General features: G+C 33.4%; 7 protein-coding genes, 2 long non-coding RNA genes and 1 pseudogene across 28 annotated transcripts; 2 read left to right on the top strand and 8 right to left on the bottom strand.

Moving 5' to 3' along the window:
* The first annotated feature begins 25,803 nt into the window (after positions 1 to 25,803).
* On the top strand, positions 25,804 to 32,257 carry LOC114270458 (inactive protein kinase SELMODRAFT_444075). 6 transcript variants are annotated; one of them, XM_082908685.1, is made up of 11 exons: positions 25,804 to 26,068; positions 26,192 to 27,225; positions 27,816 to 27,970; positions 28,062 to 28,156; positions 28,348 to 29,381; positions 29,839 to 29,999; positions 30,719 to 30,795; positions 30,880 to 31,027; positions 31,201 to 31,350; positions 31,739 to 32,026; positions 32,121 to 32,257. In XM_082908685.1, the coding sequence occupies exons 2-10, from the start codon at positions 27,045 to 27,047 to the stop codon at positions 31,979 to 31,981; spliced, it is 2,244 nt and encodes a 747-aa protein (XP_082764811.1). In that variant the 5' UTR covers positions 25,804 to 26,068; positions 26,192 to 27,044; the 3' UTR covers positions 31,982 to 32,026; positions 32,121 to 32,257. The 6 variants fall into 6 exon arrangements, with proteins under 6 accessions (XP_082764811.1, XP_028067770.2, XP_028067768.2 ...); XM_082908683.1 differs by having other exon boundaries at positions 25,824 to 26,073; XM_028211969.2 differs by having other exon boundaries at positions 31,739 to 32,257.
* A 3,480-nt stretch (positions 32,258 to 35,737) lies between these two features.
* Positions 35,738 to 36,163, bottom strand: LOC145812819 (secreted RxLR effector protein 161 pseudogene; annotated as a pseudogene).
* A 9,165-nt stretch (positions 36,164 to 45,328) lies between these two features.
* LOC114270457 (PRA1 family protein F3) lies at positions 45,329 to 46,258 on the bottom strand. The gene is made up of 2 exons (XM_028211966.2): positions 45,592 to 46,258; positions 45,329 to 45,444 (listed from the first exon to the last, which is right to left on the bottom strand). The coding sequence occupies exon 1, from the start codon at positions 46,159 to 46,161 to the stop codon at positions 45,592 to 45,594; it is 570 nt and encodes a 189-aa protein (XP_028067767.1). The 5' UTR covers positions 46,162 to 46,258; the 3' UTR covers positions 45,329 to 45,444.
* A 9,754-nt stretch (positions 46,259 to 56,012) lies between these two features.
* On the bottom strand, positions 56,013 to 57,440 carry LOC145813378 (uncharacterized). Its single transcript, XR_014356381.1, has 3 exons — positions 57,303 to 57,440; positions 56,822 to 56,943; positions 56,013 to 56,550 (listed from the first exon to the last, which is right to left on the bottom strand). It is a non-coding gene; the product is annotated as an uncharacterized LOC145813378 (long non-coding RNA).
* Positions 57,441 to 61,778: 4,338 nt separating this feature from the next.
* Positions 61,779 to 66,189, bottom strand: LOC114270456 (protein FLX-like 3). The gene is made up of 5 exons (XM_028211965.2): positions 66,003 to 66,189; positions 64,335 to 64,875; positions 64,048 to 64,193; positions 62,254 to 62,333; positions 61,779 to 62,141 (listed from the first exon to the last, which is right to left on the bottom strand). Exons 2-5 carry the CDS (start codon positions 64,862 to 64,864, stop codon positions 62,058 to 62,060), a joined length of 840 nt encoding a protein of 279 aa, XP_028067766.2. The 5' UTR covers positions 64,865 to 64,875; positions 66,003 to 66,189; the 3' UTR covers positions 61,779 to 62,057.
* Positions 66,190 to 73,016: 6,827 nt separating this feature from the next.
* Positions 73,017 to 81,479, bottom strand: LOC114270455 (protein MOR1). Of its 15 annotated transcripts, none has more exons than XM_082908673.1 (7): positions 81,364 to 81,437; positions 81,192 to 81,228; positions 80,955 to 81,111; positions 77,620 to 77,699; positions 77,324 to 77,501; positions 76,588 to 76,635; positions 73,017 to 73,394 (listed from the first exon to the last, which is right to left on the bottom strand). In XM_082908673.1, exons 3-7 carry the CDS (start codon positions 80,988 to 80,990, stop codon positions 73,251 to 73,253), a joined length of 486 nt encoding a protein of 161 aa, XP_082764799.1. In that variant the 5' UTR covers positions 80,991 to 81,111; positions 81,192 to 81,228; positions 81,364 to 81,437; the 3' UTR covers positions 73,017 to 73,250. The 15 variants fall into 15 exon arrangements, with proteins under 15 accessions (XP_082764799.1, XP_082764805.1, XP_082764800.1 ...); XM_082908679.1 differs by having other exon boundaries at positions 77,620 to 77,710; positions 81,364 to 81,432; XM_082908674.1 differs by having other exon boundaries at positions 80,955 to 81,076; positions 81,364 to 81,426.
* A 12,517-nt stretch (positions 81,480 to 93,996) lies between these two features.
* Positions 93,997 to 122,692, bottom strand: LOC114270454 (3-epi-6-deoxocathasterone 23-monooxygenase CYP90D1). Its single transcript, XM_082908666.1, has 8 exons — positions 122,343 to 122,692; positions 121,538 to 121,862; positions 119,997 to 120,146; positions 119,667 to 119,912; positions 98,341 to 98,430; positions 97,956 to 98,141; positions 97,672 to 97,793; positions 93,997 to 94,341 (listed from the first exon to the last, which is right to left on the bottom strand). The coding sequence occupies exons 1-8, from the start codon at positions 122,561 to 122,563 to the stop codon at positions 94,248 to 94,250; spliced, it is 1,434 nt and encodes a 477-aa protein (XP_082764792.1). The 5' UTR covers positions 122,564 to 122,692; the 3' UTR covers positions 93,997 to 94,247.
* LOC145813377 (uncharacterized) lies at positions 100,480 to 101,890 on the bottom strand. Its single transcript, XM_082908667.1, has one exon. It carries the CDS (start codon positions 101,752 to 101,754, stop codon positions 100,726 to 100,728), a length of 1,029 nt encoding a protein of 342 aa, XP_082764793.1. The 5' UTR covers positions 101,755 to 101,890; the 3' UTR covers positions 100,480 to 100,725.
* On the top strand, positions 101,867 to 108,432 carry LOC145813797 (uncharacterized). The gene is made up of 7 exons (XM_082909911.1): positions 101,867 to 101,898; positions 101,969 to 102,113; positions 104,049 to 104,234; positions 106,027 to 106,206; positions 106,820 to 106,933; positions 107,041 to 107,087; positions 108,223 to 108,432. The coding sequence occupies exons 1-7, from the start codon at positions 101,867 to 101,869 to the stop codon at positions 108,338 to 108,340; spliced, it is 822 nt and encodes a 273-aa protein (XP_082766037.1). The 3' UTR covers positions 108,341 to 108,432.
* A 6,566-nt stretch (positions 122,693 to 129,258) lies between the features above and the next one.
* LOC145813376 (uncharacterized) lies at positions 129,259 to 134,916 on the bottom strand. The gene is made up of 3 exons (XR_014356380.1): positions 134,702 to 134,916; positions 130,970 to 131,072; positions 129,259 to 130,133 (listed from the first exon to the last, which is right to left on the bottom strand). It is a non-coding gene; the product is annotated as an uncharacterized LOC145813376 (long non-coding RNA).
* Between the last annotated feature and the right edge of the window lie 9,263 nt (positions 134,917 to 144,179).

The raw sequence follows: 144,179 nt of genomic DNA, 5'->3' as shown, positions 1-144,179 counted from the left end.
GTGTCGTTTGGGAAGAACTCATTTGGACTCTTTTAGTTCTTTGAGCCACAAAAGACAGAATAGGCTATTTGAGCCACAACAGACAAAACATCGCATCCAACCCATAATCATTACACTCTTCTCTTACAAAAAAAAAATTAAAAAATCAAAAAAAAAAATTTAAACTAAATTTTTGAACCCAAACTCAAATAATTAAAAAAATTAAAAAATTAAAAAGGCAAGGATGCAACAAGTGTTTTCATTTGTAGGGTGGACATGAGGATTTGGGGTAGCCTATGCCGAGGGAGGGAGGGAGGGAGGGTACCCCAATCACACGAACTGTTTGTTGGAGTCGCGGGACAGTGTGCGTGTGTGCGTGCCTGTGTGGGGGGTTTGATTTGATTTGAATTGTAACCTGAAAAAGAATCATCACATTTACACTATCAGACAGATTTCTAAAGAGACAGAAATTTCTCCATTGTTTGGTTCAGTTCTGACAGCTGTGGGTCCACTCATACTTGTGATTGTAACTGGAGGAAACAACTCCACAGGGTGGCAGAATTTATTTTTTTTACAAAATCATGAAAAAAATTAGCATTATAATTATCCTAATGTATAATTTTTTTTTCATTCATTTTTAATTTTTTACATAAATATTTAATTTAAATAATTTACTAAAATTCTAATTAAATTTTAATAAAATAGAAAATAAAAAAAATACCAGACTAAAACATTACGTCAGATAAACTCTGCATACACATTAAAGTTCTAAAACATTTTCGTTTAAATTGGGATGGGACAGCCGGTTCCAGGGATGGAACCAGATTTTTTAGGCTGAGGGAAATATCTCTAGACAAGTTGATAAAAAATGAAAGTTGCAATCACCTTACTTGGTTATCATTTTTTAAAAACACTTTTTAAAAAAAATGTACTTTTTTATTTTACCTGTTTTTTTGTTTTTGCTAATTTTTTTTAATATTTTAAGCAATTTTTTTAATTTTTAGACATACCTAACATAAATATACTTAAAAAATTAAAAAAAATTAAAAAAACTTTTTAAAAATTCACTAAATACCAAAAATACAAAAAAATAAGAGAATTCAATACATTTTTTATATTTTTATATATTTATTAATTTTTTAAAATATTTTTTCACAAATTTTTTACTTTTTGGATACATCAAAGTAACGTGAATCTAAAAAAGTAAAAAAAATGTTTAAAATTTTAAAAATATTCACTAAAAACAAAAAACATAAAAATAAAAAAATTCAATTTTCAAAAAACTTAATCTAAAGAACTCAAACCAAACACACTGAATTTAATGGTGAATAATGCAAATCTTTTATGAATCTAAAAAAAGAATAATGCAAATCTTAAAACAAAAACAAGAAATGCTCAATAATACAAGAATATAGCCTCCGTTTGGCAAGGGCTTTTTCAGGTTTTTTTGGCTATTTTAGCCACAAAAAACAAAATAGGCTATTTTAGCCATAACAAACAAAACATCACATCCAACCCATAATCATTACATTCTTCTCTCACAAAAAAAGTCAAAAAAGTCAAAAAGCCAAAAAACCCTTCCCAAACCAAGCTTTTTAGCCCAGGCTAAAATAGCCAAAAAAGCCAAAAAGTCAAAAAGCCAACCCACTTCCCAAACGGAGGCTATGGTAACAATGAAAAAAGATTAGGATGCACACTCTTCCTCTCCTATTATAAAAAAATAAAAAGTTTAGATTTTTTTTATATATATTAATTACGAACAATTGTGATTATATTAAGGGCGCGTCATAAAAAAAAAAAATCTTAATTATGAACCATTATGGTTATATATAAAATATTAAAGGGGGATTTGGTGATAGATCATTTACTGTCTAATTTATCTTTCAAAATGATAAGAATTATATAGGTATTTTCAAAACCCCCTAATATTTTAAAACTTTTTTTTTTTACTATATTACTCTTATATCTATCAACTCTCCTATTAAGCCTGTGTTTGGCAAGGGCTTTTTCAGACTTTTTTGACTATTTTAGCCACAAAAAATAAAATAGGCTATTTTAGCCATAACAAACAAAACATCACATCCAACCTATAATCATTACTTTCTTATCTCACAAAAAAATTCAAAAAAGCCAAAAAGTCCTTCCCAAACCAAGCTTTTTAGCCCAGGCTAAAATAGCCAAAAAAGCCAAAAAGCCAACCCACTTCCCAAACGGAGGCTAAGGCCCCGTTTGGGAACTTACCTTTTTAGCCAATTAGCCAAAAAGTTACTAAATTAGTCAAAAAGCCAACAACTCATACCAAAAAGTCAAAGATTCTCTTTTCTCTCTACTTTTTGCACATCTTTTCGTAATTAGCCAAAAAGTCATCCCAAACATATAAGTTTTTTTTACCTACCTTTTTAGCCAAATAGTCAAAAAGTTACTAAATTAGCCTGTTCCCAAACGAGGCCTAAGTCATCCTCACAGTTTATTTTAAAATAAACTTTACTTTGATTACTCTGATTCAGAGTAAGTTCTGAATCAGAGTAAAATTTACTCTGATTAAAAATAAAATTTATTATTGTTCAAAGTAAAATTTTATATCGTTAAACAAATCAACATATTTTTAACCAGAGTAAAATTTAAGAGTAAAATGTTAATTTGAATCATAATAAACTTTATTCTGATTCAGAGTAAAATTATACTCTGAATCAGAGTACAGTTTACTATGATTCATAGTAAATTTTTATATCGTTAAGAAAATAAACATGTTTTTAACCAAAGTAAAATTTTACTTTGAATCATAATAAACTTTACTTTGATTCAGAATAAAATTTTGCTCTAAAACTTTACTGTTAATTTAAAACAGAGCATTACCAAATAAATGGCATATTACATATTATTATAGTAAATCAGAGTAAAATTTTACTACCATTTAAACAGAGTATCAGCAAATAAAACAACTTTGACATATATTATCAAAGCAATCTAAGTAAAATTAATCTAATAGTGATTTAACGAATTATTAAGAATCAAATAGTGATTGAAAGAATCTCTAACCCTAACTTGAACAATGATTGAAATGTGTATCTATGAGAACTTGAACCCAGACCTTGAGTCAGCATGTTGTGCAAGAACCACAAGCCCATCACACTCATCAATCATAAGCAGGAAATCAATCTCCCACCCATTAGTGTTTTCGTGAAGAAGCAAACTAATGAAAAAACAATGTTTTAAATAGAACATATTTGAACCTGTTTAGTACCTTAAAATCAATCATGAAATGCAAGAATTTCAAATAAATTGTTGTTAAATGAAAAAAGCAAAAATTGATCTTCGCCATCTCAAAGATTTCTCTATAACTTCTCACAAATCATTCACAGTTACCAAATCGTTGTCCAGAGTTTCATATGAGCAATAGCATATAAAAAAATATGTGTACTAAAAGGAGGGTATAATAGCCCATAAAATTGTAATCTTATTAGAATATGGACTTTATGCATTAAAAATATTGACCGGAGGAACTTTATGCATTAAAGATTTAAAACTTGGACTTTTAATAAGAAGCTGTTATTATGGCCAATTTTCCCAATAAAATGTCACCAACTATTATGATGAGAAAAGTTATTAATCATTCTAATTTTATCACGTTCCAATTTTTTTTTTTTTTTTTTAATTTTTTTTCACTAAAAGACAAATTGGTTACAAAATAAAAATTAAAAAAAAGAACAAATTCAAACAAAATATCACATCAAATCCCATAATTATTTCAGTTTTTATCTCACAAATATCACATCTAATGACAAAAAAACCTAACTAACTTTCCAAACATAAAAAAAAATTTCTCCAATAATATCTTACAACTAAAAAAACTCACTTTTCAAACACCCACATATAATTAATACTGATAAATTGATTGATTACAAGATATATGAATATAAATAGATATTTCATCATAAATTAATATTCTAAGTCCTACTAATGAATAAAGGGGAAAAAAAAAAAAAAAAAAAGCTCTTTTATTTGAGATAGAAAAAAGAGTTCATAGATGTTCAATGGGGGAGGGGCCAAGTATAAAATGAAAAGCACAGAATATATACGCAAATACTAATAGCAGTATGTTAAAGTGAGCAGGGCCATGGCCCCTCGCGGTCTCTTTTATGGTCCGTCCCTGGTTGGTTTAATAATTTATTCAGTTATCTTTTGAGGCAGTAAAAGAGTTGAGGATTTATAATTTAAGTTGATAGAGTGATTGCGAGTTTTTCGTTATAATATTATTTACTAACATCTTAATATTCGATTGTATAGCAATATATATATATATATATATATATATATATAAATTGTAAAATTCTTTAAATTGAATATTTATGTAAAAAAATAAATCAGATTTTGATAATTACAACATCAATTTATACTCGCTTAAAAAAAAGGGGGGTATATTTTTTAAATCACGTTTCATACTTGTTTATAAGAAATGTTATATGATCAGATAATTGTTAAAGTTCAATCATCTAAATTTTTTTTACATAAATAATCTATTTGCTTAGTTTTATCATTTGAATGATTAAAATATTTGAAACGGACCTTAAGTAGGCTCACAATCGTAGGAAATATCGAAAGATATGTCTAAGGACTATATTGATTATCATTCACATAAAAAATTAAATTGGACATATATTTTGAGAAGTGCTAAGTAATTTTTTTTTTTTTTTTATTACAAAAAGATGTATAAAAAATCGAAATATGATGTAACCAATGTTTTTGCGTGGATGACAATTTCAGCAGAATTTAAAATAACACAATTTGAATCATTAGGACAAACTTAAAATACACTCACACTGTAGCAATTTAAGGGGTGTTTTAGGAAGATAGTTAAAAACTATTTTTTGACTTTTTTTTTATTTTTTGTGAGAGAATGAAGTGATTTAAAGTTGGGAAGTAACTTTTAACCAACTTTCTAAAATAGGCTTAACTAGTAGTTTAAGTCGCTTTAGAAAAAGCCAATGTTTATTTAGGAGTTCAATTCAAGGAATAACTTTTTTTTGTCTGATTTTTTGATTTTTTTAATTAATTTGACTTGGTTAAATTAGTACTGTTTGGGTTTATTTATTTATTTATTTATTGACTTTTTTTGAGAGAAAAAATGAAATGATTATGGTTTAGATGTATCATTTTGGGCTCTTTTGAGAAGATGGTAGTCAAAATCTATTTTAGGTCACACCATCTTTCTACTTTTTTACACATTTTTTTTAAAAAATCAAAAAAATTTAAAAATCAACTTTTCATAACAATAATTTGTCCTATTAACTTATTTAAGAGCATCCCTAACAGAACCCTTATATCTCCTCCTTACCTATTTTAAGGAGTTTGATGGCCCCTAATACACTTCTAGGAGCTCTCTTAAATACTCTCCTAAAATAGGAATTGCGAGTCACGGTAGCTCACTTATAATTTTTATTTATTTATTTATTTATTTTATTATTATTATTTTGTTTAGAGACTGGAATACACATTTATGATTTTTATTTTTTTTAAATTTATAATTAAAATTTATATTTTAATAAAATAGATAAAAAATAAGGAGTTTGTTAATAGAATAAGGAAATAATGGGGAGTCTGTTGGGGGAAATAAATGAAAAAGTAATTCTTAAAGGCCATGTTTGTTTGGGTGGACTGGATTAGCATTCCCATGACTAATAGTCCTCGGACTACGAATCCGTTAGATTATGTATCCTATCTTAACTAATAGTCAAGTTTAAAATAATTAATCCCTGCTTCAATTGTTTAACCAAACATCGGATTAATAATTTTATTGGACTATTAGTCCAATCCCAAGCTCATGTCCACCCAAACAAACATGCCCAAAGGGTCATGCTACAGACCCCACAACCCCCAGTGAGGTGTCACCCCCAAATGGCTGAAAAAAATAAATAAATAAAATAAAAAGCAAAACAGTTTTTGGGCCAATGAAAAACGACTCCCAGTGACCTTCACTAGGGGTGTTAGGCATTTTTCATTCTTAAAATATGAAATGAATTTTTTAATAATATCGTAAGGTAAAATTTAAATAATCTGACAAAAATGCTCTAACTTATTTATCTTTTTCACTTTTTTTTAATCCCAACTCGCATCCAACCACGTTACCAAACCGCAGGTTCTCACACATTTTCAATTTGTGCGATCCAATTATTGGTTTTGATTAGTTTAAAGTAATGATGTACCCAAAAAAAATTAGTTTAAAGTAATAAATTCATAACTTTTAAGTGAAATAAATACAAATTTTTAATAAATGACTCGTTGTTTCAGATTAATTAAATATTATATATATATATATATTTATGTTTTTTTTTTATATGCGGAGATTCATATCTTTCTTACGTGAAAATTCTCTTTATTCCTTTTAGGATCTATTTTATATTTTGATATGTTTTATTAGATGACTTATTGTCAGATGTGCAATATATTAAGTCTTGTACTTTTTCATCTAAAAAAATATTATATTTTAAATAAATTTTGAAAAGAAAAAACTTGTTTAGTTATGAGTTCTGACTTTTTAATTTTATTTTTAAATTGTTTTGAATTTTTTTTAAATATTTAAAAAATTTCTTAATTTTATTTTTTTAGGTAAATATTTTTATTTATTTTAAAGTGGGATGTGTTTATTATATTTGTGCGCTGTATTTTTTTAATATTTTAAATATATATTTTTAATATTTGAAAATTAGAAAATTTTATTTTCCTATTTTAAATATTTATCTTTCAAATATTTTAAATATTTAATTTTTCAAAATTTTTAAAAAATTTGGATCACTCATATATATCTAAATCATAACAAATTATTTGGCCAATACTTGTCAAAAAATTTTCAAATATTTTTTTTGAAAAAATAAAAATAATTCAAAAATTCAAAAATAAAAAATATATATTTTCTGAAAAAAATATTTTCTAACATGAATATTTCTCAAAAAAATAAATAAAAAAATTTAAAGAGCAAAATAATTTTATTTTTTTTGTTTTAATAATAGAGTTTCGTTGGGGGTTTTGAAATGAATTTTAAATTGAGTGTTTATTTATAAATTTTGAAAAGAGTTTTAATTGTCTTTTATTGAAATCATGATTCCAAGTTAAAACCAGACGCTACCAAATTCATTTTCTTAAATGAGGGAAGTAGGATCTGAAATTTGAACTCATTTTGCAGATCTGATAATTTTGAATTTTGAAAAGGTTAAGGTACTATGTTTGGTTTTAGTTTTTTGGATTAAGTTTTTTAAAAATTGAGTTTTTTAGTTTTCGTGTTTTTTTGTTTTTAGTAAATATTTTTAAAATTTTAAATATTTTTTTTTTTTACTTTTTTAGATGCACCTTACTTAGATGTATTTAAAAAGTAAAAAGTTTGTGAAAAAATATTTTAAAAAATTAATAAATACATAAAAATACAAAAATGTACTAAATTCTTGTATTTTTGTTATATTTTTGGTATTTAGTGAATTTTTAAAAGATTTTTTTTACAATTTTTTTACTTTTTAGGTATATTTATGTTAGGTGTGTCTAAAATATAAAAAAATTACTTAAAATATTTAAAAAAATCAGTAAAAACAAAAAAATATGAAAATTAAGGTGCTGTTTGGTAACACTTACGTTTTCAGTTTTATGTTTATATTTACAAAAATTTAAAAAACTCAAATAAAAACTTGTTTGGTAAAATTTTTGATTTATAAATCAGTGGTCTCAGTTTATAAATTTGACCAAAAAATGAAAACACAAAAAATGTGTTTCTATTTTGAGTTTTGAGTTTTTTTTTTTTACCACCCAACACTAGCCACCACCCGCCACCATTTTCCACCACCGTCTTCTGCCACCACCACCCACCACCATTTTCCACCACCCCCCACCCCCCACCACCACCTGCCACCACCACTCACCACCCACCTGCCACCACCACCCGCCACCCGCCACCACCACCCACTTGCCACCCACTCGCCACCACCACCCACCCCTTGCCACTACTACCACCACCACCACCGCCACCACCCACCATCCACCACCCACCACCCGCCACTACCATCCACCGCCCGCCGCCACTACCCACCACCTACTTGCCATCACCACTCACCACCCACCTGTCACTATCATCCACCACCAGCCACCCACCACCACCAGCCACCTGTCACCCACTCACCTGCCACCACCACCACCCGCCACCCACCACCACCACCACCATCACCCATCCGCCACCTACCTACCATCACTACTCACCACCACCCACTCGCTACCACCTACCACCCGCCACCGTCACCCACCTACCCACCCGCCACCACCACCACCACCACTACCACCCGCCACCACCCACCACCACCTACCACCCACTTGCCACCACCACCACCCACCACCCGCCACCGCCACCACCACCACTACCCACTCGCCACCACCCACCACCCGCCACCGTCACCCACCCAACCACCGCCACCACCACCACCACCCGCCATCCGCCACCCACTTGCCAGCACCACCCACCACCGCCAGCACCACCACCAATACCCACTCGCTACCACCCACCCGCCACCATCCGCCACCACCACCACCACCCACTCGCCACCACCCACCACTCGCCACCATTACCCACCCACCCACCCACTACCACCACTGCCACCTACCCGCCACCACCACCCACCTGCCACCGCCACCACCCACTCGCTACCACCCACCACCCGCCACCGTCACCCACCCACCTGCCAACGTCACCCACCACCAGCTACCCACCACCCTCCGTCACCACTTTCCACCACCGTCTTTCGCCGCCACTTGCCATTTTTCACTCATTTTTATATTTTTAAAATTTTTTAAACATTTTGTCAATTACCAAACGTGTTTGTGGTTTATGTTTTTCAAAAAATAAACAAAAATCAGTTTATAAATTTTTGTAAATATAAACTGAAAACATAAACGTTACCAAACACACCCTAAGAAAATAAAATTTTCTGAAAAGTATTTTTTAAAAAATGAAAACAAACAAGCTGCTGCCAAGTGGTTGAAGTGAGTATAATCAAATATTTACTTCCTTTCACTTTTTCGGACATTCGCATTCTATGTTTGCTTGCATTTGCAAAACATGATTTTGTTTAAATTTTAAAAATAAAAAAGAAAAATATGAAAGAAACACGAGGTTCTTGGGCTTATTTTGGGAATATGGTAAAAAGTAGTTTTTTGGCTTTTAAGTAAGTTTTTGACTTTTTTAGACAAATTATTTGGAAAGTTGGTAAAAAGTGACTTTTAACTTTTTTAATTAATGTTTGTTTATGATGTCAAATCATAATAAAATGACCAAACTACCCCCATTTATTTAAAATATTTACAATTTTACCTATGTAACACATTTTGACCCATGAGGGTAAAATTGTAATTTCATCGTTGGCTAAAAACTAACTTCCCAAATGGAAAAAAAGACAAAAAAACCAACTTTTAACTTTTGCTACAAACCAAAAAAAATGACTAAAAGCCAACTTCCCAAAATAGCCCTTTGTATTCACATATTATGCCTATGTTTGGCAAGTGGGTTTGCAAGTTTTTTTGACTATTTTAGCCACAAAAAACAAAATAGGCTATTTTAGTCATAACAAACAAAACATCACATCCAACCCATAATCATTACATTCTTCTCTCACAAAAAAAATCAAAAAAGCCAAAAAGTCAAAAAACTCTTTCCAAACCAAGCTTTTAAGCCCAGGCTAAAATAGCCAAAAAAGCCAAACAACCAAAAAGCCAACCCACTTCCCAAACGGAGGCTATATTTCAATTTTAAAATTTAAACACAATTTTAAAATCTTTCTACATAGTAACACGAGACAATCTCTTACATATGTGAAGTGGATGCTATGACTAAAGTAATGCTGTGTTTATATTTTAGAATTATGAATAACAAATAAAAAGATGCTTTTAAAAAACGACCGTGCTAGGGAGCTCGAAAACGAGCTCCCCCGAATCCCCCTAATCTTGGCTTTTTTTTTTCAGAAGCAGAGAATGAGAAGAGAAGGGAGGAGGAGGGGGAGGAATGAAGAAGGAGGAATGAGGAATGAGGGAGGAGGAGGAGTGGACTGGAGGGGGCCATAACAGTGGGAGGAGGCGGAGGCGGGGCCGGAGGCGACGGCGGAGCTGCTGCGACGATCGAAGCTGGGCGACGGGCTGGGCGATCGGCGGCGACGTGCTGGGTGACGATCTCTTCTCTCTTCCCCTCTTCTTTTCTCTTTCTCTCCCTCTCCCTCCGAGCTGTTGCAGAGTCGAACATGGAAGAAGAAAAAAGAAAAAAAAAATCTCCAAAACGACGTCGTTTTGGGGATTATGGGGATTAGGGGGGGCCAAATTCGAGCCCTCAAACATTATTCTTTAAAAAAATGGAAGCGAAGAATCTCATCATGTACAAATGACCTTCCTCCTAATAAATAAAAATCATAATTAAAAAATAATAATTTAGTTATGTTTACGCTCATCTCTTTTGAGATTTAAAAAAATATATATACATTTAATTTCACAGTTTTAATATAATTACACTAAAGCCCCGTTTGTTTTGGGATATGAGAGGAGAATTAGGATTATGATAGCTGTGGGGCACATTTAGGTGTGGTTTGAGAATAGCTCATTTGGGCTCTTTTAACTCTTTGAGCTACAAAAGACAGAATAGGCTATTTAAGCCACAACAGACAAAACATCACATCCAACCTATAATCATTACACTTTTCTCTCACAAAAAAAAAAAGTCAAAAAAGTTAAAAAGCCAAAAAATCCTTCCAAAACCAAGCTTTTGAGCCTAGGCTTAAATAGACAAAAAAGTCAAAAAGTCAACCTACTTCCCAAACGAAGGCTTAATGTGCTGTTTGTTTACACAGTTGAGGAAGGGATTACTAAGGCGAAGGGCTTAGGATAGGCCTTGCAGATGAAATTCGAATGGGCCTCCAGGGCTTGGTATTAAAAAAATAGTCCGGCGGAGTAGAATTTTTTTATTTTTATTTATTTTTTATTTTATTTTTTACATGTTGGACTTTTTTTTTGAACATTAATGTTTAATTTTTTGTATTTTTTGTTAAGTAAAAATTATTATTTTATTTATTTTATTTTTTCTGATTTTTTTTTTTAATTTTTTACATGTTGGGCATTTTTTTAAAACATTAATGTTTAAATTTTTTGTATTTGTTTTATTATTTTATATTTTTTTATATAAAAATAATTTAACAATCCATACACTAATAATTATCATCAAAACAAACACAATTTTACTTAATTCCCTTCACTATCAATCTCCTCACTAACAATCCTCTCACTAGGGGTGGGCGCGGGTCGGTTGCGGCCACGAAACTTCCAATCCGCCATCCGTCCGCCAGATTGGCAAATTGAAAAAAATCAATTCGTATCCGTCCGCCAATCTGGTGGATGTGGATTGAGCGGATTTGCGGTTTGGCGGATGGATGCGAATCGGGTTGGCGGTTTGAAATTTTATAAATTTTCAACATAGTTCAACTTGTGCACTTCCTCAAAAAAAAAAAAAAAAAGTATTACAGTCAATGATTTAAAAAAATATTACAATTACTGCATGCATCATCCAAAGAAAGAAAGTTTGAAATTTTAGAATATCACAATCACTGCATGCATCATCCACATATTACAATTACAGCATACCTCATCTACATAAATATTACAATGTGTAATTCTTAAAATATAAAAATAATTCAAACCACCAAAACCATGTCCAGAGCAATAGTAGAGATTGTATATTCCTGTATTGTTACATTTATATATGTTTTTGAAAACAAAAACCAACCAGCATATGTTATATTTTCTATTTATTACTTTTAGAGTTAGATTTAAAAATCAAAAAATATAAATAAATAATACGTTTATTTTTGTCAATTCAAAAAATATATTCAAGTTGAAAACTTTTTTTCAACAGAATATTTGAACTCTTTTTCAATTAAAAACACAAAATAAAATATTTAAACAAATTAAAAACACAAAGTCTTATAAATTACTAAGGGTGCTCGCGGTTTGCCGGTTCGGTTGCGGCCAAAGGAACCTCAAATCCGCCATCCGTCCGCCAAATTGGCAGATTGGAGAAAATCAATCCGTAACCGTCCGTTCGTCATCACGCATCTGTCCAAAATGCGGTGGATCGGTTCGGTTCGGTCGGTTTTGGCGGAACGGTATATCCGCTGCTCACCCCTACCTCTCACTATTAATCCCCTCCCTATGAATCCTCTCCATTCTACCTAAATATACATTTTGGTAAAAAAATGTGACAACATTTTTTTATTCATACAATTAATGAAGTATTGATGAAAAAAAACTTAACTATTATGTAAATAAAAATTTCAAAAAAAATCAATGTAATTATATAAAAAATAAAAGACTAATTGTATTTTTTCAAACTTTTAAAGTAATGAGTGTAATTTACTCAATTTATTTAGTCAATAAATCAAACTAACAATTAACTCCCAAAATTGATTGATTGCAGGGCAATAGTAAGTTTAAAAAAAAATTGATATATAAGTCAAATAATTGATTAATAATTAAAAAATACACGAGATAAATAATTATTTTAAATATTCTAATTAATTATTACACTATTAAATTAAAAAAATAAATTTAATTTTTTTAGTTTATCACTTTTTTTATAATATTTGAAGAAGACGCAAAAGATTAGAATTATTAGAGTTTTTTCTCTCTCTGAATATTTTCAAAAATTAAATTATTTATTTAAATAATTAACTTTTCAAATTTTTTGTTAAATTAATTTACTTTTTAAAATTACAAGTTCAAAATTCAATTTCACGGTAAAATTATATTTTAAATATGTAATTTTATAATGACATGACCCCACATTTATATATCAGTAATTCAAATCAATATAAAATTATATTTTCAACTTGTATTTTTTTTAAAAATAAGTTAATTTAATAAATAATTTTGAAAATGAGTTACTTTGATAAATAATTTATTTTTTAGAATATTTATTAAAAAAACTCGACGTTATTATGGTGGGGGAGGACCCACGACATGCATGAATGATAAAGTTGTACGTTGTATGCTGCTGAGGAAATCCATTAAGAGAGAGAGAGAGAGAGAGAGAGAGAGAGTCATGTGACCCAAAAGTGGTCAGGCTGGCTGACCCACTAACACGAGAAATTATTCATTGTCCCTGGGACAAATCTAGGTAATGCTCCAACTTCATTATTATTGATTAAAATAGTAAGTTTTATTCACCACTTTGTTTCTAGTTTTTTAGAAAGGAAATGCTCAAATTTTTTATTAAATGAATGATCAAATATTTTACATGGATATTCATGTAAGATATTTGACTATTCATTTGGTAAAAAATATTGTATCCATAACATTACCCTTTTTAAAAATACTTTTCAAAAAAAAATTATTTTTTTATTTTTTGTGTTTTTTTGTTTTTACTATTTTTTTAATATTTAATCAATTTTTTTAAAAAAATTTAGCCATACCTAACATAAATACACTTTAAAAATATAATTTCAATTTAAAAATTTCACTAAATACCAAAAATACAAAAAATATGAAAATTCAGTATATTTTTCATATTTGTGTATTTATTAATTTTTAAAATATTTTTTCACAAATATTTTACCTTTTAGATATATCTAAATAAGGTGCACCTAAAAAAGTAAAAAAATGGTTAAAATTTAAAAAATATTCAATAAAAATAAAAAAATATGAAAAATAAAAACTTATTTTTTAGAAAACTGAATTTAAAAAATTGAAACCAAACACACATTAATTGTTTGAACAATGTTAGAGGAATTAAAATCTTCTACTTGCTCTCTCTCCTTGCCCCGTACTTGCAACAGTGGAGATACACCTTAAGATGATTCAATATTTCAGATTTGGCTATTTAAAAAAAAAAATATCACCACTATTGGATTTGAACCGTTAGATTATCTTAAGGTGCATCTCCACCGTTGCAAATAGGGAGATAAGGAGAGAAACCAAAGAGAGGATTAGAACTCGTGTTAAAGATTCCAAAATTTTTACCAATTTTTTTACTTGGGTTGGTTTGGCATAAACTAAATAATACAAAAAGTCAAAAAGTCACTATTCTATTTAAGTAACATCATCTTATTTAAATCATATCACATCTCTAACACATCACATCAAACCTAACCCAAACCCAACCCATATAAGCCAATAAGTCAAAAAATTCACTATTTTAGAATATCCCAAACACACGAGACTTATATGGGATTCGTTTGGGAAATAGGTTAGCTTTTTGATTTTTTTTTTGCCTGAGGCTAAAAAATTTCGTTTGGAAATGACTTTTTTATTTTTTTGAATTTTTTTAGAGAAGTAATGTAATGATTATGGGTTAAATATGATGTTTTGTCTTATTAGACTAAAAAGTCTATTTTATCTTTTTATAGCTAAAATAGCCCCAAACCCACCCAACCCATTATTTCCAAACAAAGCCATAGTGTGGGTCCCACGTGAAACATTTGGTAACAAATTTAGTAAAACTGTTGAGATCTCTACCATTGATCCTAAATATTTTACTAAATGTTTTACCAAATGTCTTACATGATGTGAGACATACACTATGCGGGTCCCATACTCATATGAGACATTTGATAATCCCTTCGCCCCAAAATAATGGCGCATTTGGAGAATCTAACTTCTTTTTTTTTTAGTACAATTATTGCACTTTAAAAAATTAATTTTTTAAAATTACCGATTGATATTTTTTGGGTAATATCAATGTCATACTTGTACTTTTATGTTGTTAATGAATTCAAAAAGAATGACAAAATAAAAAATTTATATTATTTTTGTACTTGACATTTGAAAATTGACTAATATTTTGAGACAATAAAAATTGAATAAGAGACTAATATTTTAAAATTTGTAGTATTATTCTTTTTCTAATTATTTATCCTATTTGAAAGACAACTAAGCACTCATCCAAATATAAATGGGATAGAACAATGCTGCTCAGACAATGTATGGTCCGTTTGGTAGCCTCTCAAATTATAGTTTCACCTATTGATTTGAGTATGGTGTTTATTTTGAGCTTTCAAATCATAATTCTACACCCATTTCTTAAAAATCAATTCAAAGCATAATCATTACTTTTCAAAACTCATAACCAAACATATAATTCAAAACTCATTTCAAAACTCAATTCAAATTAATATTTTAATTTTTTAAATATTTTAAATAGTAAAATATTTTAACTTTGTTAAGATTTTAAATATTTTAATATTTAAATATGTTACGATTTTTTTAATTTTTGAATATTTTTAAATGTTTTAATTTTTAAATATTACAATCTTAATTTTTTAAATTTTAAAATATTTTATAAAAACAATTTCAAACTCTATTTTATAAAAATATTTTTAAATATTTTAATTTTTTTTGTTATGTATTTGGTTACGATTTGAGTGTAGAGTTGTGAAAGTAGTATAGAGTTTTGAGTTATGTGTTTGGTTATGAGTTTTTAAAAATAATTTATTAATTGAGTTTTGTTTTATTTGTTTGGTTACAATTTGAGTGTAGAGTTGTTTTTAAATTTAAAATTTTAAAATTTTAAATTATTTAATTTTTTTGAATATTTAAATTATTTAAAATTTTTGAATATTTATTTTAATTTTTTACTTGTTAAATTTTTTAGATTATTTAAATTATTTAAATATTTATGATTTAAATTTTTTGAATATTTATTTTGAAGAAAAAATATTTCCTTTGTAGTATTTTCAATTAAAAAATTGATTAATGTTATTTTCTGTTAATAATAAATTTGTTTAATTGAATTTTAAAAAGAGTTTAGTTATGAGTGTTGATCAGAGTTTTCAATAGTGTGAAAGTAGTGTGTTTTGTTATGAGTTATAACAATTAGAATTGAATTTTGAAAACTCTTTCCAAAACTCATAACAAAATAAATTTTCTTACTTCACATGTTAAATTAAACTTTCAAAACTTAATTCCACATACAATTTAAAACTCAATTCAACACTCTATTCAAAAATCATAATCAAACAAATTTTCTACACTCAAATCATAATTTCACAACTCACAAACTCAAAATACAACTCTTACTCTCAAATCATATTTACAAAACTCTACCAAACGTAATCTATAATTTCTCCACCCACCCATCATTACTTTTTACTAAAGCTCTATTTGGGAAGAGAGGTTTGGAGCTTTTTTGGTTAAAATAGTTATAAAAAAATAAAATAGGCTTTTTAATCCGATAAGACAAAATCTCACATTCAACCCATAATCATTACATTCATTATCTCACAAAAAAGTCAAAAAAATCAAAAAAATCAAAAACCCTTCCCAAATCAGACTTTTTAGCTATAGGCTAAAATAGTAAAAAAAAATCAAAAAGCTAAAAAACCAACCCACTTCCAAAGGAAACCTAAATAAATGATTAAAATATCTCACAAAAATATAAAATCCACAATTTTGTTTGTAATATAAATGTTTTAGAAATTACATCCCATCTAAAAATAAATAAATTACATTAATACTCTGTTAAGTTTGTCTTTAATATAAATATTCCTCCATATTTTGGAAATTACAACCTCTTTTTGGTTTAAATTTTCATCATAATTTAATTTTTTCGGTAGACAACAATTACGTCAACTAACTGACAAAATTAATATAATAAATTAAATTTTAAAATGTCTATTTTACTCTTGTTTACATATATAAAATTGATAAATAATTTACTATTTAAAAAAAATTTATATACCCTAATTTTTTATTATGACATATTATGACATTAATTATAATTACTAATTATCATACTATTTTGATTATAATTCAAAAGATATTTGATTATACCCTATACGATATTTCGTTATAGTTATTTTTCTTAATTACGATTGTAAAGAATCTAATTATAATATTTGTGGTAATTAAGACCATATAAGCTTGTGTACCAAAGCATTATTTACATGTTTAATAATATAATAATATATGTATTAAATGAATTTTTATAATTCTCTACAGATTTTTTCTTTACTCATGTCGTAAATTTTTTTTTTTATTTTTAATTCTAATAAGAGTAAAATAGACATTTAAAAAAAATATTTTCTTATATTAATTTTTTTCCATTAGTTGATTTAACGGTTAAATAACGAAATGATTAAATTGTAATGGAAGTTTAAGTTTTTTTAAAATAACATTTTTAAAAAATATTACAAAATAAAATATAAGTTCACAAATATTACAAAATAATAAAAGACCCTATTTAAAAAAATATTACAAAATAAAATATAAGTTCACAAATATTACAAAATAATAAAAGACCCTATCTAGAAAAAATGTTATTTAAAAAAAAAAGGAAAATGTTTGAAGGTCACAATTTTTGTGGCCACAATGGCTTAAAATTGTCAAAACGACATCGTTTTGGCATGTTTTGCACCCAAAACGACGTCGTTTTGACAGTTTTGAGCCATTATGGCCACAAAAATTGTGGCCCTCTAGCATTATTGAAAAAAAAACTTAAATTTTTCTATATTTGAAAAATGAACGTTATTTGTTAGAGCGAATTCCCTTTGTGGAATAAGGGTCATTATAATATTTTTTTACTTATTTTTTAAAATAGTTACGTACGTTTGTCTTTATCTAGTATTATATATTTAAATTTCGTTTATACTTTTATGATTGATTGTTTTTATGCTTTTTTTGCTAATTTCTTTTTTATAATTTTATTAATATATAATTTTGTTATTATTAGCAGTAGTGGAATGTTATTTTTTAAATTATTTACTTCTATTTTTTAGTATACTTGATACTTATATAATTTTATTAGCAATATTGAAAAATCATACTCTAATACTAATTTAATCGCACAACAAAATAAAATATTTTTTAAAGATAAAATAAAATTTAAGATTTCTTAATAAAATTTTAATTAGTTAATTTTTTTTATAAATTTATAATACTTATGGGTATATATTTTAATTTTAGTATATTTTTTTAAGGACTAAGGCCTCATTTGGGAACAGGCTAATTTAGTAATTTTTTGGCTATTTGGCTAAAAAGGTAGGTAAAAAAAACTTATATGTTTGGGATGACTTTTTGGCTAATTACGAAAAGATGTGCAAAAAGTAGAGAGAAAAGAGAATCTTTGACTTTTTGGTATGGATTGTTGACTTTTTGGCTAATTTAGTAACTTTTTGACTAATTAGCTAAAATAACCTCTTGCCAAACGAGGCCTAAATAAATTCTTATCAAATATTTTATATACTTAATAAATTTAATCTATAATTTAAAAACTAAATAGATTTCAATTCATATATTTTAAGAATCTACTAAACTATTAATTCAATTCATATATTATCTACTAAACTATTAATAATTTAAAAATTAAATAAATAATTTAACAATAATTTAAAGATAAAAGTTATAATAAATCTTATATTATATTATTAAAGAGCTACTAAAGACAAAGCTCGAAATGCCAAACTCGACCTTTACATTTTACAATCTCTCCACTGCCCGCTGCATTCGATTCAAATCTCGAAAATGGGTCCCAGCAGCCCAACGCCTGTTTGGTATTCGCCTTTTGGCAAGATGTTAAAAACAATTTTTTAAGTTATATTCGGCTTGTTTTGTTTTGATTTTTAAAAAATATTTTTTAGAATATTTTAATTATTTTTATTATCCTGAATTTTTTATTTTCAATGATTTTTTAAATTTTTTAAGCAATCTTTAAAATTTTTTAGACACTTAACATAAATACAATTAGAAAGTATAATATTTGTGAAAAAAATCTTTAAAAAATTCACTCAGTATCAAAAATAAATTTTTAAAAAATGAAAATTTAGTACATTTTTCATATTTTTGTGCATTTATTATTTTTTAAAAATATTTTTTCACAAATATTTTACTATTTAAATACATTTAAGTAAGGTACATATTAAAAAGTAAAAAATTGCTTAAAATTTTAAAATTATTCACGAAAAACAAAAAGGCACAAAAAATAAAAAAATTAATTTTCAAAAAACTGAAACCAAACATATTGATTATTATTATTATTATTATTTTTTACACATTTTTTCAAAAAAACCTAAAAATTTAACTTTTAACCTACTTTCAAAGCAACCCTTTATATTCATTTATTTTAGTTAAAAATAAATTAAATGAATTTAAAAAATTAATTAACTAAAAATTAGTAAAAGATATTTTTTTTATTTTTAAATTTTTAATAAAAAGTACCAAATAGATCTATCATATCATGTGAAGAAAAAAAAAATATTGATTATTTGAGTACAATAATACATATATAGAAAAAAATATTTAAAATTGGAAATTTATAAATCCAGACATTATTACCTAGGGAAAATCGGTCTAAGGTCCCTATCCAACTTTTAGTAATAGATTAGGTCCACAATCTGTTCTTTTGTAGTCTAAGGTCCCTCACCCCATTCCCACTCCTAAACTCACCCATCTCACACCACTCTCACCACCACCACCACCGCTGGAATCTCGCTACTCTCTTCTACCCCTCCAGATCCCCAAACTCAACCTTCTTTCTTTCTCCCCCATTATTATAAACACTCTACTTCTAAAAATTTCCAAAATCTGCTTCATCTCTCTCTCTCTCTCTGTGGTGGCCATCGAGTCTCCCCTGCTTTTTCATAATCTCAAGTTCATTTTGAGGTTGTTGTTGGACAATGTGACGGCTACACTGAGGACCCAACAATTTCAGACAACTCAAATACTGTCACTTTTGCAACTATGATTCTGCGAATTCACAATGAAATATGGGAATGTGTGATATAAGATATCTACACAAAGTGAAGCATTCTATCACAGATCTGGCGCACTCTCGAGTTCGTTTCTGGGTTCTATTGCTGGGGTTAGGAGTTCCTCACTACTCTGTTGTTCTTTAGTGGTTCCTTCTAAACAATAAATATTTGAACATCCCCAAAAACAAAACTAGGAAAATTCGAGTTTTTCCCGGATTTCTTCTTGTTTCACTAGATTATTATGTTGTTTTTTCAGATTTGTTCTGATTTCATAGATTATTTTTTGTGGGTTTGGTGAGAGATTGATCGATTGATTGATTTGATAAAATGTTTCTTAGAAAAATAATCATAGAGAAAAACAATTAAAAATTTCTCTAGTTTGTTCAAAACACAGAGAAAATTATGATTGTTTTTTTGTTTCTAGGTAGCCCAAATTTCTCTGGTTTGGTTTGATTTTGAATGACCAATAATAAAGAAGTTTAGATAACCAAGAAATATTTCCTAGTAGGTAATTAGAGAAATTCTTTGATTTTGAATGGCCAATAATGGCTATGAGAAATTTGGAGAATCAGAAGCTTCTTCTGCAACCATATATCCAAAGAAAAAATATTAGAGAGTGAGAGAGAGTTTAGGCTAAGATGAGACTTGAACTTACTTTGTCCAAAGAAATTAGAGTGGGAAATCCAGAGAAATTTGGCGAGAATTTCTCTGGACAGTGGGAAGTCCAGAGAAATTTGGAGAGAAGTCCAGAGAAATTTGGCGAGAATTTCTCTGGACAGTGGGAAATCCAGATAAATTTGAAAAGAAGTCCAGAGAAATTTGGAATTAGGCAAGGATAGATATACCCTGGAAAATTTGTAGATAAATACAACAAAAATTTATTGAATTCATTCAAAGAAAATGATAGGAATTTCCCAAACAATTGTAGAAATTCTGAATCAATATCAACAATATAGCATATTCAAACAAGATGAAGCACATTACAATTTCTCTGGAGAGAAGAGAAATTTCTCTGGAGAGAATGGAAAGCCAGAGAAATTTACAGTGGGAATTCTAGGGAATGTTAGAGAAATTAGAAAGTCCAGAGAAATTCTTCCCAGAATTTCTTTGGACTAATTTTATCTTTGAGGTTGAATTTTCTCTGGAAGTCTAGGGAATGACTTCTTCTCTTTCTTGTCTATGCTAAGGTATGGCAAGATCTTACTGACAACCACATCATCTTGTTGGACTTGATATACAAAGAGCACTAGGATTAGCAAACAGAATTTTGATAGCAACCCTTCAAAATTCTAATGTTCCTTACATATTCCATAATGTCTAGGGTAGAGAAATGGACAATGGAATATGGGATTCAAAATTCTAATGTTGCTTACATATTACAATGTGGAATTTTTCCAGTTGAATTCAGTTGAACAATGTTGCTTACCCAATGAATCACAATGATTTGGATGTGAATGAGAAGAAAAGTAGAGAAACTCATCCAGAGAAATTTGGTCCAGAGAAATTTCTCTGGGCCAGAATTTCTCTGACCAATTTTCTCTGCACTGAAATTTCTCTGGACCAATTTTCTCTGGACTGAAATTTCTCTGGACTGAAATTTCTCTGGATCAAGGTTGAGGGACCTTAGACATTATGAAAATATTGTTGAGGGACCTTAGACATTATAAAAATATTTGATGTCCTTTATGCTATAAAATCATAATACCAGGGACCTTAAAAAAAAAACCCCTATTACCTATTTAAATTTGGATGACAAAAAAGTTAAGAAAATAAAAATATGATTCTATATGATATGATTATAACGTTTGAAGTAGATTGAAAAATGAAAATAATTATTGATTGTCCATCTGAGCAAGTATCACATTGCCAAACTAAGGTATTTTGATTATCTCACTTGCAAATCGTACAATTTTTTAGGAGTGTGAATCACTTAAGAGTAAAATATAATAATTTAACAATATTTAGGGTAAATTACATTTACCTCCCCTGAGGTTTCTGACAAATACAGGGACCTCCCCTGTGGTTTGAATAATTACAGTAACCTCCCCTACTTTACCTGACAATATCAAGATTCCCCCTGCTGTCAAAAATCAGTAAACGGTGTTACTTTTTTCTTAGAAAATTACTTTATTGCCCTTCCCTTTAAAAATATTAAAAAATGTTTTTGGATTGGAGGATAAGTTTAGAGTGTTTGAACAGTATTTTTAGATTTATTTTTTAAAAATATTAAAAAATGTTTTAAAAAAAATTATTTTTTATTTTAAATATATAATTTTTATTTAAATATTTTATTTTATTTTGTAAATATTTTAATATTTTAATTTTAATATTTTAAACTCAAAACACAATTTCACACTCAAATCGTAACCAAACACATAACCCAAAACTCAATTCAAAAATTATTTTCAAACCTCATAACCAAACACATAACTCAATACTCCACACTACTTTCAAAACTCTACATTCAAATAGTAACCAAACGCATAACAAAAAAATAAAATACTTAAAAATATATTTATAAAATAAAATAAAATATTTAAAATAAAAACTATATATTTAAAATAAAAATAAAAATTTTAAATTTTTTTAATATTTAAAAAATATATTTAAAATATTAAAAAAAAATACAACACATAGATGTATGAAATATAATGCACATTAAAATAAATAAATAAATAAATAAATATTTAAAATATAAATATGTATCCTAAAAAAATAAATTCAAAAAATTTCAAAATTTATAAGCAAACAAATTTTTTTTTTTCAAAACTCATAACTCAAAATACAACTCCACACTCAAATCATGATTCTAAAAATAATTTTAAAAAATAAAATAAACTTTTTTTGAAATTTTTTTTCTTTTAAAATAGAGTTTTTGAAAAAGTTTGGTTTTGAGTTTTGGAAAGAGTTTTGAGTTTTGAAAAAAGTTTTGAATTGAGTTTTAAGTTTGTGTTTGGTTATGAGTTTTGAAAATAATTTTTGAATTGAGTTTTGAGTAATAAAAACATGTTCCGAATATTTTTTTTTTTTTAGAAACATGTTTGGTTCTCTTTTAGAATCACAATTCCAATTACAAATTTTCAAAAAAAAATTCAAAACTCATAGTGTTAACCAAATACACAATTCTAATTAGAAATTTTCAAAAAAATTTTCAAAACTCATAGAATCACAATTCAATTAGAAATAATTTCTTGAATTAATTTTTTTAGGGTAAATATTTTATATTTTAAATATTTATTTATTTATTTTAATGTGCATTATATTTCATACATCTATGTGTTGCATTTTGTTTGATATTTTAAATATATTTTTTAAATATTAAAAAAATTTAAAATTTTTATTTTTATTTTAAATATATAGTTTTATTTTAAATATTTTATTTTATTTTATAAATATATTTTTAAATATTTTATTTTTTTGTTATGTGTTTGATTACGATTTGAATGTAGAGTTTTAAAAATATTATGGAGTGTCGAGTTATGTGTTTGGTTATGAGGTTTGAAAATAATTTTTGAATTGAGTTTTGAGTTATGTGTTTGGTTACGATTTGAGTGTGAAATTGTGTTTTGAGTTTAAAATATTAAAATTAAAATATTAAAATATTTAAATAAAAATTATATATTTAAAATAAAAATATATTTTTTAAAATGTTTTTTAATATTTTAAAAAAATAAATCCAAAAATACTGTTCCAAACACTCCAAACCTATCCTCCAATCCAAAAACATTTTTTAATATTTTCAAGGGAAGGGCAATAAGGTAATTTTCTAAGGAAAAAGTAACACCGTTTACTGATTTTTGACAGCAGGGGGGAATCTTGATATTGTCAGGTAAAGCAGGGGAGGTTACTGTAATTATTCAAACCACAGGGGAGGTCCCTGTATTTGTCAGAAACCTCAGGGGAGGTAAATGTAATTTACCCCAATATTTATAATTTTTCTTTTAGTAAATGCACAGCTTATTTATAAAGAAATTAGATTGAATTAATTTTTAATATAATTATATAATATTTGTCTCAAAAAATAGATAATCTAATTTCAAAATCATATTTATTATTCATTTATATATAAAAATATGATAAAATTATTTTTATTTATTTTTTATAATTAATCTACACATAATAACTTTAAAAACAAATAAATCAAGTCATCAAGCAAAACACGAACCTTACCTTCTAAATTCAACCATGAATAAACTCATTGCTATCATATAATCGACCACATTTAAAAATTCATAACCAAACTTTGTCTCCTAATATAAATTGCATAAGGTATTTGTTGAGTTGATATTTGAGAGAATTATAAAAATAATGGTGTTGCTACAAAATAATTGTAATATTGCCTCTATTTGGGAAGATGTGTTAGGTTGGGTTTGGAAGTATTTTAGTCATAAAAAGATAAAATAAGTTTTTTGATCAAATAAGACAAAATATCACATCCAACCATAATCATTACATTATTTCTCTCACTAAAAATTAAAAAAACCAAAAAATTATTCTCAAACGAGACTTTTTAACCTCAAACTAAAATAGGCAAAAAATCAAAAAGGTAACCCACTTCTCAAACGAACCCATTATAGAAGTATAATTAATTTATGTATTAAATTGTGTAACTAAATTTTATACTTTTTATCTTTTTTGCAATTAGTTTAATTTATATGATTTTATTTAAAAACACTATATACATCTTGTAATTAAAGAAAATATAATTTTACACTTTCAGAATTATAATTAAAAAAAAGTCATCAAGTAAAGCACGAACCTTACCTTCTAAATTCAACCATAAATTAACTCATTACTATCATAATCAACCACATTTAAAAATTCATAACCCAACTTTGTCTCGTAACATAAAATTGCGTAAGGCATTTGTTGAGTTGTTATTTGAGAGAATTATAAAAAGGGTTTCACTTTGGTTCAGTTCATCATCTGATTAGATTGTTCTGTTGGATTTATGAGGGCCACCACGGGTTCCGTTTTAAAAATCTAAACCGCTCAATGTGTAAAACTCTTCGAGTACTATATGTTTGTAAAAAATTACGTTGATCGGATATCAATAGCTATGTGATCAAATTAGTTTTGTATAAAAAATGGACGGTGAATAAATTAACGGTTGACAAAAAACTAATTTGATCACATAGCTATCGATATCCAATCAACATGATTTTTTACAGGCATATAGTACTCAGAGAGTTTTACACATTGAACGGTTCATATTTTCAAAACGAGACCCGTGGTGAACCCCCACAGACCCAACAGCACGATCCAGTCCGATGGTGGACTGGACCAAAGCCAGACCCTTGTAAAAATAATGACATTGCCACAAAATAATTGTAATATTATAGAAGTATAAGTAATTTATGTATTAAATTCTATAACAAAATTTATTCCTTTTTATCTTTTTTGCAATTATTTTAATTTATACAATTTTATTCAAAAATACTATATATGCATTTTATAATTAAAGAATAAAATGTCATAATTTCATACATTTAGAGTTATAATTAAAAAAAATATCATAACTAAATATAAAATAAAACATAATTAAAGAATTCATAAATCATAATCATAATTTAAAAAATAATGTGTGTATTTGGTTTAAGTTTTTTGAAAATTGAGTTTTTTGTTTTTCGTATTTTTTTTTGTTTTTAGTAAATATTTTTAAAATTTTAAGCATTTTTTTTTACTTTTTTAGATGCATCTTACTTAGATGTACCTAAAAAGTAAAAAATTTGTAAAAAAATATTTTTAAAAATTAATAAATATATAAAAATACGAAAAATATATTGAATTCATGTATTCTTTTATATTTTTGGTTTAGTGAATTTTTTTTAAAAAATTTCACAAAATTGTATTTTTTATGTGTATTTATATTAGGTGTGTCTAAAAATTTAAAAAATATCTTAAAATATTAAAAAAATTTAATAAAAATAAAAAATACTGAAAATAAGAAAGTAGAAATTTTTTTAAAATATTTTTGAAAAATAAAAAACAAGCAACATAATTAAAAAAAAAATTAACATAATGAGTGTACATATGATACACTAAAATATATATGTTAGAATTTTCCCATTTTATTACTAAGACTAGATGAGTCGGTGAGGTAGTTGAATTGAATCCCCCCTCAATTTTTGTTCATTTCTCACGTTGGCGCTCTCTCTCTCTCTCTCTCTCTTTTTCTCTCTCTCATATTAATCCCTGCATATCTTCGGCTGTTTTGATGTGAGAGCACAACACAGCAGAGCAAAAAAATACAGTTGAGTGAGAGAGAGAGATCATATTGATCGACACACGAAACCCACCATCATTGATTCACGTTTCTCTGCAGACCCACAAGCAACCTCTCTGTACTGTATGCGAGTGATTATATCAAGTTTCTTCAAAACTTATCTGAATATATATATACACATTTATGTTTGAATGCTGTGTGGTGTAAGTGATTCTGTGTTTTTTTTCTTCTTGATTTTTAGGTTTTGCAGGTGTGGAGTTTGATTTCGTGTTTTTGAGAATTTTAGAGAGAGAGAGAGAGAGAGAATGAGAGATTATGATGATTAAGCTGTTCTGTTCTGGTCTTCGTTTCTGTGATTTTTGAGAATTCGTGATGTCGAGGCTTCTGAGTTTTAGAACTTTCTCATTATCCACTTTGATGGGAAGAAAAAACAGTGTGCAATTATTTTTTTGGTGGATCTAGAAACCAGCTCAGAGATGATTTGATAGCATCATGTATTGAATAGTGTTTTTGATTCGTCACAAGATTGCTTTTGGATTCATCTGAGTCTCTGAAACTAACTTCTGTAGATCTATTCAAAGTTTCCATTAAGCGTGTTTGGAATATTCAGTGCAATTTTTCTCTTTTTTCTTTCTAAGCTTGGAGGTCAATTGGTAAAAGGAAAGTTCAAGAATCAAATCAAATTGATTGCTGTTAAGCGTTGTCTTTTATTGCAGAGGGACTACAGTGATTGTGCAAATCAAGAACAAAAAAGCCTTTGTCTGTTGATTTTTTTCTATAAAATTGGTTTCAAGTGTTGGTTTAGACTTGTTCTTTTTGAGGGACACTGACTATCATTGTCGATAAAAGTGAGCATATTGGCTATACATATCTGAGAATCGTATTGCTTTATTGGAGCTTTGGAGGGGACACAGAGAGCACACAATAATTCAAATAATGTTCTGTTTTTGTCGTTTCTTATAGGCTTTTGTTTGTTTTTCTGAGTTGTGGGGTTGTGAAATCATGAGATTGTTGTTGGGTTTGGAAGACTTGATCTACTGAGAGAGAGAGAGAGAGAGAGAGAGAGAGAAGGGGTTAACAATTTTTCTGGGAAAATGAATCGGGAATTGAAGAGAGGGAAGCAAGAGGACTCTGATGCCGCCGCCGAGAAGGTTGTAGTGGCAGTTAAGGCATCAAAGGAAATTCCCAAGGCTGCTCTGGTTTGGGCTTTGACTCATGTTGTTCAGCCTGGGGATTGCATTACAATGATTGTTGTCGTCTCTTCGCGTAGTTCGGGTAATTGTCAAGTTCAATTTTCTTTATGCTAGATCTTTTTCTTCTCCATTTCATTATATGCATTTAATTTTGAACTAGCCATTAGGTAGGTGTGATGCCTTAATTGGAATATTTATATATGGGTTATTTATTCTTGTTACAAGGAATGGAAAACGAAGTGGGTTTCTCTTGATCATTAAATATTTAGATCATTTTACTTGGGTAGTTTTGCAATTTGATGAATTGGCTACATTCTTGAAATTCTGCAACTCACTTTTGAGTTCTGTTATGGTTGCATAACTTCATAGCAGATTCTTTTATGAAAGATCTTTGCAATAACAAGAAAATGGAATATAGTTGTCCTATTCCTTTGTTTTGGAGTTTTCAGACCTTATTTGAATTTGTTTGATTTTATTTGTGTGATACCCAAGTTTAGACTACCACTATGGTACAACATTGTATGGCAAATGTCTCCATATATCAACTGTTGTTTCGATTTTGATATCAGGCTGAGCAGAATTATGAGGTTGATGATTATGGTAACCAAGATTCAAAAGGACTTTCGATAGATATAATACTGACTATTGTTTTCTTATTCCTCTATTCTTCAGGTAGGAAATTATGGGGTTTCCCTAGATTTGCAGGAGACTGTGCCAGTGGCCACCGAAGGTCTCATTCAGGAACAAGTTCAGAGCAGAAATCTGATATTACAGATTCCTGCTCCCAGATGATCCTTCAGCTCCATGATGTTTATGATCCTAATAAAGTCAGTGCCTCTGTTTATGTTTCTATGTTTGTTATTATTGTACACCGTTAATGAATTCTGATATTTGATTTAATCTGACTCTGTTTCGTAGATAAATGTGAAGATAAAAATTGTTTCTGGATCACCATGTGGCGCAGTGGCTGGAGAGGCCAAGAGAGCTCAAGCCAACTGGGTTATATTGGACAAGTAATAATCTTAGTTTTGATGCGTGCAATTATTATATATTATTATATTTGACATGATATCCGTTCTAAATTCCATCAATTTTTACTATTTGTTTGTTAAGTTATTAGCTCTGATCACTGTCTCTGATTTGGCATTCATGTTTTTGCTTTTAAATTATGTTCCTTGAGTGATCCCTTTGGCACTCCTTGCAGACATCTCAAGCATGAAGAAAAGCGCTGTATGGAAGAGCTGCAATGCAACATCGTTGCTATGAAACGCTCCCAGCCAAAAGTTTTACGTCTAAACTTGGTTGGGTCGCCCAAGAAGGAAGATGAAAAAACATGTCCATTACTATCTGAACTGGATCAATCATCTGAGAAACAATCTAGAAACAAGAATAACAGCGTCAATTCCATTCGAGGACCTGCTGTGACTCCAACTAGTAGTCCAGAGCTATTTACTGCAACTGAAGCTGGAACTTCATCAGTATCAAGCTCAGATCCTGGGACCTCACCATTTTTTATTTCTGAAATTAATGCAGACCTAAAGAAAGAGGTAACATTGGGTGCAAAAGAAACTCCCGATCTCGAGGAATCAAGTTCAGATACGGACAGTGGAAACTTATCTTCAACATCGTCAAGTTTAAGGTTCCAACCATGGATGGTGGAGGTTCTCAATACTCATCATCAATCCTCACAGCTCTCAACGGAAGGCTCACAGAGATCAAATGGTAAGGCTCAAACTTCAACAACAAAGGCTTTGCTGGAGAAGTTCTCTAAACTTGATCGAGAAGCCGGATTTGAATTTCCACATTACAGACCTGATATGGACTTAAGTGGAGATGTTAGAGAAGCTATGTCTCTATCCAGAAATGCTCCTTCTGGGCCCCCTCCTTTGTGCTCAATATGTCAACACAAGGCACCCGTCTTTGGAAAGCCCCCAAGGTGGTTCACCTATGCTGAGCTGGAGCTTGCTACTGGAGGATTTTCACAAGCTAATTTCTTGGCAGAAGGAGGGTATGGTTCTGTCCACAGAGGTGTCCTGCCTGATGGTCAGGCAGTTGCTGTCAAGCAACACAAATTGGCAAGTTCTCAGGGGGATCAGGAATTTTGCTCAGAAGTGGAAGTCCTCAGTTGTGCTCAGCACCGAAATGTTGTAATGTTAATTGGGTTCTGTATTGAGGACAGGAGAAGGTTGCTTGTTTACGAATACATATGTAACGGGTCACTGGATTCTCATCTATATGGTAATTTATCTTTCCCCAACTCTGGAATACATTTTTCCATTACAATATAAATGATCTTTATTTGCACAGGTATACAGTCAAAGCTAGGCGAACCTCCTTGCAGGATTTTTATGTAAACTTGTGTGTAAAGTGAAGTTTTCAGTACCATAAAAAACATGGCATGAGGGATCTGACATGTACTCATTATTGAAAGTGTTTTAGCCTCACATTATTTTTTCGCAGTGGCAACATGAAGCGTGTTCTTCCCTTTTCCTCAAGTGAAGTATAAAGATTTTTATGTTTACTTGTGGAATGCTGAACTGACCAAAGTTGGAACTAGGACTTTGTTTTCTTTATATAGTACACTTTGTTCAATCTTAGCATTCAGTGATTAAGCCCATTTAATAATTTCACTCTAGTGTTTGGATTTTTTCTTGTAATTGTATCTAAAACTTATTTAGGATTCTGGTGATTTCAGGTCATCATCGAGGTACATTAGAATGGTCTGCACGTCAAAAAATTGCTGTGGGAGCTGCTCGAGGGCTGCGATATCTTCATGAAGAATGCAGAGTGGGTTGCATTGTCCACCGAGACATGCGGCCTAACAACATCCTCATCACCCATGACTTCGAACCCCTAGTATGAAAATTTCTCTACCTTCTATATGCATATTTGTTTATTTCAATTTGCATATCAACAAACAGCACCTATATGTTGCATACAAAACATAACCATTTACCTTCTATAATTAAAAAAATGTTCTTTTTTTAATTTACTTTCATGGTTTTATAGATTTTTTTTTTTTTGGTTACATTCCTCAATCTCCTTGAGAGTCTTCTTCCTACTGTGAGAAAATATTGTCAATGTCCTATTAAATGAGTTCTACATACAACAAGACCTTCCATTCCATCAAAAAAACCACATAATTCAGAACATTGTGAATGAAGAATAAAGATCTTTGTTTCCATAGACAATTTTCTAATCTCTACTTTTGGTTAAAGAATGAGAAGTCAAGATGTTAGTGTTTCAAGTCATCTGAGCTCATGTAATGTTCTACAAACACTCCAATTCCTTCAAGAACACGCTGTGGTTTTTGGGTAAATGGTTGACTCACTCTCTCTGAAGTTCTTGCTGAATCAAAGGTGTTATTCTTGACAGTCAATTGCTGTGATATTCAAGATGCAATAAAAAAAAATTATTGTTCAAATTTTTTAGCTCCTTCATACTGATCACCCTTTCTTGGTTATATTAGAGTTCCTTTCTAATATTTGATTTGCTTATTCCATGATTGAAGATGTATGTGCTATAGAGATAGTTTTTAATGTATTTGAATCATATTCCAACTCTTCATTTGCTAGGTAGGAGACTTTGGCTTGGCAAGATGGCAACCTGATGGAGACACTGGAGTGGAAACAAGGGTAATTGGAACTTTTGGGTATGTCTTGAGCTAAAGCTTTAATTTTCCCTCAGAGCATCTCCGTGCATTTCAAAGTATTATAAAATGTTTCTCTTAACGTAGGTATTTGGCTCCCGAGTATGCTCAAAGTGGCCAGATCACAGAGAAAGCTGATGTTTATTCCTTTGGGGTCGTTTTGGTGGAGCTTGTTACTGGAAGAAAAGCAGTGGACCTTAACCGGCCAAAGGGTCAGCAGTGCCTCACTGAATGGGTATACATTAGATGATTCTCTACTTCTGTCCATAAACCAAATATTACCCATTAAAGTTGATGTATAAATGTCCATATAGTATTTTTAGAAGAATTGTAATTCATCTGTTGATCTAGTTCCTCTAGACTGTACGTTCTTCGTTGTTCTTGATACTTATGTTTGATTTGGAACAGGCGCGCCCGCTACTGGAAGAATATGCCATTGATGAACTTGTTGACCCACGGCTGGTAAACAACTATAATGAACAGGAGGTTTATTGCATGTTACATGCAGCATCCTTGTGCATTCGACGAGATCCCCATTCAAGGCCTCGCATGTCACAGGTAAGAGATGTTTTTGTATAAGTTGGAAGTTGTCTCTTAAAATTTCTCACTTGGAAGGCTCAAATGGACGCAACATGCTTGAATGTAAGCTTTTATAATCTGCCAAAATGGTGTTGAGTCAAGACTTGGGCTTGTGTTTTAGAGCTGAATGAAAAGGGTAAATGTAGAATAAACATTACTAAAATGTTATGTAAAATATTGATCCTTCTTTCCTAGGTATATTTTAACCCTTGGAAGTAGATCTTGAGTGGCAAATAAGGTAGATTCCGGGCATAAGAGTAGCCCTGAATCATCTACCCTTGTAGGTGCCTTCATCTCTCTAGGTTGGTCATTTTAATTATATTTCCGGTTAGGCTTCTCTCATTTGCTTCACATACATTGGTAACAGGTGCTCCGTATACTGGAGGGGGACATGATTATGGACTCAAATCAAATATCAACACCTGGGTATGAGGTGGGTAATCGGAGTGGAAGGATTTGGCAGGAACAGCAACAACAACATCAATGCCATAGCGGTCCAATATTAAACGAGGCATTGGAAGGGTTCAGCAGTAAGCTCTCCCTTGAGACTCCAAGGCCACCTCACCGGGATAGGGATAAGGCCAGGAGCACTTATTGTGAGGAATACTAGCGAAGACCTCGACCACACTGCGACTGCTTTGCTTGATATCCTGAAGTACATTTTCTTCCGCTTTCTTTTTCATTTTCTTCGTAACTTCCTGTTCTCTTCATTTTTTGTCTAATGCCATCTAAATTTTGTTTTTGTATAGTATAACGGAATTAGAGAACACCTAAGGTTTTGTAGCTCATTTTGGAGATGTAGTAGTCTAATCCCAACCATCAAGGTTGGAACTCAGGTGCATACTGATATTTTTGGTACAAACAATCAATGAAATCAATTTGAGCAGCTTTTGGTGTGTTGTGTTTCCTTTTCTTCATTTCCAAACATTATGAGTTTACAGGTTGACTTTGTAATTGTGATTAGTACTGTGTTTTCAACTTCAGGGGTAGAAGTTAAAGTGATTATCACTCTTCTATTAGGTTTTTGAATGCATGATTTTTATTTTTATTTTTATTTTTATTTTTATTTTTTTGTCCTCTAGTTAATCAATAACCTCTTACCTATTAAGAATACAATGGTCAAATATTTTTATGAGATCCTTTTCTGTGGACCAACAACCAATAGGGACCGTAACACATTATTATTGCTCATCCCCTTTAATGCCATATGCAAACACATTGTCAGGGTCGACATCTTGCCGTTATTGTTCATTTTCAAAGGCTGACACACACACCCTAGGGGGAAAGAAATTGGGAAACTATTCAATGTTGAATGTTCATTGAACAAGTGTGGATAGTGTTTTTAAATTGTTAGTTATCGAAAATTGCCATGAATGATGAAAGTTTGTCGCAACAGTGATTCTGAAAATGAGGTAGATAGTATAAATTTAAAATGACTAATGCTATATATATCAAATAGTGTATTAATTGATGATGTAGTATAATTTAAGATGTTTTTAGTTTTTATAATTTATATGATGAGTAGAGTCAATAATAATGTTATAATTAGTACTAATTAGTATATTAATTGATGCTTATAGCACCATTCATTTAAAATTGGTGAAATGAAGTAGAAAAAAACCTAGCATAGGGGCGGGTTGGTTTCGCTCTAGCAATTTTCAGTGCTTTTCCAACAATTTTTGTGACTTCCGACCAGATACACAAATAATTTCAAAGTGTAGATTTGGGTTCAGGGGTTTGAGATCTCTCTCGTGTTCTAGCATAGAATTTTAGATTTTTAACACCTATAATGGTCCTCTTCTCTACCTCTCCTTTCTTATTGTTGTTTTTTTTTTTTTTTTGGTCTTTGACTTTGGTTTTCAACGGTGATTGATCTACAAGAAGGTAACGATGAAATTGAGCAGTGGTGGTAAGGACGATGATGATAGTTACGACAGGGTTGGAACTTTTTAGATTTAAATCTTATTTGTCAAAACACGTCTATGAATAGATTAGTGATTTTCACATGCCATTGTTCATTTGTTAGCAAATTTTATAGTTTATTAGTGTCGTTTCAGTAGTTTTTTTTTGGTTTATTGTTATTGTTATGTATATGTATGATGTTAATTTTTATTTTAATATAATTATTTTTTAAAAAAATAAAAAAAAATTAATAAAATGTGATTCACATCTAAAATGATTTAAAATTACTTTTCATATATTATCATCCTACCAATTTTTGTAATAATAATAATAATCATGAATTTTAATTAGGCATATGAAGAGATAGTGATGGTGTCGCTTCTATGTTATGGCGGATAATGTTAGGAATATTAATTTTTTTATTAAATAAATAATTAAATGCCTCATATATAATTTTGTGAATTTCATATTTATATGAGATATTTAATCATTTATTTAGTAAAAAATTTGAAGCTTTTAATATTTTCCGTACCAAAATCTTCGATACTTCATATCTGCACCCACAATTATAATATGAATAGTTGATCTTCGAAACGTCAAAATAAACAGTGTCTGCGCAAAAAAAATTTACTTTATTTAATGTCGATGAATATATAAATGTATCATATATATTTTTTATTTTATAAAATAAACCATTTGAAATCATAATTATCATGATCACGAAAGCCACGTGTTGTGGCGGTGGATCTCTCAGGGTGTGGTAACCCAATCTTTCCCAAATTTTCATGCATTTAATAATTAGTGTTATGTTTGGCATGAATTTTTTAGATTAAAATAATTATAAAAAAAATAAAAAATTAATAAGATAAAATATCTTATCTAATCATAATTATTTTATTTTTTTAATAAAAATAAAAAATTAAAAAATTCATCTTAAACGAGACTTTTTAATTCTAAACTCCAAATAATTAAAAAGTCAAAAAGTTAAAAATTTAATTCACATTCTAAACGAAGGCAAATTTTAGTTTAGATTTGTAAGATGAAAAGTGATTGAGACCCCCACTCTTTCCCCACTCCCACCACCCCTACATACACGTGGGAGTTGGTGATTGGAAGGACAAAAAAAAAATAAAAAAATAAAAATTGACCAATCACAATGGACTGGGAGTCCTGGGGGTGACCCCCCGTGGGGGTCCGGGGCATTTTCCTTGTAAGATTAACTTAACAATGGTTAAATGATTGGAATTCCTGTGAGAGTATTTATCACTCAAGATGGAATCAACAATCCGGAAGTAAAATTGTGTCTATATATGCTGGTTATTCAATGGTTCTAAAAACTTGTGTATAAAGAACACATCCTGCCATTGCTTTTATAAACACAATGGCAACCATTGCCAAAGGTCACAACCTTTGGATACAAAAACTAACAATCACAATTGTCATGAAACAATGTGCCCATTGTGTTCAAATTCAAATACTTAACTTACCAGATTGTTCCATTTCCTTGCGGGAAGGAGTACACCAACCATTGGATTTTTATCAAGTATGCAGAGACACACCACATTATGGTATGGTCACACTTAATCTAACATCTCCCACTTGATTACATCATAATGAGGTGATAAACCTAAGTTTGGCATGTTTACCTTGGTACCAAAATTTTGCCTCATGCCAACTTTCATCTATGAAATTACCTCATAGATCGACGTCTGATCGTGACTGGGCCATACATGCACACGTTTTTGCCACCAATCTGACCGCACATGTACGAATGTGTTCTCCTACTGACAACACACTCTAGATGACTTCAATTCACTATATTTCAAATGAACGGCATCAATTTTCAATGCTGGGTTCCTAGTCCATACCCAATCACCATTGACGATTTCAGCCGCATACATTTTTCATGTGTCGACCTGCACTGAAATTATTGTTAAGTACTTCCTTTAAGACCCATTCCTGAAGGTTTTCCTTAACACACCTTATCAATGACTTTTTGCTGATCAAGCAGACAATATCATCTCATGCTAATTATGATATACGCACCTTGTTAGTTCCTCTATCTTGTTACTTGACCAAACACATGTTTCTATGTAAGATAGAGTCGCAAAACATCGATTTTCTAGGCGTCCCTAGAGCCATTCAACTATGCTCTTATATAAGTAGCTAAACCACTTAGCTAGGCATTTTTCAATCCCATATTAGCTACATGTTCTTTGAATTTTTCCAGAGACAACCCTTTGGTCATATGGTCAGCCATCATCTCTTCTGAGGGTATATGGCTGACTTTAATTTCACCTCTCTCTACTATGTCCTGAATATAGTGGTAACTTACATCAATATATTTTCCCTTAGAGGTATTTGCTTCACTTTTTATTAATGAGATGACGGACTAATTGTCACAAAACATATTGACCGGTCTAGCAGGTATACCTAATTATAAATTGTCAACAAATCATTTTATCTAGACCGCATTACTCACGGCTGTGCTGCAAGCTATATATTCAGCTTCCATAGTGTATTTTGCAACACAACTCTGTTTCTTACTTAACCAAGAAATTGTTGTTCCACCAAACAATAACACATGACCACTAGTAGATTTTCTATCATCTACATCTCCTGCAAAATCTGCGTCAGTGTATCCTTTTATGTCTAAATCACACAAACCAAAACATAATTTGAAATTTTTAGTGCCTTTTAAATATCTGAATATTCTTTTAACTGCTTGCCAATGTTCCTTACCTGGATTGGATTGAAACTGACTTACCAATCCGACTGCATGATAGATGTCAGGTTTTGTGCTTGTCATAGCATACATTAAGCTGCCTATTGCCTGAGCATACGGGACATTTCTCATTTCCTCAACGTCAGACGTAGTTTGAGGACTCATATTTTTACTAAGACTTTGTCCCTTGCAAACAGGCGTGCTTAAAAAATTACAGTTATACATATTAAATCTGTTGAGCACCTTTTCTAGATATTTCTCTTAATCTAGATATAATAATTTTGAATTTTTATCTCTCGAAATTCTAATTCCTAGAACATAGGTTGCAAGACCCATGTATTTCATTTCAAATCTAGATGTCAAGAAAGTTTTGGTTTTTATAATCATATATGGAAAATTTCCTACTAATAATATGTCATCCAGGTATAAAGACAATATTGTTAATTTGTCATCATTTTTCAAGATATAAACACAGTGATCTAACGGACTCACAACATAGCCCATTTCTAAAATGGCTTGGTGGAATTTCAAGTACCATTGTCTTGAAGATTGTTTAAGTCTATATAGAGATTTCTTCAACTCGTAGACTTTATCCTCATTGCCTTAGTTCTGGAAACCATCAGGTTGCATCATATAAATTTCCTCTTTTAATTGTCCATTGAGAAAAGTTGTTTTAACATCTAATTGATGCAATTCCAAATCCATCATGGCTATTACCGCCATTAGAATCCTTATTGAGGCAAATTTTGCAACAGGAGAATATGTATCTACGAAGTCTATTCTAGGTTGTTGAGTGAAACCCTTGGCTACTAACCTGGCCTTGTATTTTTCCAAACTTCCATCTACTTTGAATTTTTTTCTAAGAACCCATTTGCAACCAATGGCTTTTCTTCCATTTGAGAGATCAATTAATTCCCAAACATCATTTTTCTTGATCGAGTCAAGTTCTTCATTCATTGCCTTAAGCCATTGTGTAGCATCATTGCTACTCATTGCTTCATTATAACTAGTAGAATCATCTACTAAGTTATTAAGTTCTTCAACTTGAAAAATATAATGATCTTTCAAAAACCTAGATGGACGTCTTCCTCTCTTACTCCCACTTATCTCATGATTCGAATTAGGTAAAACATCGTCATGTAATTTGTGTTTCCTCCCACTTTTAGATGGTTCTGGGAGAATATGGGGATCGTGTGACAAAGAAGGAATAGAAGAATCCTGAGATACTTCGGAGAGCAATTCAATTTGTTCAAGAGGAGTAACAAGATCAGTGGATTCAAGAAAAATAGCATCTCTACTTTCTATTAATCCATGTTCTGGATGATAAAAATTGTGAGGGTAATTTTTGTATGGAAAATTGGGCCGAGCTGGGTAAATGGGTCGTTTCGGGCCGCAATACGAAGGGCTGAGTAAAAGGGCCATAGAGTTAGACCGACCTAGGGGAATCTTGAAGTTACACCGATCCCGAGGTAAGCTCGGTCGTCGCACAAAGTTAACTCGGTCATAATCTTGCGTAGGTATCTCGGTTACCATAGGCGTGGATAGCTCGGCCGCACTATTTGGAATCAAGGCATGATGAAGAGAAAGCAAGCCTCACTCTTAATTTAGCTCGGTCTCGACAAGGAAACCGAGGTACAAACTGCGGAGTAAAAGACCAGGCTAGTTGAATCTCGGCCATATGGTTGCTAGCATAGCATGGTCATTTTACTTCGGTCGTGGTAGCCTGGCCATAGAAGAACTATCTCACTTGGTTTAAGCAGTGAGGGGGGTGTTGGAGGATAAGGATTATCCTTCAGGAGGTTAAATCCTAGGAGGACTCTGCATGGAGAAGTAAATGTCCTACTAGGATTGTGCCACACGAAACCTATAAAGCTCACAAATATCACCTGCGGAGAGGTAACACAATTTTGCTTCCTGAATATACAGAGCTTTTGTCTACTTGCCTACTGTACTGACTTAGGCATCGGAGAGGTTTCCGGCACACACCCGCCGGCTAGCTCACGTTTGTATTTTCAGGTGGTAGAACGACGTCGTACGGAAGAGCGCAGACTTGGTCAACAGGATTATACGAGAAAGTTTATTTCTTTCCTGTACAAAAACGATAACCACTCCCATTTTCAACATAACCAATAAACTTGCATTCCCAAGTTTTATTTCCCAATTTATCTCTTAAAGGTTTGGGAATAAGTACATGTGCTTTACATCTCCAAATTTTGAGATTGTGAATATTAGGTTTAGTACCATGCTAGCATTCGTAAGGAGTTTGAGGTTTAGATTTTGTTTCGACTCGATTTAAAATGTATGTAGCGATAGACAAAGCTTCTCCCAAAAAATGAATAGGAAGATCAGTATGAGCCATCATAGATCTAGTCATTTCCATTGGAGTACGATTTCGTCTTTCGGCAATCCCATTTTGTTGTGGTGTGTATGGCATTGTAAACATATGTTTTATACCATTGTCCTTGCAGAAAGAATCCATAGCTTCATATTCGCCATCTCTATCATTATTCAAGTGTTTAATGGACCGACCAAGTTGCTTTTCTATCTCTAATTTATATTCCTTAAACTTGTCAATTGCCTCTGATTTGTTTTTAAGAAGGTAAATATGTCCATATCTTGAATAATTATTAGTGAAAGTAATAAAGTATTCCATGCCTCGATGAGTTTTGGTTTTTAAAGGCCCACAAATGTCCGAATGAATTATTTCTAGTAATTCCGATGATTTTCAATGTTTAAAAAATGGCTTGCTAGTCATTTTACCTTTGATACATTGTTCACATATATCAAAATCGTCGGAGCATACTTTAAACAATAAGTCATTTTTAAACATTCGAGATATTTTATTTTTATTAATGTGACCTAACCTTAAATGCCATAAATAAGAACTATTACTTGTAGAAACAGACAAATAATCAGAAATACATACTTTATTATTATCAATGGGAAGAGAGTACATATCTTTCACTCTTATACCTTTTACTAATACATTCCCTTTCTTAATCAATATTGTGTTAAATCTAAAATTAACCTCAAAACCTTTTTGAGTTAACACCGGAACCAAAATTAAATTTCGCCGAATGTTAGGTACATAAAGCACATCATGACGCACAATAGAAGTTCCATTAATAGAGAACTGACAGTTGCCGATACCCAAAACATCACTATAGAAGTTGTTGCCCATGTAGATCCTGTGTTCACCAATCTTTTATCAGTAAATTCTACAAACATGTCATTGTTTTGCACAATATGTCTAGTTGCAGCAAAATCAATCCACCATGAATTTGATGAAGGTTCAAGCACCATTGATTCAGAAACTGTCATGGCAACAGGATTATGATTCTTTTTCTACTTCTTCTGAGGACAAGTGGCTTTGATTTAACCTTTTTGACCGCACTTGTAACATGGGCCTATCTGATGATTGTGATGTTGTTTTTGCCATTCTTGCGGTTTCTTTCATCATTTCTGAAATTCCTTCTTCCATTTTTTCTTGAAAGAAGTCGTCTTTTTCTTGTTAAATGGTGTGTAGGTATTATTTTGTGGTTATGGTGAAGATTATGCCATCAACAAGTTGGAAGACAATCATTCTTTACACTTGCGCTTCATTCTTTCTTCTTCCAAAACTAAAAGTACAGACAATGTTACCGTTGAAATCTCTCATCCGCTATGAGTTAGAGATGTGATAACATGATCCCAAGACATTGGAAGACTATTAAGTATGGTAGTTACTTACATCTTGTCCGACAAAGAGTAACCAGCGTTGGATAATTCTTTAGCAATTAATTCCATTTGATTAACATGATCACTAACACTATCATTATCACTCATACGAGTATTATTATATTTATCCAAGAGCAATTGAATTTGAGTATCTGATCGAACCCCATACTTACTTTCTAGTGCTTCCATTAGTTGTCTTACAGTTTCATGTTCTTCAAAAAGCGGAATAATGTTATCTTTCATATTATGTAACATAGTTGCTTTTGCCATTGCATCATCTTCTATCCATTTATTTTGAAACCAATTAGAATCATCATCTGGTTTAGAAGTGGATAAAGTATGCAATGTTTTCTCAGGTGTAAGAAGATAAGAAATGTGGTGTTTTCATGCTCAGAAATTATTTCCATTAAACATCTTGATTCTTGAAGAATCCATGGTATTTTTAATAGCCATATTAAAAACAAAATGTGTTACTATGAAAATTCAAATGTGAATATTACAATACTAAAACAAAAAATAAAAATAAGCAAAATTAAAGACAACAGCAGGTCTTAATAAGGATAAGCCTTGTAGTTGTTGAATCGACCCCTGTGATGAAGATGATGTGAAGGAATAGAACGGTTTTGTTGCCTTGAATAAGCCAAATGATGAAAACCCAATGGCCTTTTAAACCCAACACTTTGCTTATGAGTATTGTAATAATAGTTACGAGCCCAAGGAACACAATGGTGCCTTTTAAACAATGTTTCTTTGGATGTTTTCCTTGGTAACACCCTTGGATAGCCTCCTCCTCGAATTTTTTCTTTTGAAAATTTAGTTCAAGTACCCACAGAAAAATTCTGAAAATTTTGGCTTTTGAATGACTGAAAACGGCCTTGAAATGAGTGAGAACGAGCCGAAATACCCCTTGAACCAAGCTGCTGCCGGTTCAAGGTTTGTGCTGAACCGGCTTGAACTGGCTTGGACCACTGGTCAACGCAAGGGTCAATGCGCGGGTTAGCACGCGGGTTGTGCGGAGTAGACGGAGGCGGGTCCGGGTGGGAGAGAGTCGACGCACGGATCTGGGCCCGAGACGTTGGGCCGCGACTTTGGGCTGCATCGCTGGGCTGGGCGGTCCTTGAGGTTTAGGGCTGCTAAGCTCCGCTTGGCTGACTTGGGCCGATTGCTGGATTGGCCTAAAAAATTTCTTTTTAATTTTTAGGTCCAAAGGAATTGATTTCCTAGCAGTAACTCTTATTTTGGGCCCCATTTAATTGGTTTTGTTTTTGGCCCAAATATTTGAATTTCCTGAATTGATGCTTCAACGGTATTGTTGCACAAGTTGTCTTCTCCGGTGACGGGAGTCGGCGACCACACACTGAAATTCGAACTTTGTGGATCAAATTTTTGCTGTTTTTCATAACGAATTTCATCGCTATGATCAAAATTTTGTAAAGAACAAGATGGTGCCAATTTGGAGACCCAATTTGAACCGAAAAATATTTTATAAAATTGCTTCCAATGGTACAATTCGGCTTCACTTTCGGCAAGGTTCGGAACAATAGCACCACCAACAGTTATTTTCTTTGGATAGTTTTCTGGGAATACAACACGTTGGTGATGATTAAATAAACAAACGGAATTCACCAATGCCGAAGATTGACGGTCAATAATTTTTTGAATTTTCGATAAAAAGAGTTCGGAAACTTTTCTTTCTTCCGGACTATATTTCGACATTTGTGATAATGTGTAAACTTGCTCTGACACCACTATAAGATTAACTTAACAATGGCTAAATGATCGGAATTCCCGTGAGGGTATTTATCACGCAAGATGGAATCAACAATCCGGAAGCGAAATTGTGTCTATATATGCTGGTTATTCAATGGTTCTAAAAACTTGTGTATAAAGAACACATCCTGCTATTACTTTTATAAACACAATGACAACCATTGCCAAAGGTCACAACCTTTGGATACAAAAACTAACAGCCACAATTGTCATGAAACAATGTGTCCATAGTGTTCAAATTCAAATACTTAACCTACCAGATTGTTCCATTTCCTTGCGAGAAGGAATACATTAGCCATTGGATTTTGATCAAGTATGCAGAGACACACCACATTATGGTGTGGTCACACTTAATCTAACAAGATTAGCATAAAGGTTGGCTTTTTTAATTATTTTCTTTATCTTGTTTGCATTTTTTAATTAAAAATCTTCTTAGGCCTTTCCGTTAAGATCTCATGAACGGATTAAATATTAATTAAGAAAGGTAACTCAAAAACAAAACATTAAATTAATTGACTTTTAAGCCAAACCAAACAAGTGACAAGGTTAATTAATTTGGAACGCATTTGTTTATGTGAAAATGACTCCAATGGCATAGACGCCATCTGATATGTTATTGCAAACTCTCATTTATTCAACGGCTCACATCATATGTCTTGCTTGATTTGATTTAGATTTAATTTTTTAAATTATATTTATTAGAAGATGGATAGTTTTTTTTAAATTGTAAACCATTTTTTTTGACAATGTTGTTTTTGTTATTTGTAATTTATTATTTGATTGACCTTTTAAGGTCATGTTAATTTTATTTTCAACTGCATATTGTTTGTTTTATTTTAATATAATTACATTTTGTATTTCTCAAAAAAAAATAAATAAATAAATAAAACGGTTCGCACCCCAAATGGTATAATTCGATAAGGATTGACCTCCTTGTCTTGTGGCTCATACAATCCAAGCTATGTGGGCCACTTGTCAAAAAACCACTCTTGTTGAATTTTTTTTCTTTTCATTTTTTATTATAATTTACAAATGTTAAGATAATTACCTTAAATTTGACAGTTAAACGTTTAGAAAAAGCTAGCAATACATGCACTCAACATTAATAACTACGACATACTGTAATACCCAAAAAAGGAAAAAAAAAAAACTACAAGAAGTAAAAAACAAATATGTTTGGAAGTTGGTTTGCAACTAAATAAATACAAAAGTAGAAAATAGGCTAAATAAGTTAATAATAAAAAATGTTATATCAAATTATAATTATTTTATTTTTTTTCTCTTACAGTCATCACATTCAAACAAAAAACAATAAAAAATTCCTTTTTTAGTTGGACTAAATTCATCAAAAATTTTAAAAGATAGGCTGAATTAGCTATTTTCAAATGAAGGCTAAAGAAAGAATTGGGAGAAAAATAGTCAATCCTTTATGAAAAATTGCTAATGAGATTAGCCAAATTAATTGAATGATTTACATTCAAGTCTAACAGTAAGTGACACACGATAGGACCACGTCAATGGCCCTGTTTGGCAGAGTTTATTTTTAACTTATTTTAACTTTTAACTTAATTTAAACAATTTTGATGCGTTTAATTCAGCTTAACAATTCAGCTTATTACTTTTTGTAAGTCAAAAATCAACTTATTCTTTGAGTAGGGCAGGAGAAACTTAATTTATAAGTCAAAAATCAACTTATGTTTACAGTTATAAGTTATAAGCTATTAAACTATAAGCTATATTCATTTTTTCACAGTTCTACCAAACGGAGCCAATGGCTTAGACCATCAAATCTAACCACATGATAGGACCACTTAGACATTGTTTGGGAAGTGGGTTTGAGTGGATTTAAGACTAAAATAGTCACAAAAAATAAAATAAATTTTTTTAGTCACAATAAGACAAAATATCACATCCAACTTATAATCATTACATTCTTTCTCTTACAAAAAAATCAAAAATTCTTCTCGAATCAAATTTTTTAGTCCCAAGTTAAAATAACCCAAAAAATCAAAAAACTAAAAAATTAACTTACTTTCCAAATCAAGCCAACTAGACTAAGATACCGTTTGGGAAGAAGTTGGTTGGGCTTTTTTGGCTATTTTAGCCACAAAAAATAAAATAGGTTATTTTAGTCATAACAAACAAAACATCACATCCAACCCATAATCATTACACTCTTCTCTCACAAAAAAAGTCAAAAAAGTCAAAAAGCCAAAAAATCCTTCCCAAACCAAGCTTTTTAGCCTAGGCTAAAATAGCCAAAAAAGTCAAAAAGCTAAAAAGCCAACCCACTTCCCAAACGGAGGCTAAACCATACAATCCGACTCTTGGTACACATTATTTTTGATAAATGACATACTCCTATGTTTGAATGGAGAGAATTAAATTGAGAACAGGAATTAAATTACCAAGAATCACACTGGTCAAAATAAATGCTATGAGATTGTTTGAGATGACCTAAATAAGTGTACTTTTTTGTCTTTTTATAAAAAAATATGCAGAAAAATAGAGAGGTGATGTGATGAAAAAAAGATAAAAAGATAGATTATTTTGGGTATGCCAAACTTGGCCATAATTATCGATTCTCCATCTAAAATTCATCACATTTTAAATATTGTAGCCTCAACCAACCTTAGGCCACGTTTGGTAAGGAATTTTTTTGCTAAATTAATTATAAAAAAATAAAATAAGTTAAAAGTTAATAAGACAAAATATTACATCTAAATCATAATCATTTTATTTTTTTTCTTACAAAAATAAAAAAAAATCAAACCAAACAAATTTTTGTCCTAAGTTAAAAGTTGACTTTTTAAATTTTTTTTTGGTTTTTTTTTTTAAAAATAAAAAAATAAAGAAGTAATGTGACTAAAAAAAATCAAAAAGTCAAAAAATTAATTTTTAGCCAAATTTCCTAAATACCTCTAAAATAGCCAAACAATAAAAAACTAATTAAAAAAAAAATCTATTACCAAACGACAACTAAAATAATCCAAAGTTGTCTAAAAATGTGACATTTTTTCGTAAGAGAGTAGAGATCGAATTAAATATGACTCCTCCCCAATGTAATCATCATTCACATTCTTATCCTATTCGTTTCAAATATTGAAATCATGACTATCTAAAATTACATTCCCAACCTCCCATTCAAGAAGTGTGAAATAGTAATTCAAAATAAACAAACCTACTCTATGAGTAATTTTATCTTCCTAAGTTGGCGGTGTGTCTAATCAAAGAGGTCTAATATGGAGCGAAAAACATACAAATAATGAAAAAATGACATGACACAATTGAATAAACAAATGGCAATATAGCATAATTTCCGGTACACTACACAATCCTACCAAAGGCATAACAATTTGCTTTAAAAAAAAAGAAAAAAAAAAGAAAAAAGATAAGAAAAAAAAAAAAAAAAACCCCAATGCCGCAATCAATCAGCTTGGTCATTGGTTAACTTTCTATAGACTCTAATGTTAACAAGAACAAAATTAGAGCTTCAGAATTCCAGTTGATTAAGCGATTGCAACCTTCAAAAATGTTAGAGGTCTCAAAAATTTTATCAAAAATTTTACCACATGTCTCATATGGATGTGAGACCTAGGACTCACATTGTGTGGATCCCACACCCATATGAGACATTTGATAAAACTTTTGATAGAATATTTAGAATCTCTACCATTACTCTTCAACCTTTCCCTGTAATGCAATTTACCCATCCTTGTATGGGAAAAATAAAATAAATTTTAAGGAGTTGGGACTTGGGATCTACCTGTTTTAACATCAAAAAGTGTGTTCAACTAATTAATCACATTTTCACCATTCAAGCATTCAACACATACACCACAATTGACAAATAGATAAGAGCACTAGATTTGAGCACAATTTCAGTTTCTTATAAACCCTAGAAATCACATAAAAAAACACACATAGTCGATACATTTCCTCACCTGAAGCTCAATTTTCTGCACAACGAAACTGAAGAAAATCAAACCAATTGCAACAATAATAACAGTACAATTTAAATTTAAAAAAAAAATTAAAAAATTATTTTTCATTTGTAGTTTAAAGAAAACCCTAAATTGATACCACAAAAGCAGAGAGAGCCAGACCTAAGATGAAGCCGACGGAACCCCGGCGAAGAGCGCCCCCGTGGCGCCTCCGGACTCTTCATCGACAAACAGATCATCAGTCTTCCTAAACACGGCATGAATCAAGACAACAACAACTCCAATCAACAACGAGATCACTATATTGAGAGTCGCATCAGTCAACAAGAGGAAAACGATCGTGAGCACCGATAACACCACCATCACGATGCGGTCGTCGATCGTACGGTTGAAAATCACCCACGGCTCGTCTCTGAGGAAGTAGAGGAAGAGCCAAACGGCCATCATGATGATGAAGACGATCAGCGAGATCGGGTGCCATAGGAGGCTGAGGAAGAGGATGAGAAGCACGATGATCGCGTAGTTCATGCGGAAGTAACCGAGATTCGTTCTGATCCGTCTGAATGCGTCTCCGAAGCCTCCAGGGAGTCCGATTGAATGGAGATTCACCATCTCCTTCCATGGCCGACGAGCTCCGAGGCCTGATTTCAATCTCTCCTTTGCTCGAGAGATATACTCCAGGTTTGCACTTCCCGGCGATGATGATGTCGGAATTGTACCGTAATTCGTCATTTTCCGGCGCTTCTCCGGTCAACTGAGGTCACTGATTTCTCTCTCTCTCCCTCTCTCTCCCTCGCTCTACCTCTGTGATGGTTTTGGATGAGAGAGAAGATATATGGAGAATTATAAAAGGGCGGTGTAAGAGCATCTCCAACGGTGTACCAAATGTTTCACCAAATCTGAGTCAAAAAGGGATCATTTCCTTAATTTGATACTTCGCGCTCCAACGGTTCAACATCAAATCCGTTTCATCAAATTTGCGCTGGGCAACCGGTTGGTCGACCGGCCGGTCAACCGGTAACGATAAATTTTTTTATTTTTTTTTTACCGGGTTGAACCTTTTTTTTTTGAACTTTTTGAACTTTTGGTGGTCGACCGGGTGGTCAACCGGCCGGTCGACCAGGTGGTCGACCATCTAGGCAAAATATATATATATATATATATATATATTTTGACTGGTTTCAACCTTTTTTGAACTGTCTGAACTTTTTCCGGGGCGACCGGTTGGTTAACCGGTTGGTCAACCGGATGGTCGACCTGTTCGTCTCATCCCAACGGTTAGGAACAGTGATTTGGTGAAATGCTTCGTTTGCACTCAGTTTGGTACCATTTTTGCTGAATTCTGGATTTGATATCGATTTGGTGAAAACGTTGGAGCTTAAAAAAGTGACTTTTTCACCAAATTTTAAATTTGATGCCAGGTTTGGTTCACCGTTGGAGATGGTCTAACAAGAGTATCGGTATCAAACTAATTAAAATCGTTTTTTAGTTAAATTAGTGATATTGCTAATTAAAAATAGACGTGCATTAGTCTCGTTACTACTCATTGTTAATTTACGAATGTTATAGTACTTTGTTATAAGTGAGATACTATTCATTGTTACAACATGAAAATTAGTGTTATCGGATATCCATTCGAAAGTTTGGCTAGACGTTTGGCCAGTCAACGGTCAATTTTTTTTCTTTTAGTTATTTTTTTTAAGAATTATTTGATTGATAACTCATCAATTTAAGAAAAAAAAAAGAATAACAAACATAATAAGAAAATAATATTTTAATAAAATTAAATTAAAATAGAGAGTTTGATACAATAATAAGTATTAAAGAGGTGACTAGCTAAAATAATAAAATAGCTTTTTTTAGCTATAATTTGACTAAAAATTTGAAGAAGTTGATGCGGATGCTCTAAAAGAAAGAGATAGACGTCACGCACGGAATAATTTGAGTAAATTACAAATACATTTATAAAATTTATTTCAAACACATTGTGCTTTGTAATTTAGATAATTATAAATATCTTTTAATCAGAATATTTTATTTAAAAAAATTAATTAAAAAATAAAATTTATAACTGCTTTCTTATAATAATAAAATTACTTAAATTATTAATTAAAAAATATATATTTAATATAATTAAAAATTTTAATTAATTTGATAATTTATTAATAAAAAATATAATTTATTATGAAATTAAAAAGGGAAAGGAGAAAGGGCGGGCATAAGAGAGGGAGATGAACGTCACGTCAGGCACTGAGTAATTTGGGTAAATTATAAATATATTTTTAAAAATTACTTAAAATATAAATTATTCTTTATAATTTAAGTAATTATAAATGTCTGGTAGTTAAAATTTTTTATTTAACAAAATTAATTAAAAAATAAAATTTATAACTGTTTTATTATATAATGATAAAATTATCTAAATTATTAATTAAAATATATTTTTAATATAATTAAAAATTTTAATTAATTTGATGATTTATTAATAAAAAAGACAATTTATTATAAAATTAAAAATATTAGGGAGTAAAATATAATTTTCAAAACTAAAAGTGTAATTGGGAATGGCAACAGACCGGGATGGGGTCGAAGATTACACTCCCCGTCCCCGATTCCTGAAGGTATAAAATTCTCAATTCTTGCCCCGATCCTTGGCGAAGAACCCATCACACCCCGTCCCTGCCTCCTAATGGGGATCAAGTTTCCTAAACCCTGAAAAATCCTGATTTATTTTTTGAAATTTGCATATCCCATTTTATTTATTTATTTATTTAGGCAAATAAAAAATAAAATATATAACAGCATAATTCAGTAATGTCCAAACATAAACATCTAAACAACAACAACATGACAAACAAGATACAAAACAGCACTCACACCACACACACAAAAAAAATTTATATATATATATATAGGAGTATAATAGTAATTTCAGTTCGGGACAGAAAAGGGGCCGGGGGAAGGAACCTAACACCGTCCCCGGTCTGAAAATTGTTGGAGATTCATTTTCGAATACCATCTCTAACTCGTTAGGAATATTTTTTAGGAAAAAACTATTCTAATTGAGATCTAGAGGGTCGGGTCCTGTCGACTTGGGTTCAAATTGTCATCTCTAAGTGTAATTCATATTTGGAATATATTTGGGTCCCCCATAAAAGAGGACCCCCACGACTCTCATTGATGTATTGATCATTGATGTGTTTGAATTTTTTTTTGAGAGTTGTACATAAATGATTCAGATCATTTTAAAGGTTGTAGGGGTCGTATTTTGTGAAGTCTTTATCATCATTGTTTATATTTTAAGCAAATTTTATGGCTACTTAATTTACCATAATTAATAAGATTAGGGTTTTTTTAGTTGTACAATAACCGTACAATGCTATTGGACACGTGAATGGTGTGGATTGGTTAAGGAGACAAAACCAAACGGATTTTGTTTTTGTTTTTGTTTTTTTGAGAAGTTAATTCTATCAAAACTCTCCTTCAATTACTAATTAATATACTAATTAGTGTATCAATTAATGATATGATATAATTTAAAATATTTTTAATATTTATAATTTATATAATAAATAGGATCAATAATAAAATCATAACTAATATTGATACACTAATTAATATATTAATTGATGCATATAATAGTAATTAATATCCAAACTCTTCATCGGTCTCGGTTGATCTTGAGGGAGGGAGAACATTAACTTACCTTGATGGATTGAGAATTTTTCAATCCATTGTCAATCCATCTGTCTTCAAAATTAATGGGTTAGTTAAGAGAAATATTATGTATATCAAATATTTTATTAAATATTTTATTAAATCTCTTACATGAGGTGAGATTTATACAAATTCATGTGTGTGGGTCTCATATGCCTGTGAGAGGTTTGGTAGAATACTTGGAGTGCCTAACATAACTCGTTAGTTAAATATTTTGACAAATTCAGATCAACGGGTTGAATGATTTAGGTGAGTTAAAAATGTAAAATTAAAATGAAAAAAAAATCAATGGTCATATGATCTTAATTTTTTATAATTTCAAACAAAAAATTCAAGACAAAATTAATTGAATAAATTTTGTTATTTCAAATTATATTTTATAAATTAATATAAAAAAATAATTAGATTATGAAAAAAATATGCTATACAAAAGAGAAGTATGTATCATCTTTGTTAAGGTTTGAGAGAGATTGTATGTCGATGGAAACAATATGATTTCGCTTATAAATAGAGGCGGGTATGTAAGTCAATTTTTAGGCGAGTTGACAAGGTTTAGATAACAAACCAACCTATCAATTTTTATGAACTATTTGTTGCAACTTAAAATAATTAATTGTAACTTATTTTAATTTAAAATGTGTCAAATTATATAGTGCAACTTCTACTCATAATTCATTAAGTAAAAATAATTTAAATAAAATGAAAAAAATTCATTATCTAAAAGTAAAGGGAGAGATATTTTTAACTTTTATTTATTTTTATTATTATTCACCTTCACAAATGGTATGGGTTTGGGTTTGTTTGAGATGTGAGTTGTCTTTTTAACTTTATGGTTATTAGTTTATGATTAAAAAATCTTGTTTGGGACGGACTTTTTGACTTTTATGAGAGAAAAAATGTAATGATTATGGGTTGGATGTGTGTATTTATCTTATTGGACTAAAAATCCTATTTTATTTTTTTTGTGGCTATTTCATCCAAAAAGCCTTAGATTTTTTCTTCCCAAACGAGCTCTTTGTTTGGGTCTATTTGGATTTGAGAAATTTGATGAATTGATGAATTTTTATTTTTTGCAACATCCTTTTAATTTTTACATGAAAAATGATTTGTAGCTCGAAATAAATGAGCTTGAATGTTTCTCTCATCTCCATTCAAACACTACTAGTATCTCTCTCTTTCTCTATCACACTATCCCAATGTCTTCTCTCTCTATCTAGCCAGCTGAAAAGCATTCCTCTCATGCTTGAGAGGAGTTTGCAAATTCTGATTCGATTTTACTTGAGAGGAAAAGTGATCTATGGCTGTGAAAGGAACCACGATCTATGGACCGAAGGAACTGATTTAGGTTTGATTTTATCTGATTTGGGTTTTAATTTTGAGATATGGCTGTGGCTGTGAGTTTGGTTTTGATTTTAGATTTAGATTTAGATTTAGATTTAGATTTTGGATTTTTTTCTTGTTTGATTTTTTTGTTAAACTGCTGTTGAATATAGTTTTGAGAATTATAATTGTAAAAGCATGTGTCTATGTAATCATGATGAATCTTTTCGTCTTCTTCTTCTTCTGATTTTGCAGATTGTCAAAAGAAAAAAAGTTGACCGGCCGGCATTTTATTTGGTCGGTTGGCGGTTTTTTTTGGCTGGCCGAATTGTTTTATGGCTAGCTGGCTAAGTTTTAAAATTTTGTTAGTAAAAAAAAATTGATTTTGATTCTGAGTTTGGATTCAGAAAGAGGAAGAGGAGGAAGAGGAATGAAAAAAAGAGGAGGAAAGAAGAAGAGGAAGAAGAGAGAAGAAGAAGAAGAAAAAAAAGAGTACTAAAATGACGTCATTTTGACAATTCAAACTATTCGGGCCACTCCTTATTCAACCTATGCATCAACTCTGTTTTTACATTTTGACTCTCAATTATAAAAATGGCATAAATGTTTCTTTTTAAAAAAAAAATGTAAAATTGATATATTTTTTTGGATGTAGGGTAGTTAGTTGTATGGGAGTGCCGACAATTCCAACTACTCTTCTAGGGGTGGGAGTTAATGATAAGATGGGAATAAGAACCGTGGGGGACGGAGAAATATTTTAATATTCTTAAAGTAATATTTTATTCTTTATAAACACTTAAATTTTTTTTAAAATATTAATATAAAAATGACAAATTACATGATATAGATCAATAAATACTTATTTAAAATATTACCTAAACTTATTCGAGAGTATTGAGATCTATTTTGTAAAGTTAGTTATAAGCCAAATTTTAAAATTTTAAATTTTTTTAATCTATATCATTTATTTATATATTTAAAAAAAATAAAAAATTAATTTTTAATATACTTTCTAAAATAGGCCTGAATAATTTCACATGGGGGGACGACATGGGGACGGACATGATGTAAAAAAGGCAACGTTACAACGAGGCCGGCCACTGGCACCACGTGGCGTGTTGGCACTCGAAAGCTGCTACATAAAAAAAAGTTGTCAAATTTGCCTTTGAAAAAAGATTCGACCCCCTTAGGGGTCACCCCCACAATCTCCTTTGCTTTTGATTGGTTCATATTTTTTTTTTTTTTTTTTTTTTTTTTTTTTCATCTAATCACCAACCCCCGCCGGAGTGATGGGGTGGAATTTTAAAGGGGTCTCAATCAAAGCTCTTTTCCTTTTAAGACATAGTTTGAGAATATGTTTTTTTAGTAATTTTTTTGATTAAAATATGATGTAAAAAAAATTAATAGGCTTAGGATGATTTTTTAATTTTTTACGAAAAAATGTGCAATAAGTAAAGAGAAAAGAAATTCATTAACTTTTTGATATAGGTTGTTGGCTTTATAGTTTTTTTAGTAATTTTTTAACTTTTTGGTTAAAAAACCACTTGCCAAACGTGGCCTAAGTCTTCGTTTGGCATTGATTTTTTAACTGACTTTTTTGTGTTGAGACTTTTTTAACTTGATTTTTTTAGTCTCGTTTGGCTGGACTTTTTTGATTTTTTTAACTTTTATAAGAAAAAAAGTGTAATGACTATGATTTAGATATGATATTTTGTCTTATTAACTTATTTAGTTTATTTTATCATATTTTGCTTTTTTTTAGCCCAAGAATGATAGCCAAACGAAGCTTAAATTGGAAAATTCAACCAATGGGCGTGATAAGTTGGTAAAACTTTGGTCATATTTGTTTGGGTGGACATGAGCTTGGGATTGGACTAATAGTCCAATAAAATTATTAATCCGATGTTTGGTTAAACAATTGAGTACGAATTAATTATTTTAAACTTGACTATTAGTTAAGATATGATACATAATCTAACGGATTCGTAGTCCTAGAACTATTAGTCATGGGAATGCTAATCCAGTCTGCCCAAACAAACATGGCCTTTGAGATATACATATTGAGATTCTAAGTTTCATTTATCTCTTGGACAAGTCATTTGAGTAATATCACATATAATTGGTTGGATGAATTTTTTAAATTTAAAGTAATACCTAGTATTAGAAGTGCAAATTCGAATTTCTACCTTAGTACGAATCCATTACTTACCGTTATATAGTTAAGTGGTTCTACACCATAGCACCACCTAAGAATGACCTCTGAGCCTCAAGTCCTTAGAGTGTAATCCCAACGTCACCTCTCTGTTATTATACATTTTTAAATTAAGAAATTTAAAATAGTACAATTTTAAAATTTATATAAATTTTGACTCACATAATAAAGTATGTGGCCATATAAAAATGATAAATATAATTTTTTACATGAATTATCTTTTTCGTAAATTTTATAAAATGAGCGATTCAAATAATTAAGATAAACTTTTGGGCCAATTTGACAAGCACTAAAAAGAGAGTACTAAAAGGAAAAGTACTAATGAACTGGCTCTCCTAAGATGTGATGAGTGTCTTTTTTTTTTTTTTTCCAGTTCACTAGAGCTATTAGTGGTATATTTTTTAGAGCTCCCAATCAACTCTGATAAAAAAAAATCAAAAAAGAAATCCAATCATTAGATTGCTGGAGGGAAAAGATTTAAAAATGGGATTCATTTCATTCAGCCACGTATTCTTGCTGAAAATGGGATTCAACATTCACGTATTAAAAAGTGACTTTTGATCAAAAATAGCTTTGGATTAAGAAATTCATTACTAATCTTTGCAAAGTATGTTACCTTTGAGTGTTAAACAATGTAAAACCCTAGCTAATATATAACATTAATAGTATTTTGATAATTATATTTTGCTTAGTATATGACATGATATATTACAATCATATAAGTCTCAAATAAGTAGCTTCACTAATATTCAGTCATGATAAGTGTGTCACATTAAGCCTGTGTTTGGCAAGTGGGCTTGCAGGTTTTTTTGGCTATTTAGCCACAAAAAACAAAATAGGTTATTTTAGCCATAACAAACAAAACATCACATCCAACCCATAATCATTACATTCTTCTCTCACAAAAAACTCAAAAAAGCCAAAAAGCCCTTCCCAAACCAAGCTTTTAAGCCCAGGCTAAAATAGCCAAAAAAATCAAAAAGCCAAAAAGCCAACCCACTTTCCAAACGGAGGCTAAGTAATAAAATAAACGTAAAATTAATGATTGATATAGTGGATAATGTATTTGAGTTTGAGTCTTACTTATGATGCAGAACCCCCTCTTATTAATTATTGAACACAATTGGTAGACAAACATAATGAAAAAAGTATAAAACTATGGTAAACATATCATAAACATTGTATTTGATTTATAGATTTGAGTAGCGATTTGAAAAAAGAAATTAAAAAAAAAATAAGTGACATATAAATAAAACATATTTCATTTATATTTTGCACACATTTTCTCTTTTTCTTTCTAAATTTTTTCTCAAATTCATAAATCAAATATAACCTAAAACAACTATAATAGCATAGTCATCTCAACTTTTTTAACTAACACGAGTCTATGTCAAAAAAAATTCTACTACAACAACCTCAATAGAGACTATCATATATGAAGTAAGTAGTGCAATCTGTGCAGGTTGAATTCGAGTAATTCAGGTTTAGGTTTAGGATACGGAATTCAATATGGGTCGAACCTAGATAGATTCAAGCAATCTTAAGCTCAAATTATATATACAAATATTAAATATTTTCTTTCTCCTTTGCAACGCAACCCTCTTGATTCTCTATCTCTACCCTCTATTTTTAAGTATGTATTGTTATTCAGTGGTGCTATATACACCAATTATTATACCAATAAATGTACCAACATATGCTATAGCATTACAACTTCAAAACTATAGACCCACCCATTGTACAAACTAGAAAAATTCAAAATTAATAAAATTATGTCAAATCATTTGTTGATATATTAATTAGTATACCAATTGATCCGTATAACTTTATTCATCATCATTTTGTGTGTTGTTGTAGTAATGATTGTTTATGTTTTTAGGTTATTTTGATTAAAAAAAATTTGTTATGTTGTTGTTGCAAGTAATTTATTTAAAATTAACCAGTCTAGTTTTAAAAAACACTCAACTCAAATTTGTGACCAATATATTTCCAATCCAACCCAACCCAAATTCAATTTAGGGTTCGTTTGTGATGTGAATTAATTTTTTTTAACTTTTTAACTATTTTAGTCTAGAACTAAAAAATCTTGTTTGAGATAAGTTTTTTAATTTTTTTAATTTTTGTGAAAGAAAAAATAAAATGATTATAAGTTGAACGTAACATTTTATCTTATTTAATTAAAATAATCTATTTTATCTTATATAATTATTTTAGCCCAAACACTCCTTCCAAACGAGGCCTTAATGTGTTTGAGTTGGATTCGCATAGACAAAAGAAGTCGAGATTTGGATGAACTTGAGCATCTCTTAACCCAACTAGAGTTTACCTAAGCAACCCTTGACCAACCGAACCGTCCAAGTTTGGGCCCCTAAAATTATGCCACGGGGTACTTGAGTGCTACAGGAACAAATTTTGTAATCATCTGGTTGTCCTTTTTTGTTTCGTCGTTGACATTTGTATGTGTATGTTGTCTCTCAAACCGTGTCCAACATGAAACAATAATGTCTAAAAGGAAGTCCATTATGTGCAAACATACACACACCATGATCTCATTATGGATTGAATTAGGTGAGTCTAGCAATTATTTGATTAAAAAGCTGTTTTTCTCACTTTTTTCGCAAGTCACTATTTTACTATTTTAACAATTTTTCTATGGGAACAAAATCAATTATAAAATTAAGTACAATCATTTTATTTAGACACGAAATTCACTTCATATAAAAAGATCATGTCTGATTCTGTAATTAATTTTTATATTTGCATAATTTTTTGTGTTGAGAAGTACTTAATGATTAGAGGATTACTTTCTTTGTAAATCCCATCCCTTGGCAAGTTACTAGAAAGGGGTCACCTTTTAAATTTTACCTACACATGCTATATATAATTGCATCATATCACTCTCTCTTTGCAGTTGAATAAGAGTTTTAAATATAGTAAAATTGTATCCGTAGAGTGTGTACTAATCTTTAACCTATATACATATCAGGATGCACTTAGACCCCGTTTGTTTAGAGTTATAGGAAGGAGATTGAGACTACTAATACCTTGATATTACTAATAATCTTGGAAGGAAGATTCATAGTGAGAAGGTAGAGATTGTATTAAAAAAATAGTGAGGGGATTAGAAACTTTTTTATTTTTTATATATTGAATTTTTTTTTTTCAAATATTAATGTTTAATGTTTAATTTTTTTATTTGTTTTATTATTTTATATAAAAATAATTTAATAATTTCTCACTATCAATCCCCTCTATTCTATCTCTGAAAACAAACGGGGCCATAAGGTAAATGGAAAATACAATCACCGCGAAGGCGAGGTTTGCAATATATATCTTAATCCCAATGTGGGCTAGTAGTGTCTGCAAGAGTGAACCAGCTCAGTATATATATTGCCTTGGACTATAGAAACAATGGTAATGATTGATGTATAAATTGATAGGCGAAGCAATAAGAGAAGAGAAAGCCTATAGTGAATAGAAAATTTTCATAGTAAGGAGCTAGCTTAGACTGTGTTTGAATCATGAATTTAGATAGAGACTTGAAAAGGAAAAAACAAAAATGTGAGTGAAATGTTAATGAAATACAGTTGCATTTCACACACCTTTTTCCTTATCCTATTCAAATTTTTACCTAAATCCATCATCAGAATACAGCCTTATAGATTCAGTAAAACCCACAAGGGGTTAAAAGAACAGAAATGAGCATGTCTACCAGTAATATGTCAAAAATAACAGAATAGAAAATCCGCGGTGATATATGTATAATGTATTGCTGTTAAATTGAATTATGCCCCTGCAAACCCTAGAAAGAGCAGAAAATCTACAATATCTTTGAAATATTTCTGATGCAAGTTAAGCTTCCTTCCCTCTACCTACAAATGCAAAAAAACACACATCAACAGTCGAGTTTTCATTGAAAAAATGGCCCATGCTACCCCTGAAATAATTTCTTTCTTTTCATCAGCAATATCAAATACGACCATTCAATAACTCTTCTAAGAAAAACAAAAAAGACTGATTCCCCAGTTATTGCAGGACCTTATAATAACTACCTCAAGAAAAACTACGAAATTCTTGTCACAGAATATACAAAATATGAGCATAACGTAACCATGCATTTGAGAGAAAATATCAGCAGCTAACCTCTTCAACAGCCTCAATAATCTCCAACAGCAATCATGCAGAGCTTAAACTCTACCATGACCAATGCGGTCATTCAGCCAGAATAAGTTCTCATTTCCACCAAGTCTAGCAAAATCTCAAGCCTGTGAAAACCATAAATCATTCATTTGATGCAAAATTTCAACAGCTAGAATAATCTCCAATGGCAATCATGCAGAGCTTAAACTGCACCCCGACCAATGAGCTGATCTAGCCAGAATAACCTCCACTTCCACTAATTCTTGCGAAATCTCATGTCAAAGTAAACCATCCCCTCAAGAAACCCTGTTTGGCTGGGTTTTCAAAATCTGTTTTCTGTTTTTTCCCCCCCAAAAAAACTAACACCAGTTTGGTAAATAAAATGAAAAAATTAAAAATACTCTTCATCATTTTCATATGGTTTTGAAAACTCAACCAAACAAGCTCTCCAACAAATTCATTTTGGCAGTTTCGTGCATCTTACCTTGTTCAATTCTCAATAGAAAAGGATAGCTGCCTGCCACCCTTTCTCTACCTCTCTCATGAGTTTTACCTCGGTCAATAGCTTAAACAGCAGCTACCAGCTCCGACCTGTAAAAAGATTGGAAAACAAGTATTAGAAGTAGAATTCAATAAAAATTGTACACCCATATATCATGGTTCTGAAAAATAAACTAGAAATTGTGATATAAACATATGAACATCAAATGAATATTGAGGATTTCATACAGTAGCTTAACATGATTATATAAAGAACAAAAGCAAGCATATTGAAGCTGACTAAGTGGCAATAAACACCTCTACTTCCTCTTCCATTTCTTCCTGTATAACATCCCGTAATCTCATTAAAGAAAGGGTTTACATCACATAAAACCTGTTAGCAAGCTAAATAGACTTCTTCAGTGATGCTTATTAAGTTAACAAAAGCCACTGAGAACTTCAACCACTTCATCCCAGGCCACCCATATATAGACACCTGTAGTCTGTATCTCCGTCAGTCTAACTTCAATTCTTGAATTTCCACAAAGTAGGCAAGACTAAGATAATACAAATGGTAAATGGAAGAAATTTATCTTTTGTGGCCTATAATTTGGATTCCTTCACAAATTTCTCGTCCATGCAATCCAAATGGAATGATATATAACTATTTGCACCTTGATACACTAACAAAAATCTGTCATCAATCAGCATAAAGAACCTTAGAGGGAGAAGGCAAGCTGAATAATACCCTAACCTATTATTTAAGCATGGCAACCTTAATCTGGAGCCATTATTCACCATAACTCCATTATAGCCGAACATTTAAAAGAAGTAATCAATCATAATGTGGAAAAAACTCCAACCTTCAAACTGCCTTCAAACCTACAATTGATGGCAAAGGGAATAAGCCAACCATGATTTCATACCACCATATCATAAACCAACTAGAAGTTCAGAATTGGGTTCCACTTGCCAATTCATCTAGGTGTATGAAGCGGGCATTTATTATAAAAGAAGAATCTTCTCCTGTCCAATTAAAAGATCTGAAGCTAAAGATAAGCACTGACATGTACATATTAAGGCTCTTGATCTCATTCAACCATTTCATTCAAGCCCGACAATTATTCTCATGGTTACAACCACGAAACCAAATTCATCTTTTCAAACCCCTTGTAGGTTGTGTGGTATTCCACTCAAATATTGAGGCTCTTGATCTCACTCAACCATTTCATTCAAGATTTAACAATTATATGCATGATGCAATCCAGCAACAAACTTCATCTTTTCAGAAGACTTTTCCAAAAGAACAGTTGCCTGATGCTCCAATAAACAACAAGAACAATTGTTGACTGATGTGATAACTGATATCTAACAGCAGTCTAATAATAAGTAATATGTGGTACCGGCCAAGAGCATTGTCCATGGCACCTAATAGCAATCTATTAATAGGGGATACATGCACCCACTGATACAATTGCAGATGGTGCTTCTCATTTCCTATCACAGTATCACTGTTTGCTGACTCCCCCATTATCATCTCCCTCCACAAAATTTGCTCCAAATACAGCATAACCTATCTGATAAGAAAATAAGATGAAACATCTAAACTGCCTGAGTCCTTCATTAGTAACTGCAACAACATTTTCTTGCATATGCCATTAATCCCTTCTAATTATCTATCATGAAAGACACCTCATCAAGCAACAATCACGCAAGTCTCCAATAATCTAAACATCCAAAAGTCACACAACTCAGTTACAATTATATTTTTTTCTAAAGGACTGCACTACACCATCCTCCGTTCTAGTGGTATATTCACTAGATCTATCATAAACTAACTGGTAACAACCATACCTTGTTGAAGCAAAGAAACTTTTAAAGGTCATCACAATTTGAAAGACAAATACGTAGATCTATAGAATGAAAACATTATTAAGAGGAAGAGAAAGAGAGGGAGACCCAGAAAACAGTTTTGAGTGGTTAAATGTAATTCCAGATGAAAATAAGTCATCAAACATTTCAAAACAATTTGATCATTGGCAGAAAAGTGAACATATCACTACAAAGTCTTGCCTGAAAAACCAAACTTTAAAACCCAAGAACTTATAGCAATATCTTAGATGCACTGTTATATGACTAAAACTGCTTATGAATACTTGAAAGAACTTCTAAAGTAAACTAAATTATTATATAAATATTTATATGATGTATATATATTATATATATATGTACACAAAAACAAAGGGGGCAAGGGAAGGCAGATCAACTACAAATTCTAGTTCAATATACACATAACATTCAGGACCTATTATATCCATGAAATAGACTGAAATACTTGCCTATGAAGTTCCCGTATCATGGCACGTGCACTGTCCTTTCTTTAGATACTGCAGGCTCATTTCACTGCACTTGTCCACCATGAAGGTGTCCAGAATATCTTGAAGAATATTGAAAGACCACGCTGAAGAAAGAGATGCAGGGCTTCTGTATAACCATAGTCTGATAAGTCAAGTTAGAATAGGTACGAGGTGGTGAACTCTTCCATCTATTATCCCAGTAGGCAGAGTTTTCAGATGCCATCGGTCGATCTTTGCATATATTAATGATCAGATGAAAGTTCATCCAGGGGCTGTCCCAGAAAGGGGCAATATGATGCTACTACCATCATAATGCATCCCTGATGTACCTACTAAGATGGGGCTCCAACAAATTTCATAAATGAAGAAAAAGACGAAGCTTATCAGTCCAGCGGCTGACAAACTAAGAAAACTACCATACATCCCCACGGTTCACTCACACAATACACTTTCTATTTCAAGAATCCCAAAACTAATTCAAATACCATACTTTACCAAAATATTAACTTGTACTGATCTTTACTACTCACTAGGAGTCTCATATCTCAACCAAACTCCTAGACATTAAACTCCTAAGAACCATTCCCAGAGGCTCAGCAGAGTATAGCAGTAAATTTTAATTCATTGGAAACAGCACCAGCCAAACCCCAAGAAACTAAAACACATGAAAGTCACCTTTAAACACTAAAACCATCAAAACCATCCCTAGAGGCTCAGCAGAGTATAGCAGTAATTTTTACTTCGTTGGAAACAGCAACAACCAAACCCCAAGAAACTAAAACCCATGAAAGTCACCTTTTCAACACCATCAAAAGAATGATTTCAGAGATAGAACCAAAAACGAAGTACGCAAACAAAACAATGAATCACTACATATATTTCCACTTTACACAAAGTGGCAACAACAGCACCATCTAGTACTAGTGTACTAGTTCATAATGAGAGATTCTTCTTGCATTAATGCAAATCCATTGTTTAATGTACAGAAAGCACTCACTGTACTCTTCGAATGTCACCAGAATAAGATAGTCTCCTTACTTTAGACGCTGCTACAATGCTGCAGATCAATCCCAACAATAGAAACCATGTAAACAGAACAACAGATCATTGGTTATGCAGCAGTGCAATGCAGCTCAAAAGTGCAAGCCCTTTTTATTAGTAAGATACAGGTTAAGAAAACTCCATGACTAGGGTTCCAAAATACCTTTTACAGACATCCTGTCCTGCAAACTTCAAGCAGCTAAGAAACCTGATAGCTTCAACTACACTTGGCATCTTTCTACCTATCAAGACAGCACTTGAGCATGCTAAAGGTTCCAATTTTATCCTAAAACCAGGACAGAAGTTCTCATTCTCCAAGGTCTACTGTCCCTGACAAGACTGCATGATTTCTACCTCCTAGACCTTGGGCTTCCACTACACAACGCGATATAAAAAGCGATTGCTTTTAATACTGAAAAAATCAACACTTCAAGAATAAGAAGTATTACAACTTATCTGATACTAAAGGTAAAAGGTTTTCCCCATCATTAATCAGGGATTAACATCCATGGAACTCCTTAATGTCCAAATGAATACAAACCACACATTTACCTATCCATTCTACATAGTTTGAAATGAATAAAACTAAACAGGACCACTCTCCAACAACATCCCGAAGGCAACACCCACAAAAATGAAGGATAAAAGCGCCCAATCCACAGAACTGAATTGCCACGTTTATTATGATACCACACCTTATTCACTAACATAAGGGATACCACATAATAAATGAATAATTTTCAAGACTGCAATACTTTCTTTAACAAGAGGCATCAGCCGCAGCAGTACAGACCTTGCTATCCCTGACCAGACATAATTTCCTAACAATCCCGTACCATCCACAGATACTTCCAGCATCCATACAGTTCAGTAAAGGAGAAGTTAAGTCTCAACAACAATAGTTAGAGAAGGTTTCATTAAGAGCTTATCTAATAATTAAGATAGAGAAACATACTATTTGAAACTTGAAAGCAATTAGCTTCTTCAAAGAAGTTATAAATATAATTAATCAAGCAACTATACACAGAAACAGAGTAGCCAACAAGAAATTTATTTTCTTGCAATATAAAAGAAAAGGCAAGTTAGAAAATGGGAGTATATATAAAGCCAGATGTCAAATAACTGCTGTGTTATAACCTCAAGCAATGAACCAGCTGCTCAATAAGTCAAAGTAAAGTAAGCATAATTCCCACATATAGGTGCTTAAGATAACCACTAACTTTTAGATAGAAGACTACTAACATGATACGCACACATAATAAGAGTTTAACTTTCTAGCCTGTTTATATACTGGACAGCCAACAAACAAGTAGCAAAAGGGTGCACTTGACTTGCAAATCAAACATAAAACCATCCAGCACTCAGCGACGAGTCATCCGAGGTTTCTCAAGTCCTCCCCATGATGCAGAACCCGAACCGTACAAAGGACCCTTGTCAGCAGCACCCTGAGAAACAATGTACACACATTAGTCCAACAGAATAAAACTACACTGTGGTTCATGATCTTTCAACAAACACAGACAATATCTCATATTATCATATTATGTGCATTTATACCAGATGAACCCCATATCCGTCTCCGTAAGGTGCTGGAAAACCCCCCTCAGGGCTGCTGAATTTTATGCCATATGGTCCACCTTCAGCCACCAGAAATGAATATAAGAGGTTAGAAGTATATCACTAGAATATTTACAGGGACAAATAGCACAGACAAGTTATTCGAGTCATGCTGCATTGCATGATAACCAGGAAGTTGAATTTGAAAATAGAGACAAAGGATAAAAAATAATTACTACCATTTGATTGCTGAAAAACAGAATAAACCAACCCAAGCATTGTATACCAATCTCGTGGGATCAACTACATGAATTCTTTTTTACCATTCCACTTTGTTAAGGGCTATATGCTCAGTTAAATTTGAAAATAGAGACAGGATAAAAAATAATTACTACCATTTGGTTACTGAAAAGAAAAATAAACCACACCAAAACAAGCCTTGTATCTCAAATAGGTGGGATCTGCTACTCGAATCCTTTTTTCATCATTCCACTCCGTTAAGGGCTTATGCTCAGTTAGATAAAATAAATTAAAATACTTTTTCACTGCCACATCCCATATCAGTTTAGGTTTTCCCCTCTCCCTAACAATTTCATTTACGATGATCATATCACTCTTTCTTATCGTTGCATCTACAAGTCTTCGTTGTATATGATCAAACCATATTAGCATGTTCACTCTCGACTTATCTTTTTTAATTGGTGCTACTCTTACCATTTCATGAATATATTTATTTCCAATGTTGCACGCCCTTGTCATCTAACCATACATCCATCTAAGTATCATCATCTCAACTACACTTAATTCTATGAATATATTTGCTGTTGTTGCCCTGCATTATATCCTATAAATCATGACTAGCCTTATAGTTGTTCTATAAAATTTTGTTTCCAACTTTCTTGGTATTCGTTGATCACATACTATTCCAACAGCACTTTTCCACTTGAGCCAACGTACATTAATTCTATGAATCCCATCATTTCAACCTCTCCATTCTCATTAATAATTGTACATGGGTAATAAAAATGTTCACACTTGCTATTTCCTATTCTTCAATCTTCATTTCTACACTATTTCTTCTTCTGTTATTACTAAAGTTACATTTTCATATATTCAATTTTAATTCTACTACTTTTTTACCATTTCGACTTTAGTGCTTCTCTCCAAATTTATATTTGTGTTAATTCCTCACTTAGTTCATCCACTAGAACAATATCATCTATGAACAACATACCACTTAGTTCATCCACTAGAACAATATCATCCGTGAACAACATACCCTATGGGACATCATCCTAATTGTGTTTAATGAATTCATCAATGATTAAGCCAAAAAAGTAATAAATAAAAAGTTGACCCTTAAAGCAATCATAAAAAAATTACAATAAAATGAAAACTAAGTTTCAGCTCTACAGAGAAACTACAAATATGACCATAGGAAGACAAGAAGGTCCAAGAAAGGTATGTACAGTTGATCCCAAATAGCTGTGATTACAGTTCAGTAATTTGGGTTTATAAAGTCTATACAAGAGGAAAAGAACATGAGGCGAGGAGGTAAAAAAAAAATGGTATACTACATTGCCAATTTGGGATCAAATAACTCAAAAATGATACATCAATGTAAACTATTAAAATTATAAAATTAAATGATGCAGGAATCATAAATCATTAGCAAATATGGGAAGCAACATCAAACACTGCTACATTATGACTGAATTAATGCAATGTAAATTTCTCACAAACATGTAAAGAAGGCAAAGCAAAAAAGGAGAGATGAAAAAAGGCATAATATACCAGTTGCCCATGGTTTGCCATCAGAATTTGCAAGTTCTGCACGTAGCTTTTCAACTTCACGTGCCATGGAAACCAAGTTATTCTCCATCGCTTGTCTCTGCTCCATGAGCTCAATATTTGCCTTCTTTTCATAATCAATAGCAGTTCTGCAAAACCAACTCTTCGCCTTAGCACATAAGGAGCTTATCCTTATTGTTTATTACCAAAAAACTGTAGTTAATGCTAAAGACCATGCATTATGCATGGGTCTTAAACAGGACATGTTAAGTATTAAGTCAAACAAGAACCTAGCCCGATTAAACTCATGGTGCAGTCCATCAATCTCAGCCCTCAATAGTGGAATCTGCTTATTATCAGCTTGCAATTTTGCAAGGTCTTGTGAGAGGTTCTGAACTTGCCCTGCCAGATCCTGCCTAATATTATTCAGCTTTTGAACTTCAGCACGGAGTTGTCCTGCCTCATGTCTCAGAGGTTCAGTAGCACGAAGATCAGCTTCCAGCTTCAAACCTCTCTCAACAAGCTCCCTCGAACGCATTTCTTGTTCTGCACGGATGTCACCAATGGCAAGATTCATGCGATGAAGTTCCTCCTTAGCAGCACCAAGCTCACGCTGTAGAGCCATCCGATCTTCAACCAGCCTCCGATTTTCACCCAAAAGCCTCCGGATGTCAACATGCTGCATTTCAAGTTCTTCCTCCAACATAACAGGATGAGGTGGAACAGGCCGAGGCATAGGAACCCGAACAAGAGGTCTTTCTAGGGGATACCCACGCCGATTATCAAATGCATCACGAGGAATGCGATTTCTCCCCGCCATTTCAAGTTATCCTGCCAATAGAAAAAGAAGGTGAAACACTAGAACCGTTATACAACAACATGAATAAGAGGCCTCTCCAAACAAATTAGAAATCAAAGTCTTCATTGGAAAGTATAATGTTAAAGACCAGTAAACATCTTACAACTTTTATTTTTTTTAATAAGTAAAAATCTTACAACGAATATCACAAGAGAACATCAACAGTTTTAAATAGCTGCACTTTTGTACATCCAAAAATCTCTTTACAAGTTCATCATCATGAATGGAACCCTTGTACAAAACAATATCCACTAAAATTGACATCATCAAATAAAAAATAGTCTTATTCCATCAACTGCGATAATGGCTACCAATTTATCAATTATAGTGCATTATTCTGTGGATTGTCTCAATGCATGCTTAAAAATGGAAGTGATCAAGCTGTGTAAACTAAACTCTATATAAAAGGGATTGTCAAAGAAATTTTTACAAAGACCCTCAAAATTTCCTTGCTCAACCAGCATAAGCCACTTAATCAAAGCATAAGCCATTTAACAAATAACTATTTATAACCCATAATAGAACTAATAATAAATCAATATCAGATTTCCTGAAATCAAACTAGAACTGTAAATGTAATCTATGATAACAAGGCAAATATACAATCCAAACAACTTCAAGGGGTCATACAGTCACCTATAACAAGTGTAGCAAAGAAACCCTAATAGTAGTACCAGAACAATAGTCTTTAATCATAATTGTTAATTTTTATACATTGGCAAACTAAAAAAATAAACAATGTCAATTTTTTAAAAATGAGATTCAAGGGGAGGGAAATGCTCCGTTTGGTTGCCCAGAAACTGCAGAGAAAAACAGCTTTTAAAAAAAAAAAATTACAACTTTTTTAAGTAATTATTTTTCGTCTAGTTGACTTCAACGTATCCATAGATCACTATTGAATGCGTGGAAAATAAGCTACAATTAATGTGAGATCCAAAAGTTTGTTTCATTCTTTTATCTCCAGAATTTTCTGGGCAACCAAACACTATTTAGATAGAGCAACCGTAAAATTTTCAATCGTCGAGCTCTGAATATGAATATTAACAACAAAAAAAACAAAAAAATCAAGAAGAAGAATTGGAAACTAATTGATTCGAACCTTTTGATTTGAAGAAGATTGAGATCGAATTGAGGTTTGTTACGCAGTGAGTCTCAGATATTATATTCGATATTCTTAATAGAAAAAACCACGCAAAGCTAAACGAAGGAATGCTCTCTAAACGACACCGTTGTAACGAGGGTCGCATGCAATGGGCCGGGCTGAGTTCAAACTAAAATAGCCCAGCCCATCTTATCAACACTTTCTTTATTTACAAGGTCTGGCTCAATCTTGCCCTAACATTTTGGAGGTGACCCCATCCCAATTATCACTTTTTCATAATTTTTAAGATTATGGATAACTCCACTTTTTAATTTAAAAGTAACTTTAAAAATTAAAAAGTCAAAGATTTTTTTTTTTCTTTTTACATTTTGCACGTTTTTCCCCTTTAAAAATAAAAAATTATCTTAAATATACTAATTTTATTTATCTCATATTTTAGTTTAAAATTATTAAAATAATCTATTCACAAACGAGACTTAAGACTAGGATTGCGCAAAAAAACAGGGTTGTGCAAAAAAACCTTGTCAAACTACATCGACCCGCTCTGCCACTTGTGGTTTGAGAATATTGCTGGGTTGGTTGGGTGGATTCAATACCAACTTTTATGTGAGTTGAATTGCATGTGGTTTAAAAATTTTGGGATAATTACTTCTTGGTCTTACAACCAAACTTATTTATTAGTGTAACTTATTCATTTTTTTTTTTTTTATCTATGTTGTTGTGAATTTTATTTATTAGATTAATAAATTAATCAATGTAATTGAGAAATTTATCATTCTCATATTTGTTTATGTATTAGTAGGGTTTTTTAATAAATAAGTACAATTCATAAGACTTGCTCGTAACATAATTACGTGTCTAACTCACCAATACTTATATATAAATTAAACTCTTCTTGTCACTTCTTGAACATATCATTAAGTATTTGTTTTGTTTTGATTTTGTAACTCATAATTAAAGTATGAAATTTTATGACTTGTAATGTATTCATATAATATGTTAAAATTTACAACCCGTCAATCTACTCAACTCGCCGATTTGAACTATCAAAGTATGCAAATCAAACCCACCAATTTTGTGATGTTGATGATAAGTTAAGAAGTTGTCTATCCATCAATGGCCAATTTTATATTGAGAATATTTTTTCCAAACCCACCCGCGCACACCCTTACTCCCCACCAAAAAAACAAAGATATGACTTTCTTTTTATTTTTCACGTCATTAATTACCATGTTTAAAATAATGAATTAATCCACATCATCTATCCTCTTCTATGCACCTTTCTCTATCCCATTGAATCTGATAAGTTTATAATATCATCTTTGCTGATATGGACAATTTCATGAACTAATAAAATGTAAGGGGATAGAGAAGGGAGTATAGAAAAATGTTGACTTATTTTGTTAAGTGGTTAAGAGACAAATAATTATCTACTTAAACCTCATTTGGAAAATTAATTTTTAGGCCAAAAAATAAAAAAACTAAAAATTTAACACAAAAATTACCAGTGTTTTGTATGGATTGCCAAAGGGTATCAAGCATCCATGTAAAAAGACTTGACATATACCACCTGGCCCGATTGACAAAATGAGAATTTAAGGTAAAAAGCAAAACTTTTGGCAACATGGTTAAAAGTTTTTTTTTTTTTTTTTGTTTTTTTTGACTTTTTTTAGTTATATTATCCCTTTATTTTTTTACATATATTTTAAAAAAATAAAAAAAAATCAAAAAACTAACTTTTAACATACTTCCCAAAATAGGTTGTCAGGTCGATCACCTTTTTTCATACAATTAAAAAAATTATTTTCAAACATATTTAATTTATTTTCATCTCATAAGAAATAAAAATAAATAAAAAGTTAAAGAGTATGGCTAACAAGTGTTCTTAGGACATAAAAAAAAGAACAAAAGATATGCTAATCCCGAAACATTTATTAAATTCAATATAATTTTTATTTCAAAACAATTTATAATATTTTTACACTTTTTTAATATACTTTTTAATGTTTCATCCCTCAATTTCCCATTCCTTCTAATGATGCAACAAACAATTGGGGGGAGTTTGGGAGGGGAAAAATTAGGGAGACGTGGCATTACTATTTTCATTGATAAAAAGATAAATTACACTTATTTCTCTTGAAATTTCTGACAATTATAGAGACTTTTACTATAATTTCAATAATTACACTAAATTCTCTTGTGGTTAATGTAATATTAAAATCATAGGAGAAGTCTTTGTAATTGTCAGAAACACTACAAGAAAATGTACTTTTGACTACTAAAATATTAGTCGCCAAAGGCTCATTTTTGATTGCCGAAAGTCAACGGCGACTAAAAATTTTAGTTGCTCAGTTAGTTGGGTATACTTTGTCGGCGATAGTATTGGTGACTAAATTTTTTTTGGTCACTAATTTACTAATTTTGGCTATTAAAAATTTATTAGTCGCCAAAGGTAACCTTTTGGCGACTAAAATATTAGTCGCGGAAAGTTTCTGCATAAAAATGAATTCAACAATTGGCGACTAAACATTTCAGTCGCCGAAAGATGCCGTGTTCTTTTGTGACTAAAATATTTAGTCGGCAATAGTGTCTTCCCTCAATTTGACATGTTTTGGCTACTAACTATTTAGTCACCAAAAGTCTTTTGTTTCTTTTTTACTACTAAATATTTAGTCACCAAAAACCTTTACTGACATTTTTGGCTACCAAAATATTTAGTAGCCAAAATCTTTTTAGTTTTTTTTTTAAAATTAATTTTTCGACCACCTGTATTTATTCTATTATTAGTGCAACATGTATCTTGTATACAAACAAAATAATCCTTGAATATTGATTATATTAACAACCATTCCACGTCTACACATTTCACTTTCAACCATCCAAAAAATTCATATTTAATATCAAATTCTAAATGTAATAGAAATTCCATACAAACCAAGTACAATCCAACATCCAAAATATAATTCCATATATAATAGAAGATTAACCAAATTTAATTTCCAAAAGGTAATCTGTACCACACTAAAAAATTAATCTGTACGGCATGAAAAACTAATTGTATAACGTCAAAAGGTAATCTGTACCATGCCAAAATTTAGATATGTACCATGCCAAAAAAGTAATTTGTACGAACAATTCTATTCCATAGACTAAAAACAATGTCTTCGGTACTTGTCAAAAAGTCGTATTCACAATTTCATGCCAAAAACCATCTGTAAAAATAAAATTAATCATTAGTATTGACTAAATATTGACATATTTAAAATTATAAAAAAATATAAAACTCAAATTAATTTATCTTTTCAAATTAATTATTAATTTTGCATACTCGAATATAAAAGAAAAATATGTAAAACTCGAATGCATATATTAGGCAACCAGTAATTTTACAAGTACTCATTGTACGTAATTAATAATTATTTTCCCGTTTTTGGGCCCCAAACAATGTTTTCAACTAAGTTAAAGGTGTTTTAGACTACTCTCAACTTACGTGTCCTATTTACGTATCGTCTGTCCCTACATGTCATATTTGGCATGGGAAAACTACCCGTTACATCCCAACAATGATGGCAGGGTTGTTTTGCATTTTTGCCCCCCGAATGCCTTTTTTTGACTAAGTTCATGACATTTTCGACTCTAACTTTCAACCTACTTATCCTATTTATGTACCGTCTATCCTTACAGGTCACATTTGGCACAAGGAAGTTGCCTGTTACATCACAACATTGGTTGGGGGGGGGGTGTTTTGCATGTTCGCCCTCGAATGCCGTTTTCGACTAAGTTTAAGGGGTTTTTTAGTCTAACTCCCAACTTATATGTCCTATTTACGTAGCGTCTGTCTATACAAGTCATATTTCGCATGTGAAAGTTGCCCGTTACATCACAACAGTGGTTGGGGGGCTATTTTGAATTTTCGCCTCCCGAACGCCTTGTTTCAACTAAGTTTAAGGCATTATCAACTCTAACTCCCAACCTATGTGTGCTATTTACATACCGACTGTCCGTATAGGTCATATTTGGCATTAGGAAGCTGCCTATTACATCACAACATTGGTTGGGGGACTGTTTTGCATTTTCGCTCCCGGAACGCCTTTTTTCAATTAAGTTTAAGACGTCTTTAGCTCTAACTCCCAACCTACACGTTCTAATTACATTCCATCTATTGTCACAAGTCCTATTTGTCACAGAGATGCTGGCTGCGACATCCATGTAGTGGTTTGGGGATTATTTTGCATTTTCGCCCCTAAAATGCCTTTTTTTGACTAAGTTTAAGGCATTTTTTACTATAATTCCCAACCTACATGTGCTAATTACATTCCGTTTGTTGTCAGAGGTCCTATTTGTCACGGGAAAACTGGCCATGACATCCATATGGTGGTTCAGGGACTTTTTTGCCCCCGGAATGCCTTTTTTTAAGTAATAGACTGAAGAAGTTGAAAACGAAAAAAAAAAAAAAAAGTGAGAACTATAATTTGCGGAGAATTGGATGTAAAATTGAGAACCTTATGCTCCATTTGGCTTATGTTCTTAATTTCATACCTCTTTTCTTATCTATAGAACATTAAATAATCCATTTTCTAGCCTTCTCTTTTTGCCCAATCTTTCCATGAACCAAATGGAGCATTTATCTGGGGAAAAAAAAAAAAAAAAAAAACTTTTAAGATGAAATCTCTAACTCACATATCAATTGATTTTTTGTTTTTTTGTGAACTGCTCAAAAACTTACTTTTCTCCTCAGATGATCTTCAAGTTTGTAGCTTCACACATAGGAGATACTAGAAATCTAACCTTCCTAGGCTTCCTAGACTTCACCACTCCATAGAATCTGTTGATTTCAACAAGAAGCACTATCAAGACGGTAGCACAATTATACAAGCTTTCTCACTAATGAGTTCTCCATTTTATTTTATTTATTTGTTGATAAAAACCACTGAAGTCTCACTCGCATTGATTGTTATAAAAAAATAATTTTAAATCAGGAGTCATGTTAACAAAAATCTCGTGAGTCATATAAATATTTTAAATAATTTTAGAGCTCTAAAAGCCTCTATCATAGACAATAATGGCTAGTATTATACACAGGTATAGAAACACTCCCTCTATTGATCCCAAGTGGCAACCCAACCCATTTGAATATTCACAATCAAATAGGTGACTGGTTGGAATCCACAAGTAAATACACAAAGACCAAACTGTAGACTGATGTGGAGTTGAAACCAAAGGATGCACAGATGATAGATTATCAAGGGACATCTGTACAGGTTATCAAGAAGAATTCTAATCAAACCTTCTGTCCTCACCAACAATCCAAGCCCCACTTTCATAGTTGAATGTAAAATTTTGATTCTTAGTGAGTAAAATGGAACAAGGTTAAATACAAGTAGAACCTGTTTCACTTTCTGTTTAAGAAAGAATGAATTGGATAGGTTCAAAAAAATTCCAAGGAAAAACATAAACTTTATCATATTATTGGTTCAAACAAATTTCTACTTTATACACATCAAGTTTGATGAGAGATCACTGCTCCTGTGGTATATGTGGATGATATTATCAGGACTGATAATCATCAAGAGAAAATACAAAGAATTGTGAGTTGATCTTGCAAATGAGATTAAAAATAATAATAATAATTGAGCCAATTTAAGACCCTTTCTTGGAACTGAAATTGCTGGTTTAAAAGGAGGCATTTCAATATTGTAGATAATATGGTTGCTAGAAAATGCTAATACATGGGATAAGCATCCAGTGCCTTTGGCTCCAAAACACCTAAAATAGCAACCCAAGACTCAGATAAAAACACTAATTTAAATGCACAATAACAAGAAAGGGTCATGAGTCTAATAGATTAAAACTCATCATAAACAGGTTTCCTTTAGTTCAATGCTTTTACATCTTTCATCCATATATCTTAATTTCTTAACTATACAAACAACTATTCCACATTCATATTACTATGATTCTCAAATTTTTCATTTCTGGGTAAAAGCTACACTCAGTCGATTAGAACTAATTCATCCTATGCTATATGGACTCGGGGTTCGAGTGTCGGGTTCGAGTATGTGTCTGAGTCTCCAAATTCATCTAATCCCAAGTTCAATACATGGATGGAAAAATATTCATATTTCTTAATATAAATATGTGGCATACAATAATTAGAATATGTTATACTACACAAAGATATTTGACAGTAGCAAGCATCAGATGCACCAATTGCAAGCACTCAACAATATCTAAACAATGTGAGGAGTTCACTTAATGATTACTAGGCTCGTCCACAAATTGTGTTACTCATCTTGTAGTCACAATTGCCATCATTACTTGTGAACCATGCACAAAAGATACCTCAACTATTGCCGAAAGTAAAATTATCACTACAACAAAAAAGATTTTTTGTGACAGACTGATTTTGTCTCCAAACATCAAATTTTCGTCACTAAAGTGATCTGTGATAAAAAAAAATTGTCACCACGTTCGTGGCCTATACGTCGTCGCTGAAAGTACCTGGTGACGAAAAATAGTTTCGTCGCCTATTTTTTATTTTTGGCGACGAAATGTTTCGTCTCCAAATGTTGAATTTTTCGTCCTCTATAACATCAATTTCGTCACCAAAAGTAAATAATATTTTATTTTAATTGTTTTTGGCGACGAAATATTTCGTCACTAAATACATTTTAGTGACGAAAGTTTTCCTCACCAATAATATGGATTAAGGTGACAAAAAAATTCGTCACTAAAATAAGCAGAAAAGAAAATTCTTTAATGACAAAAAACATTTTGTCACCAAATATTTCAATTTAGCGGCGAAATTATTTGTTTGGTACTATATTATTAGTGACAAAATTATTCGTCATGTTTTTTAAAAGCTAATAGCAACATTTTTTATTTCGTCACTAATAAAAATTAAAAAATTTGAAAATAGAGATACTATTTTCTTCCAAATTTTTTTCTTTTCAGTAACAATTCCCTGCGCATTTCAATAACCTGTTCAATAAAATATCTATTACAAATCAATACAAAAATCTGTTCATTTTCATAAACATCCCAATCAAATTTCAGCACTATCCACAAAAATACAATATGAACTGCATGCGGATTATAAACATGTCTCCTAATATCCACAAAAAACGTCTACTAATATCTACAAAAATATAATATCAACTGTATGCAGATTACCAAACACATCTCCTAATATCCAACAAAATACATGTCTACTAATATCAACAAAAATAAAATATCAATGGCGGATTACCCAACATGCCCTGTAATACCAACAAAAATATAAAATTTACAACGCAACCAAAATATATGTAAGGTAATATGAACAAAAACACAAAATGAGCTACCATCTGCCCTCCAAATTACCAAACATGTCCATATCAAATCTCGAATCTGCAAAAAAATGAAACAAAAAAAAAAAAAAAATGCAAGTTAGACAATTATTATCTTATCCATAAAATATACAATTTAACATGCATTTTTCGAATTAGTTTTCAAATCGGGAGTCCGGTGCAAGTTCCGTAAGTTTCCACAACTTACATTGGTACCTTCCGACGTGTTTGAGGTGTTCCCCGGGCCGTCCTGTAGCTGTTGCACGATTTTGGCCCCCGAATGTCTATTTTCAAGCTTAAGTGTGAAAAAGTACAATTTTGGACTTAGTTTTCAAACCGAGAGTCCCGTGCTAGTTCTATAAGTTTTCACAACTTACATTGGTCCCTCCCGAGGTGTTTGAGGTGTTCCCCCGGCCGTCTCGTGGCTTTTGCACGATTTTGGTCTCCGATGGCCTATTTTCAAGTTTAAGTGCGAAAAAATACATTTTTGGACTTAGTTTTCAAACCGGGAGTCCCGTGCTAATTCCGTAAGTTTCCACAACTCACATTGGTCCCCCCCGAGGTGTTTGAGGTATTCCCCGGGCCGTCTCATAGCTGTTGCATGATTTTGGCCTCCGGTGGCCTATTTTCAAGCGTAATTTTCAACTTAGTTTTCAAACCGGGAGTCCCGTGGTAGTTCTGTAAGGTTTCACAACTCACATTGGTCCCTCCCGAGGTGTTTGAGGTGTTCCCCGGGCTGTACCGTGCCTGTTGCACGATTTTGGCCCCCGAATGTCTATTTTCAAGCTTAAGTGTGAAAAAGTGCATTTTTCGACTTAGTTTTCAAACCGAGAGTCCCGTGATAGTTCCGTAAGTTTCCACAACTCACATTGGTCCCTCCCAAGGTGTTTGAGGTGTTTCCCAGGCCGTCTCGTGACTGTTGCACGATTTTGGCCACCGATGACCTATTTTCAAGCCTAAATGTGAAAAAGTGCAATTTTCGACTTAGTTTTCAAACCGGGAGTCCCGTGCTAGTTTCGAAAGTTTCCACAACTCACATTGGTCCCTCCCGAGGTGTTTGAGGTGTTTCCCAGGCCGTCCCGTGGCTGTTGCACGATTTTGGCCCCCGAAGATCTATTTTCAAGCTTAAGTGTGAAAAAGTGCATTTTTTGACTTAGTTTTCAAACCGGGAGTCCCGTGCTAGTTCCGTAAGTTTCAAAAACTCACATTGGTCCCTCCCGAGGTGTTTGAGGTGTTCCCCGAGCCGTCTCGTGGCTGTTGCACGATTTTGGCCTCCGATGGCCTATTTTCAAGCTTAAGTGTGAAAAAGTGCATTTTTGGACTTCGTTTTCAAACCGGGAGTCCCGTGCTAGTCCTGCAAGTTTCCACAACTCACATTGGTCCCTCCCGAGGTGTTGGAGGTGCTCCCTGGGCCGTTCCGTGGCTGTTGCATGATTTTGGCCTCCAATGACCTATTTTCAAGCTTAAGTGTGAAAAAGTGCAATTTTTGACTTAGTTTTCAAACTGGGAGTCTCGTGCTAGTTCGATAAGTTTCCACAACTCACATTGGTCTCTCCCAAGGTGTTTGAGGTGTTCCCCGCGCTGTCTCGTGGCTGTTGCATGATTTTGGCCCCTGAAGGTCTATTTTCAAGCTTAAGTGTGAAAAAGTGCATTTTTGGACTTAGTTTTCAAACCGGGAGTCCCGTGCTAGTTCTGTAAGTTTTCACAACTCACATTGGTCCCTCCCGAGGTGTTTGAGGTGTTCCTTAGGCCGTCTCGTGGCTGTTGCACGATTTTTGCCTCCGATGGCCTATTTTCAAACTTAAGTGTGAAAAAGTTCATTTTTTGACTTAGTTTTCAAACCGGGAGTTCCGTAATTTTCCACAAATCACATTGGTCCATCCCGAGGTGTTTGAGGTGCTTCCCAGGCCGTCCCGTGGCTGTTGCATGATTTTGGCCTCCAATGGCCTATTTTCAAGCTTAAGTGTGAAAAAGTACAATTTTCGACTTAGTTTTCAAACCGGGAGTCTCGTGGTAGTTTGATAAGTTTTCACAACTCACATTGGTCTCTCTCGAGGTGCTTGAGGTGTTCCTTGGGCTGTCTCGTGGCTGTTGCACGATTTTGGCCCCCAAAGGTCTATTTTCAAGCTTAAGTGTGAAAAAGTACATTTTTGGACTCAGTTTTCAAACCGGGAGTCCCGTGCTAATTCCGTAAGTTTCCACAACTCACATTGGTCCCTCCCGAGGTGTTTGAGGTGTTCCCCGGGCCGTCTCGTGGCTATTGCACGATTTTGGCCTCCGATGGCCTATTTTCCAGCTTAAGTGTAAAAAAGTTCATTTTTGGACTTAGTTTTCGAACCGAGAGTCCCGTGATAATTCCGTAAGTTTCCACAACTCGCATTGGTCCCTCCCGAGGTGTTTGAGGTGTTCCCCGGGCCATCCCATGGCTGTTGCACGATTTTGGCCCCCGAAGGTCTGTTTTCAAACTTAAGTGTGAAAAAGTGCATTTTTGGACTTAGTTTTCAAACCAGGAGTCCCGTGCTAGTTCCGTAAGTTTCCACAGCTCACATTGGTCCCGCCCGAGGTGTTTAAGGTGTTCCCCGGGCCATCTCCTGGCTGTTGCACGATTTTGGCCACCGATGGCTTATTTTCAAGCTTAAGTGTGAAAAAGTGTATTTTTCGACTTAGTTTTCGAACCGGGAGTCCCGTGCTAGTTCCATTAGTTTCCACAACTCACATTGGTCCCTCCCGAGGTGTTTGACGTGTTCCCCGGGCCGTCTCGTGACTGTTGCACAATTTTGGTCTCCGATGGCCTATTTTCAAGCTTAAGTGTGAAAAAGTGCAATTTTGGACTTAGTTTTCAAACCGGGAGCCCCGTGCTAAAATAAATACTAGAGTTTAGCAATGTTGCTTCAATCTTTATGGCTCAATGATGTGGAGGTTTGCTTTTCTTTTTTGTGGTTCAAAATCTTAGTCAGTTAAATTTCCTAAATAGAATTATGGATTGTTATCTTGTAATTGTCAGCCCCTGTGGCTCTGCTATGTGCATCACATTAATTTCAAGTTCTAAGATTGTTATGTCTCATGCAATCAGAGCCTAAATGCATATGTACTGCAATCTTTCATAATTAGGTACATGAAACATGAATTTATTGTTTTAAACTTGACATTCATGTTTGGATATATATATATATATATATTTTGTTTGATAAGTAATAATTCATGTTTTGATTTTGCTACTAAAAGAAGAAAGTTCAACTAAAAATCAAACTTACATCATCCAGCAACATGCTGTTGCAATACGAACCAATGTAAGATGGAACCTGCATCACATAATGCACATTAGCCATATGCACAGGGAAAAAAAAAAAAAAAAAGAGAGAGAGAGAGATAGACTAAAAGCAAACCAAATAAGACTTCTTTCTAAACATTATTAGCAAGCTTAGTGAACTACATGAATCTAGATGTTCTTTAGACTCTTATGAAACAATCAATCTGAGTACCTCCCAAATTCATAAATTCACTAATTCCATAAACAAAATTGAAAAGATTTGTATTCTGAAAGAAAAATCCAAAACTGTTCACTGTCCAATCCAATTATGATAGACTATGAATAGAGATTTATGAAACTGATGAGAGGACTGTGACAAGGGTTTGTTAAAACAAAAAAGAAAGAAAAGAAAACAGAGCTGCAATGTATATACATATATAATTTACTAAGTAGCCAAAAACTAAGAGGGCAATAGGCATCTTTGCTAGGACACTAAAATAGAGTTGAGGCTGCAGAACTCCCACATATATTGATTTACTAGAAATTTTGAGTCAATATATCAAATAGCATTCTCGATCCATTAGAAAGAAATACACTCATATGTGACATCAAACATAATTGAGAATATTGTGTGTATGGTTCTCTGATTTAAAATAAAAAAAAGGGCAAAACCATAAAAATGTATACATCTAGAAGTAAATGCACAAACCAAAGATTAAAGCTGACTAAAATAAGCATACCATTGTATCCTGCATTTTCTCAAACAATATTGATTTCACTGGTTCTTTTCCAATCCAACGACAAAGCTCAAGTGTCAATCCTTTAGATGAAGCACGAACATTTTGGTCTTGGTGATCAAAGACTTCAGGCAGCATCATCAAAATTCTTTTAGGGGGTACTATCTTTGCCCCAAATTCACTAATTAGAAACAAAACAAAATACAGAATTCTCCAAAATCAGCAAAACACAGAAAAATCAACATCACATTCTGCTATCTTTCTTTTTTTTCAAATGGTAAAATATGCCAAGTGCTAACCTTAAAGCTTGAAACATGACATCAATTGCTGGAACAACTGCTTTAGTAACTTTGTTTTTAATAACTTTCTCCATTGCATCCTGCAATGAACCTAATTCTCAAAAAGGTACATGCCCGGGGAAACTATGTAAGCAAGAATTCACATGTAGGGCACCTCAACTAAACAAATTCTCACACTGGAATTTTCAGAAAACATTTGAAAATAATTAACAGAATGAAGAACAGACATATAAGAATTAAGATCCAATAAAGATGCAAAGCAATGATAACTATAATAGCAAATCAGGTATAAGCAATGTAAGCCAACCAAGTACAGGTAATTAGAGATGCCACTTCTAGAGTTATTAGGACATGATTTTTGTATGCCCACAATAGTCATATCCATAAATGTAAAAGCCAAACCAAGTCTAGTATGTGGAAGAACTTAATAAAACAAGCTTCTATTCCACATTTGGATCAGGTCATATTGACAACATAGGTCTTTCTTTACAGAATCCAAAAAAAGTGAACTCCTTTGTTTTTATTTCCCCCTTGGGAAGGCAACAAGTGGATTTTGAGCTCCTCGATTAAGATAGAAAGACTAGCAGGTTAACAAATTGTCAAATGACACAAGCTACTCCTCTCTCATTCAACTTCTATAGCAGCTACATTCTCTCTGATTTCAAGCCAAAATAAAGGATTTGGATTTCAATCACATGTCTTGAGCTGCAGCTGAAGAATCAGAATTCCATAACCCCAACCCATAAGCTTTCTAACCCTTTGAATTGCTAATGTAAAACTGATTTCTTTTAAAACCCATCTATAAAGTTCTTTGATACACTAAAACCAACATTACTTGATAGTGCTCCTCTTTTAACAAAACTCACAAAAAACACATCTTAATGATGTATATAAATATTGGCTTGTTAGTATTTTAATATATAGTTAAACATCTAACTTTATTTCCTCATAAATTTATAATAGTAATTTTTCACATGTATTATGAAGGGAATAGGACTAAATAAAGGTCCAACAAAATCTCACATGTCTCTAGAATGAATGACGTGTGTATATATATGTATATTTCAAAAGAAACTTTAACCAATCAAATAGGCCATATTGAATAGCTTCAGACCATGAAGCATTATAACAGCTCCTATAACATGATTTGGGGATTTCATCAATTTTTATACAATCACATGTTTTAGATTCAACAAACACACTAAAATTTTAGATTCAACAAAATAATTTCTTTTATACAATCAGAACCTAAAACTAATTTTTTAGGTCCTCAATCAAAACTTTATTTTTTCAATTGAAATCTCCAAATCAAAAACACTTTTTTTTTTTCAAATCTCCAAATCTTAACCCTAGAACAAATAGGTTCCAAACCTGGTTGAAGGGAGAGAGTTTTCTTCATCGAGTCCCTCCACGGTGATTTCGTTTCTCTCATCTCTCCGTCGTTCCCCTTCCGGCCGGATTCTTCCCTCTCTATCGTTTCTTTTATCTGCTTCAGAGAGAGCGTCTCTCTCTCTCTCTCTCTCTCTCTCTCAACAAAACTTATCATTTTATTATTCTTTTCGGGAGTAATAAATTTTTTTGGAACAAAATAATTTTTGTCACCAATCACTAATTTTAAGTGCGTTCAATTTTCGTATGACGCCAAAATATTTGGCTTTTTTTGTGAAGAAAATTTTTTCTTATTAAATAAAAATTTTTATCTAAAAAACTCAACATTTTAAAAGTTATGTTTGATTTGATTTTTTAATTTTTTTTTTAAATTGTCATTTATGTTTAGTGAATTTTTTTTATTATTTATATTTCGTCAATGTTTTATACTTTTTAGTTGCACATAATTTAAATGTATTTAAAAAGTATTTTAATACAAAATTTACACAGAAATCCAATCCAAACACTGCTCAATTAATTTATGCACTCACTTCTTCTTTTTTTAAAATTTTGGGTCATTGTAGTGGGAAAAAAATAATAGCCTATTTTGTTTTTCATTACCTCTCAATTTTCCCTCCAAAATTGGTGACAAAATTATTGACCACGAAAATAGATTTTCTCACTAAATGATATCAAAATATTAAAAATTATTGGTGACAAAAATATATTTGTCACTAATAATTTTGTAATTGGTGACCAATTTTTTCCTCACCAAAAGTCTCAAAATTTTGGCGCCATCCAAAAAAATTAACGGGAAAATTTTTGGTGACAAAAAACTAAAAATAATGACGAAAAATAATTTCGTCACCTAATTTTTTTATTATTTATATAGATTGGTGACGAAATTTTATTTTTCTCTCTAAAAATGGTACATTTGGAGATGAAATATTATTTTCCTCACTAAAAGGTATGTCTTTCGTGGCAAAATTTATTTTCGTCATTAGTTTTCATCACCAAAGACTTTTGGTTGTAGTGTATTTTGACACTGCCAATTTTTTTCAAGAAAGGTTCTATACAAACATATAACAGTGGAAACTTAAATAGCTGCAGAGAGGGTCTATTACTGATTGGATGTCAAAACCTAACTACTCATGACTCGGGTAAGCAAGAAGTCAATTGTTCCCAACGAAAATGCAAAAGCTAAATTTTGATCTATGACTCCAGCAATGGTTACAGCTTTTGTTCTCACAGCTAACAGGGGAGTATGTTTATGTAAAACCAATTAGATTGGTTTTCATATCACTGAAATTTCTATTTTCTTTCTATTTTTGTTTGGTTCATGGGTCAACTATATTAAGAGACTCCATAGCAATATATATATATATATATCAATGAAAATATTGAACTGCCTTGTATGATTCCATAGCCAAGCCATTATGTTGACATTGTAAGTGATTTTTGTGATTAGATGCTCTCCCTACTTCTTTGCTATATAAGCATATTGTTTGCTGTAGTTTAGCAAATTTATGCATTAAATTGCAGATTTAGAGCAGCAGTGATTGCTTTCCCTAGGATTTTGCTTGGCCCTTGTAGGTATCATATCAATTTTCTCCAATCCAGTTTGGTGAGAACCTATCTTGTGGAGAAAAGGGAAAAGAAAATAACGCAAAAGAATCTAAATATTTTTCTGTTATTCAAATATATTTTTAGGGAAAATAACAAGAATATTTTCATATATAGTAGATAAAAATACATTGACAATTGGTTGTAGCATTTTTTTCAATAAAAATAACCATTAATCTACAAATAAAACTTCATTAATCTACAAATACAAAGCACACAGTCACTTCATTGCAAAATGGTTTTTTTTTTAAAAATCATTATCAAAAAGATCCATAATCAAGAAATCTAATCAGAGATTCATACACTAATATTTACATCAATAAATTCATATATAGTGGGATTACCTGATCAATGCCAGATTCGGAAGCTGATAGATGCATCTTTCAAGCTTGATCGAACAGAGCAGGGAGAGACATCTCGTCCATCTTCAATTCACCCATTGGTGATGTCATTGTAATTGAAAACCCTAGAAATTGCAAGGGTCATTCGTCGATCCAAACCCTAGGCGCAGATTCAAACCGCAAAATAAGAAGAAATAAAAGAAGATAGAAACAGAGAGAAGAACTTCCAAGAGAGAGTACCTTGAACTCGATCGAAACCCTAGGTGTAGATTCAAACCTGAAAACAAGAAGAAACAAAAAAAGAAACTTGAGAGAGCGAGCGAGCGTGCCTTCAATCGAGTTTGAACGAATCGGGATTGAGAGATTGAGAAGAACATGAAGGAGAAAGAGAATGAGATTGAGAGATTCATGCCAACGTGAGACCACGAGAGAGAGACAGAGCGAGAATGCGAGAGAGGAAGACAACAATCAATGTCTGTGAAGTCTACGGCAAATATAAGGAAACGGTGAAAATAAATAAAAGAAAATAACAGACGGCGACTAAATTTTTTTTTTGTAGCGAAACCCTTAGTTAACGGCGACTAAGTTTTTTTTTAGTCGCTAAAAGTAGTAATTTTGGCGACTTAAATTTTGGTCGCCAATTAATTTTATAAATCCTTCCAAAATTTAAAAAAATGTCTCCCTCTAAATATTTTAGTTGTTTGGTGACTAAAAAATTTTTTAGTCATTGAAAATAAATTTTTGACTACCAAACGTTTGGTTGCCAAGGATAATAAATAATTTTTTTTTATTCGGCAACTAAAAAATTTTAATAGCCAAAACTATATATATAGCAACTAAAAAAAATTTTAGTCGTTGAAAAGAAGTTTTTGGTCGTCAAAGATAAAAAAACAAATTTTTGTTTTTCATTCGGCAACTAAATTATTTTAGTAACCAAAACTAATTATACAACGACTAAAGAAAATTTTAGTCGCCAATTGTGGCATTTTTAGCCATTAAATTTTTTTTAGTCTCCAATATTTAGTATACCCCGACTAAAAAAAATTAGTAGTTAAATATTATACTTTTGCCGACTAATTTAATTTTTGGTCGCCAATTTCACAACTTTTGACGACTAAATTTTTTTTGATCACCAAATTTGATCGCAAAAAGTGTAATTTATTGTAGTGAAACCTCATAAGAGGTTAATAGTAATTCACCCTTAATAAAAATAATTGTTTTGGGTGTACAAAAAATAAGCTGCGTATTGAATTATTTAAATCACATCACTTCTTTATTTTTTTTATACGTTTTTTCATAATAAATAAAAACATAAAAAAATATAACTAAAACAAACCAAAATACCACATAAATAACCTCACTTATTAATTACATAATGTTTAATAATAATAACATTTTTTATTTTTTATGAAAAGATTTTTATTATGGAAGAGAAAAGTGAAAGCGTGAAGATCGGCAAAATCGACACGATTACAATTTTTTTTTTGTTTGGAAAATGATTTGAAGCCCTAAAAATACCCCCAAATCCCCCTAATTTTCAATTTGGACAACACTTCTTTTTTTTTTTTTTTTTTTTTTTTACTTGATATGAAAATTAGGGGGATTAGAGGGGGTATTTTTAGGGGTATTTTTTTTAAGGTCCCTGATATTATGATTTTACAATATAAAGGACATCAAATATTTTCATGATGTCTAAGGTCCTTCAACATCAATCCAGAGAAAATTGGTCCAGAGAAAATTCAAGACAGAGAAAATTGATCCAGAGAAATTTTCCTTAGCCTTTCATGGACTCTAGAGAAATTTCAAATTTCTCTGCCGTGAGTTTGATCCTCCACTATTGTTGCTACTGTTGTTACCATCTTTACTGCCACTCGACTCCGGAGACCCAAATGCCCTAATTGTGGCACAAGTCTTTAAGTAGGAATGCTTCCCTATATTAAAACTATGAAGCTTTTTATCAGATTCCAAATCAAATTTTCAAAGAAAATTCTATCCAGAAAATTTATCTGGACATCACAGAGAAAATTTCAAATTTCTCTGAACAAATCACATAAAAAATTTCAGAAAAAATTTCAAAATTCTATCCACTATAGAACCAATCGATCTTGCGGTGACTTGGATACATATTCACAGAGAAAATCTCATCACCATAGAATTTCTCTAGATTTAAAACCAGAGAAATTTTCTGCATCGCCAAAAAAAAAAAAAAAAAAAAACCAACAACAACAACCCAGAGAAATTCTGTGTTTGGTCTTTGAAATTTCTCTGGACACTTCAACTCAGAGCTTGACAGGAACAATCGCATCAAAAAAATAAAAAAGAAAGAAAGAAAAGATTATAAAATGATTAAAAAAAATAGTGAAGAAGATATTGAACGATCACATTATCTAAATACATCCACGCAAGGTCCACTAATGACAAAAGGAAAATAAGTAGTTGCTTGCCTTAGAATTTGAACCTTTGGCTGCTTTTCGATTAGCTTCTGTTTTTTCACATCTCTTTTCCTCCTCTTGTGGACAATCATAAAGAAGCAATATAAACACATTTTTTCTCCCATGAGTTGAAGCAGTACGCAAAATAACAAAATACCCTTAGAATTTCTTTGGACCCAGAGAAATTCTCCAAAGAAATTCTGGAAATCTGCCAGAGAAATTCTTTGCCTTTTCCAAAGAAATACATAATCCAATAAGATAATTTAGTAAGAGATGAAGTCTAAACAACAAGCTAGACAGGAACAATTTTCAACCAGCTTCTACTTTTCCACACCTCTTTTCCTCTTCATGTGGACAATCATAAAGAAGCAATATAAACACATTTTTTTCTCCCAGGAGTTGACGTAGTACGCAAAATAAAAAAAATACCCAGAGAAATTCTAGGAAGCGAAGGAATGAGCTTAACCATACTAAACGATGCATTTTGTTTTCTCTTCGCATCCTTTTCGGCGAAAACACCACAAAATCGTTTCGAAGAACCACCAAATTGTGCTAGTTTTACAAAATCGGCAAGTGGGTCTTCGGGATAAAAAGTGGGTTTTCTTCCTTGATAGCATACATCACAATAGAAGAAAGCTTAGTCAAAGAAGACCACCATTTCGCTGATTTTCCCGCGACATTTTTCAAGAAAAAATTGGGTGATTCTAGCGGGATTTTGGCCAGAAAATGGACTTGAAAGGAGAATACAGTGACAACATTGTAAGCTAGGAGAAAAAGAAGAAGAAGAGAGAGAAGTGCAAGTACCGATCTCTTGCTTTTTTGTAAACTGTGGTGAAGAGAGACAGAGTGAAGAAGATGAGATAGAGTGGTGGTGGTGGTGGTTGTTTTTGTTGTTGGTGGTCCATTGATGTGTGAGCAGAAAAGAGAGAGAGAGAGACAAAGTCAATTTTCTCTGATATATGTTTAGGGACCTTAGACATCAAAAAAATAATTTTGTGGATCTCTTCCATTACGAAAAGTAGAGGAGGGACCCTAGACCGATTTTCCCGTATTTTTATTGGATGTAGCAAGGCCCTTTTTGTTTTTCGAACCAAACACGATTACAACGTTGAACGCACAATATACTCAAAACCAATCGTTGCTTAAAAAGATTTTAAAACGACAGCATTTCGGCGATGGGGCTGGAGACAAAAGTTAATTAACCTTTTTGAAAGATTACTCAAAAGAATATCTCACTTTTCATTATTTTTTATTGAAACCACAAGTTTAATATGCTGACAAAGACAACCCACATATGATACATTGAAACCTAACAATATGTGCAATAAATGATTAAGGTTTGTTTTGAAAAGTAAGAAAAAAATTAGGTTGAAGTATCGATAAATTATAAATGTGATTTTATAAATTATTTATTCTTTTTATTTTTTTTTATGAATTCAAAGGTCTTATTAAAGTAAAATTATATAAAAAGGTACTCATTTATATGTTTGAGTTTAATTTTTTAGAGATAAAAATAGGTTTTTCAAAATATAAAATTACGCATTTGAGCAATTTGTATTATAGAAGTTTTGAATTTTCCCTCATTTTAGAATAAATCTCACATTACGAACAAAAACCTAACACTTTAATGTAACACTCCAATAACGTAATATTTTAATATAACACACTAAAAAACTCATTTGTTTACTTTTCTCAAACGTAACAACGTAATATTTAAAGAAAAAACTCTTTGGTGTACTTTTTCCAAACGTAACGCTCCAATATAACAAATAAATAAATAAACTTTTTAGTATACTTTTTCTAAACGTAACACTCCAATTAGTGTAATAGCAAATGTAACACTGCAATGTAATATATTCCAATGCAACACACAAAAACATTAAAAAAATTACTTATTGTACTTTTTACAAACGTAACATTCATAGTTTGAAATTATACATTTGCCTAGAACTTACTAAGGAACATTTGTACTCCTTTTAGAATGGTTTGAAGAATCTCACATTCTTTCTTTTTTAATGTTATATTAGATTGTTACGTTTAGAAAAAGTACACAAAGATTTTTTTTTTTTTGGTTACATTTGAGTGTTACATTTGGAAAAAGTACATCAAAGCGTTTTTTTTTTGTGTTACATTAAAATATTACATTAAGGAATTTTTTTGGTGAAGTGTTATGTTCGGAAAAAGTACACTAATGAATTTTTTTGTGTGTCACATTAGAATGCTACACTAAGAAGTTTTTGTTTGTCACATTAGAGTGTTACACTAAAGAGTTTTTTTAGAGTATTATATTAGAGTGTTACATTTGGAAAAAATATACTAAAAAGTTTTTTTTTTTTTGTGTGTTACTTTAGAGTGTTACATTAAAGAGTTTTTGTGTGTGTTACATTAGAGTGTTACACTAAAGAGTTTTTTTAAAATATTATATTAGAGTGTTATATTTAGAAAAAATACACTAAAGTGTTTTTTTGTGTATTACATTAGAGTGTTACAATAAGTAACTTTTGTGCGTGTTACATAGAGTGTTAAACTAAAGAGTTTTTTTAAAGTGTTATATTGGAGTGTTACGCTTAGAAAAGTACAGTAAGGAGTTTTTTTATGTGTTACATTAGGGTACTGCACTAAGATTTTTTTGAGTGTTACATTGAAGTGTATGTTTGAGTGTTACATTGAAGTATTAAAGTTTGAAATTATATATTTGGTGAAAACTTACCAAGTAGTTTTTGTACTCCTTTTTGAAATGTTTGAAAAATCTCACATCCTTTTAGAATGTTTAAAGAATCTCATATTTTAAGTCGTTTTTGTATTCATTTTGAAATATTTTCCAAATAAAAAAGATTTTTATATAAAAATTCTTCTCAAATTTGATTCCCATATATTATGTACCTTACCTTTCTAGCACCAAAAAATAAGAGAGAGAGAGAGAGAGAGAGAGAGAGAGAATGAACATAATAGAAATAAAGGTATAACCATAAAATCTAATTTTTAAATAGTATATTAAATCTACCTTTCCAAAATCAATGAGACTAATTAGTCTATAAGAAAATTCTTAAGACTAAATCAATCACCGTTTCTCAAGAAGGGATTTATAGGTAAATTTTTCAAAAGATTAATTTATTGATTTTTTTTAAAAAAAAAATGTGCAAAAAGAATGAAGAGGTAATATGATTCAAATAAGTTAATAAGCCAATAAACTAAATTTTTTCTTACTTCTCGAAATGGCTCTAACCTAGTTGTGGGTGATTTGTAGATTTTTTTATTATTTATTTATTTTTTTCGTGTCCAACACCTTTATTTGCAGCTCAAGATTTCGAATGAGATTTGTGTAAGTGAGAGTTGAATTTAAGAGGGAAGGACAATCCTAAGTAAGGCATACAGAATCATCTAATGTTCCAAAATTCTATTGAAATTTAGGGTGGAAAAAAAATATCAATCATGTTTGGTTTGGTTTTCATATAAACTTATTTCAGATTTTTTTTTTCTTCTGAAAAACTACAATTTAATTTGGTAAAAGAAACAAAAAAAAAATACAAAATACTTATCATTTTTATATTATTTTATCTTTTAGAATGTCATAAATAATTTTAAAAATTTTTAAAATATCTTTTTGATTTTTTTTTAATGAAATTAGCTTCCATTTTTAAAAAAAAACTTTTTGATTTTTTTTTTCTTATGAAAAAGAAACCAAACACGGCCATCATCTTTAAATTGGAAGTAGCTCCTTTCAAGATTCTATCATCTCCATACCTCTTAGGACTTTATTTCATGGATCTCACGAGACCTACAAAGGTAATCTGAAACGTTCATCTTGTGATTTTTAAAGAGAAGAATATATAAATAAAAAATTAGTTTGATTGGATATCAATAGACATAGTAACTTACAGTATTTTATTTTACAAAGTGGACGGTTTTAGTTTAAAATCATATTTACCGTTCATTTTATAAAACAAAACACGATTAGTTAATTTGTCTATCAATGTCCAAAAAAGCTTTAAAAAAAAATTCATATATGTTCTTCCCTTGAAGGATTACGAGATGAAAGATTCGAAATACCTTTATGGGTCTCATGGAGCTCACGAAATTAAGTCTGCAGGGATAGGGAGATGATGAAGTCTTGAGGGGAGCTATCTCCTCTTAAATTAAGTCTAAACAAATTTTTTGTTTAATTTTTATTTGTTATTATAATTTTATATTATTTTGGGTTTTTCCCTTATTGTAAACTAGAATTTATCATCTATTTAGGTAAATTTTTAATATGTAATTTGAATAATTATCTATGAAAGCAAACTTTGCTCCTTTTTTTTTTTCATTTTTTCTTTTTACTAAAGAAAATATATAACAGGCCCTATGTTAAGGCTTTACTTACTATCCATAAAAATACACTTTAATGTTTATGAGTCATCCTATGACTCCTTCAACTAGTTACTAACCATGTGAGTTACAAAAATAAACAAAAAAGTGCACCACAAAAAAAAATAAACAAAAATATTGCACAAGGGGTGAAATTAAACAAAACTAAATGTGTCACAATCATTACCAAACAAAAATTTCTTAAAATTCTAATGTAAGGGTGAACACAAAAATTAAATTTCTCAATTATTTCTCATTTCTCAAAAATTTCTTTTAAACCTAATATAAGGTTGAGATTTTTGGCACCCCAACCATTACACAACTCAAATTAATTGGGGTAGTTGCATACATGTGTCTCACAAGTTGCATTTATCAAATAAATGGCAAATATCAAAAGGTTGGTTTATCAATAATGATGGGACCCTATGCACACAGTCAACTATTTGTCTCGCAACAGAAAGTGTTGGAAATGGTAGAAAAATTTTGGGTAAAATCAGAATTTTTTTTTCAAGTTTGGTCTATTTTTTAGGTAGGTCCCGAGCATCGTTTTACTCGGGTCAAAGTGGTAACGCGTTCTATGCCGCGTTGTGATTCACGTGGTATATTTGGTTGCTCAAAACCATTACCGAGTGAATGGGAAATTGAAGCCAAAGTGTGTTCCATTGAAATGGAGTTATGGCGGAAATTCCTTAAGGTTGTAAATTGGCTTGTCCCACATTGATTTGGTGGGAAGTTTTGAAAGGGTTTATAAGGCTTAGGGTGAGATACTTGGGGTGTGCCCCAAGGGGTACCCAAGTGTTTTAGAGGGAGAGGTTATGGGCTAGACCCATTGGACCTAAAAATCACCACACACGCGCGCACGGGTTGGGCTGGGCTTGGGCGCAAGTGTGTGGTTGAGTTGGGCTTCTAATCTTTTTGGGCAAAAAACATTTGAATTTTATTTTATTTTTTGGTAAAATAAAATCCAGAATTCAAATTAAACTGATTTGGATTTTCTGTACATCCAAACAGGGCCCTTCCCGTTTTCAAACAGAATTAAACTGGTTTGGATTTATTGCTCATCCAAACAGAGCCCTTCCCGTTTTTTATCTGTTTGATTTATTAACCCAACAGATTCAAATCTGTTTAAATTTGAAACTAACAGGTTTCATACCTGTTCAATTCAAAACCAAGAGTCACCTTTACATCTATAAATAGACTAGCCTCCCATTTGGATTTCCCTCCAATTTTCATACTCCATCATCTGCTTTAAATCTCTGTATTTTGCTGCATTTTATTTCTGAAAGAAAGAGTGTAAACACTTAGTGTGTTCGTAAGGCAAACAATTCGTAGTGCTGCTATTGTTTGTGGTAAGATCATTTCATCCTGGGAGATAGACGTCCAAATTCTGAAAGCACCGTGGAAAGGACGAATCTGTCTTAAGGACACAGTGTTAAACACTGGACTTGATCAGAAAAAATTTTCAAATAAATTAACCAAGTAAATTGTTTAATTTTATTCTGTTTTTTATTTGTTTATTTAATCAGATTTTATTTTGTTTTTGTAACAAAATAAAATCTGTGGTTTTATTTATTTATTTTTATTTCGAGTTTGATTTTTGTAATCAAACAAATTCTCTCATTTTCTTTATTTCTTTATATTCTTGTTGTTGTTTTGTACACAACAGAATTTAATCTTTTTAAATACAGTGAAGATTGCCTAACAATCTTAAGACAGAATCCTTTTTGAGTATCTTCATTGTATTTAATTTTCTGTGTTTTCAAAGTAATATTCTGGTTGGAAAAACAAATAGTGATTTATGCTATTTGACAGATAGTAGTAATATACTGTCTCTTTTCTTTGACAATTAGTAGTAATATACTGGTGTCATTAACAATTGCAGAATATTAATTGGTATTACAGAAAATTATTGTGATATTTTATTTTTCTAGTTTTAGTAACAAGGAAAATAAAAATTATTTTGTTGTTATAATTTATTTTCTGGTTTTAGTAACTAGAAAATTAATTTGTGTCTTAATTTTTTCTGATTTTTGTAATCAGAGATTATGGCTACTGCAACTGAAACTGCATCTGGCAGTGGTACTCCTATTGTTACACCTACATCGGTTCCTATCCAGAACCATGTTCATGTACCAATCAATCATGGAGAAAAACCGGAAAAATTTAACGGTACCGAGTTTAAGAGATGGCAGCAGAAGATGCTGTTCTATCTTACAACTCTTAATTTGGCCCGGTTTCTCCATGAAGAGGCTCCAGCACTTAAAGAGGGTGAAAGTGATCGGCAAGTTGTTGCCGCTGTAGATGCTTGGAAACATTCAGATTTCTTGTGCAGAAACTACATTCTAAATGGCCTTGACAATATGCTGTATAATGTATACAGTCCTCTGAAAACAGCAAAAGAATTGTGGGATTCTTTGGAGAAGAAATACAAGACAGAAGATGCCGGCACGAAGAAATTTGTCATCGGTAAATTTCTGGACTTTGTTATGGTAGACTCCCAAACGGTAATATCTCAAGTTCAAAGTTTTCAAATAATTTTGCATGATATTCATTCAGAAGGTATGTCTCTTAGCGAGTCATTCCAAGTCGCTGCTTTAGTGGAAAAGTTACCACCGGCTTGGAAAGATTTCAAAAATTATTTAAAACATAAACGCAAAGAGATGACTATGGATGAATTGATTGTAAGATTAAGAATTGAAGAAGATAACCGAAAGGCTGAAAAGAGGAATGGGAAAAATCCCATTGAGTCCAAGGCTAATGTGGTAGAACAAGTTCATAAACCACATAACAAAAAGAGAAAGTTTACTGGAGATGGTCCTAAACAAGGCGATAGTAGCAAGAAGTTCAAAGGAAAATGCTATAACTGTGGCAAAACTAGACATCGAGCTTCTGACTGCCGCCGTCCTAAGAAGGATCATGGAAGTACAAGTAAGAAGACCACCAATCAGGCTAATGTAACAGAATTGGATTACATCTCTGACGGAGTGAATGACATCAACCTTTCTGCTGTGGTGTCTGAGGCTAACTTGGTTGGAAATCCCAAAGAGTGGTGGGTTGACACTGGAGCAACTCGTCACATACGTGCGGACAAGAAAATGTTCACTACCTACAATGAGGCTACAAATGGTGAACAACTTTTCATGGGAAATTCTTCTACTTCTACTGTGGCTGGACAAGGAAAAGTTATTTTGAAGATGACATCAGGGAAAGAACTGACCCTCAACAATGTACTGCATGTACCTAACATCCGAAAGAATTTAGTTTCTGGTTTTTTGTTAAGTAAAAATGGTTTTAGGCTTGTTTTTTAGTCTGATAAATTTGTATTAACAAAGAGTGGTATGTATGTTGGTAAGGGATACATGAGTGATGGTCTCTTTAAGTTGAATGTAATGACAGTTGTACCAAAAGTTGCTATGAATAAGAATAACACATCTTTTGTTTATATTCTTGAGTCAAATTTATGGCATGGTAGATTAGGACATGTGAATTTTGATACTTTGCGTAGATTAATTGGTTTAGATCATATACCAAAGTTTGAAATTAATCCTAATCATGAATGTGAAATTTGTGTAGAAGCGAAACTAACTAAGGCTCCATTTAAATCGGTTGAAAGAAAAACCGAACCTCTAGAATTAATTCATACTGATGTATGTGATTTAAAATTTATTCAAACTAGAGGTGGCAAAAAGTATTTCATAGCATTTATCGATGATTGCATAAGATATTGTTATGTTTATTTACTTAGAAGTAAAGATGAAGCCTTAGAAATGTTTAAACTCTACAAAACAGAAGTTGAAAATCAACTTGGTAAAACCATTAAAATGGTTAGAAGTGATAGGAGTGGTGAATATGATGCACCATTAAATGAATTTTGTGCACAACATGGCATTATTCACCAAACTACAGCCCCTTATTCTCCACAGCAAAATGGAATTGTTGAAAGGAAGAATAGAACCCTAAAAGAAATAATGAATGCCATGTTACTAAGTTCAGGCTTACCACAGAACTTGTGGGGGGAAGCAATATTGTCTGCTAATTATGTTCTTAATAGAATACCCCACAAGAAAACCAACAGCACTCCTTATGAATTGTGGAAAGGTCGATCGCCTTCCTACAAATACTTAAAAGTGTGGGGGTGTTTGGCAAAAGTTGAAGTTCCTGTTCCTAAAAAGACTAAGATTGGACCAAAAACAATAGACTGTGTGTTTATTGGTTATGCTCAGAATAGTAGTGCATATCGGTTTCTGACTTATAAATCAGAAATACCTGATATAAATGTGAACACTATTATAGAGTCAAGGAATGCTGTGTTTTTTGAACATGTCTTTCCTTACAAGAAAGGACAGGAATTAAGTTCACAGAAAAGAACTTATGATTGTACACAAAGTCAAGAGACTAATGACAATCAAACAAAAGAGACTAGTAATAGTCTCGACCAACAGGATTTAACTAATGATGAACCAAGACGAAGTAAAAGAGCGAGAACATCAAAATCCTTTGGTCCAGATTTTCTGACATACTTGTTAGAAAATGAAACTCAAAGCTTTAAGGCAGCAATGACAGGTCCTGAAGCACCTTTGTGGAAAGAGGCTGTTAATCTTTTTGGGTCAAAAACATTTGAATTTATAAGGCTTAGGGTGAGATACTTGGGGCGTGCCCCAAGGGGTACCCAAGTGTTTTAGAGGGAGAGGTTATGGGCTAGACCCATTGGACCCAAAAATCACCACACACGCGCACGCGGGCCGAGCTGGGCTTGGGGGCGGGTGCGTGGTTGGGTTGGGCTTCTAATCTTTTTGGGCCAAAAACATTTGAATTTAATTTTATTTTATTTTTTGGTAAAATAAAATCCATAATTCGAATTAAACTGATTTGGATTTTCTGTACATCCAAACAGGGCCCTTCCCGTTTTCAAACAGAATTAAACTGGTTTGGATTTATTGCTCATCCAAACAGAGCCCTTCCCGTTTTTTATCTGTTTGATTTATTAACCCAACAGATTCAAATCTGTTTAAATTTGAAACTAACAGGTTTCATACCTGTTCAATTCAAAACCAAGAATCACCTTTACATCTATAAATAGACTAGCCTCCCATTTGGATTTCCCTCCAATTTTCATACTCCATCATCTGCTTTAAATCTCTGCATTTTGCTGCATTTTATTTCTGAAAGAAAGAGTGTAAACACTTAGTGTGTTCGTAAGACAAACAATTTGTAGTGCTGCTATTGTTTGTGGTAAGATCATTTCATCCTGGGAGATAGACGTCCAAATTCTGAAAGCACCGTGGAGAGGACGAATCTGTCTTAAGGACACAGTGTTAAACACTGGACTTGATCAGAAAAATTTTTCAAATAAATTAACCAAGTAAGTTGTTTAATTTTATTCTATTTTTTATTTGTTTATTTAATCAGATTTTATTTTGTTTTTGTAACAAAATAAAATCTGTGATTTTATTTATTTATTTTTATTTCGAGTTTGATTTTTGTAATCAAATAAATTCTCTCATTTTCTTTATTTCTTTATATTCTTATTGTTGTTTTGTACACAACAGAATTTAATCTTTTTAAATACAGTGATGACTGCCTAGCAGAAAGCTCTAATATTGGTCACTTTTAATTGCATTTCTACACAACACACTGAATTATGATGATGATGATATTTTATATGTAATGTCATGTATCATTAAATGATCTTATTATTCATATTTGTTCAATGATAATACATGAGAATCCATCAAAAAAAAAATATAATATAATAATAATTGATAATACATGAGAAAATAAACGAAATATGATAAAAAAAATTAAAGAAAAAATATCGAGTGGCTACAAGAATTAGTGAACAAATGCACATATGATATAAGAAAATGACTAAAAAAAAGGTTTGAAAAATACAAGATACTTTCATCGAATTGAATGCACTTTTTACTAAAATAAATTCACCTTTTAACTTAGGCCTACGTCGGAAACTGATTTTAAACGTACGAAAAAGTAAACTGATTCTAATCCAACCCCTCCCCCCCCCCCCCAACAAAAAAAAAAAGAAGCCTTAATCCCAACTTTGAACAATGCCTTACAGGGACTCTTTAGCATTTGCCAAAACACTTAGGAAAAAAAATTGTGAGTCCCCATAAAATACAAGAAAAAGAGCATTTAGATGGTAATAATTCAAAATAATTATATTTTTATGAAAGTAGAAGTGAGCCTGTGTCCAATACAAGTGAAAGCTTAGATATGAGACACAAATCTCACTTATTTTGACTTGCACATCCAAAAAAATATAATTATTTTAAATTATTTCGACTTAAATACAATTGTTCCATAAATATATACCTATCTATGTGTAATGCCTAAGAAATGGGACAAAATGAGTCAGCTTCATATGGACCCTCCCACACGTGTGGAGTGCAGAGCCAACCTTTTTAACCTGTCATTTGTGGGGTTGGGTATTTTGTCTTATAATAGTGTCATTATTTTTAAGGAGTGCCCTTAAAAAAAAGTAGCTTATGGGAAATGCTCCTCAAACTTCTCTTCTCCTTTTGACCCAAACTGGCATTCTCTTCTTCATTCTTACTGTTGGGAAGTTGACAATTGAATCAGCCTCAGCAACCCATCTGCATTTATTTATTATAAAAAAAAATTATATAAACATATAAATCTCATAAATTATTTTTTCACGCCAATTTTTTGACAGTTTTTTAGGTCAAAAAGCACCACCAACAAAAAAAGAAAAAGAAAAAGTGGAGCAAAAAAAGACATAAAAGCAGGCATAAAACACCCTCACTAGTGACAATAGTAAAAAGAATATATCTATATATATATTAGAGTTCAAATAAACTCAAAAGTAATACATCAGTACTCAAAATTAAGTTACCAGTACTGATCAGATTTCACAAACTGAACACTATATATGTATCAATTGGATTCATCACTACATGGTGAAATGTACAACCCTGATCAGATTTTACGAACCTTACAATTTTTATGTACATAATTTGACCAGTCAAAACTTCTTGGACATGTCAATTTGGTATGTGAGAGTATCGAAATTTTTTTATCAAATAAACATGTGGACTCATCTTGATAAGATAGTTAAAATACAAAATATTTAGTGTATTGTAATTTCTTATTTATCGAAAGAGTTACGTAAATAATACCGCATAACACTTGAAGAGTACTTAATTGTTTTTCAATCTAGAGGAGGAGACGTTATTTTATGGGTCTGGCATTCTACATCAGCAATGCTTCTGATCAATGGAAACAATAGATAGAGAGAAAAAAAAAATCACAATACACGAAGGAATTTTATTAACTTTATCAATAACTATCACTTTTTTAAAAAATTTATTGATTTAACATACCAAATCAACATATATGATAACGTAGTACACCAGACCTACTAAGTGCCCTTTTGGGAAGAGCACACCCTCCATGTTAACAAATTATCTTAAATTCCAAAGTTCGGTAAGGGTATTTTGATCATTTTATTTTGATTTAGTACCATAAATAAATATTAATTTAAAAAGCCAAAAATTAGCTTTTTACCAACTTCCCAAATCACTTTCTAAAAAAGTCAAAAAACTTGATAAAAAATCAAAAGTCAACTTTTTACCAACTTCTCAAAACATTCCTAAATAATTTATCCTAGAGGAGAGATGGGCCACAAATTGAATGGTTCACGTTCAATGATCTGTGTTGGTGGAATCACGTGTACAGATTGATGAGTTAGGTCAAGCGAGCATATCTATGTTCCCTCCATGATTTTGATTCACACTCATCACCCTTTGTCATGTTGCAAGTACACAAGTTTAGGATAGTGTTGATTCTGATAAAAATACCGATCACTCATCATTTAATTTTAGAATAAGAGTATTTTAGTTTTTTTATACTTGTATAAGGTTATTTTAATTTTTATGTATTTATTGCTGAGGGAGAAATGATTATCTCTATATTTTATAATTTTCTGATCATAACAAAAATCACAGCAAGTATAAACATAACCAATGTGAACTTTTTTTAATTTTTTTGTGTGCACTTGATTTTTATTTTCTTGTTTATGTTTCGTGTCTCACTAATTCTGATTAAGTATATCAATTCTTAGGCTTATTTTGAAAAGTAGGCTAAAAATTGACTTCTTAAATTTTTTTTTTTTATAAAAAAACTTGCAAAAAAATAAAAAAATGAACTAATCTAAAAAAGTCAATATAAAAAAATTAACTTTAACTGTGTTGCCAAAATGAGCCTTAATACACATCTAATGTGTAGTCAATAATGCACAAGCAAAGATATTCTAGAATTAAAATTAAATTAACAAAGCAAGGGTTTTTGAGCCCAAAAATGTCAGAATATATGGTCTGATTTTTTTAATTTTTTTCTCAGGACAGTTTTTTTTCCGTTTGGTGATCAAAGACTACTGACCTACTTGGCCTGAGAAGTCCGTGGAATCTAGTTCTCTCTGCTCACATAACATTCTGTGTTTTCAAACATACTTCCAAAATAAAATAAATGCTCACTAACACCTAGTGAAAAATCAAATTATTTGATTTATTTACATGTCTTTGTAATCATTACAAAAAATATATATACTGTAGTGGGAAAAAGGATGCCAACTAATATCATCAACCATTTGTATCATGAAAAATGATATAAATTATGTTTTCTTGAGATGATCTAGAATGAAGGAATTTGCATGAAAAATATACATTCTAAAAGCTGTCAAATGTCACTATAACCTATAAGAATTTTATAAACTAATTTCTTTGTTAATTTTTAAAAGTGCAAATTTTGTTACAAAGAATATTTGAAGATCAATTCTTATCATCACTAAGAAATTGTCCCGAAAAGTTCAAAAAAAAACTTTGAGTGACAATTTTCAAAATATCACTTACAAATGCAATTTTAGGGACAAAATAATTTGATACAAAAAAAAGTTAACTTTTTAAGACAAAAAAAATTTAGTCCCAAAAAGATAGTTTTTCATCACAAAATATCCAATTTTGTTTCTAAAAATACTATTAGAAATTAAAAATATTCCATTCCTAAAATTTGATTTTATCCTTAAAATTTTTGTCTCTAATCTATTGTAGCGTTTGACTCTAATCTTTTTAAATTAAAACACTTATTGAGATGGCCTATTATATTTTAAAAATGAAACAATCGCATTAATCTGATTGAATGTTCTATATAAAAATTATATAGAAAATAGGATTAAAATTGTTTTAAAAGTTACATTCATTGACAATGGGATATTTCAATAAGTCCATGTTTGTAAGTCTTTATTTTTCACCCTTTCAGTAGAATTCGAACTCAGATGAAGTTATGACTATTTTGTAGGAGTATTTACAAGTTCACATATTTGAAAAAAGGCTACTATATACCAACGCATGAATTATTTCTTTTTTTTTTAAAAAAATAAAAATTTCTACACATATTTACATAATAAATGTCATTTGTATACATAGGACTCATCATATTAAAAAAAAAAAAATTCACTCTATTTGGTTTGAACTTTTCAAAAACAGTTTTATGAGTTTTCAATCTGTATTTATTTTTTATTTTTGTGACTTTTTATCATTTTAATTATTTTTTTAATTTTTAGATTATTTAATCTAGATACACTTAAAAATACAAAAATCTTTAAAAAAAAAATCGTAGAACACAACGAAATACGAAAATGTGCTTATTTTTGTGTATTCAATGAATTTTTTTTTAAAAATGCACAAATTTCATATTTTTTAAATGAATGTAAAAATTTAAAAAAAAATTAAAATGTTAAAACAAATCACTGAAAATAAAAAATACGGGTCATAAAATTGTTTGTGAAAATTCCAAATAAAACAAAGTGCGATACCTTAAAAAAAGTTGGTGAAATTTGTCATGTGACAATATCATTTTCGTATTCGGAATGGATGACAATTATTGAGAGTGAGGACACAGCCTTTTACCTGAATTGAGTAACAAAATGGTGGAGAAAGATGGAAGCTTCAAGCCTGGCCAAGTCAAGCCCAGGACATAGCCTTTGTCCCCCTCCAAATGGTGTGAAGCTACAATTGTTCATTTCTTTATCCTACATTGATTGTCTCAATAGGGTTACTAATTAGTACAATGCATCCTCAATTCTAATAATACAGAACAGAGTGTGAAATTTTGTCTATTTATATATATTGTTTTCTGCCTAGTTATGTGATCAATTTATGTATTTATAAAATAAAGAAAGTCTTTCTCTTACTTGCCACCTCCATGGGTTGAACTGGTAAGGCCAGTCATAGAGATTTTCATCAAGATGGACTGATCTAAAATATGTGAAAACACACCATCCCTTTGGAATTAAATACCCTTTTATTTCAACATCTTTCATTGCCTTTCTCATCACCCCTACAATTACGTTCCCCATCCTCAGAGTTTCCGTAATCACCTATTTAATTCATTCACAATCATAAATTGTAAGTTATGCATGGCGAATAAAGAAATCAGTCATAGAATCAAATACAAAATACATATGAATGAATAAGATTTTGCCAAGTTGGTTAGTGGGGTGTATGTGATCGGTTTCTATGCTTGTAAACTTATTTTTATTATTCTTTATAATTTTTGGTGAATCAATTTGAACTTACATTTTGTGTGAATGAGAGAGATAAGTAATCACTCCAACATAACGGCTCTCCAAGTTGATCTTTGAGTCTCTTTAATTTCAAGTTCTCCGCCTGAGAATTATCAAGAGATAAAACCACCAAATTGTTAGCAATTATTTGTTTAAAATACATGATATATCTAGTAATCAACAACCTCTTGTGATTAGGCCTCATAACCCGAAAATTAATTTAACCAAATGACTCAAAGAAGTATAAGTAAAAAGAACCACAATCTAACATACAATAACAGAAGTAGAGAAGTTAAGAAACAAGAAAAATTGACCATAAATTTAGTCAGAATATTGACGGGTAATTTAGATTTAACTCTATATAGTAAGACTCACATTTGAAATGAATCTTAATCATTCAATATACTTTTTCTAGATCTGTTAATTTTGATGTATGGAAAAATAGAGAGAATGAAATATGTATTGATGATTGATATATTACAAGATTGATTAATTACAATTCCTATACAATCTATATATAGAAGAAAATGTGGTAGTAGGTGTAGTGGAGGTGATAGTGGGTTAGGTGAAGTGGAGTGTGTGGTGAAGTGGAGGTAGGTGAAGTGGAGTGTGTAGTGGAGTAGGTGAAGGTAAAGATGGGAAATTCTAACAGCCCCCCGCAAACTCAAGGAGGAGAGAAACTAACCAACTTGAGTTTGGAGAGAGTAACAAAACAAGAAAATACATAAAAATAAAAAGGATAGGAGACACTGTATGGTCGTGTCAGACCATTGGTGAAGACACTGTATGGGGTGTCATAACGTTGTAGAGGACACTGTATGGTGGTGTCAGACCGATGTAGAAGACAGTTTATGGGGTCATGTCGGACCGTTGTAGAAGACAGTTTATGGGGTCATGTCGGACCGTTGTAGAAGACAATGTTGTGACAGTTTACGGAGTCTGGCGGGACCCTTGTAGAAACTAACCGGAATCAATGTCGGGACAGTTTACAGAGTCTTGTCGGACCCTTGTAGAAACTAACCGGAATCTATGTCGGGACAGTTTACAGAGTCTTGTCGGACCCATAAAGGAGCTAACCGGAATCAATGTCGGGACAGTTTACAGAGTCTTGTCGGACCCTTAAAGGAGCTAACCGGAATCAAATGTCGGGACAGTTTATAGAGTCTTGTTGGACCCATAAAAAGTTGCACCCTCAAAAGGAGTGCCCAATTTTGTCAAAAGGCGTGCCATCAAAAGGCGTGCCCAATTCATCAAAAGGCGTGCCATCAAAAGGCGTGTCCACTTTGTCAAAAGATGTGCCATGAAAAGGCGTGCCAGTTTGTCGGGCGGCAAGAGGCGCGCGATACGCGTGGCTGCCTCGGCTATTTAACCAAGACGAAGGCTGAGGCTGAGGCTGAGGCATACCATTCTGAAACCTCTGAAACCAACCCTTCGCTGAAAAAACTCTGCCTCTGCGGAGAGAGAAACTGTGGAACACTTTGTTGCCATTCTGTCACCAACCCTTCCGAACATTACCAGTCGGAAATTGCTATTTCGCTGAAACACTTAGCAACCCAAAAACATGGCCTCTTCTTCCCGTCCAGCTACCCAGAACCTGCTCACGCTCTTTCCAGAACTGAACGAGCCCACAAGAGAAATAACTGGTGCGGTGGCCAGTGAACCTCAACCAAACACCTCTGGTTTTGCTCCATTGAACTTTCCGATGCGGTCGGTGGAGCAAAAAATGGCGGTGCAAACTGATATTGAGGCTAATCAGTATACTCTGAAGTCATGCGTGGAAACCATGACGGCAGTCACAAATTTGTCGAACCGGCTGCAGAGTAGGACAAATGAGGTGCAGCATTTAAATTCCCAGCTGGCTCTGCTCCAACGCATGTATAAGGATGCGCGAGCAGAGATCAGTGTGCTAAAGGCAGAAAATAAGGAACTGAAGCGGAAGGCCACCGTGATGTTCCGATTTGGAGGGCCGCCATATGCTGCAGTGGAGGAGCAGGGAGTAGTGATCATGCCCAGTGGAGTGGGAAATATGGAGACAACACCGGCAAGGGCTGCCCAGGACGGAGGCAAAAAGAAGAGACCTGCAGTAGAGTAGAGAAGCAAAATCCCGCCTGTGGATGTGGTTGTTTGGTTTTTTTTTTTGTTGTTGTTGTTGTTGTTGTTTTTTTTTTTTTTTTTTTTTTTTTTTTTTTTTTTTTAATGTAAAAATGTGATCGGGGTTGATCCCGGAGATGAATAAAATATGGTTTGTTGTGCAAATTTGTAAACAAACATATATATATATAGTAAAATATAAAAGAAAGTACGCTGGATTATTATTATTATTATTTTTTTTTTCATTAAAAAAAAAAATAATAATAATAATAATAAAATATATATATATATATTTTTTTTTTTTTTTTTAATGACGAAAAAATAAAATAAAATAAAGAAAAGGAAAGAGGAGTGTGGATGAGTGGGAATAATATTTGATAATGATTACGAAAAATAAAATTAAAAAAAAAAAAGGAAAAGGAAAGTGGGGAGAGCACCAAATAAAAGTTTTATAATAAAAAAATAAAATTGGGCGGTGGATGGACAGAGAGAGAGTAAAAGGCAGCATGATGATTTGATATAAATAGTAATAAAAAAATAAAAATTTAGACCATAGAGAAAACAGGGTGTCGTGTGCTGTGCAAAGGAGGAGTAAAATAATAGAGAAGAAAAAGAAAGTGGACGTGGGTTCATATCCCACAGAATCACACAGCTTCTCTCTTGGGTCCCCCCAGTACACCTTTGCCACAACCTTTGCCCCTTTGGTCTTTGACATGGTATGAAGTATATCCAGAACTTCTGCATCAGGAGTCAGTCCATATTTCTTGCACACATTATTCTCTCTGAATTCTTCCAGAGGTATCAAAGGTGATCCAGTGTCCTCAAAGAGCTGCTTATTGGTCGGATCGGATTTGGGGGAGAGGACATCGATGACAACAACGAGATCGCCAGCTTCGATCAGATTATCAAATGTCCATTGGAGGGCAAGCTTGCTGGTTGCTGAATAGTCCATTCCAACCCCCGACGATATCGTCATCTCCATCCTCTGCAAGCTCAGTGCTTCCTCTCGCTCCCCGTCCGATTTCATCACTATCTTCCTCACATGCAAAAAGCTGAACCAGCTAGGTCTCAATCCTCTGGTTCTGTCAAAAGGCCTGTTTCGTTGTTGGTGGTTTTGCAACCCCTGGGTGACGTTTTTGCGCGCCCCGTAACCGTCTTGGAGGCAGTGCCCAAGCTCGCGGAGCGCATCGACGTGGCCGAGGTAGGCGGCGCGTGCGCAGAGCGCGACTCCGGCGCGGAGGTCCTTGTCGGTTTTCGAACCACCGCTGCCGTTGAACTGAATCACGGCAAGGGAGTACCGCGACGGCGCGTGAGACCTAATCGCCGCCTTTGCCATCAAAGACGCTCCGATTTTACTGTCTACAAAACCGAGGAAGCTTCAATGTTGCCGGCGACGACGCACTGTTTCAAAAAACGGTGAGAGTTCTCCGACCAGTTTTTTTGCTCTGATGGCGAAAGTTTCCGAACCGGCTTTTGACGGGTAATAATAATCCGAGTCCGGACTCCGGGTGCCCGTTGCTGAGTGATTTTGGATGCAATCTTCCTTCCAGGGAGGTCCACCCGGCGAACCGGTTCTTGGCGGAGTGGTTCGGGCCAAGGGAGTCGGATTTGGATGATTTTGCTCACAAGGGCCCTGGGGCTCTTCAGTTTGGCATAGAAGAGAGCAGCTATGGAATTTGTGGCAGCGGAGTGAAGGTATGTGTAGAGGTCCGGCGGGCGGCCAAGGCGAGGCTGCCACCCGCCGGTGAAGTAGAATTACTAGGTTCTTAACCTAGCTCTGATACCATGTTAATTTTGATGTATGGAAAAATAGAGAGAATGAAATATGTATTGATGATTGATATATTACAAGATTGATTAATTACAATTCCTATACAATCTATATATAGAAGAAAATGTGGTAGTAGGTGTAGTGGAGGTGATAGTGGGTTAGGTGAAGTGGAGTGTGTGGTGAAGTGGAGGTAGGTGAAGTGGAGTGTGTAGTGGAGTAGGTGAAGGTAAAGATGGGAAATTCTAACAAGATCTATAAAAACACAAGTGATATGGAACAAAATGGCAATAGTACAACTATTGGAAGGCTCTAAAAAGGAACATAGGAACCAAAAAAGGACAGTGAAATTTGTAAAAAAAATAAATAATAATTACTGAGATTTCACAACATAAAGTTCCAAGAATGTTATTAAGTCAACACAAGTTGATATTTGTATGTAATTGTCTTGTTTTGTTCCAATGGTACTTTTCTGTTGGATGTGGTTCTTGGGTTGTTATCTTAACAACTGTGTGCGGGTGCTTCTCTTTTAGCGTTCAGTCATCAAGACAAAGAGTGTGAAGGGGCTAGAAAAATGGTGAACAAAGTTAGAGACGGTGGTTGGATTCCGATAGTGAGGCAATGGAGAGAAGGTGGAGCACAAAATAAGGAAGCACAACATGGCCTTTTCACTGTCTTTGTGGACAATATCCCGTCAACTTTGGATGCTAAAGCTCTGTACAAACTCTTCATCAAGTTCGGGATTCACTACAACAAAAATAGTCTTTAGAGACGAAAACTAATGACGAAAATAAATTTTGTCACAAAATACGTATCTTTTAGTGACGAAAATAATATTTCGTCTCCAAATGTACAACTTTTAGAGACAAAAATAAAATTTTGTCACCAATCTAAATACATAATAAAAAAATTAGGTGACGAAATTATTTTTCGTCATTATTTATATTTTTTTTGTCACTGAAGATTTTCTCGCTGTTTTTCGGAGGGTATCAAAATTTTGAGACTTTTGGTGACGAAACAATTGGTCACCAATTATAAAATTATTAATGACGAATATATTTTTGTCACCAATAATTTTTAATATTTTAATATCATTTAGTAACAAAACTATTTTTGTGGCCAATATTTTTATCTTTGGTGAAGAAATAATTTTGTCACCAATAAATGATTTAGTTGCTAAATATTTTAGAGGGAAATGAAAATATATTGGCGTCTATGGAAGCAGATCTAAAAAAAAAAACTACTGCTATGCTTGGTTGTACACACAGACCTCACACACACACACAGAGACACACACAATAATTTCTCCATCAAACCTAATTTCACACACACACACACACACACCTTATACTCATTCACGAGATTGAGTTTCCTCACTGCCGCTGCTAACATTTCATCGATTCACACACATCGCCGGTGTGTCGATCGGCTCACCGCCGACAGCCTTTCACTATAAAATTGATTTGATCACATAACTATCGATATCTGATCAATGTGATATTTTATAGGTATATAGTACTCGACGAATTTTACAAATTAACGGTTCAAATTATCAAAACGAGATCCGTGGTAGGTCCCCACGAACCTAACAGTACACTCCAATCCTAAAGCCTCATCCTATTTTTTTTGTTTTTGTTAATTTGCGACGACCTTTCAAACCGTTGCAAAAAATTAACCTGCTAATATTCCACCAGTACTACAATAATACATATAGGTAACACCTAAAAATTTAAAACCATCCCATTTTTAATTCAATGTGTCATAAAAAAAAAAAAAAATTGTAAAGTAACTTTTTTATTTTTTATTTATCCCCCCCCCCTAACAAAGAAACAAATCATTTTTTATTTTATTTTATTTTTGAGATTCCAAACATATCTCTCAATCCTCTCTCTCCCTCTCTCTCTCTCTCTCTCTCTTCAAGCGCTAACCCTAGTCTTCTGCATATCCTTGATCGCCCGGCACCCGTTCGACCAGCTGAGAGTGACCAGCGGCAGCGATCGGCGAGCGGCGGCAATGGCAGCAATCGGCGAGCAACAGCGGCGACTGAGGTATTTTCTTCTCTTCTATTTTCTTCTTCTATTCTTCTACTATTTTGCTAATTCGATTTTTGTTGAAATCAATCCTTGATTTTCGATTTTTGTTGAAACTAGCCCTTGATTTTTGTTGAAATCAACCCTTGATTTTTGCTCTATATAAATTTGACAGAACCCCCTTCTATTTGAATGTTCTGTTTCCTAATGATGGCATTGCAATTAAACATGTAGGATTCACATTGGAATTACCCAAGTATTTAAATGTTTCCTAATGTTTTGTTTCCTATGCAACGATCAGAAAATTGGTAATGAGATCACTTCTGATGCCCATCTACTTCCAGCAACCAATGTCAATTACATAGATGGTCTTGCTATTTTTGAGACCCCTATTTTACATAGAACATGGTTTGATTGCACATGGTTTGCTTTTTAATTTTTTTTTTCTTTGATTGCGTTAACCATAACTCTTTGTGAGAAGCTTGATTTTGAACTATTTTCTGGGAGACTTTTTCTTCATTAAAATCCATGGATTCTGTCTTGGTTCATTTGATACATTTTTGAACTGTTATCATGCAAATGGAGCAGTAACAGAAAACATCTAAAAAAATTTGTGAGAGAGAGGTAGAGGGTTGAGTACTCTTTCTTTGGCATGATATGCATACCTTTCTTGAACGTAATATATGTCTAGCTTGCTGTTATAATATATTAAGTTGTAACAACAGTCATTTTCGAGATTCAATGAATAAAATGTATTGATGAGTAATGCTAATATAAAACTTATTTTTTCTTATCAAAAGAAAAACAATAGTGTTATGGATCTCTTTTCCTTCTGGTAAGCTATTAATTATTTGTACAATTGACTAAAATCTCTGAACTCTGCTTCAAACATATGCATTCTGTATTAGTTGCGAGTCTTGTGACTAAAATGTAAAAGATTCAAAATGCTTAACCTGTTAGAATGTAGTGTATACTTTTGTCACTTGGTTCCATAGTGCATATATGTCTCCAAATCAATAAAATTATAAGGTATTTCCAAGTCTGGTTGTAGTTTTCAAAATGATGTATGTGTATACACGTGGAGACTATAAAGTTTTACTCATGTTGTTTACGTTGTTTCATATTTTCTACTCTATTACCAATTACCTTTCTGGTGTCTTGTGGAACTCCTCTTTACCATACCATTTTTTTGTTTATAACCAAAAAAATACTCTTCATACATACAGTTATATAATTGATATTGTTACTGATGGTGGTGTGGTTATTTTTTGGCTGTGAAATTCAAAGTACATATGGACTTTATCCTAAATCTTCTAGCACTACAACTATATGCATTGCGTTCGAGATTGGTTTTTAAGCCAAAATTGTCAGCAACCTTTTATGTTAGAACAGAGAGATAAATATATTATTTAAGACAGCGAAAATGAGGAGGCGGTGTAGACAACTTTTTGAAATGGGAAAAATAGAGAAAAATATACGAAGTCAATTAAAGGCAAAACAGAAAAACCTACATGGGTGATGATGGCCAATAGAATCTTCAATCTTTCAGATACAATACAATTATGCTAAAGACACCGCAGTAGAATAAGTATCATGGTTGTTTTTGATTATGCAGTATTGAGAAGAGAAGGAGAGTAGATAGATTAGAACATAACGAGGGAAAATGAATTATAGAAAGATAATCTAGGGCGTTACACTTTCCTCAGACAAGCAGAGATTATCTTGGTCCTTTCACAGTTATGGTTCTTAGGAAACCACAGTATTTATAAAACCTTATATAACCAATGATTAACTTTCTGATTATTGACAGGAAAAGTGGTTGGAGGTTCTGGGTTGCAGAGTGACAGAGCAGGAAATATTGAAGCGGAGTGGCAAAACAAATAATGTTGCTTGGGCTTTTGGACTTGGATTGGAGTGTTTGGCCATGGTCCTATTTGACATCCCAGATATCCGACTTTTTTGGTCATCTGATGAGCGGTTTACATCTCAAGTAATTCCTGAATCCATTAAAAACCACCTATACATGCTATCACCCCCATGTTAGAGAGAATTTATTTCTAAAGATTGCAACTCTTGTCAGAAAATCTGTACCAAGGAATTTTTAAGGGTTTATAACCATCTAAAATCTTGTAGTAACTTGTTAATTTTCTTTATCATTAATTTTGTTTTTGAATTTTTATTAAGAATCCATTAAGAATTTTTATTGATTTATGTTTTTGAAAACAGAGAAAAAGGAAACTAACAGAAACTTTTTCCGAAAATTGTTTTCTTACTACTTTAAAAAAAAAAAAAAAAAATTTCTTTCTTGTTTTTCTTTTTGTTCTTTTGAACAATTTACTTAACTTTAGTATTTCATGAAGTGATATCTTAAAGTTGTATTAAATATCATTCACGTAATAATTGCATTTCAAAGAATGAAAAATAATTGTAGAAAATTGTAATGCACATGACACCTCAAAACATATTTGAAATGTAGAAATTGCATTTCAAAGAATGTTGAACATTGTTATTGTGAAGAGATTCATCACATAGGTTGTGATATGAAGGTTAGTGCAACTGATTGATCTTTTATTTCATCTTTTGAATTCATCTTTTCTTTCCAGGTGCAACTGATTGATAATTTTACAAACAAGAAAGGAATGACTAGTCATTGTTACAGGATAGCATATCGATCCATGGAGCGTTCACTTACAGATGATGAAATTAATGAGTTACAGGTATTTTCCTTGAAAGGGCCCTTTCTTCTTGTTTGTTCTATTATCAAATGACAAACCCTAACTTATTTTTCTTCTTTTTTTTGCCTTTTTTTCTTTTGTGGGTGCAGTGGAATGTAAGAGAACAGGTGCAGAACAAGTTGAACGTTGTTCTAAGGTGAGATTTGCCACATGTCCCGAAACTAATAATGTGACTCTCATCGTGTAAAATTTTTCCCAAATTTTCAAGTTATAGGTATGCATTTCTTCTTGGTAGTTGTGGGTTTTGCCATATAGAACGAGGGGCTTTTGTTTCTGATCTTCTAGTCCCCTATCCTGAAATGAGAGCTACATTTCTCATTGAGATCTAGCTATGTAACTTGTCCTCAAGGCAATTATTTTCATTTAAGTGGACATGGATTATATTTTAAGCTAAGGATTTGTGCTTCTTTATGCTATGTTTGGATCATGGATTTGTCAAAGGAAAACTAAATGGAAAAGAAATGGAATTACTATATATATATATATATATATATATGTATATATATTATGGGTAATTAACCGAAAAAAAAAGAGTAAATTTTGAGTTGGCCATTTGCACCCCCACACACTAGAGCCACACTTGAGCCCAGCTTTGTTTTTGGTGGAATGTGCGAATATCTCAATTTACCTATAACCACATACCAAGCCAAGCCCAACCTGTCCTATGTTTTTACATAGATGGTTTCAATTACAGAGTGTTTGACGCAGAAAGGTATCACGGGAAATTTTGAGAGTGGGGAAAGTTCAGATTCTGATGGACAAGCTTCTTGGTTAGTATATTTTGTTTATATGTTAATTTAGTAGAACATTTCTTCTTCAACTAGGGTAGAATAAAAAACTACTTTTGACATTTAGGCACAAGGTCCTGGGAAAATAGTGAAATATGCATCTAAAGGCCCGAAAAACATCACAAAAACCTTGAGATTATCAGAAACTATCATGAACACTTTGGGAGGGATGAACATAAGTTGTGAAAACTTACAGAATAATCATAGGACTCTCGGTTGGAAAACATATAGACTTGAAAATAGGCCGTTAGGGAGTAAAATCTTGAAATAGTCGTTAAAAGGCCGAGAAATATCATGAACACCTTGGGAGGAACTAATGTAAGTTGTAAAAATTTACGGAACAAGCATGGTAAAATTTGGTTTAAAATTTATTTTGAAATTTTTATTTTTTCTCTTCTAGGTTGCATATTAACATATTTAGTGAATGGTTACCTTAACCTTTTGTTGTTGTTGTCATTTTTTTTTTTCCTTTTTAAATGGCAGATTGGAGATGAACGAATTTGGTAACCTGCATAGCAAGAGTTTTTTTGTTGATATTACCAGACACATCCATCACAGTGTAGTTGTACTTTTTGTTGATATTACCAAACATGTATTTTGACTATGTTGTTGTGGGTTATGATTATATTGTGATAGATCTTATCTTTTTGTTGATATTTTATTGAATAGATTAAAAGAACAGGTTTTTGTTGATATTACCAAATGAACAGGTTTTTGTAATGATTTGTAATGGATATTATATTCAGCAGGTTATTAAAATGCCCTAGTTATTTTGATTGTGTTGTAGTTTTTGATTTTATTAGAATAGATGTTATAGTTTGGATGTTATATATTAATTTCTTGATACTATGAGACATGTATTTTACTTGGGTTGTTTTATGATAATGAACAGTTTAATTTTATATTGATTTGTATTAGATATTTCATTTAATAGATTATTAAAATGTACAGGTGTTGTTTATTGAAAAAGATATATAAATTGCAAATATAACCCTCCCTCCCCCACCCAATTTTTAAAATTTATTTATTATTGGCGACAAAAAAAAAATTGACACTAAAACTTTCTAATCCCAAAAAAATAATTTTGTCACACATTCACTATTTCATCACTAAATTAAAATATTTGTTGACAAAAGTTTTCGTCACTGAAGGGTCTTTTTTTTCATCTTTTGGTGAAGATATTTCGACACTAAAAATTCTATTGCTATTTTTAATGACGAAATATTTTGTCATCCAAAACAAATATAATAAAATTTTAATTAATTTTAGTGACGAAATGGACGTTATAGGTGACAAAATATTTAACATTTAGTGACGAAATATTTCGTCACCAAATATCAATAATAGGTGACAAAATAAATTTTCGTCATCAGGTACTTTTAGTGACGACGAATTGATGACGAACGTGGTGACGAAATTATTTCGTCACAGATCAATTTGGTGACGAAAATTTCACTATTGGAGACGAAGTGATTTTGTCATTAAAAACCATTTTGTTGTAGTGATTGTGAAGGATACTTACATCCCTTTCAAAAGAAGGAGAGTGACCAATTCAAGATTCGGGTTTGTGCGTTATAACTGCAGCATAGCAGCATCTGTCGCAATCCAAAAAGGGAATGTGCTTTTGGTGGATGACTCTATGCTAGAGGTCAAAATGGCCGCTTATGACAGAAATAGCAGAAGTGAACAGAGTAAGGCCAAGTTTGGGAAGACTAAATAAGTGCACTTTTTGTCTTTTTAGACTAAAAAGTTGAGGTTGAAAATATGAATGTTTGGTTTAACTTTTTGACTTTTTATGGAAAAATGTGTAATAAAAAATTGTAAAAATTAGTTTGTAGGGGAAAATTAGAATTGGGAATTGTGCAGCCGTAATTGTTGACTTTTGGTGAATAGTAATGACTTTTTAACTTTTTGAGTAACTTTTTGACTTTTTGGCTTTTTTTAAACTACCCAAACTTGGCCTAAGAGAAAGCTTCAGCCTCCCAGAAGATTCTCGGATTCAATTAATTTCAAGGGTAAAGCTGCATTTGTGGGGCACAGATCTTTTGCTGAAGTACTAAAGGGTGACACCTCTGTAGCGGAAGTGAACACAAACACAAATATAACCATAAAAGCCAAAGAACAGGGCAATGGTTCGCTGTACGAAAGTGCTATTGTTAGATTCAACACCGAATATTCCACCCACAACATCCTAAAAGTCCTGAAGGAGAAAGTGAAAAATATATTGATAGAGATAAATTGTATGTATTATTGATTTATATATGTTGTGGTTACAATGATTCCTATATATAGGAGAGGGTGAGTGTGTAGTAGGTGAGGAGTAGGTGGAGAGTAGGTGAAGTGGGTGGAGTAGGTGTAGTGGTAGGTTTTGGTACATTTTAACAGCCCCCCCGCAAACTCAAGGGGGATAGGAACTAACCAACTTGAGTTTGGAGAGACTAACAAAACAAGAAAATAGACGAATACATAAAATAAAAAGGATAGGAGACACTGTATGGTCGTGTCAGACCGTTGTAGAAGACTGTATGGTTATGGTAGACCGATGTAGAAGACACTGGCTCGTGTCGGACCGATGTAGAAGACAGTTTATGGGGGTCATGTCGGACCGTTGTAGCAGACAATGCTGTGACAGACCGAAGTAGAAGACACTGGATGATTGTGTCAGACCGATGTAGAAGACAGTTTATAGGGTCATGCCGGACCGGTATAGCAGACAATGTTGTGACAGTTGTTGTGACAGTTTACGGAGTCTTGCTGGACCCTTGTAAAAACTAACCGGAATCAATGTCGGGACAGTTTACAAAGTCTTGTCAGACCCATAAAGGAGCTAACCGGAATCAATGTCGGGACAGTTTACAGAGTCTTGTCGGACCCATGAAGGAGCTAACCGGAATCAATGTCGGGACAGTTTACAGAGTCTTGTCGGACCATTGAAGGAGCTAACCGGAATCAATGTCGGGACAGTTTATAGAGTCTTGTCGGACCCTTAAAAAATGCACTGTATGATGGTGTATATAGGCTGCCCAAATATATATATATATATGGATGTATATAGTGAGCCCTCAAAAGTCGCGCCCTCAAAAGGCACGCCCACTTCATCAAAAGGCGTGCCCGATAGAAAGCGTTGAGCCATCAAAAGGCGAGCCCAAGTCATAAAAAGATGTGCCGGACATGTTGGCGAGGCACGTAAGCGCCTTGGCTTGCGCGCCCGTGTTGTCGTCTGTCTGCAAGTGGCGCGCGATGCGCGGATCGGCCCTGGCTATTTAAACCAAGGGTGAGGCGGAGGCTGTGCATACCAGTCTGAAACCGCTGAAACCAACCCGTCTCTGAAAAACTCTGCCTCTTCGGAGAGAGAAACTTTAGAACACTTTGTAACCCAGAAAATGGCTTCGTCTTCCCACGGTCTGCTCACCCTCTTTCCCGACCTCAACGAGTCAACAAGAGAGATAACTGGTGCGGTGGCACTGGAACCTCAACCAAGCGCCCCGGAGTTTGCTCCGTTGAACTTTCCGATGCGGTCGGTGGAGCAAAAAATGGCAGTGCAGTCGGATGTGGAAGCCAATCAGTATACATTGAAGTCATGTGTGGAAACCATGACTGTGGTTACAAACTTGTCGAACCGGCTGCAGAGTAGGGCAAATGAGGTGCAGCAGTTAAACTCCCAGCTGGCTCTGCTCCAACGCATGTATAAGGATGCGCGAGCAGAGATAAATGTGCTAAAGGCGAAAAATAAGGAGCTGAAGCGGAAGGCCACCGTGATGTTCCATTTTGGAGGTCCGCCATATGCTGCAGTGGAGGAGCAGGGAGTAGTGATCATGCCCAGTGGAGTGGGAAATACGGAGGCAACACCGGCAAGGGCCGCCCAGGACGGAGGCAAGAAGAAAAGACCGGCGGCAGAGTAGAGAAGGGAAAAATCCCACTGTGGATGTGGTTGTGTTGTTTTTTTTTTTTTTTGTGTGTAAAATTGTGATCGGGGTGGATCCCTGAGAGAAATAAAATATGGGTTGTTGTGCAAATTTGGAAATTGTTTTTTTTTTTTTTTTTTTGTTGAAAAGGGAATCGAAAAAAAAAATAAATAAATAAATAAATAAATAAGGGGATGGTGATGAAATGATGAGCATGGGGATGATGAATAGATAATGATGAAGAAAAATAATAAAGGTGGGAGTGGGGAACAGACTGTTAATGGGTTCTGAAACGGTGGGATGAAAAAAGAAAAAAAAATATATATATATATATATATATATAATAAGAAAAAGAATTGGTCAAATTGGGAGTGTGTGAAGAATTATTATTCTAGAGGATGGTGGAAATATATGGGGGGAAATATATTATAATAAAAATATATTATTTTTTTTTGTTTTGGTTTGGTGTGCATACAAAGCGTGCACTGTAAAGCATTACGGGAAAGGGAAGCTTGCAGAGAAAAGGGTCATGTGTGTGTTGTCGGTGGAAGAATAAGAATAATAAGAATAATAAGATATTAAGGACAAAAGCATGTGCCCTGGGTGGGAAAGTGAGAGAGAGAGAAATGCGTTGAGTGCAGTAGTGTTTTCCCAGAGGGAGAGAGAGCAGGTTGAGAGAGCTAAACCTCCCACCACAAATGATCAATTTGGATCTAAAATCCATTGCTTTCTCTGCCAACCTATCATAATCAATATACCCAGTACTTGAATCCACCTTGTAAGGCAAACTCTCGAAGTAAATCGAGGTGGCAGAGATCTTCTTCCCACCAGAGGTGTAATACCCATGAGTTAAATGACCACCAGAAGGCAAATCCAGGCCCATGATCCGATCATGGGGGTTGAGAACAGCCGTGTAGGCTGCGAAATTGGCGGGACTACCTGAGTATGGTTGAACATTGACAGAGAAAGAGAGAAGCAGCCGAGGCGAGTGAGGTTGCAGGTGGGGGTGGCTCAGTCGCGGAGTTGTGGCTGGAAATAATGGCCAGGCTGGAGGCGACAGACACGAGGTGCGTAGGTCGCGCAAGCTGGTTGGTTGAGCACACAGGGCAGATCTCATATACGGTGTTGCCATGTAACCGTGATGGAAGAGGAGGTTCGGTTATGGAATTTGTGGCAGCGGAGTCAAGGTATGTGTTTGTGATATGTGTTGAAAAACTCCCGCGGGCAGCGACGGCAAGGTTGCCGGCCGGCTGCCCGCCGGAAAGAAAGGAGTATAGGCCTAAATCTTATAGCTCTGATACCATGAAAAATATATTGATAGAGATAAATTATATGTATTATTGATTTATATATGTTATGGTTACAATGATTCCTATATATAGGAGAGGGTGAGTGTGTAGTAGGTGAGGAGTAGGTGAGGAGTAGGTGGAGAGTAGGTGAAGTGGGTGGAGTAGGTGTAGTGGTAGGTTTTGGTACATTTTAACAGAAAGGGATGGAGCAGATAGAGGTCAGAAAAGGAGGAAGTAGAGATGTAGTTATCTCTTTTAAATCTTCAAGTGAGCTGCAATCAAACATTGGCAAGATCAAAGAGTGGTTCAAGGACTGGAGCCAATCTGTGATGGAATGGAGGCCAGATTTTCATCTGCAACAAGAGCGGTGTGTGTGGTTGAGATGCCATGGTATTCCCTAGCATCTTTGGAGTAGGGATACACTTAACAGCATTGGTAATATTTGGGGTATTATTCTCAGCGTAGACGATGATGTTTGTCACCCAAAATCTTTCTCTTACGCTACGATTAGAGTGGCTATCGTGTGCATGGAGCTCATCAATAAAACTATTATTCTAGAGTGTAAGGGTTATTCGTATCCCATCCTTGTTTGTGAAGATCATCTAGCCGATTCTAGTAGATTGAAGTTCTTCGGCATGAATGACTCTAGCTCCACTGAAACCTGCTTCAGTGATGAGGGTAGGTTCCTTCCACCAGCAGTGGCTTGGGCAAAGATTGATGGTGATGAGGTGGCAGAAAAGCAAGCCTTGATTGGTGCTGACCTGGCTTCCATAAATGAGGTTGAGCAAAGGAAGGAGCCTCTTGACAGTCACATAACTGAAGAAGTAGGCACTGTTGTTGAGGAGACCCCCTGTGAAGGTGGTTCCAGCAGAGAAAAAGAAGCCTGCGTTGAGGGGTCTTTGATGGATGGGTCAGAGCAAAATTCAAAAAGCAATGATGGCACGTTCAGGTGTGCTCAGCAAGCTTTCTCTTCTGGTCATATTAGCAGGTATGATTTTAATAATGGTATTAGACCTGATATCAATTTGGCCAAAAATTTGGTTAATGAACCTGTTGCTATTCTTGGGCCTAGCATTGGGCTTGGCATCAATTTGGAAGTTTTCTTGGCCCATTCTCCTAGTGGCCATGAACCTCTACCTAAGCCCATTAAGTCTGATAATCTCAACCCTCTAAGTAATGGCATTTTAGCCCATGTCCAATCTGCTAGTCCTCTATCCAAGTCAGGACCTACTGGCATAATACCCATGAACCTCATTCATTCGGCCCAAACTAAGCCCTCTATCCTTAATACAAAATCTCTGCAGTTTGAGAAGAAAAAAGGAAAAAAGAAGACTAATCTAGAGGGCTTTAACAGCTTTGCCAGATTCCATGGCTACAGAACTGAAGCAGCTCACAAGCACTCCTCTAAGTCTGTAATTTTCAAACCAGCAGCTTCTGCTTTAGCTCAGTCTGATCTATCTGATGGTAGCTCATCTTCGAACAATCATCTCCTTAAGGAGGCCAAAGCCACTATACACTTGGGGAAAGCCTTAGGCATCAACTATAATGGGAAAGAAGACATTGTGTTGAGCAAGATAATTGATTTAGAGCTTAAAGATGAAGACAGAATCTCTAATGAGGGGAAGGCTCAGAAATAAGCTTCTGCTCATCAGAGTCTTGAGTGTGCTATTTTGTTTATCTATGAAGCTATTATCTTGGAACATTAGGGGTTTGGGTAAATCTGAGAAGAATGGAAGAATTAAAAGACTGTTAAAGGAAAAGCATGTTGATATTGCTTTTTTCCAAAAAACCAAGAAAGCTGTGGACTCTGAAAATGCTGTTAGAAAGCTTTGGGGGTGCAGAAATATGGAATTCATGTCTGTGGATCCTGTAGGCTCTGCTGGTGGACTTCTATGCATATGGGACCCTTCAGTGTTCCAATTATCTGGCTGCTGCTGCAATAGGAGGTATATCTTACTTTCTGGCTCTTTGTATAATTCCTTTGATTGTGTTTTGATAAACATATATGCACCAAATAACACCTCTGCTAGATCATCTTTTTGGGCGGGTATAATCAAGCTTAAGGATCACTTTCCTGCTCCTTGGTGCATGGGTGGTGACTTCAATGAAATTAGGCATATAGGTGAGAGGGTTGGCTGCTCCAGGAGAGACATGGGGATGAAACATTTTAATGAGTTTATTGAGAAATGTGAGCTCCATGACTTACCCCTTCGTGGAAGGAAATACACATGGTGCAATGCCCAGGAATCTGAGAAATGGAGCCACATAGACAGAGTACTTCTCAGCCCAGAATGGTTGATTAGCTTCAAAATGAAGTTATGGGGGCTGCTTAGATTAGTTTCGGATCACAGCCCTCTGTTGTTGATGGAAGATAAAAGAGACTGGGGTCCCAAGCCTTTCAGGTTTCTCAATGCTTAGACTCTCCATCCAAGTTTCTCTAAGTTCTTTGTTAACATTTGGAGCAACACTACTGTTATAGGGTGGGCCGGATTCAGAATTGTTCAAAAATTAAAGCAGCTAAAGCTAGAGTTAAAAAAATGGAACATTGAGGTGTTTGGAAATGTCTCATCCAAACTCAAGGGTTTAGAGGAAGAATTGCATGCATTAGACATCTTAGCAGAGGAAAGACTTCTGGATGATTCTGAAAGGTCAAGAAGAAGAGTGGTCAGAGGTGAAATGTGGCATTTGCTCAGAATGGTGGAGTGGATTTGACACCAAAAATCCAGATTGAATTGGACTCTAAATGGAGATAAAAATACTAGATTTTTTCATGTTTTTGCTAATACCAGACAGAGTAGAAACATGATCAACTCTATTGTAGTTAACGGGGTGTCTTATGAGGATCCTAGCAGGGTTAAATTAGAGATCTACCAACACTTCAAGAAGTTGTTTGCTGAGGATTGGGTCAAAAGACCCGTCTTGAGAGGGCCATTCAACACCATTAAGGTAGACTAGGGGTGAAAGAATAACCGGAAGGACCGAACAAACCAACCAAATCGAACGGTTTTCGATCGATGTTTTAAGTTTTCAAGTGTTCGGTTTGGTTCGGTTTTTGTTTTTCTGCACATTCGGTTCGGTTTTCGGTTTTTGATTTTTTTAACCGAACCACACCGAACCGAACCGACTTATATAATATTAATAAGCCCAAAATGTGAGGCCCCAAACATATGTAGGAATTACATGGCTTGAGCCCAAATTTTATGCAAAATGGATTGAAATATAGGCCCAAAATGTGAAGCCCAACTAGGGACAAAAAAAAGGCTAAAAAATCGAAAAACCGAAAAAATCGCACCGCACCGTAATAAACCGAACCACGCCGGTTTATGTCATTTTTCTGGGCGGTTCGGTTCACAAATATAAAAAACCGAAATGATCGGTTCGGTGCAAAAATAGTGAAAAAATCGACCGAACCGAACCGATTTCACCCCTAAGGCAGACTATGTTTCCCATCATCTTGTTGCAGAGTTCAGTGAAGCTGAGGTGTTGGCTGCAATTAAGGATTGTAATAAGAACAAAGCTTCAGGCCCCGATGGTTTCAATCTGTTGTGTTATCAAAAATTTTGGAAGATTATGAAGCCTGAGATCATGCAATTTTTTGCAGACTTTCATACAAACAGCAAACTGACATATGGAATTAATAGTACTTTCATTAGTTTAATTCCTAAGTTGGAAAATCCCTCCGGCCTATCTGATTACAGACCCATTAGTCTTGTAAGCTCCCTTTACAAAATTTTGGCAAAAGTGTTAATGCACAGACTGAAGCCAGCTCTATCCTCAATTATTGGTGAAACTCAAACTGCTTTCATAGGTGGAAGGAACATCCTTGATGGGGTGTTCATTGCCAATGAAGTGGTGGATGGTTGGAAGAAGACCAACAAGAATGGTTTGATCTTAAAGCTAGACTTTGAAAAAGCTTTTGATTCGGTTAACTGGGAATTCTTGTTCTCTCTGCTGTCTAGTTTTGGGTTTGGTAACAAATGGATTTCTTGGATGAAAACTTGTGTGTCTACAGTCAGGATTTCCATTCTTGTGAATGGTGCTCCAACTAAGGAATTCTCATCACAAAGAGGGCTAAGGCAGGGCGATCCGCAATCACCTTTCTTATTCAATATTGTGGCTGAGGGGTTAAACATTCTTTTGGTCAGAGCAATTAATCTTGGCATTCTTAGAGGTGTTCATGTTGGATCTAAAGATGTCCTCTTGTCTCACCTTCAATTTGCAAATGACTCAATTCTTTTTTTTGAGGGAGATTGGGATCAAATGGTACTTATTAAAAGAATCCGTAGATGCTTTGAAATTCTATCTGGGCTTAGAATTAATTATCACAAAAGCGTGGCGTGTGGTGTCGGGGTGTCTGATGCTTTATTGCTCTCATTTGCACATCTTCTTAACTGTAAAGTTCACAGCCTTCCTTTGAAATTTCTAGGACTGCCTCTAGGTGCTAATCCTGGTAAAAAATCTACCTGGAAGCCTGTGCTTGACAAGATCATATCTAAACTCCCAGGGTGGAAGAGGAAATTGCTATCTTTTGCAGGAAGATTTAACTTTAATCAAGTCCACCCTATCTAGTTTACCAGTTTACTTTCTTTCTTTATTTAAGATGCCAGAAAGTGTGGCAAAAGAATTTGAAAAGATTGAGGCAGCTTTTTTATGAGGCAGTAATGATCTTAAAAGGAAAGTGCATTTAGTGAAATAGGGAGAGGTAACTAAAAGCTTGGACCAAGGGGGCCTGGGTATCAGAAGAATAAGAGATGTTAACATTTGTCTATTGCTCAAATGGTGGTGGAAATTTGGAACTTAAGTCAACTCTCTTTGGAGGAGAGCCATATACAGCAAATACAATATTGATGAGGCTAGTTGGCACCCACCTTTAAAGTCCTCTTACAAACATTCTAGAGTTTGGAAGGACATTTTACCTATTGGGATTCATAGCACAAATATTTACAATTTCTATAAAGATAATTACCAAATCCAAGTAGGGGATGGGAGTAGAATCAAATTTTGGCATGATAGATTGTGTGGCAGCTCTAATCTCAAGTCTACTTTTCCCCTTCTCTTTAATCTTTCAATAGATAAAGAAGGCTCTCTACAACAATTCATGGCAAGAAAATCCAGCCCAACCAATTGGAATTTTCCTTTTAGGAGAGTGCTTTTCACTTGGGAATTGGAAGAAGAAGCTAATTTACTTGGTCTACTATCTTCAGCTCCCTCTTTGGCAATTGACAAGGCTGATCATCTTATCTGGGCTTCTGCATCTACAAGTCCTGGTGTATTTACTGTGTCCTCTCTCTACTCTGCTTCTAACTCTACTCTAGGGCTTCACTTTAAAATTTGTAGGCATATTTGGAATGGGGCTGTCCCTCCTAAGGTTTCATTTTTTAGTTGGCTGGCCTGGAAAAACAAAATCAAGACAGCAGTGTTTATGCACAGAATTGGCATTTTAGATGTTTCTGCTTCCTTCATCTGCCCATTTTGTTGTTTTGAACCTGAATTTGCTGCCCACATCTTGCTTCATTGCCCATTCTCTTGGTTGATTTGGTCGTCTATAATTAATGAGTGGCGGTTCTCTTGGTGCATTCAAGGTTCCGTAGATGATCTCCTCCAATGGTGGATGGCTGTTAAGTTCAAGAATTTTGATAGGCTAATTTGGAGAGCCATCCCCCTTATTGTTCTTTGGTCGCTTTGGAAACTTAGGAATGAATGTGTCTTTGCAGAGGCTCAACCTAGTCTCTTTGGCTTGAGTGAAAATATCAAAATCAGAACAGCACTTTGGCTGAAAGTATCTATTAAAGACCTTCCTTATTCAGTTGATGATTTAACTTTCAATTGGCGTCAAATCAGAGGATGTTCTTAACTATTTTGAGCTGGTTTGTGTTGGACTATGCTAGTATTTTTGTTAGAATTCTGGGTCTGGGCTGCTAGCATGCTAAGTGTGGAAGGTTGGGCGGTTTTTGTCTTGATGCGCTAATCTGTTTTGTTCTGCTGGGTAGCTGCAGCTTTGAAATTCATAGTGACATCTGATATGTTATGGTCAGCAGGGTTGCTGAGATGGTTATGGATGGGGGTGGTCTGAGCATCTGCTGGTATGATCTCTGTTGTGTGTGAGTGGGCTGGTACCTTGTCTTTGGTCTGCTACTGGTGCAATCAGAGTTTATGGATGTTAATTAGTGGTGTGCTATGTTGGTCTGTCATGGCGCAACCTGAGTCTATGGGCTGCTGTCTGTGTTTGAATGTGTGTGATTCTGGACTGATGGCAAAGGTTCAAATATGCATTATCTGGGCTGATTTGCTCAGAGCTGCTGTTAGGCTGCAAATCAAGTCCAATCTACTGGAGTCCTGGATTTGGACTGCTAGCATGCTAAGTGTGGAAGGTTGCAGCTGTCTTCTGATATGTTAAGGTGAGCAGGATTGCTGAGATCTGGCAGAGTTTATGGTGGTTGATTGGTGATTGAATGGTGACCCGAGTGTTTTTGTAGCCTTGTTTTTGTTTTGTTTTGTTCCGCTCTGTTTGTTGGTTTCTCACCAACTTGGAGCCTCAAGTGTGTGCTAGCAGATGATTTGGTGTGCGTTTAGGTGCTAACCTAGTTGGGATTCAAATGTTTCACTGTGATGCTTTTTGCACCCTCTTCTTTATTGATATAAGTTATCATACTCGTTATGTTTTCTATCAATAAAGCTTCTCTTTTGCCGATCAAAAAAAGTCAACACAAGTTGAGAGAGAGAGAGAGCATACTGTTAACTGTAGGAGAGCAGCAGGGCAATCTGAGAGGTATTTTACAGCAAGAGTAATGAGAACCGGCACTGAATCTTCACCAGGAATCATCAAATCTATCATATTATCTGATATTAAATCTTCTGTTAGTTTTTCACTTCCATTGCCAATCAAAACATCTGCAACATCTTTCGGAACTTCTAGGATTCCACTGTTCCTTTTTTCTTTGATAATTTTATTTACTAACTCAACCATTTTCTTCTTTGCCTGAAAAACAAAATCCCAAGTTCAAACCATTTTATTTGAATTTTTTTTTAAGAAATTAAATAATGTAATTTAACTAAAACTTGCCTGTAATGATTTGTGGAGTCTACTTCCAGGAAAATTAATAGGCAGAGACATGAGACCGGCAATGAATTCTTGAAATAGTTTCCTTAGAAACTCTATTTCTTCACCCAGATCTATACTTATCAATGCCTTCACTAGCACTTGAAATGCAATCTGATCATTAACGATAAGTTTAAGAACAGAGAAACCAAACACAGATTTCAACATAGAAAATAAATCGATAGATAGAATTTTATTCATTCATATTTTTTCTATATTTTGTTTTACGTTTTTAATTAACAAATATTTGTGACTTCTTAGTATAGCCTCGTTTAGCAACTCATTGTTTTAGTTTAAAAATTAAAAAGTTACTACAAAAATTTAAAAGCTAACAACTTATAACAAAAAGTCACAAATATTTGTGACTTCTTAGTATAGCCTCATTTAGCAACTCACTATTTTAGTTTAAAAATTAAAAAGTCATTACAAAAATTTAAAAGCTAACAACTTATAACAAAAAGTCAAAGATTCTAGGCTTGTTTGGTTTGTTTTTGGGAGAGTTGTTTTTGAAAAAAAATTTGGGAAGAGAGTTTAAAAATTTTTTTGGTTTGTTTGGTTGTATATTTTGGGAGAGTTGTTTTTTTTGGAGTTTGGGATAATTTGATATTTTGGGAGAATTTGAGTAGATGTATGTGAGAGAAAAAGTGATTGAGCAGGAGAGTGGAGAGAAAAAAAGTGATTAATTAATGTGTAAGAGAAAGAAAGTGATTTTAGAAATTTTTTGAGAAAAACTCAAACCAAACAATTTTTTAGAAATTTTTTTCTAAAACTGATCTCCCAAATGCAAACCAAACATACCCTTTATTTTCTATCTACTTTTTGCACATATTTTCATAAAAAATCAAAAAGTCATTCTAAATATACTAATTTTTTTATCTTATATTTTAACCAAAAAACTAAAAAGTTACTAAAATAGTCACTATAACTAAAAGTAACTTTTAGTAATTTTTTGATTTTTTACAGAAAAATGTACGAAAAAATAAAGAGAATGATGTGACAATTTATAGTGATTTTTTGACTAAAACTGAAAGTTGTCAAACGAGACCTTAGTAACATCTTAATACAAAAGTGTTGGGAAACATACTTACTATGCAATATATGTTTTTATCATTAGTTGGACTTTAAAATTTAATTATTATTTATGAGTCCAATTTCTGAAGCAAAATTATTATCAATATGGTTTGGGTTCCTTGTCACATAATCTTAAACTACAAGAGAAAAATCTTAAACTACAAGAGAAACTAGAGAAAGATTTTCAAACATAAGCATTTGTTTCATAACAGTAGCAGCCTACGACTTTTTTGAGACATGAGGTTAACTATTAAAATATGGCCTGTTTTATCGATATTTGAGACTTTAAAATTTTGAGATCTTTGACAATAGTTATTTTTAAAGATTTTCTTGGTAGACTTTAAACGATAAGCAAAGTGACCTTATGATTAAGATAACACTGCCTGAAACTCTTTTTTTTTCTCTTTGAAGAGAGCGAGAGGAGAGGTAATTACATTTTTTGCTTCGTCTTGGATGTAAATGGGCCGATCCTCTCTCCATCCTCCCATTGATTCGTGGACATATTTTTGCATTTCTCCCGTGATTTGTGCTTTTAGATAAGAAGATTTGAAGAATGATCCAATGAGTCCATGGATTCTCCTTTGCAAGCTTCCATTGATGAGCAATATAGAGGACTTTCCCATCAATTCAGTGAGAGATTTAGGGTATGATGGCACAAAAACACTTCCATCACTTTGCAAAACAAACCTACTCACTTCTGCATCTGTGGAAACAATTGTGGGACTACCAAATAAATGTGACTTGAACACCTTCCCATACCTATATATAAATATAATCACCCCAATTATCATGTTAATTATTACCATAGACATTCATATAATCAACAAGAGAGATACATATTTTTGCATTCATGCACAAACTTAGACATATGATTAATTATGAATTAGTCCTAAGGTTAATCATGTGATAATTTAGTTAGGGTTAATTCAAACCTTGAACTTGGATTAGCTACACGTATCGAAAATTAAGATAATTGAAAAAAAAATACTAGATTAGAATAACTACAAATAAACACATCTTACACAACAACAACAACCAAAAAAAAACACGAAAATTATAAATTACATGAAAACTAGGGTTACATCTAGAATCATTGTGGTTCTTCTATAATTAAAAAAATTACAAGAGATATATAGATATAGCCTCTCCCCTCCACCCTCAACTAATATCTAGTACTTATCACGATTCATACTATCTCAAGAGTTTAAAACATAGATTAGGGTTAAGTACGAGACTTACATGCCGCGACGGGTGTCCATGAATCTCTCAGGGTGGTCTGAGTAAGCACAGGAGATGAAGTCGATTGTTTCGCCAAGAAAAGGCCATCCAAGAGAGCCTGAAGGAAGTGATCTTCCGTAACTTGATCTTGAGGATCTAAATCTTCTAGTGCTCCTCCTGTAGACAATTATGGAAGACAAGAAGATTAATAATATCACTAACACAATCCACAAACTGTCCATTTCTTGGGTTTTCTTGTTTTTCTTTTTCACTCACTGGCTTTATTGAGTGCTAGTGCTTTGTATTAATCATGTGTTCTTAATGATGAACAAGAATGGTGGTGACCACATATTTTTTTTTTTTTTTTGGGGTGTGTTGAATGGAATGTGCATGTGTATGCGCATGCGTCCAAGAAGAGAGGAGAGAGAGAGAGAGGGTTAGTCTTTGTGCTAAACTAATGCAGTCCAAGGAGAGAGGAGAGAGAGGCTTATGTTTGTGATAAATTAATGCCAATGATATGATGTGATAAGAGTTTAACAGAATATATGTCTGAGGAGATCTGCTAAGTGAATCATTACATATTGCCTAGAGATTTTGCTGATCAATCGGGTTTGTTTGGATTGATGTCGGGTTGATCTTGACCCGGTTTCAAACACTTTTTCACCATGGTTACTTTTGGGTTTTTTTTTTGGTCTAGTGAAAAAAAAAATTATGATTCTCTCAATTACATATTTATAATGGAAAATCTATATTACACATCTAATAGTGTTGGGGACCCCAGCACCCCATCTCCATGTGAGGGGCTGTGAGAGCAAGACTTAAAAATAATAATAATAATAATAATTTTGAGCCAATCAAAAAATAGTGAGAGGGTGGGGGTCCAAGGCATTTTTCAAGATTAGAACTACATAAATGATTGTGTATTTATTTTTTCCTAAATTGAAATTTTAGATTAATGATTGTATTTATTTTTTCAGAAATACTGGAGACCCCTAGCATTTAGGCACCCCCAACACCCCCCAAGTGCCACATGGGGGGTTGCCAATGGCTGAAAACAAAGAAAAAAAAATCAATTTTTTCAGCCAATCACAAAGGACCCCAGCACCCCCACTGGGGGTCTCAAGCTTTATTCTTATTTTTTCCTAATTTGAAATTTAAATTAGGATAAACTACCAATAAGTCATAATGATTTGACTTAATTCCTATCAAGTTTTATTAAAAATAAGTCACAGTAAAATCGTCGAAAAAAATAATTTTTTGCGACGACTTTTTGCCTTATAATTAGTGACATTTTCTGTGACGAATTTTTCAAACTGTCATTGAAATTTGAAAATTAGTGACTTTTTTTGTGATCATTTTTTTAAACTGTCGCTAAAGCTTATAATTAATGACATTTTTTGTGACAATTTTTAAACTATCATTAAAATTAACAATCGGTAACTTTTTTTAATAGTGTTTGACGAAAAACGCCATTATTATCAAACAATGAGTTCATCTATTAGAACTTACAACTAAATCTCCCTTTAAATAAGTTTATAGGATTATTTTACAATTACTAAATGATGTAATTGAGATATTTCATTACAATCATATAATATAGATGATCTGAACCCATGCAAAAAAGATGTGGCAAGTTTTTTTTTTTTTTTTGGCATGATTATAGGAGTTCTTATCTACTGGGAAGTCAAACGAAAAATCTCACCTCAAATATCTATTCATATGATTTTTTTTTTTTTTTTAAAAAAAAAATTATCTTGAAAGTCACGTGTATGATAGATAGATATGGCCCATATATTAGATCGACAACTCCAGCAGGCCCAACTCGGAATTTTTTTATGACTCGGGTACATCGGGCAAGTTTAGCAACTCAATACTCGAATTATACAAATAAATATATAAAAATATTAAATATATGTAAAACAATATTGATCGTCAAATTATGTTAAATTATTTAAACCACTAAATTAAGTATATATCTCATATCTCACATAAACAAGTCTTTCATTCTCATTCTCATTTGCAACGCAACCCTCTCTCCTCTATCTGTATTCTCTACTCTAATTATACGTTGTGTCAAATTGCAATAATCGTTTTGTTGGATTCTTTTAGTAAAAAGTTTATTTGTGAGGTTATTTGTTTTGATTCTATTTGTCACACAAGAAGAAAAAAAAAAGTTAATTAGCTTGTTTGGTTTTGCTTTTCAGAAAATAGTTTTTAGAAAATTTTACATTTTTATTTTTCATATTTTAGTGTTTTCAATGATTTTTTTTAATAATTTAAGCAATTTTTAAAAAATTTTAGACACATTTAACATAAATATACTTAAAAAGTATAATATTTGTGAAAAAATCTTTAAAAATTACACTCAATACCACAAAATATTTATAAAAAAAAAAATGAAAATTCAATACATTTTTTTTTTTCACAAATATTTTACTATTTAGATACATCTAAGATACATATAAAAAAGTAAAAAAAAAATATTTAAAATTTAAAAAATATTCACTAAAAACAAAAAAAAATACGAAAAATAAAAAACTCAATTTTTAAAAAATTGAATTCAGACTGAATTGGACCCAAGTTCAAGTTAGATGTTGAGTTTGGATAGACTTGGATAACTTCTATACAAATTTCAATTTAACTTAAGCAAACTCAAATTAAAAATTAAACTTAAATAAACTTGAACAATTCTCAATATAATTCAAATTAAATTTAAACGATCCTTCAACTTAACCGAACCCACTCAATTTACATCCTCACCATTGATAACATGAAGAGGAGGGTATACAAATCTTTAATTTCTTGGATTAATGCTTGAGATCCTAAAAAATACCTCCATGACCCTCAATTGATATGGACTACATATTTATATTTTTTTTTTTCCTTTCCTCTCTCTCATAAGTGCATGGGGTCGTAGCAATTGTATTTTGTGAAGATCTGTATCAAAATCAAAATTCTTGATAGGAGAATTATTATGAATTTTCATGTTTTAGACCAAAAAGAGGGGGGGAGACATGTCCCTACATCCATGATTGTACTAGTGAGAAGAGTGGTTGTTGGTTTAAGAGAAAGAAGTGGAGTCCCTTTCCTCTTCATCCTCAGTTCGCAGCCAGGTGGCCTCGTGCCTTCATGTGATCTCTCTCTCTCTCTTTTATATATAATTCCAACACATTCTCTATCATCATACTCTCTCTCTCTCTCCACCGAAATCATCATCCAATCCACACAGACAAACAACTAGACCAACCTCTCACGTTACTTTCATTCCCATCCATCCTTTCTCTCTCTCTTCTCTCTCATTCTCATTCTCATTTTGTATTGGTTTCTTCATGTGGCTGAGTGGGGAATCCTCTCTCTTAAATAAACAAAATAATAACTCCAAAGTACATCCATCATCATGCCACTTGACCACGAGAGCGGCCCAAAAGAAACCAGTCTCATACAAGGGATGGTTTGGCATTTCTTAAATAATCTATCTTTTTATTTTTTTATATTTTTTTATTACATTACTTCTTCATTTTTTTGCACATTTTTTTATAAAAAAATAAAAATATATTTATTTAGATCATTCCAAACAATCCCTAATTAGGGTTGTGCGGCCAATTGGATTTATTTCAACTTCTACATTATTATTATTGTTATTATTTTATCAATGAAAGCTAATTATTAGTTGTTAGATTAATTTCTTATAAGAGTTAGTATTTTCATTCTTACAAAACACTACTTTTCTAATTTAACTTTTCTTTAGAAAGAATTGAACTCATTACCTTCCCTTTAAGACTAAGTCCTTAGGAAAAATTATTTATTTTCATTAGCATATATCAAATATTGATATTACTTTCATTAAATCATTTTTTTAAGTATAAAATTGAATACAAAGGTAACTTGATGAAAGCATTATCGATATCAGATTAATTTGATTTTTTATCAATTTTACTTAATATATGTTAAAAAGTGAATGATTCAGATCATTAAAATAAAACTTGAAATGAGTTATATTGATTATATAACAGTGACTGTGTACTTGACACACAACAAGCGAACACCCCAATTTCCTCTTTTTTGGAGGTTGAAGGCAAAATTTTAAAGTAAGCCTTTTAATATTAATTATAATAAATTTTTGTATTTATTTTAATGTAAATTTCATTTTGTATGGGTATGTATATAGACATTAAAAGGTGGATTTTCCTAATTTGGTGGCCTTGGCTTAATTGCCTTTAAGGTCGGGCCGTCTCTACTTGAGCACCACTTGATTTTGATCTCAGAAGGCTGCCCTCCCCTCCTCATTAAAGCAGCAGAGGCCGACCAAAATGGTCTTCAAATAAAAGACTTGAAATGAATAATGAATAAAAATATAATAAAAAATGAAAATGTTTGGGACCTCTTTTGGGAAATGACCCTCACACCTTTAAAGTATATCTCTCATACTTTCAAAGTGATCTTGGTCCTCCATATATTTGTGGAGCTCACCCATATATGTGTGGGGCTCACATCATGAGTGATTCAGATTTATCAGAATTTTGTGAGAGTAAAAGTCTCAATCATTACTCAATAAAAAATTTGTATAAAACACATAAAAAGGCTTACGAAGACAAACAAATATAATTTACAAAGAAAATGATTTCCCTCTAATCTAAGAATAAATAAATTGGATGGTCCACTCTTTCATCAATAAATTCATGTCACATCATCATTTTTCTCATTTCACAATTCAAATCATATATATATTATCGTTATCCATCTTTACTCAGATAAAAATTATATACGATTCATCTATAGTATATTGTGTTTAGAATGGCCAACAATTTACACCGTTCGAACTAAAATAATCATATGACATAATTTAAAATTGACGTTTTTTGAGTTGGAAGTATTATTAATCATGATTCTGTGCTAGAGGTGATGGATCAAAATAAATTGTAAATTTTTTTAAATGTGGAAGTTTGCATCATTGCAAGGAGTGGGAAAACTACTAGGACTGTCCACATCCTTTTTGGGAATAGTGATTACTTTGAGTCGGGCTCATGTGAGTCTCTCTACAAAGTTATTCAAAAGTTGGGAGAATATTAAAAATATTTGAAACTTCTAATTTTTGTGACTCTCATGATTTTCAATTGATTAGTGGTCATTTATTTATTATTTTTTTCCTCTCTCCTTCCTCTATCAGAAATGTGTTGGGGGTTGTTTGTGAGCAGGGATGGAACTAAAAAAAGATTATAAGGGGTTATGGTTTTCTTATTTCTGTAAAAAATATTATTTGTCATAATACTTTAAAAATATATACATAATTTTATACATAAAATAGTCTCCGAGTATAAGAAAATTCATATCTTATTATTCTTTCATCTTGTCTTCTTTTTCTATTTTGCACTAAAAAAAATTTCTTCATCCTATAAAAAATTGTTTCTATGATATTTAATTTTTTTTTCTATATATATATATAATTTATATATCATATTATACATATATATATTTGTATATTTAGTATTTTTTTTTTTCCGGCCATCCGATAATAAAATCTGATTTCGTCCCTGTTTGTGGGTCATGCGGGTCTGCACAAACTTTGAGAATCACGTCCTCAAAAACAATGTGAAATTTAGCTGACTGATGAGCCAACAATACAGTTAGCAGCTTTGACCACAGAGCGTCCTACAAGTCACCCACACTCGTAAACTTGGAAGAATTATAATTCAGGTATAAGATAAAATAATATAAGAATAAAGCTTCGGACCCACAAGTAAAGGTGCTGGTTCTCTTTCCATGAGTCTAAAAAATAGTATTTTTTTTTTTTTTAGTTTTCAGCTAACCCAGACCGACACGTGGCACTGGGGTCACCACTGAGGGCCTGTAACATTACTGATAACATAAAATAAAGTAAAATAAAACATGAGTGCAACTCAAAAAAGGGGAATGCAACTTAATTCTTATATTTTAATTTTTGTGTTATTTTGATTATTATAATTTTAATTAATACAATTTTAATTTTAAATTTTTTATTTTATCTCAAATTGATCTAATTGATTCTATTTGTGAACATTTTTATGATAAGTGTCCACATAAATGGTATACATTATACTTTTGAAAATAAAATTATAAATTTAATGAATTTAGTAATTTAAGCTCAACCAAGTCACTGAACATTTTCCGTCAAAAATTACAACAATGTGATTAATTGAACCAAATTGATTAAAAAAAATTAAAATTAGCGGTCAAAATGAGTCATTTGAAACTATAGAGACTAAAATAACACACGTAACAAAATATAAAAACTACCGATATAATTTACTCTTCTTTTTTTTTTCCTTGCTGAAATGTAATTCCCTCTCTAAATTTCTAGGTTGAGAAGATTGTGAAAAATTAGTATAAAATTGGAGTTTTTCTTTTCTTCATGTGGATGCATAAATGGTTACTACCCTCGAGTTTAAAATAAATTATAAACAAAATTAAAACTTTAATTAGACCCGAGCTTCCTTCTTTTTTTTTTTGACCCAAAAAAAAAAAATTTTATCTAACCTTTATGGATCCCAATTTGGTGTACTTCAGCCTGGGTCAATAACTAAACAAACTTAACCTAAAAATTAGACTAGAGCTTATTCATCTAGCAAACGAATCTTAAACGGGCCAAACTCAAACTATTCATGAATAACTTAGGTAGTTGATAGCCTAACCCTCAAGTAGGGTTCCAAACGAACCGAACCGAGCCGAGTTTTGCTGAATTCGAACTCGACTCGTTTATTTATCAAGCTCGTTTATTAAGCTTGATCTCGGCTTGGCTCGATAAATTTTTTTAAATATTGTTTATATTATTTAAATAAAAAATATTTTTTAATATATAAATAATATAACAAGTTAAAACAAGTTAAATATAAAACAAATTAAAACAAGTTAAATAAACTAAATTAAATAAAGAAAAGTAAATAAACTTATAAATAGAATATTTTAAACAAGAACAGATAAAATAAACTTCAATCGTAAATAAACTTACAATCGTTTACTGGAAGTAATCGGAAAATACAGAATTGTTTACTGGAAGTAACTGGAAAATATAGTTTCTACTTGCATCCTTAAAAACTGAATTTTAAAACAGCAGACTAAATTTTTTTACAGAAACTAAGAGAAACTGCGAAAGAAAATTGTGAACTCTTTCCCCATCTGAATTGGCTTTGACTAAGGAGCTTCTTTTATAGGCAAAGTAGATAACTGTTAAGCTTGTGAACTTGGAACTGTGAGGCCCATGACTAGAGCTGTGAGGCTTGTGACTTCAAAAGCTAGAAAATACTGTAAAACTTGTGACTTCTGAAAAATCTGAAAATAAAAGGTATATGGGTGCTGAGAGCATCTTTCTGTGACCGAGAACTTTTTTACTCTTTTTTTTTTCTTTTCTTTTTCTTCTTGTAGTGAGGGAACGCGACTGCACAGTTGACTGATGGGGAATCAATATATATATCAGTAGCTTTTCTCAAAGTAAGAGTAGTAACTAAAGCTGATGTATATATATGGAATCCAATGACTTTTTTAGGTATATTGGTCCTGAGCATCTTGAAATTGTGGACCATATGGATCATGACTGGTTAAAGCTTCAGAGGAAGCTGAATCATCCGAGGCTTCATCTTCAATTTCTGACTTTGCTTGGGCCATCAATAATTTGACCATTTGGATCAATTCATCACTAGAGGGTGACTTGGGCTTTGCTTTGGGCTTGGCCTTGGATGACTTGGATTTGGAAGGTTCAATGCTGGTTGATGGGCTTCCAAGCTTGATTGTAGTGAGAGGAAGTAGGCTTCCTTGTGTGATTGAAGTATTTGGGTTTTGCTGAGACTTGACCATTACAAGAGTTAGGGCATGAATGTTAACTGGAAATTCTTGCTGGACTTGTTCAATAATACGATGGGCTTTGAATACATCCCACCATTTAACAAAATGTTAACGACTGACTATGTTATTAGATAGACTGTATTGCCATTTAAAAATCTAAGGGACTTTATATTTGACCATGAAATGGAGTAACCAAGGAAACTGACTTTTATGCTGGCTGAGCTTATAAATTGAAGAGAAGTAATTGACTTGTTCTATTAACTCATAAGGGATGATGTCTGGGATGGCACCATGATGTGACCTCCATCTCAGAAACTAAGAAGGGAATTCTGATTTGAATTTGTGGTCAAATAAGAAAAACCAAGAATGACTATATGACTCATTTTGATGTAGGAGGATTTTGAACCAAGCATCAATGTAATCATAATAACTATATTGTATATCATGGTTGGGAAGGTCTCGAAGTAGAAAATGGAGACTCCGTTCTTCCATGGAAACAATATTATGAATGTACAATGAATGATAAATGATTTTACTGGTCTAGACTCGATCATAGATAGGTTTAATGACTATTGACTTATAGTGGAAAAGAATATCCTTATAAAAGGTTATTGACTTATCAGGATGGGAATGAATGAAATGTTATCCATCAGGGAAATAGGGTTTGACTAAACCAAGAACATTGTAGTTATTTTTGTGGACTGGTTCTTTATAAAAAAGATTGAATGACTGTTTAAGAACATAATTTGTTCTTAGGGTAGACTTCTTAAGAGGCATTGGCGTAAAAGGGTTTGAAGCTAGAACTGAAGTATAACTAGGTTTAGAAATATTACCAAGAATTTGGTATCGGTTGACTAGATCAATTGGAGGTGCAATAATGGGTTGACTGGATGGCACAATGGCAAGAGGTTTTGTAGGAGGTTTGTGGCTTGACATCTGTAAGAAAAATGACAGAAGTAGATTAGCATCCACTAAGGACATCTAATTTATCCATATGAAAGTTAACTAGATTAGTGTAATGAGTAATGAAATCGCGATAACTTCTAATCTGATTGAATTGAAGGTAAGGGTCTAGATGAAAGTAAGGGTCGTTTTGTAATGACTTTAAGTAGGACATTTTAAACTTATAATAGAGAATAGTTTTGCAGTATCTTGTGACTTGTAATCTGTTTGTAGAACAATAAGGAGTAAGCATGATACTCTATCTTCCCTGTAAAAATTTTCGGGTAAGAAAATCGGAGATAGAATTTTGACTACCAGGAATATATTCAATATCAAAATAAAAAATACTTAAAATGGATTGTCATTGAGCAAAAATATATTTACTAGCAATATTTTGAACATCTTTTTCTAAGACATTTAGTACTTTTGCAATCAACACATAATAGGAATTTTTTATTTAAAATATCATCTTGAAATTTACTAATACATAGAACGATAGATAAAATTTCTTTTTTAATAGTATTATAATTTTTTTGTGTTTTGTTCCAAATACCAGAATGAAAACGAACATTTCACCATAACCAACTTCAGAAGCATTAGTTTGAATATTTTGAATGAATTTTCAGTAGGAATGCCAAGACAAGGTAAGGTCTTGACATATTTTTTGACTTGTTGAACAATAATAGTATGTGTAGGAGACTAAGGAAAAGGATTATCTTTCAACCTATCAAAAAAGGGTTCACAAGTTTTCCTAAGGTCTTTGTAAAATTCAACAATGTAATTTAAGGAACCTAAAAACCGTTGTAACTGGGTTGTCTAAGATTTCATTAGGGAATTTAGAAGCAAACTCAATAGATCGACTGATAGGAAGAATAATACTTTGGTGGATATCATAACCTAAGAATCTAACTTTAGTTTGGAATAGCTTAATCTTAGGAGCGGAAATAACTTGACCATTATATTTGATAATATGAAGAAAGGAATTAAGATGCTTCCAATGTTCATCGAGTGACTTAGAGACAAGGAGGATATTATCTATGTAGACAATAGAAAAATGACTAAAGGGATTAAAAATTTCATTCATAATGTTTTGAAATTCACTATGAGCATTTTTTAATCTAAAGGGCATGACATTCTATTCGTAATGGCCAAAAGGTGTAGTAAATGCAATTTTATAGCGATCATTAGGATGAATTTGTATTTGTCAAAATCCACTTTTAAGATCAAATTTGCTAAAGATGACAACTTGACTAAGTCGTTTAATGAGATCTTTTTTATTAGGGATTGGATAGCATATCCTTTCTAAAACTTTGTTTAACGGTTTATAATTAATGACCAATCGTGGAATACCACGTTCAAGTTTAGCATTTTTATTAACATAAAAAGCAAGGCAAGACCAAGGTGACTTACTATTACTAATGATGTTATTTTTTAATAATCTATTAATCTCTTTTTTTCACATTTCCACTAATTCATGATTCATTTGAATAGGTCGAGCCTTAGTAGGAATTTGTCTTTCATTAAAATTTTTAATATAAGAGAGTGTAACTAAATGTTTTTTCCTATACCAGAAAGCACTAGGTAAAGTGGAACAAACGGTATTTTCTAATTAGTTTTTAAATTTATCAATTTTTGATATGAGAACTGGATTAGTCAATTGAGTTTCAATTCTTTTGTATTTTATTTCTTCTTTGAGAAATTTGAGTTTAGTTAATCAATTAATAGATTGGGATATAGATTATTCTTTTAATTGATTTAATTTTTTGATTTCAGGATGAGACAAAAATTTAAAAGTCACTGTTTGACCAAAAGCTTGTGTGGTTATTTCATGGTTAGTAGTAGTAAATGGATATAGTAAAAAGATAAACGGAGTTCCTATGATGACTTTGTCGGTCATATTTTTAACTAGAAAAAAGGATGTTTTAAAACAAATATTATTTTGACAAATATGTACATTGGGTAATTTATATTTAATATGCATTTAACTTCCATTAGCAGAACTTAATTGTTCACTAGTTTTATGATAATATTTTGTGGGGATTAAACCTTCTTGAATGAAATTTAAATCAATGCCGGTATTAATAGGGGCTATGGCTTCTATTTTAAAATCATTAATAACTAGTTTGACTTTCGAATGCCATTTTTGAATATGAATTCTATTAATAATATTTAAACGATAACTATCATTGTGATTATCACTATTAGATTTAGTTGATTGATTATCAAAGATGATGTTGCTAGGATCAGGACTAGAACTAAATTCTTTTGAAGAAGTATCATTCGATTATTGGAAATCACTAAGACTTTTATTGATTTTTAATATTGCAATTTCTTCTTCTAAGGATTTATCTTTATTTTAATTCTTAAATAGTTAATTTAATTTGGTTAATCTCATTTTGTAAGTCTAGTAAAGTTACTTCTTTATGTTTATCCTTTCTAAACCTTTCCAAAGTAGTGGTTAAGCTAATTATAGGTTCATCTTGATGAGGGTTTTTTTATCTTTATTCATTAGCAAAGATTTGAGTTTATTCATATATTTTCCTTTTAATTCAAGATTTTCTAATTTACTAATTAATTCTATTAAAGAATATTCTTCTTGTTGAAATTTAGTAAGAACATTGACTTGTTTACAGCAAGTATCATTACATCCTAATTCAATTTTATCATCTGTATTCTCGCTGAGAGAATAATAAGTAGAAGTATCACTAGAAGGAGTAGTATCGCTAGATGTGTAACTAGAAGTATTAGGAGATTGATTGGGAGACTTGGTTAGGTTAAATATGTCAAATATTTGTTGCTAATTTTCTTCAGTAATCTGTAGTTGGTTAAGTTTAGCCTTAAGCTTTTCCTTTTACTTTGCATTTATTGGAATAATGACCATTTTTTCCACAATTATAACATTTGGGATAGATGGTGACTTTTTTTGAAAGTTGGTAGATTTCTTATGATATTTCTTTTTGGGTTTAATATAATATTTATATTTGATTTAGAAGGGGAATATTTTCTTTTTATATTTAGTAGAATATTTATAGGAAGATTTCTTTTTACTATTTTTATTTCGAGAAGGTGCTACGAGAGGAAAACCATATTGTTCAGTGAAGTTACCTAATTCAAATTTAGCTTTATGTTTGCCTTTAGCAGCTTTTTGACTAAGTTCCAAATCTATGCACATTTTTAAATCTTCTTTTTGAATTGTACTAATTATATCACCATAAGTTAAATTATCATATTCTATAATGACAGTAGGTTGACTAAGAACATATCTAATTTTATGGGCAAAAAGACTAGATAATCCATTGATAAATTTTTCTTCCAAAATGATTTAGTACAATCATCTCTAAGCATTACTCTAGAGGTAAAAATATTTTTATACCATCTAAAATCACTTAAAGTATGGCAAGTTAAATTATTGAGTTAATTATAGATTCGGGAATGGATATTAGTAGGTGTTCTAATGAAATGTTTGACTATAGTGTAAATTAAAGTATTGATACCATTAGGTGTATTAGATCCTATATCTTCGTCAAAGATAGGAAAACCATTTTCATCTAATTGAACAGTATGTTGAATAGATTCTCTTTGATCAGAAGTGAGATATTTATCCTACCAAGATTTGAACATACCCGTAAAACCAGAGGTAATCAGAGTAACAATTTCATATTGAGTGTAATCAGGATTGATGATGCAGTTCGTTCCAGGTGGAACGGGTCGGACTGATCCACGCTCCTCAAGCCTACGTCCGAATGACCAAGCCCACGGGGGAACCTGCACAAAAGTCCAATGGGGAACGGGGAGTCCCCCAGCGAACCCTCCGACGAGCAAGTTAGGAAGAGAAGTGGATTGTAGAGATAGATTAGAGATAGAAAGCTTAACCTTCTTCTTGTCTTCAACGTCTGCTTATATCCTCTGGTAATCATTTCGTTGTCCCTTCCGACCTGTCACCTTGGCCGAAAGTCTATGCTGTAGCTTACCTTGTTCAGGGTGAGGGCGTGCTGTTCCGACGGAGAGGGGTTATCGCAATAAATGCTGTAAGGGGCCTCATTAATGGCGACGTAACGTAGCAATAACTTTGTAGATCTTTGTCTGCTGCCATGGCTTGCCCTTCTCTTGCCATGTGTCTTGATGCCATTGGTTCTTATTGCTATATGGGGCTTCAGCAGTGCTGGGCTTCATTAATTGGATTATGTATTGGGCCCTAAGTGGTAGGCCTAGGTTATTCATAGTGGGTTGTAGCATTTATGGGCCTACTCATGTCAGTAGTCCCTCATTCCCAAGTGCAGCTTTAGTCCATCGAAGGGAATAATGAAGAAAATGAGGGTTGTTAGAGACCGGCAGGATGGAGGCCGATCGATAGGAGTGACCGAGTGGATGGACCGACCATAAGGAGGGCCGACTACGATGGGTGGCCGAGTGGAGTGACCGACCAAGAGGAGGGCCGACCACGAAGGGTGGCCGAGCGGAGTGACCGACCAAGAGGAGGGCCGACCGTGGAGGGTCGCCAAGTGGAGGAACCGACCATGAGGAGGGTCGACCACGAAGGGTGGCCAAGTAGAGTGACCGACCAAGAGGAGGGCCGACTGCAGAAGGTCGCCGAGTGGAAGGACCGACCATGAGGAGGGCCGACCACGAAGGGTGGCCGAGTGGGGTGACTGACCAAGAGGAGGGCCGACCGCGGAGGGTCGCCGAGTGGAGGGACCGACCATGAAGGGTGGCCGAGCGGAGTGACCGACCATGAGGAGGGCCAACCACGACGGGTGGCCGAGTGGAGGGACCGACCATGAGGAGAGCCGACCACGAATGGGAAGGTGGCGGGGTGCGGGGCTCGAGAGGCGGCGGGTCACGTGGTAGCTTGAAGTGGAAAAGACAGGGTAGGGGAAGGGGGTAGTAAATCGTGGCCGTACATGTGGCAGAATCACGTGGTGGGGAAGGTTAGGCGTTGGGCCAAAAGTGAAACGATAAGTCATTATGGGTGTTGAAAAGACAATTTTGGCGGATGGTTGAAAATTTTTCAAACTGGCGAAAATTAATTATGACCCCTGGAATACAGGCAAGCCTTGGGCTTTTGGTATTATACGTTTTACCTACCTTTTTTCGAAAAATCAAAACACTCTAAGTGTAGACTCCTTCGTTGCAAGTGATACACTCTTGCGACATTTTTTGAATTTCCTTAGGCCCGCATCCAAAGCTATTCGTAGACACACCACAGAAATGGCCCAAGAGGAAGCTGCAAACACCAGGGTTGATCCATTGGGGGATTTGGCGGAGCAATACAAGACGGAGAGGCGAGTGGGAAGTGGGGGGAGCCGTCGAGGCGACCTCGTTCGTCCACAATAATGGCAGCGTTGACACCAATCATCCAGGTGGAGCTAGATCACTGGCATACAAAGGCCGATAAGTCGATCATTACCGCGAAGGAGCTGGAGGGTATGTGGGAGAAGTACCAAATTCCCGCAGAGATAAAGTTGAGACTGCCAGAATCAAGGGAGAGGACATCTGATGTTCGACCGGGGGAATTCGCCCCATACGAGGAGGCGCTAAAGGGGGGTTTGAAGTTGCCCCTACCCCGGATAGTGGTGGACGTGTTGAACCGGTTGGAGGTAGCCCCAGGCCAACTGATGCCCAATGCGTGGAAAATATTGCTGGCCTGTGCGAGTGCGTGGCCGAAGACGAACGGAGGGGCTGAAATGACGGTGGACGAGTTTTTTGCGTGCTATAAGGCGTCGGGGCAGCAAGAGACTTGGGTCACTTTGCAGGCGACGACAGGGAAGGGGCTGGTGGCGAGGTTGCCGTCATTGATAAAGAGATGGAGGTCGCGGTGGTTCTATATGTCCGCCAACGGAGGGGTTAGAGTGCGCATAGTTTGGAAAGTGCCCACCAAGTCTGTGTTCGCCACCGATGTCTCTGGCTAGGCGGAGACTTGCTATCAGTGCCTCATATTCGGCCTCATTATTGCTTGCATCGAACAGGAAGCGGAGAGCACATTTGAAATAACCACTGTCAAGGGAGGTTAGGATGACACCAGCCCCACTGCCGTCTTTGCGGGATGATCCGTCGACGTTGAGGGTCCAAGAATGGGGGTCTTTTGGCTCGGTAGGGGTTGGTGGCGGTGGAGGAGTTGTGGTTAGGGTAAGGTTAGTGAATTCCAGGATGAAGTCGACAGTAGCCTGTCCCTTAATTGCTGTTCGAGGCCGGTAGGAGATATCAAACTGACTGAGTTCGACCGACCATTGCATAAGCCTGCTGGAAAGCTCTGGTTGCTGCATTATCTTCTTCAACGGTTGGTCAGCGAGGACCACTATGGAATGGGCGGCGGAGTCGTCTGGAGGCGGTGACCAAGGCCAGGGATATTTCTTCTAACAATGAGTAGTTCTGTTCCGTCCCCCGAAGAGCCCGACTGATGTAGTAGACCGGTCGCTGGACAGAGTTGTCTTCCCTGACGAGTGTTGCACTAACTACAGTGTGTGACACGGCTAGATAGAGGAAAAGGGGTTCACCCGTGATGGCTTGAGAAAGTAAGGGGGTTAGCCATGCACTGTTTCAACTATTGAAAGGCCTCTTCAGATTCGGCTGTCCACTCAAAAGTTTGCCGAAGGACTTTGAAGAAGGGGAGACACTTATCCGTTGCTCGGGAAATGAAGCGGTTGAGGGCAACCACTCGGCCAGTAAGCCTCTGAACCTCCTTGACCGTTCTGGGTGACTACGTTTCGATTAAGGCCTTGATCTTCTCGGGGCTAGCCTCGATACCCCGCTGACTGACCATGAATCCCAAAAACTTCCCAGATCCTACACCGAAAGCACATTTTTCCAGATTGAGCTTCATCTGGTACTTTCGTAGGGTGGCGAAGGTTTCTCGCAAGTCGGCCAGATGATCAGTGGAGAGCTTGTTCTTGACCAGCATGTCATCGACATATACTTCCATGTTCCTGCCTATCTGATGATGGAAGACGGCATTAACCAAGCGCTGGTAAGTGGCCCCGGTATTCTTCAACCCAAATGGCATCACACGGTAATAGTAGGTGCCTCGGTCAGTGATGAAGGAGGTGTGCTCCTGGTCAGATGGGTGCATCAAGATTTGGTTGTATCCATAGAAGGCATCCATAAAACTGAACATTTGATGACCGGCCGTGGCGTCGACCAGCAGATCTATGCGAGGGAGAAAGTAGTTGTCCTTGGGGCAAGCTCGGTTGAGGTCAGAATAGTCGACACAGAGTCGCTATTTACTATTGTTTTTACGAACTAGAACCACATTCGACAGCCATCTGGGGTAGTCCACATTAGTGACAAACTGTGCCTCAAGGAGTTTGTCTACTTCAGAAGCAATAAGGTTATTGCGTTCCGGGTGAAAAATGCGCTGCTTTTGGCGGATAGGTCGGAAATGGGCCTCAACACTGAGACGGTGACTGATGAAGGAGGGATCAATACCCGGTATATCGGAGTGAGTCCAGGCAAACACGTCGTTGTGTTCAATCAGGAGGGCAGTAAGGTCGGCCTTAGCTTGGGGGGATAGTTGGCTGCCGATCTTAGCGGTTTTGGCCGGGTTGCTGGGGTCGACGAGGACTTCGACGAGCTCCTCCACTGGTTCCCCTCTGACCAGCTCGTCTTTATCTCTGACATCGAGTCATTCAATGATCATAGTCTCCTTGAGCTTGACTTCTTTAAGTGAGGCGACATAACATTCTCTGGCCATGGTCTGCTCTCCCTTCACTGTTCCGACCCCAAAATCGGTGGGGAGCTTGATGGCAAGGTGGTAAGTGAATGTGATAGCTTGAAAAGCATTTAGGACAGTGCGGCCAAGGATGATGTTGTAGGCAGAGGGGCAGTCAACAACAAGGAAGGTGAACAACTTTGTGGTCTGCCGCGGGTACTCACCAATTGTGATAGGAAGATCAATGGAGCCGATGGAGGTCACCCGGTCGCCAGTGAAATCGACCAGAGGGGTCTGGAGGGGAGACAGACTTTCTTCCCCAATCTTGAGCTGGCGGAAGCAATTGAGGAAGATGATGTCTGAAGAACTGCCGTTGTCGATGAGAACCCGTCTGAACTTGTAATTGGAGATGAGGGCAGAAATGACGAAAGGGTCGTCATGAGGATAACGGATGCCTGTGCAGTCGGCGTCCGTGAAGGTGATAGGCTCAGTCCACTGCCTGGGGTGTTTGGAGGGTCGGTCCAACGTGGCAATTTCTTTGTCTGAGCCCTGCCTTATTTTCCTGAGTTCTGCCCGCTGAGCCAACCGGGATGGTCCTCCGCAAGCAAGCCCGCAGGAGATAACTCTGATTTCTCCGACAGGTGGGACGGGGTTACCTTGTGCCCGAGGTTGCTGTGAAGGGCGATCATGACCTTTGTTAGGTTGTGCTGCCTGTCAGGGAGGGGTGCACCAGCGGTTGTTTCTGATGGGTTCAGTCCAATGCCTCTGCTGAGGGCGAGTATCCGTGAATTGGCTAAGGCGTCCATGACGAATCAGGCCATCGACCTGATCTTTGAGGTTAACACACTCCTCGGTATTATTGTCGTGATCCTGGTGAAAATGGTAATATTTGGACTGGTCTTTCCGATTCGAAGGAGTCCGTGATGGTTGGGGCCATTTTCGGGGGTAGTCCCGCTGGATCTGATGGAGGACTTGTTCCATGGGGGAGTTTAGGGGGGTGTACCGCTCGAACCAGCCGGGCGGTCGGGCTAGGGCCGACCGGTTGGTTCTGGGGGGTCAGTCAGTGTACTGAGATGTTTGGTTATTGTACTGGGTATTTCTAGGTTCTGAATCTTTTCTTTTTCTCTGGGGGTCAGGTTTTTGATTATAGGATCTTGCCAGGCGGCTAGGGAATCTTCAGCATTCATGTATTTTTGGACTTTGGAGAGTAGGGCTGGCATGGAGGTTGGGGGATTTTTAGAGAGAGAAAAAGAAGTCAGACGATCGCAGACCAACCATGAAATCCGTAAGGATAACCTTGTCATCGTTTTTTGCTACTTGCAGGGCTTCGGTGTTGAATCGGGTAACGAAACTGCGTAGCGACTCCCCCTCGGTTTGACGGATGTTGAGGAGTTGGGTTACTGGACACCGCTAGCGCTAGGCTCTAATGAAATGGCTGAGGAATGAGTCACTGAGGTGCTGGAAAGTAGAGACAGAGTCTGCTAGCAGCTGACTAAACCAAAGTCGAGCTGACCCCTTAAGTGTCACGGGGAAAGCACGGCACATGATTTCGTCAGGGAAAGCATGGAGGATCATGAGGGTCCTGTAGGTCTCCAAGTGGTCGACTGGGTCCGTCGTACCGTCAAAAGAGTCGATAGTGGGCATTTTGAACTTGGGAGGTAGAGGTTTATCCCGGATGGAGGCAACGATTGGCGAGTTGGCTGTGGTAGAGGGTTTATGCTAGATGTTCTGCATGACCCCTTAGAGTTGGAGCTTCATGGCTCAGAGTTTTGCGTCCTAGAGATGAATGTTGTTACCACCGGAGAGCAGCGGAGGCTGGACGCTACTGGCCTCTTCTTCAGGGGTTGGTGCCGGGACCGATGGATGTGAGGATCGGGGTGGTGGATTTATATTTAGGGGAGGAGGTTGTAAGCCTTCCAAGTTTGGTGGATTAGGCTGCAGGATAGTATGGCTCGGGGCTCGTTCTGGGTTGGGGGGAATATCTGGAGGTGGTGGAGGAGGCATAGGAAGGTTTCTTTGGAGTAGAGCATTTATCAGGGCTTGGTTTTGCTCGGCCATGCGGTTAATGCTGTTGGTAAGCTCGATGAAATACTGTGGTGGGTTGTTTGGATTGGGGGGGTCGGCTTGGTGGTCGGCAGCATTATGGTGAAAACCATGGATCTAGTCGTGACCATACACTTTCATGGGTAGCAAGAAAGGGTTGTTGGGACAGGATTTTCGACAACAATGAGCACAACTGGCACGCGGAACAAAGCTTTTCCACAGACGGCGCCAACTGATGATGCAGTTCGTTCCAGGTGGAACGGGTCGGACTGATCCACGCTCCTCAAGCCTACGTCCGAATGACCAAGCCTACGGGGAAACCTGCACAAAAGTCTAATGGGGAACGGGGAGTCCCCCAGCGAACCCTCCGACGAGCAAGTTAGGAAGAGAAGTGGATTGTAGAGATAGATTAGAGATAGAAAGCTTAACCTTCTTCTTGTCTTCAACGTCTGCTTATATCCTCTGGTAATCATTTCGTTGTCCCTTCCGACCTGTCACCTTGGCCGAAAGTCTATGCTGTAGCTTACCTTGTTCAGGATGAGGGCGTGCTGTCCCGACGGAGAGGGGTTATCGCAATAAATGCTGTAAGGGGCCTCATTAATGGCGATGTGGCGTAGCAATAACTTTGCAGATCTTTGTCTGCTGCCGTGGCTTGCCCTTCTCTTGCCATGTGTCTTGATGTCTTTGGTTCTTATTGCTATGTGGGGCTTCATCAGTGCTGGGCTTCATTAATTGGATTATGTATTGGGCCCTAAGTGGTGGGCCTGGGTTGTTCATAGTGGGCTGTAGCCTTTATGGGCCTACCCATGTCAAGGATCATTACTAAGATAACTATTTGCAACCATAGACAGATGATTTAATTTTTGTAAAATTTGATGTTCTCTAAGACCATCTATATTCTATTCATATAATTTTTTAGTCGAAACAGAAAATTGATTGCTAATATTAGTTTCTTCGAATTAAAGATCGGAAGATGTAGGCTTAGTATACCAATTTTTGGTAAGAGTAGTAGGATTAACTTTGAAATGTGTGATTCGATTAAAATTAGTGGCCTGGAATTGTTGGGCTAAGTGATTAATGTTATCATTAGATGTGTCGAAGTCACTATTGGGTTCAATAGATGGTTGTTGTGTTAAGACAGTAATTCCCTTATCTATAGAAGAGGTAGATATTTTCGTAAATAATTTTTCAATGGCTTCAACAGTAGTAGTATCTTGGGTGACTAGGCTTTATCGCTTCCTTGTGCTATTAAAATTAATAAGAGGTTTATCTAAGGGTTTGCTAATAGAAGTATGACTAATTGAGTAATCTTCAAAAGTAGTTTCTATTTTATCTAATTGCTTACCAATAGTTTTTAAACATTGATTAGTATAATTATTTTGTTCAATGACTTTTTTAATTTCAAATTCTTCACCACGAAGTTTAAATGAAGAAGCATGAACAATGGTACCTTTATGTTCAATAAGAATGGTTTCTGAAGAAGGGTGACTAGATGAGACAGAAGTGTTAGGAGAAGTTTTCCATTTAGTTTTGATAATTGTGTTTATGTTTGGATAATAATTGTCTAGATAATCAAAGAAGTTAATTCCAGTATTGATTTGATTCATAAATTTGTACCATTTCTTGGTAATTTTAGATTGTTGTTTTTCATCATAAGTATTCCTATATGTGTGGCATTTGGATTTATTTATGTTGGATTTAAATTCAGCATGAAGTTTATTAAAATCTGGAGTAAAAGATTTACTCAGAGTTAATAATTGTGGGTTGACAGGAGAAACAACTTCAAAAATCAATTTGAGTAGGTGAATCTTGTGATATAGTGTCTCCGTCATGAAGATGTGTTTGGATTGAATAAACTGGTTTACTAATTTGAAAAGTAGAGGAATTATCTAATCCTTTTAATTTACTATGTGTAGTGTGCAGGTTTTGTGAGGAAGGTTTACAGAGGTGAAGTTTCTTGTCTTTTCGAGTAAATAGAGGGGTAGTAAAGATTTCATCATCTTCAGTATCAGTAGGGATACTAGAAGTACTATGGCGAGAAGATTGACTATGAGGTCGATTAAATTTAATATGCACAGAACCATCGGTGAATTGTTGAATGTGTTGAATATCCTAACTAGTGGAAGATTGTTGATTTTTGAAATAATTTCCATTAACTGTAACCCAATCATCAGGAAGAGTAATATCTTTCCAACAAATCATTTTTGGGACTGAAATATTAGTTTCAGTAGTACTACCTTGCATGAGTAATGTTTTATCCTTTGGACTTTTGGTTAAAGCTTGATCATTTAAATTAGTTTTAATACATTTGTAATAAATTCGACAAATTAAAGTAATGTTATGAACATTTTCTAACATATTAGTAAATGCAACAGATAATTGAATATTTAACGTTAAAGCTTTTAATATATGAGGATCTCTAAGACTTTTAATTGAATATTGTTTTAACATTAAATAATATATTTATATTATTAGTTATATATATTTATATATTATTTAATATATTTATTATGAGAATTGACTAGTAAATCCCATTTTGTAAACTTGTAATTCGTAAGGTCCTAAATGATTTTTGGTGACTGAGTAGTCTCTTAAATTATTTGTTGATTGTTTTGCCATTGTTAGTACAGTTTGGGGATATGTGGCGTGATTATGTATAGGAAAGGTGGTGGGGTATTTGTGTATCACGTTGTTTGAAAAGCACACTGGTAGCTTTTTAAAGTTTGGTTGTTTTTAACACACGTAGTGTGCGACGTAAATTCCTTACTAATTATTTTTTGACGTGTGACGTGAATTCCTTATTAATTATTTTAATTTTAGAGTGTCACATTATACCTATCACGTGAATTTCTTACTAATTGTTTTTTGGTGGTAGGATGTTTGTATGTCACGCTGTTCGAAAAGTACACTGGTAACTTTTTAAAGTTTGGTTATTTTTAACACGCGAAGTGTGGGACGTGAATTCCTTATTAATTATTTTTGACGCGTGACGTGAATTCCTTACTAATTATTTTAATTTTGAAGTGTCACATTATACCTATCGCGTTGTCGCATTGTTAGAATGTCACATTAATACATGTACATTGGAATATCACACCATACTTGTCACACATTCCAAAAAAAGAAAAAAAGCAAACTTCCCCAATTAACTAGTGAGGGTATGTCTGTCTAACCAATACCCATCCATATTTGAAAAATGACTTACTGGTCACACACTAGACCTAATAAGGACTCCTCAATCAGTCATTTAAAACGTATAGGGATGGCAATTTAAAACCGACCCGACGGGGACCCGACCCCGAATGGGACGGTTTTTTCCCGAAAAAAACTCCCCACGGGCCGGGGATGGTATTAAAAAATAAACCCCCGATCATTTTCGGGCCGAGGACGGGGATAGATTTTCCAACCCCGGC

Source organism: Camellia sinensis, chromosome 15 (assembly GCF_055761805.1).
Source record: "Camellia sinensis isolate YWXY chromosome 15, ASM5576180v1, whole genome shotgun sequence".
Lineage (NCBI taxonomy): Eukaryota > Viridiplantae > Streptophyta > Magnoliopsida > Ericales > Theaceae > Camellia > Camellia sinensis.
This window is presented reverse-complemented; position numbering and strand designations above follow the sequence as displayed.

Excerpts from the sequence above, each read along its gene's own strand:
- LOC114270454 (XM_082908666.1), bottom strand. The coding sequence starts at position 122,563 with ATGGACAGTTTGTGGATTGTGTTAGTGATATTATTAATCTTCTTGTCT. Across the intron at positions 121,863-122,342 it reads ATGGACACCCGTCGCGGCAT|GTATGGGAAGGTGTTCAAGT; the intron begins GTAAGTCTCGTA and ends ATTTATATATAG. Across the intron at positions 94,342-97,671 it reads CATTTTGTTACTCAATTCAG|ATGGGTTGCTGAGGCTGATT; the intron begins GTAAAAGGCTGT and ends AAATAAATGCAG.
- LOC145813377 (XM_082908667.1), bottom strand. The coding sequence starts at position 101,754 with ATGGCAAAGGCGGCGATTAGGTCTCACGCGCCGTCGCGGTACTCCCTT.
- LOC114270457 (XM_028211966.2), bottom strand. The coding sequence starts at position 46,161 with ATGACGAATTACGGTACAATTCCGACATCATCATCGCCGGGAAGTGCA.
- LOC145813797 (XM_082909911.1), top strand. The coding sequence starts at position 101,867 with ATGGCGAAAGTTTCCGAACCGGCTTTTGACGG. Across the intron at positions 106,207-106,819 it reads ATGAGCGGTTTACATCTCAA|GTGCAACTGATTGATAATTT; the intron begins GTAATTCCTGAA and ends TTTTCTTTCCAG. Across the intron at positions 107,088-108,222 it reads AAGTTGAACGTTGTTCTAAG|ATTGGAGATGAACGAATTTG; the intron begins GTGAGATTTGCC and ends TTTAAATGGCAG.
- LOC114270458 (XM_082908685.1), top strand. The coding sequence starts at position 27,045 with ATGAATCGGGAATTGAAGAGAGGGAAGCAAGAGGACTCTGATGCCGCC. Across the intron at positions 30,000-30,718 it reads CCCATGACTTCGAACCCCTA|GTAGGAGACTTTGGCTTGGC; the intron begins GTATGAAAATTT and ends TTCATTTGCTAG. Across the intron at positions 31,028-31,200 it reads AGCAGTGCCTCACTGAATGG|GCGCGCCCGCTACTGGAAGA; the intron begins GTATACATTAGA and ends GATTTGGAACAG.
- LOC114270455 (XM_082908668.1), bottom strand. The coding sequence starts at position 79,165 with ATGATAAGTTTTGTTGAGAGAGAGAGAGAGAGAGAGAGAGAGACGCTC. Across the intron at positions 77,711-78,990 it reads AACTCTCTCCCTTCAACCAG|GTTCATTGCAGGATGCAATG; the intron begins GTTTGGAACCTA and ends TTTGAGAATTAG. Across the intron at positions 76,636-77,323 it reads AGAAAATGCAGGATACAATG|GTTCCATCTTACATTGGTTC; the intron begins GTATGCTTATTT and ends TATGTGATGCAG.
- LOC114270456 (XM_028211965.2), bottom strand. The coding sequence starts at position 64,864 with ATGGCGGGGAGAAATCGCATTCCTCGTGATGCATTTGATAATCGGCGT. Across the intron at positions 62,334-64,047 it reads TGGCAAACCATGGGCAACTG|GTGGACCATATGGCATAAAA; the intron begins GTATATTATGCC and ends TGGTGGCTGAAG. Across the intron at positions 62,142-62,253 it reads ACGGATATGGGGTTCATCTG|GGTGCTGCTGACAAGGGTCC; the intron begins GTATAAATGCAC and ends ATTGTTTCTCAG.